Source organism: Serinus canaria, chromosome 18, assembly GCF_022539315.1.
Source record: "Serinus canaria isolate serCan28SL12 chromosome 18, serCan2020, whole genome shotgun sequence".
In the NCBI taxonomy this organism is placed as follows: domain Eukaryota; kingdom Metazoa; phylum Chordata; class Aves; order Passeriformes; family Fringillidae; genus Serinus; species Serinus canaria.
Genome location: NC_066331.1, coordinates 7,459,522 through 7,601,763, shown reverse-complemented (window position 1 = coordinate 7,601,763; position 142,242 = coordinate 7,459,522). Strand labels below are relative to the sequence as shown.

The 142,242-nt window shown below is 51.6% G+C and overlaps 1 protein-coding gene across 2 annotated transcripts; it reads right to left on the bottom strand.

Moving 5' to 3' along the window:
- Window positions 1–51,987: 51,987 nt before the first annotated feature.
- Window positions 51,988–125,901, bottom strand: MGAT5B (alpha-1,6-mannosylglycoprotein 6-beta-N-acetylglucosaminyltransferase B). 2 transcript variants are annotated; one of them, XM_030232690.2, is made up of 17 exons: window positions 125,765–125,901; window positions 119,424–119,536; window positions 98,327–98,471; window positions 85,216–85,328; window positions 83,939–84,012; window positions 82,348–82,518; window positions 81,420–81,584; window positions 80,253–80,422; window positions 70,844–70,975; window positions 69,380–69,513; window positions 68,750–68,880; window positions 66,319–66,474; window positions 65,186–65,332; window positions 61,477–61,593; window positions 54,695–54,769; window positions 53,984–54,258; window positions 51,988–52,612 (listed from the first exon to the last, which is right to left on the bottom strand). In XM_030232690.2, the coding sequence occupies exons 1-17, from the start codon at window positions 125,830–125,832 to the stop codon at window positions 52,414–52,416; spliced, it is 2,385 nt and encodes a 794-aa protein (XP_030088550.2). In that variant the 5' UTR covers window positions 125,833–125,901; the 3' UTR covers window positions 51,988–52,413. The 2 variants fall into 2 exon arrangements, with proteins under 2 accessions (XP_030088550.2, XP_050837231.1); XM_050981274.1 differs by lacking the exons at window positions 119,424–119,536; window positions 125,765–125,901 and adding an exon at window positions 117,005–117,087.
- Between the last annotated feature and the right edge of the window lie 16,341 nt (window positions 125,902–142,242).

The following is a 142,242-nucleotide window of genomic DNA, read 5'->3' as shown; positions in this document are numbered from 1 at the left end:
AGATGCATTGTAGTAGGACCCACAAGGGGTAATTTTAGATGATTGGCTTTAAGACATTTACAGCATGGTGTGGCAAAACCTAAATGTTTTTGAAGCATGGTGTGGCAAAACCAGCATGGTGTGGCCAATAAACACTTATTGTAATTAGGAAATAGTTGGCTTCTGATTGTGATGGCATGAATTTGTATTGTCTCACCCTTCACATGAGACTGAAAATGGAATAAAAGTTTTTAAAACACCTCTCAGTAACCCCATCTCTGGGTCAGGAAAAGGGTATTGTCCAACAGCCATGGAGCTGGGAATGGAACTCTGGAGCTGCAAATTCCTCTCCTGGTTTGCAGAAAAGGGATGGGTGGCCCATTGTGCTCTGATGGTCCTCCAAGGGCAGCCAGTCACCCAACCTCCAGTGAGCACACACAACACAGGGCAGAGATAAGGATGCTCGGTGAGAAATAAAAAACCAGGGAGATCTCTATCAAATAATGTACTCCTGTGTGATTCTCACAATGGAGAGGGTGTGCTGGGCTCCCTGGCACTTTGGAAGGGAAATTCAGGACAGTGGAGATTACACAAAGCATAAAATTCTGTTTGCACTGCAGCAGAGTTCATCAGGATGCAGTTTTTTGCAGGAGTTGGTAAAATGAGGCAGCAAGGGCCAGCTCCACCCTCCCACCCGTGTGGGTGCTGAGGGTGGGTGGCACTGGTGGCTGCACCAGCTCAGGTCTGACAAACTGGGTTTGCAGGTTTGCATCCCTTGTCCTTGGTGAGGTGACAAGAGCAGGGGATGTGTCCCCCACCTCCATGGAGAGAAATCCCCTCTGGAGCCCCTCTGCCCTCAACATCCCCAACTCTTCACAGGTCTCTCTCCTGCTACTTCTTCTTTACTTTTTTTTATCCCCCTCCCATTTTACAGCTTTTACCTCAATTCCAGCAGATGACAGCTGACCCAACCTGCCAAATATTCATCCCTTTAGGTGGGAAAGGTGTGAGACACCCTCAGGAGTGGTGCCTCAGTAGCACATTTCAATCCCTGCCTCAGTGCTCCCACTGCCAAGGAGCTGGGAAAAGGGCATGGGAGAAATGCTGCTCACTTCCAAAAAGTTAAATGGTTTGTTAAAACCTTATCAAAAATACAACAGAAGACTGAATAGAGAGAATATTATGGGAGCAGAGGATTTTTTCCCACCATGTGCTCGTCCACACAATGGAGGTTTTGCCTTTTAACACCTTTGTTCCTCCCAAAGTTCTGTACATTGACTTCTTCCCTGTCCAGTGGTGGAGATCACTTCCTCAAATCTTTTTTTGGAGGTCAGCTGTTGCCATAGTAACGAGCCAACCCTCCCAAATGTCCCAAACCCAGGCCAGCCCCTGATAACAAGGCAAAAGGGATAAAACACAACTGTAAATCTATAAAACTTCTAACACATGATATTTGCCTTTTAATTGTGAGAGTCAACCATGGCATTTCTCATCCATCACAGGCAGGAGAACTGCAGCCAGCAAGGGCTTGCTGTGGTATTTAAAAAGTTCTGGACCAAGCATTTTCATCCTGAACCATAAATTTGAAAATCCTTTTCACTCTGGAATATTTAAGCCTCCTGCTGAGTGCCTCAGATTAGCAAACATCCTCTACACGAGGGAGTTTGAGGATTCTCCTCCCATCATTTTGAGGCTTCTCCTGCCATCATTTCCCCCAAATCTGAGGCAGGTACTGGGCTCAAAGCCATTCACCATTCCCTGTTCCAGGTTCCACCTGCAGAGCCCAGGTGGTGGTAGGGACGCTGGTTCCGAGGTCCCCCCTCACCCCAGCCAGGGGGTGGCTGTCCCCAGGGATGGTGGTGGCTGTCCCCAGGGATGTCACCCCAGCGAGGATGGGGAAGGAAAGGCTGAGCCCTCCTTGTGGCTTCAGCTCTGAGCCCCTCAGTGCCACTAGATGTCAGTGGAGACTGGGAATGGAGGAAAGGGATAGGGGAAGGAGGGAAGGAAGGAAGGAAGGAAGGAGGGAAGGAAGGAAGGATGGGAAGGGGAAGGAGGGAAGGAAGGAAGGAAGGAAGGAAGGAAGGAAGGAGGAAGGAAGGAAGGAAGGAAGGAAGGAAGGAAGGAGGAAGGAAGGAAGGACAGGAAAGGAAGGAAGGAAGGAAGGACAGGAGGAGGAAGGAAGGAAGGAGGAAGGAAGGAAAGGAAGGAAGGAAGGAAGGAAGGAAGGAAGGAAGGAAGGAAGGAAGGAAGGAAGGAAGGAAGGAGGAAGGAAGGAAGGAAGGAAGGAAGGGAAGGAAGGAAGGAAGGAAGGAAGGAAGGAAGGAAGGAAGGAAGGAAGGAAGGAAGGAAGGAAGGAAGGAAGGAAGGAAGGAAGGAAGGAAGGAAGGAAGGAGCATCCCTTCCTGCAATGCCTGGGGACACCTTGTGTCACCTGCCACCCCCAGGCATTGGTTTGGAGGTCTCCCCCACATGTCCAGAGAAGGTTCAAGAGTCCCAGCTCCCCATCCCTGGCACTGAGCAGGGAGCATCCCTCCTCCAAGCAGGCATCTGCTCCTGGTGAGGCAATAAATGGGTGTGGAAACAGCAGGGGAAAGAAATCAGGGCCTTTCTTTGCAGGGTGTGCTACACTCTCTGTGTTGGTGTGCAAGGGGAGCAGCCTGTGGCATGGAGTGAGCTGTGGGGTCAGCTGTGCCCCCAGGCTGAGCTCTGCACTGTCCCCAAAATCCTGTCAGCAGCAAGAATGCACTGGCCATTTAACCTGCCCCTAAAATCACCCAGCCCTTCCCACACCAACTCTGTAACATCCCCTAAAATCACCCACCCTGTTTAAGACCCTCCTAAAATCCTCTGAGCCTGCCAGATCCTTTGCTTCCCTCTCCAGCAGGCTTTGCCCACAGGTGAAGGATTATTTTGGTTTTTCCCAGAGGAGGAGGCACATCACAGCACCAGCCAGGCTGGGATGCTCCAGGATGCTCCAGGGCACAGGGCAGCCCCCATCCCAACCCCTCCCCTTCCTCCTCCTCTCCTCAGGAGCTTTGCTGCTGCCCCTCACTGCCACATCCACCTGGGACCCTCTCCAGCAGGCTGGGCTCACTCCCAGCACTGACACATAACAAATAAACACCAAATGCCTCATTTTTGTGGAAAATGAGGTGTGGGGATGCTACCAAGCAGAGAGATTTGATTTTGTGCTCATTGAATTATGACACATCAGTGGCAACCTCCCAATGAGATGCAGTTTCACATCACCAGTGGATGACTGTTTGGGCAGAGTTTGAAGTAATTCCCCAGCTTTTCCCAGCAAAACACTTCAAGATTACCTTTTTCCCAGCAAATATACCCTGCAATTTCCTTTTCTAGTAAAAAATAAGTGCTTTGCATCAAATTCTCAACTATTTCTTGTTGTGGGCTGAAGGTTCAGAGCTATGAAATGGCACAGGAGGGTAAAACTCCCATTATCTTGCCAGTCTGGAGCTCCCTTTGTCCTCTCTGTTCCCAGACCTGGCATCCATCCCTCCTATACAAAAAGTTCCATTTCCAATTCCATTTCTCTTCTTCCAAATATGTTCCAGAAGGGCTGCAGAAGAGCAGCAGGGCCCACACCCCAAAATCCTCCTGAAAGCCCACACTGATGAAAATGTTTCACTTTCTTTGAGCTTATTTTTTAAATTTTGGTTCAGTTTGATTTTTGTTTTATAAATAAACCATTTTTTTTGTTCATGGTTTGTTGGCTGAGGATGTTCTTACAGGTAAAGGTTGCCTTGCACCCACAGGGAGTGGATGGAGAGAGGTTTGCTGGGCTGGAATCACCTGCTGCCAACTGAGGGCAGAGAAAGGGAGGTGTAATGCAGAATTTCCTGGGATTTTAGGCAGCATGTGCATGGATGGGGGTTTTGGTGGCTCTGAGCTCTGGACTGCCAGGGTAAAACCATCCTTGAGAGCTCTGCCAGGATAAAACCAGCCCTGAGAGCTCTGCCAGGGTAAAACCAGCCCTGTGAGCTCTGCCAGGGTAAAACCAGCTCTGAGAGCTCTGCCAGGGTAAAACCAGCTCTGCCAGGGTAAAACCAGCCCTGAGAGCTCTGCCAGGGTAAAACCAGCCCTGAGAGCTCTGCCAGGGTAAAACCAGCTCTGCCAGGGTAAAACCAGCCCTGAGAGCTCTGCCAGGGTAAAACCAGCTCTGCCAGGGTAAAACCAGCCCTGAGAGCTCTGCCAGGGTAAAACCAGCTCTGAGAGCTCTGCCAGGGTAAAACCAGCTCTGCCAGGATAAAACCAGCCCTGTGAGCTCTGCCAGGGTAAAACCAGCCCTGAGAGCTCTGCCAGGGTAAAACCAGCTCTGAGAGCTCTGCCAGGGTAAAACCAGCTCTGAGAGCTCTGCCAGGGTAAAACCAGCTCTGAGAGCTCTGCCAGGGTAAAACCAGCCCTGTGAGCTCTGCCAGGGTAAAACCAGCTCTGCCAGGGTAAAACCAGCTCTGAGAGCTCTGCCAGGGTAAAACCAGCCCTGAGAGCTCTGCCAGGGTAAAACCAGCTCTGAGAGCTCTGCCAGGGTAAAACCAGCCCTGAGAGCTCTGCCAGGGTAAAACCAGCCTTGAGAGCTCTGCCACATCCACACCCAGGCCTGGAGGTACTCCCAGGGATGCTGCAAACCCTGAGTGGGATTTGCACTTTATTAAACCTCCCCAAAGATGCTTTTGGAGCCACAGGAGCCAGGGGAGGCTTTAAGAGACATTTTGGCCAAGGCCTGGCTGCCACATTCCAGGGGACAGAGGGGACAGAGCGAGGCCACCCCTGAGCCCCCCTGGCAGAGCCACAGAGCAGCCCTGCCCTGGCTGCCTGAATAATTCAAAACCCCAGGAGTAAGAGCTCCATCCCAGCAGCTGCAGCAGCCCTGCTCCAGGCTCCAGTCCCAGCCTTACCTGGGAAGGGCTGACACAAATCCAGCCTCCATCCCAGGATCCACAGAGCCTGGGCTGCCTCAGAGCTCCCAGCAAGCAGGAAAACAGCTCTTAGGCTTTTTGAAGCCTTCTGAAGGGAATTAAAATGGAATTAAGTTGCTTGCTTCAGCTTAGTCAGTACAAATAAACCTTCAGCTGTTGGATTAGCAATGTCAGAGCAGGAGCAGTGGCTGCTGGAATTTTTTTCTTTCCATTTTCCCCCCCTTTTTTATTTTTTTTTTTTTCTCCTTCCTTTTAAATTTCATTCTTGTCATCCAGGGCAGCAGAGTGTCAAAGCAGGCTGGATTTTCTCCAAGCAAGCTCAGCCTTTGCAGCCACGGTGCCACTGCTGTCATCCCTCATGGAAATAAAGGAAGAAGCAAAACCAACCACCCCAAAACCTTAATCCCAATTCCCACTGGTGCCTTTCACCCCCACAAGAGCCCAATGCAGATCTCATTTCTCATGTACTGGAGAATGCTTGGGAAATAAATGAGCAGTCTGCTCTGAAATCCAGAGCAGGGCTGGCACAAAGGCAGTCAGGGTGATCCATCCCTTCCCTGAAATACTGAATTAATCTCAGGAGCACTCATTTCTTCAGGTACCTGACAGCCAGCTTGGGCCTCAGTTTCCCCTTCTGCAAAATCCCACTGCTGATTCTTCCAGTGCATGGATGCACCAAATCCTTTAGGCTGGAAAAGAGTTTTAAAATCAAGAGTAACCCTTAAAATCAAGTGTAACTATTAACCCAGCATGACTGGATATCAGCTTGGAACTGTGTTATTTATATAAATACAGATATATATATATATATATATATATTATATATATGTATATATATCTATATATATATATATATATATATATATATATATATATATATATTAGATATATAGATATAAATATAGAGATATAGATATAGATTTAATCATGGAAGCAAAGACCTTCCTTGACCTTCCTTAGACCTTTAAAATCAAGGGTAACCTTTAAAATCAAGTGTAACCATTAACCCAGCATGTCTGGATATCAGCTTGTAACTGTGTTATTTATATAAATACATATATATAGAGAGATATAGATAGATATATAGATATAATATAGATATATGGATATATAGATATATAGATATAGATTTTATCATGGAAGCACAGACCTTCCTTGACCTTCCAAAGACCTTTAAAATCAAGTGCAACCTTTAACTCAGCCCTGCATGTCTGGATATCAACTTGTAACTGTGCTTATTTATATAAATACAGATATATAGAGAGATATAGAGAGATAGAAATAGATTAGATATAGATATAGATTAGATATAGATATATAGATATAGATTTAATCATGGAAGCAGAGAATTATTTATGTTGGAAAAGACCTTTAAAATCAAGTGTAAACTTTAAAATCAAGTGTAACCATTAACCCAGCACTGCATGACTGGATATCAACTTGTAACTGTGCTCATTTATACAAATAAAGATATAGAGAGAGATATAGATATATAGATAGATATAGATTTAATCATGGAAGCAGAGACTCATTTAGGTAGGAAAAGACCTTTAAAATCAAGTGTAACCATTAACCCAGCATTGCATGACTGGATATCAACCTGTAACTGTGTTATTTATATAAATACAGATATATAGAGAGATATAGATATATAGATAGGTATAGATATAGATAGATATATAGATATATAGATAGATATAGGTAGATATATAGATAGACATAGATATATAGATATAGATTTAATCATGGAAGCAGAGAATCATTTAGGTTGGGAAGGACCTTAAAGATCATGGAGACCAGCTGCTAACCCAGCACTCAGGATTGGTACCAGCTTGCAAAGCTGTCTCTGTATCTATAAATGCACACACACACACACAAATGCTATTTATAGTGGGGAAAATGTGAATTTCTGGCTATGATGGAGGACAGACACACTCAGAAGGGGTCAGAGCTTTGCAGCCTGGGGCTGCATTTGCTGAGTTGAACCAAGCAGGAGCCAGGACAAACAACCAGGAAAGTGGATTGAGGCTGAAGTGGGATCCTATGAGCCCCAGGGTTTTCCATCGTTCCACCTGGGCTGGGTGCTCCATTTGGGCTCTCTCCATGGGCAGGACACCAGCTGGGCACACTTAAACTGGGGTTTGTGGTTTCCTATTGTATTTGCAGGGTGCCCCATGGCAGGGAGGAAGGATGAATCTGACTCCATGCTCTCAGAAGGCTGATTTATCATTTTATGATTCTATATTATATTAAAGAATGCTATACTAAACTATACGAAAGAATACAGAAAGGATACAGACAGAAGGCTAAAAAGATAATAATGCAAACTCCTGACTCTCTGCAGAGTCCTGGCACAGCTTGGCCCTGACTGGCCAAAGAGTGAAAACAACTCCCAGCAGAATGCAATGGAACAATCACCTGTGGGTGAACAATCTCCAAACACATTCCACATGTGAGCACAGCACAGGAGAAGCAAATAAGATAAGAATTGCTTTCCCTTTCTCTGAGGCTTCTCAGCTTCCCAGGAGAAAAACCCTGGGTGAAGGGATTTTTCAGAGAATGGGAATGGCACAGTTTCCCTGAGAGGGTTTTGAGCAGAGCTTTGAAGCCCAGCAGCACAGGTAAAGCCTGTGGTGCTGATCAGGTTTATCCCCTCCCATCCCCTCCCAGCCTCACCAGGGAGCCAAACCCACCCCCAGAACAGCCCTGCTGACCCTCCCTGCTGCTGGGGATGTTGGGACCCAGGACATTGCTCTGGCTGCCCTGGAGGACTCCAGACCCTGCCCAGGGGTCTAGAGACCTTGGCACAGAGTCAAAAACACCTGTGTGCCTTGGATTTTAGCCCATTTACCAACTTTGTGTGAGGAGTTACAAAACACAAGGGTTTGAGTAGAATGACAGTGAATTTATCACAGGGTGGAAATGTAGAATTTTGGGGTTTTAGAATGGGGGTTCAAGAGGCAAGGTGGAGGAATCTGGGCCTGTCCTGTCTTTCTTCTTCTTCTTCTTGTCCTCCATCTTCTGCTGTGATGGTGACACTTCTGGATTGGTTTAGAGCAGAGACAGACTGTCTGACACAGGTGACAGGGATTGGGAAATTATTGTAAATAAAGCACAGGTAGTTCTTAGTATAAGAAGCCAACAGCAGCCCAAGGGCAGGGACTGAGCCACAACCCGACCTGCTGGACAGATCTCAGCAGGGCAGAGAGAGAATGGAACGGATAAGAGAAAATAAACAACCTTGGAAAGCAGAACTGAGGAATCCCAGCTTCTTCTTCGGTCGTAGGGCTGGGAAAAAGAGACTTTCTAACACCTTGGGATCCATTTCAGCACAGAAAACCTGAGAGGGGGGGAGTCTGGGGCCTGACTAAGGGTCCAGAAGACCCCCAGGAGAACACCAACAACTCACACCTACAACCCACCAGGCCTGGCCTGGCCACAGCATTTCCAACACCAGAGATTGAATAAACCAAGCTACAGCCCACAAAGGGGCTTTCCTGAGTTCACCATCTCTTTTGAAGCAACAAGAAGTTTTATTGTTTAATATCATTCATTTCTTTGTGCTAATAAATGCTTTCCCTATTAAATATCAGTTTTTGCCACTTTTCTCCAAGGAAATCTCTTTCCTGAACCAGTTGGGGGACGATCCACTTGAATTTCACATCCTAAACCATGTCAGTGGGGTGAAGAGGAGGGTGCTTGGGACAGGGCAATGTCAGCATGCCCAAGCATCCTGGCTGGGCAATGCCCTGGAACCTCATCCCCTGCAGGACAGACCTTCCCAAGGGTGGAGAGACAGCTCAGGCAGCTCCCAGCACCCACACCAGCGTGGGCTTTTATCCCTTTCATCAGGCCTGGGGGCTGGGTTGGTCTCTTGGTGGTCTCAGGGAGAGCCCTGGCTGCTGTTCCAGAGCAGAGGGAGCTCCCCAGGGAGTGCCAGCCCCCAAAATGGGGTTAAAATGGGGTCGGCAGGGATGGAGCTGCAGGTGCCAGCCCTGCTGTGACACACGGGGAGCCCACACAGCTCAGACCCTCCCTGAGGGTCCTTGCTCCCTCTGAGGCAGCAAGAAACAGGGGCACAGCTGAGCAAACACCATCCCCAGAGCAGCCAGCAATTGGGTAAACCTCATCTTGTGCTGTTTGCAGAGCTCTTTCAGGGCAGGCTCAGCAGCTGGAAGGTTTCTCCTCCTCACACAGCTGCTCTGGGTGCTGCAAGGCTGTGGGGACCTTGCTGCACCAGGAGCTCAAGGACTGAAGGATCCCCATGGCCCCGACAGGCTGCATCCTGCTGCCCCCAGTATCCCAAATTCCCCAGACCCTTCCCAAAGAATTCCAGCCATTTCCAGTGCTGCTCCCTGCTGATGTCCCTGTTTGCCCAAGCACCAGCCCAAAGGAGAGCTCCAAAGGCAGCTGGAGCAAAAAACACATTTCAAAGGCTCAGGGAAACATTTCCAGCCCTGAACATTTTCTCTGAGTGCCTGTGCTCTCAGGCACCCTCCTGCTGTTCTCTCTGCCCCCTCTCCCTCCTGAGAGCCCCTCATGCCCCAGAAAGATGGACAGACCTGGATGGACCAGAGAGAAAACTCTAGAAAAGGTTCATGTGGCAGGTAAAACCCTGGGGCACAGTCTGGGGTGGCCCCTGGCACAGCCTGGCTGCCCCACAGCACCTCAGAGCTGGCAGGGGAAGGTTTTCCTGCCTGTGAGGGGACACTGGGCAGTGGGAGAGCCAAGAGCAGTGCTCAGATGGAGCAGGAAAGGAAGGAGATGCTGAGATTCTCTCTCCAGAGAGGTCTCACATGGGGCACAATGAGGCACAGATAAGGACAGGCTTGGGTCAGCACTCCCAGCCCTGATCCTGGGCCCTGGAATCATTTCACAGAATTGTTTGGGCTTCAAGAGCCCTCCAGGATCGTTGAGGTCAAGCTCTGCCTGATCTGCAGGCTGCCAGACCACCATGGGCCATGTCCAGCTGGTTTCTAAACTCCTCCAGGGTGCTGAATCCATCACCTCCCTGGGCAGCCAATGCTTGACCACCTTTTCCATGACAAAACTCCTCCTGATCAGCCTGAACCAGGGTCCCACTGTCCCAAAACCATTTGCTGTTAGCCCTGAGCTGCTTGAGCTGAGGGCTGAGCTATCAAACCTTGTTCCTCTGGCAGAGCTGGAGATGAGGAGGGGATCAGGAATTTCAACCCCAGTGTGCCCAGGGAGGAGGCTGGGAGGGGTGAGGGTGGAACAGCAGAGGGGACAGACGGAATCCACTTGGAAGAACATCTTTGCTGCACCAAAAAAGTGCTGTGATTGCAGTGAATAACACCCAGGAAAGTGTTAAAATGGGGTTCAAAATTTCCCCCACGGGCAGCCTGGGGCTGGCTCATCCTAGATCAGGGCAGGGATTGACTGGCTGCAGCAGGAGCATCACCCCAGGGCTTTGCAGAGGGATTCCCTCCAGGAGAAGAGCATTCACCCCGTGCTGACCTCTTACCAAGTCTTCACACATCTCTTATTTCCAGACTTCTGCTTTCTTGGGTGTGAACAACACTCACCCCCTCCAGGGCTACCCCAGAGGGAGGAGGTGACACACACCTGGGGACAAATCCCAGAGCTGCCACTCTCTGCAGCCCAAGGAGGAGCTGATCCAGCCAGGCTGCAGGCATAAAACCCAGCAGAAAACACCCACCCAGCCCTCCCCAAAATCAGCAGGACTGCCCTGCCAAAATGGGAGTGTGGGAGCAGCAGCTCCTTCAAAGCCAGACTTCGCTGCTCTGCCAAGATGCCAATCCCTGATGCCTCCCCTCTGATGCTATTCAGCTTGACAATGTCTCTTCCCATAAACTCTCAGGCTCCCCAGGCTCTGTGCTGGCTGGCTTGTAGAACTCAGGCTGCTAAGAGGATGTTGCATCCCCGTTTTCCTCTCCTGCTGCTCACCTCAGGGCAGTGCTGAGCTCCTTCCCCATGTGGATGCTCCAGTGTGGCATTTTTGGGGATCCCTGTCCAAGGGAGGAATGGATGAATCTGAGTCCATGTTCTCAGAAGGCTAATTCAGTATTTTATGATCTATATTATAGTAAAGAATGCTATACTAAACTATACTAAAGGATACAGACAGAGGCTAAAGGATACTAATGAAAACTTGTGGCTGCTTCCAGAATCCTGACACAGCTGGACAGGGATTGGTCATCAAGTAAAAACAATTCACATGTTGGATAAACAATCTCCAACCACATTCCAAAACAGCCAAACACAGGAGAAGCAAATGAGATAATATTGTTTCTCTTTTTCACTGAGGCTTCTCAGCTTCCCAGGAGAGAAATCCTGGCAAAGGGATTTTTCAGAAAGTATGATGGTGGCACTCCAGCCAGTCAGGGTCAAGGTGGGAGCAGCAGAGCTCTCAAGGGGGCTCACTGGGTTCCTTTGAGGGTGCCAAGAGACCAAAACTGATTTGTTTGAGCCCTCTGGGATGGATGGTGCAGGAAAAAAAAGAATAAAACACATCTGGGGAGGGTCCTGGCCCTGTGGGTTCCCCAGCCCTGGTGGGTTTTGTCTTTGCCTTGGCTGTGTGTGCAGGGAGAGCAAAGCACGAGCTGGCCCCACCCTCAGACACACATTTCCAGTGCTGCTGGGTCATGGAGAGCATGCAGAGCCATCTGGGCATGAGCCCTGTCCCTGCAGAGCCCAGAGCATGGACAGATCCCTCCCAGGCTGGGGAAACCCAGCCCAGAAACTTCTGAGACAGCTCCCACAGGCTCTGGCTCTGGACAAGCCGTGCTGGGACATGCCACCGACATGTTCTATGGAAAATCCTTTCCTTAGGATTTTTCCCTCCTGAGAAGCTGAGAGGCCTCAGGAACAAACTGTAAACAATTCTTATCTGCTGCTGTGGGATGCAGCAGGTGGATCTGGGATTGGTCTCTGTGGTTGTTTCTCATTAATGGCCAATCCCAGTCCAGCTGTCCAGACTGTCAGGCAGAGACAAACCTTTGTTATTGATTCCTTTTCTATTCTTAGTAGCCTTCTGTTGAAATATTTTCTTCTATTCTTTTAGTATAATTCTTAATATATTATATATCATAAACTAATAAATCAATCCTTCTGAAACATGGAGTCAAGATTCTCATCTCTTCCCTCATCCTGGACCCCTGTGAACACCACCACAGGGACACAAACTGGACAAAGGGACAGTGGCAGGTGGGACAGGGAACACATCAGGCAGTGTGGGATCAGCCTGTTCCCCACAGGAACCTGCTTGGGTGGGGAGCATCCCCTCCATGTCCCCAGATGCACAGGCAGGGCTGCAGAGCTGCCTAGCAGGTGATGAATTTGGCCCTGGCCTAAAAATGTCACTTGATGTTCTCCTTCCCCATGACAAATGTGCTGGGGTTTGATGATAATCAAACTGGGGGCAGAACTCAGGGAAGCTCTAAACACAGACACAGCAACTGAGCTGTCCAAAAAAATCTTAACCCTTGATCATCCTCTCTTCAGATAGAACATTTATGTTTTTCTAAGACATCAGAGGAAATAGGAAAAAAAAGAAAACATAAGAGGAAAGAGAAATTCCTTAATTTCAAGCAGCTGCTGTGTGGTCCAGGCCCGTGGTGAGGCAGAGGCAGCTCAGAAGCCCTGGGGAGGGTGGACAGGGCTGGAAAACCTGCAGCAAACAGCATCCAACCCCTCTGGAGCAGTGAGCTGCTGCCCCAGCCTGGAGCTGGTGCACGGAGTCACCGGGGTGAGCCTCATCCTGCTAATTAAATAATTGCCCATGATTGCCTGCCCTTCTGGGATCATGGCCAGCACCATCACAGAAACATCATCCACCAGGAGATTTATTTGGTACTGAGGGAGGGAAAACAACAGCTCAGTTCTGCTGCCAGGCAAGGCCCTGGAGCTCGTGGGGGTTTGTGTGAGTGAGCTGGGACCTGAGGGCACTGGGACTGTCCTGGGAGGCTCAGGCTCCTGCTGGACTGGGGCTGGTGGTTTGTTCTAGCAAACAAACCATCTGAGGGTTGAAAAGAGGCTGAATGGACAATGTGCCTGTTCCCATTCTCTGATTAATGGGGTTTGCTCCCTGCACCTCATTACCTGATCAGGGGGGAGCAGCTCAGCCACTGCTAAGGAAAAACAAAGAGCAAGCAAAAAGAGAAAAATGCCTACAACAGAGCTTTGCTAATAAAATCCATGACAAGGATAATAAATGAACCTTTCCTCAGCTGTCCTTCCTGTCCCAGAATCCATCCCTTGCTCTAAAGCACCAGTGAATTTTTTCTCTTTCCAGCACCCAGAAGGTTCAGCTGCCTGGGTTTTTTCCCAGCTTGGAGAAAAGCATCTGAATCTGATCTCAGGGGCCAGATCCTCATAAAGGGTGGAAATCTGAGAGCAGCTGCCACTCTTCACTGGGATAGTCAGTGAAAATAAACTGCAAATAAACTGTTTTGAGGGGTTTAGTTTTGGTATTGTGTATTAATTCTTGCTGGATGTTATCAAAGTGATAACAGCGAGCTGGGATCCAGGAGCACATCCCACACCCCCGGGCTGTAGGGGGAAATCCCTGTGTTCTTACACAAGCCAAGTGAAAACCACAAGTTTTGTTTGTGTATGTGCAGAATCTTATTTTTCACTCCCTGAGCATTGGGCAAAACCTGGATTTGCTGGAGGTGTGGGCCAGCACCCCAGGGATGTCACACTTGGGGCTCCTGGGATGGGCCACAAACCCCACAGGCAGCAAACCCTGAGTCTGCCATGCATTAATCAAGATAAACAGGACATTTCCATGGAAAGGAATCAGCTCCTCAGCCATTTGCAGATGGAGCAAGGGCCAAACACCCCCAACAACCACAGCCAACTCCTCTCACTGGATTTTCACACCTCCCCTGTTCCACAGCGCCCTGGGCTTTGTCCCTGTTGGCACTGCAGGGTCACACCCCCCTCCAGCCCCAGCACAGGGGTCACTGGACAGGTTTGAGACACCAAACCAGACCTTCCTCTTTCCCAGGGCACAGGTGAATCCATTAGGATGCTGCAGCCCCCTGTCCCCAGCCCCCCTCACCCCCCATCACTGACACCAAAGGCAAAACCTGCCCAGGACCATTTCCCCCTCTTATTTCCCAATTTCACTTTTTTGCCCAGCCCTTCTCCCTGGCAATGAGCTTCCACAGAACCAAATTTGGAGGATCAGAGCATTTAAATCCATTTCCACACACAGATTTAAGTGGACAGGTTGTGCTTTAAACTCAAGTACCCTCCTGGGGATTCATTACCAAAATCCATCCACTTCCCATTTGTTGCTAATGGGAGGGAAGATGAGTTTTGAATAACTAAAAGGTGGCTCCTCTCTGCCTGCTGCTGGACAGAGCACAGGATGTGCTGATCCCTGCTCCAGGATCCCAGCCCAGCCCCTCTGGGAACCCTGCAACCCTCCTGAACTATTTACCAATCCTGCAACCTCCCTAAATATTTACTGAGGCTCCTCTAAACTCTTTGGGAACCCTACAAAACCCCAAACTAATTACAGAAACACAAAATGTGCCAGAGTTTCGCCACCCTCATCATAAATAAATTTCTTCCTTATATCTAGTCTGAATCAACCCTCTTTTAGTTTTAAAACATCTCTCCTGTCCCTGCTACAAAGTCTGATTCCCACAAACTCCCAGCCAGCTCCTCTTTGCAGGACACAAGCAGGATCCTGGCTGGGACATGGATTCTGGGCTTTTCTGTGCACATCAAACTGAGCACCAGAAGAAACCAGACCTAAAACAAAAAAAAAAAATCACTTAAAGCTTAAAACTCTTGCACATTCAGGTCTGGAGCTGCTGGATCTCCAGAGGGCTGGGCTGCCCAGGCACTTTGGATGGCACTTGCTTCCCCTCCAAGGGCAGGGGGGAAAGAGATGACAAATTCCTCCAGTTAATTAAAAAGCCCCACTTCAGCCACACAGCAGAGCTTTGCACTAATTTATGAGCGTTTATTCATTTTGTCCCGGCACAATCTCTGTGGAAATGTAAAATTCAGCTCCTGCATGATTTTTTCTTTGCATTGACTGGAAGGAGAAAGAACGAATAGATTCTGCTAAATTAATTATCAGCATTGATTTCTTGCCTTTTTTATATTTTTATCCCAAGACAGAGCCCTCGGTAACTTTGAAGAATCTCCAGCACTCAGGCTTGGAAAATTGATCTAGCAGTTTCTGTGAAGCAGCATTTCCAAGCTCCCCTTCCTCAAAATACACTCTAAATGTTAATTTGCATGCTCGAAAGGAACCAGGTGATTTGTCATTATATTTGCCTCCTCTCCCAGATGTAGCTACTCGTTCCCTTCTTAATTGATTTTCATATTTAGACTCAGTTCTCAGGAAAGTAATTTGGGGGCTGAATTGGGGAGAGAATTAATAGCTGACAACAAATGGGAACTTGGATGGGACTTCATTAGGGCCATCTGAGTGCCCAGGCTGGGCCTCTCTTCCTCCAGCACTTTCATTTTTGTCATCTATTATAAATCATTATGGTGAAAAATAGCTACAGAATGGAGACTCCTCGCTGCTTCTGCAAAGCTGAGCTGAAAACTGCCAGATAAGGAGGAAGAATTTGCAAACATTCATTGGAATAAAAGGCCTGGAGGGTCCTCCTGGCTTCATCCTCCTTGCTGGTGGGAGATGAGGAGTGCAGGACCAGGGAATCCCTGCAGCCAGACCCATGGGGATCATCCCCAGCAAGGTGTGATGTGTGTCCCCAGCCAGGTGTCACCTTGGGATGTGTCCCTGTGCCTGCCTGCAGGATCTGATGGGTGTCACCCTGACTTTTTAAGATTTTCTAAGCCTTCTGATGTTTACATTCTTGTCATGAACTTTCTCACATACTTTCTGTAAATCTCTTGTTGTTTTGCATTCTTTCATGGAGGAGGAGAAATTTGATGGGCTGTTGGTTTGTCCAGTGTCATTGGAGAGGTGGCACTGCCACCCTCCAATCCACTGTCACTTTTGGAAATCTATAAATGTCAGAGTCAGAAAATAAACTCCCCTTTTTTCACCTGCAGAGAACAGCAGTCTGTGTGTGTCATGTTGCTCTGTGTCCTACAGTGACAGATGGGGAGGGGACAGGAGTCCAAGGAGGTGCCAGGACTTTCACAGCAGAGATTCCGTGTCCCAAAGGCGCCCAGGGAAGTGCAGCTGCAAAAAGCAGCATGGAAATCTCCTGGGATAATGGCATGCCAGGCCTTTTACAGCTGGCACCCACAGCCTGCAGCTCCCCGTGCCTACACAGCAGCACTCGTGTCCCCTCCCTGCTTGGGGACCCCAAAGCCAGTGGGATGCTCCTGGTGGCCAAATTCCTGTGGACTTTGGCTGGGAGAAGCCAGAAGCCCAAGAGCTCCTGGTGCAGCTGAGCCCTCCTGCCCCTGGGGCTGCTCTGAGCATCCCAGGGCAGCTCCAGGGGATGGCACAGCCCAGGAAAGGCTCTGGCAGCCTCAGCCATGCCAGAGTCGTCCCCTCAGCATCACTTGAGTGGCAGCCAGGAGGGGACCAGGCAGGGCAGCAGTGCCCCAGCTCCCCTCATCCCCTGCTGTACTTGTGTGGTGAGCCATGGCAGGAGGGAAAGATGAATCTGACTTTATGCTCTCAGAAGGCTAATTTATTGTTTTATGTTACTATATTATAGAAAAGAATACTATAATAACTCTGCTAAAGAATACAGAAAGGATACAGACAGAAGGTTAAAAAGATAATAATGAAAACTCCTTCTGGAGCCCCAGCACAGCTTGGCCCCAGTTGGCCATTAAGTCAAAACAATTCTCATGAAACCAATGAAACAACCACCTGTTGGTAAATAATGTCTGAACAGATTTCAAAGCAGCAAAACACAGGAGAAGCAAATCAGATAATTATTGTTTTCATTCTTCTCTGAGGCTTCTCAGCTTCCCAGGAGAAAATCCTGGGCAAAGAGATTTTTCAGAGAATATGAATGTGACAATCCCCCATCACTGCTGGAGCTGAGACCAAAGGCAAAACCTGCCCAGGGCCATTTCCCCCATTTCCCAGCTGATGGGAATCAGCAAAGCAGCAGAAGTTCCCTGGCTGGATCAGCTCAGGGAGCTGCACTTCCACTTCCACTTTTAGCACCTGAACTTTTAAAAAAGAAAAACCAAAAAAACAGGCCCAAACCAACCCATCTTTTAAGGAAGAACTGATTTTTTCCATCAGTATGTTTGCCAGCCCTGTCTGACTGGAGGAAGTTTCGTCCTCTCTTCTAAACACAGTTAATTCTCTTATAAATTAACTTACACAGTGTCACAGTACATTACCTCACCTTGGAATATTTTTATCCTGAACTTGCTGTGGCTGGTGAATGGAACAATGCATGGATTTTCTCTGGGGGTGTTTTACCCACAATGGAACTTATTAAAATACAGCTGACTGCAGAAGAGGGAGCACTTCCTCAACAGGGCCAGGGTCATCGGGTGAAACCCCAGATAATGAAGAATGGTTTATGGCAAAACTGTTAAATCAGCAGCTCTTGTTTGGACCAGCTCTGGGATTTCCTGTAACCACTGGAAGCTGCCAGGCAAGGTGCCATGGACCAGCTGGCTGGAAAGCAGGGGGACCCAGGAGAATGGCACAAAGCCCCCTCAAAGGGGGGACAACTGGGCTGAGCCCTGACAGTGACAATGTCCCTGCACCTGCTGTGGCCAGGGAGCTGTACCCACAAAACCCCAACCCCTCTGCTGGTGGCTGTGATTTATTCCAGCATTTATTCCTGGCTGTGAAAAGCTGTTTGTTTACAGAAGGGGCCACCAGGCAGAGCAAGGCAGGTTCCTTGTGTGTCTTTGCTTTCTCCCTGTGCCTGAGCCATCAGTGTGACCCTGGGGTCTCTCCATCTTTCCAGAGACAGGTTTCCACATTTCCAGGGCAGATGTGTGCCATGGCTCCAGCTGAAGGCACCAGGATGCTCCCAGCAGCACCAAAGCTCCTCAGGAACGTGGGGCTGGGGAAAGCCCAGGGCAGGGGGGATAAAACCATGGCAGAGCCTTAACCCTGCACTGCTCACCAGCAGCACCTCCTCCCTCCCCCAAAACAGAAAGGAGATGCCAACCCCATTTCCCTCCCTTTTACAGCTCTCTGAGTCAGGGAGGAGCCATTAACCCTTCCCCACCCAGACACCCTCCCCTTGGTGTCCAGTTGCCTCCCCTAGCTGGTGTTTCCATGTTGGTCCCACCCCATTTCTTCCCTTTCCAGCCCCCCATCACTTCCAGGGTGTTGTTTGGCTGCTGCAGGCAGAGCTGAGGAACAGCAGGTGGTAAATGGAGTCATTTTCTGGAGCAAGGTTAGCAGTGAGCATCAGAGGAGCAAACAGAGCTCCTTGAAGAAGCTGTGGGAGATGTGGTGGTGTCTTGGTTTGAACAGACAGGTGTCCACTAAGGCAGGCAGGAGCCTCCCTTGAAATGGAAAATGTAACCCCCTCCTTCTGAATTATTATAATTTTGAAATTAAGGGGCTCTCAGACAAAGATATGGGAGTAGGAATAACTCCTATAGGAAAATTAAAAATACAAATGCAATAGCACAAAAAAAGAAAACAAACCACTGCCAGAGACAGAATCTGACCCTGCCAAGCTGGGCTGGGACAGGGACAGCCCCGGGGCTGAGCTCACCGCTCAGCCACCCTCAGCAACCCCTCCTGGCCTCCCTGCCCTGCCCACAGCCCAGAGGGACAGCAGGCAGCCACTGGGGTGGGCAGAGGTGCCAGGCTGCTGGAGGAGAGTGGGCAGCTGCCCCGAGGATTTCATGGGAATTCCCCCTGCTGTAGGTGGCACAGTTTGGGGTCACTGGGATGGGGCTGTGTGTGGCACAGTTTGGGGTCACTGGGATGGGGCTGTGTGTGGCACAGTTTGGGGTCACTTGGATGGGACTGTGTGTGGCACAGTCTGGGGTCACTGGGCTGTTTGTGGCACAGTCTGGGGTCACTGGAGGGCTGTGTGGCAGTTGGGGTCACTGGATGGACTGTGTGTGCACAGTTTGGGGTCACTGATGGCGTGTGTGGCACGTTGGGTCACTGGGCTGTGTGTGGCACAGTTTGGGGTCACTGGGATGGGGCTGTGGCCCAGCCTCATCCCCAGTGGGTGCAGCTGTGAGCAGCAGGTGAGCAGCACTGACAGCGCTGTGCTCATGGATTGCCCAGGGGTGCTGAGCAACCACCCAAGGGAGCAGAGGGCACACAGAGCCATGCATGAACAGGAGGGGTGTAAAAGGTTGGGTAAAGAACAAAAAAGAGCAGATGCTTGCAGCCTCTTGAAGTGGTGTGGTGTCACTTTGTGTGGGTTGAAGCCTTCTGACCATGTATGGTGACAGCCTGTGCTTCGTGGCCATCTCAGCTGTGACACATGCTGTGACACCCCGTGTTCATCCTGCTCGTGCCAGAGCAGCACAACCCCTTCACCTTCATCCCCCCTGCCTGGCAAGGCTTGGCTTGCACCACCCCAGACCCCATCCAAAACTTTCCCTTGTGCTGGTTCTCCCTGTCCACAGCTCCCTGGGACCATCCCTCCCATCTTTTCCTTCTCCTCCAGTGCCAAATCTGCCCAGAGTCCCCAAGGCCTGATGGCAGGAGCTCCAGGGACAGGGCAGTGCCAGCAGCCACTGCTTCCCAAATCCCTTCATTCTGAACAATGAACACTTGAAAATCTGACCCGAGGTGGCTGTTGTTGAGTCATCCTCTCTTTAATTGCTTGCAAATAATGCTCTGTCTCACAGTGTGGGCTGTAAATTACCTTCAAATAAAGTGTGGAAGCTGTTTTACAGCTAATATATTGTTTCTTGGCAAAGTTTGGGATTAAATGGATCTTCCTGCTGAGCAAACAGCCCCTTTCCCTGGGAATTAGGCTGTGTGAGTGCTGGGATGGGGCTTGCTGACCTCTTGCTGGACTTTGCCTGCCCCTTGCAGGTAGGAAGAGCCATAGAGGGTGGGAAAACAAAACCTGGAGGCATCCAGTCCATCTGCTGTGATGATATTGGTGCCACTCCCTGAGAGCCCCAGGAGTGCCAAACACTATTTATCAATATTTCCCAATACCCCCTAAGGTGAGTCTTTCTGAAGATTTCAACATGAGGGTTCATTAAGTGACTTCAAGTGAAAAAAGAAAAAAAATAATAAAAGCTGCTGTTCAGCAGCACAGATTTCCCCAGAGGCTTCTGTTATTATCATCTTCCCAGTTATGAGTGATTTATTCTTAATGTTCCTGGCTTGGAACTGCAAATCATTGCTCCCATTGTGAATCCACTGCAGCTCTCCTGGGATGAGGGGACACAGCCACCAGAGGTGTCAGCATCCCTGTGCCTTCCCCAGCAGTGCCCAGAGCCTGGGATGTCCCTCTGCTCCCCAGGAGCCCAGGGCATCACCCCTTGCTGATGCCTCTTGAGCCCCAGACCTGGGGGATTAAAAGTTGTGCAGGGAATTTTGAGATGGGGATGGAATCTGAAGGTCTTTGCTATGGGGTGGGGAAGCCTTTGGGGCAGCTTGGCTGGTGCCATGTGGAGTCAGGCAGGATTCCTGCCAGCAGCCAGCCCTGCCAGGAAAATCTCCAAGAGAATCTCTGTTAGAACTGCCCCCAGATTTAACTTCATTTATTAATCCCCAGCTCTGCACTCGGAGGGAGTCTGTCCATCACCAAAATATATCTTAAATTAATTCCCATCTCTGCAGGCCAAGGACATCTGTCCATCTCTGAAATGCACCTGTCCCAGGGGAAGGTGGTGGGAATTGTTTGGGAATCTGAGAAGGGAGGAAAAGCAGCAAACAGCAGCCCCCTCTCTGGAGAGGAGCAGAGCACCTTGCAGAACAGATGGGGCCCAAGCAAAGGAAGGAAAAGGTGCCTCCCTTCCATGCCTTGAGCTGTTGGTTTCTTTTCCTGGCACAGGATCAGATGAATTACAGAGTTACAGAGGGGCTCAAGGCTGAGCCACTGCAGCAGAAGTCCCAGCAAGGATTTGGCCCTGGCACCAGCAGGTGCCAGCTCAGAACTGCAACAGGATCTCCAGTCCCATTAAAATGACAAACTTCCAAGCATGAAGCGATGACTTGGATGTGCTTTGTGTATGACTAACAGAAAATTAGATTTCACATTGTTTCTAGATCATTCTCACAGTCACCCTGGGAGGAAATGGAAGGAATTCTTTGAAGCAAAGCATCTCCTCCCAAGAAATCAAGGTTATTTCAGGGGTTTATAACTTCCTGTTGGCCATCAAAAAACAGGAGGCAAAATCCACAGCAACCTCAATCAAACATCCCCCAAGCCACTGTGTCCCTCTGGTTATCTAGAAAGGCAAATTAAGAGTTAATAAAGGCAAATTCAGAGTTAATAAAGGCAAATTCAGAGTTTAAAAAGGCAAATTAAGAGTTAAGAAGTGCTACAGCTTTTTTCCCAACCTTCCTTCATAACTCCACAATGAAGGATTATTAATTGATGAAGGCACTCGCTCTGCAAACTAAAATTAGCACTTTTTTTTTCATTTTCAGTGTGTGCAACCCACAAATTCCCAGCAATTCCAGGGGCTTCTGCTGGGGGATGGATCCTGGGCAGGTGTGGGGCAGGGGTCAGTCCTTCAGGCCTTTCCACAGCAGCTCGTGGAACAAAGCAGGATTTTTCAGGATCAGCCAGTGAGTTTTGCTACATTTCAACTCCAAGTGCTCTCCAACTCCCTGAAAGGAGGTTGTGGACAAGTGGGGTCAGTCTCTTCTCCCTCGTAACAAGCACTGGGACAAAAGGAAAAGTCTCCAAGTTGCACCAGGAAGATTTATTTCACTACTAGGAACAATTTCTTCATGGCAAGGTCAGGCATTGGAACAGGCTGCCCAGGGCTGTGGTGGAATCACCATCCCTGCAAGAGCTCGAAAATTGTGCAGCTGTGCTGCTAAGGGCCATGGGTTAGTGGTGAGCTGGCACTGCTGGGCTGATGGTTGGACTCCATGGGTTTAGAGACCTTTTCCTACCCTAAGAACTCTGTGATTCCCCCCCTAAGCAGAGGCAGAAGGAATTGATTCCACCCTGAGGCAGAAGGAAGGAGAAGTGTCCGTTGTCTGTCAGTCCTGCACCACTGACAGCTTTGTAAAACCCTGCACATTCCCCTCCTCCCCATCTGCTTCAGACCCTCCACTCGGGGCTGCAAAGGGAAACCACAGCTCCCAGGACACTCAGGGATGAATTAGATTTATGTCTATAAACAAGGATGATGGATGGAGAGACTGTGGCTGTTCTCTGGGGGTGCCCAGTTGGGCTGTTCCTCACCCAGCATCTCCTGCAGAGCTGTCCCCTCACCAATGCTTGGAAAACATTTCCCACCCCTCAGGAAAAGCCTGGTGCAGTCAGCAAACCATTTCCTCCACCAGAAATACCTGGAAGAGAGTAAAAGAAGTGGAGAGGAAGGAAGCTGTAAAGCAGAGGAAGCTGGAAAGCATTCCCAACCCCAGCATGGGGACAAAAGGAAAAGGCTCCAAGTTGCACCAGGGAAGGGTGCACCAGGGACTGAGGAGCTGGAAAGGCATCAAAGAGTATCTGGCCTTTGTTCACCCCTGGAGCCACAGCACTGGCAAAGATGAGCAAGAACAATAACAATTCCACCAGTCCGAGGTTTTCCTGGATGAATGTGAAGGCTTTTCTCAGTAAGAACTCTGAATAGTGTGAAAATAACAACAGAAAACATTTTTGTTGTCTCCTGGGAGGAAGATGCATATAAAGGGGGTTTTCCTGGCTGGGTTGTGCTGGGCACAAAGAGCTGCCTTTGGACCCTAATTCCAAAAGCCACCTTGAAGGAACACTGGAAGGAAATGTGTCCTTCCCTCCTTCCCTCTCTCCTTCAGCTAATTTTGTATTTCTCTTTCTGGCTGTGCTGCAGAGTAATGAACGGGGGTGATTTGCCATCAGATAAATTGCACACCATTAGCTGCCTGTTTAGAGACCATATTTCCTCTTTGTGATGAGAGCTCAATATCTTTCCCATGAGTTATGACTCGGAGATCTTCTAGACCTGGACTGTAAGTACCAAGCAATTACTGCGCCGTAATTCCAGGGCGTAATTCCAGGGCTGCTCTCCTCCCTGCTGCACAGAGTCTCTCATCTTCCTCAGATGGACTGGAGGAAGCTTCTCCAGATTTAAAAGAATGGATTAATGGCAGCTCTTTTCCAGCAGCTCCCTTTTTCCTTCTCCTTTTCCCCTGCCCAGTGATGCTCAGTGGGCTCCAAGGTTGCACTTTGCAATAGGAGTGGGTTGGAAATCACAGGAAAGTGGCCAAAATCTGGTGCCTACACACAAATTAAACCCTGGTGCTGCTGGCCCATCGTGCCCAAGCTCCCCTGGGGGGCTGACACAAACATCCCAGCCCAGCATCTCCAGGGATGCAGCCCTTCACTGCCCTGCTCCCACCAGTGCTGGGTGCCAATGCCTTGGGCAAGCACCTCCCTGCCCAGGGCCACCCTCCTGTTTGCATCATGCCTTGGAGGGGCTGCCCAGAGCAGAGGCTGGACAAGAGCAAGAGAATAAAATTGGGTATTTATTAAAGGCCTTCAACAGATACACCCTGGGCAGTCAAAAGCCTCCCAGAGGCCAACCAGATGGACAACAGTCATGAATTTTTCAGACAGTTTTAAGTTTGGTCCATTTACATATCAGGGGTTAATCCTCCAATTACAGCCTCAGGTAATGAAGTCATATTCCCCTCATTTGCTTCTCCCCAATTCACTTTTGTTTATACTTTTGGGGGGCTGAGGCTGAAGGATGTCCTTGGACCTCAGGCCTAGAGGGATTGTTTTGTCTGACCAAAACGTGAAGAGAATTAACCAACATGGAGTTTAGAGTTATGCACTAATGCAGTACAGCATCTGAAAAATATAAAAGCTAAAATCCTAAGGCATCAGCACAGCAGAAAGAAAACCCTTCCTTCCCTTTAGGAAAATCTCTGTGCCCTGGGACGTGACCCCAGAGCCACATTTGCATCTTTCCTAGAAGTGATTATTGAGCTCTGAGAGCTCTGGGTGGTGGAACCTTCCCAAACCCTGCTGGGAGCAGAGTCAGGAGCAGGGCCCAGCTCTGGCAGCTCCCCCCAGCTCCCAGCAAACAGCCTCATTCATGGATGATGGATAATATTAATTAAGAAGAAAAACATTCCTGATGAGCAATGAAACACCAGAGTAACCTCAGATGGATGAATGGAGGGATGGGCGGTGAGCACCACAAACCCCTGATTTACCAGAGCTTCCCTTTCAGTAAAAATTATAAAAATGCTAAGCAGGAAACTTCCTGATTTTATCTCCTTTTTATTTTTAACAGCTCTTCTCACTCCTGACATCACTGCACCATCAGGCCTTGGAAACTCTCCCAATGCACTCCCAACAGCATTGAGTCCCTGACAGGCTCGGTGGGGTGACCCCAGTTCTGCTTGTTTGAATCAAAATTGTCCTGTTTTCCTTAATACTTTAATCCCAGGTAAAGAACCCCATCTTGAGACAAGCCAGGTTCAGATTTGTCTCTCTGTTTCCCTTCTCCAGGAAAAAAAAATAAAAGAGAGGATTATTCTTTGCAATGAATATTTTTTTGAATGATAAGTAACAGCACAAACCTACAGGAGATATTTCAGCCTCCCAAACTGGTGACGTTGAAATGTATCCAGGAGACCATACTGTGAGTATTTTAAATAGATCAAATAATCCTCGCTTTACAAAGCCAGATTTCTGTGTCCCAGGCCCCAGGCAGGTGGAGTTCAAGTGAGTTTCGATGGAGCATTGATAGTGTGTTAATGAAGCCTCCACCCGCTCGCAATCTTCAAAGGCACTCTTGTTTTTGAACTGTAATTGTCCACTGAGAAATGACAAAACAAACAGCAATTAATCTGGAAAAGGGGCTTTTAAAAAAATGATGCCAGTAGGACTGGAGCCCACGAAGCAGCATCAGTGATAGATGCACATGAAACTGCTGCCAGTTGCTGGAGAGCTGGAAGCACAGAAGCGCCTTGTTTTCCTGTTTTCCTTCTTTTGCCTTTTCTCATTATTAAATTTTTGCAGCGGGAGCGATGCCCAGGCATGGAGGCAGATGGTGCCTCTGCAGCCAGAGCCACCAGGAGCTCCCAAAACACCCCCAGGATGCGGTGGGCACCGGGGCTGCTCCTCTGGCATCCCTGGAAATGCCAAATAATTCCCCGTCACCCAGAGGCCATTCCAGCATCAGCCACCACAAAAGCAGCTCCAGCCTCTCCAAAAAGCAGATCTCACCCACCCTGGGGGCGGGTTTATTGGCACGATGCACATAATCCGTTATCTTTATGTGCAATCCGTGGAATTTTTTTCCTTGAGATAACAAAACCCCCCGGATCCGCCGGGCAGAAAAACTGCTGATAACAGCACCGAGCCATTTATTCTGTGTGGGATTGCTACAGTGAGAACCCCGAGCAGGCAGTAGTGGGCAATTACTGTCGGCTCTGACCTGCAAATGGGAAAAAATTCCCCTTCCCAGGAAGGAGAACGAGAAGTTATGGACTGGACTCGGTGCTGTGGGAAGGCAAATAATAATAATAATTCTCTGTGCCTGGGAAGACTGGGGGCTGAAGGGCTCTGCCACAGCTCTCCACCTTCATTTGTGGAGTGTTTCCAGTTTCACAGTGGTTTCTCTTTACCTGAAATACACTTTTTTTTTTTTTTTCATTTTAATTAAAAATTGAGTTTGTAGTGGAGATGCACCTCCCTGTAATTTAAGTAGCTTGCATGGAAACATCAGGCAGCACGTGGGTGCTGTCAGCTCTATAAAGAAGCTCTAAAACCATGGAAGTTTGAGAGGCTGAAGGGGTGGATTCAGCACCTCCCAGCATCCCCACCCTCCAAAACTGCAGGCAAAATAAATTCCTTCTGCATTAACCTTTTCCAGTAATTTACTCACTGCAAACCCCAGGAATCTGGGATGAGGAAAAGTGGCAAAGCTCCTTTGCCTTTTCTTGCCTGTGAATAAATCCTAAGTATTATATTAATTTTAAACCCAAACAGAATATGAAAAGTGAGAACAAAGCACTCAGCTCCCTCCTGGTGGATAGTGCTTATCTTGTTTAGGAAATCAGCTTTAAATGAATGCTCAGATAAGCTAATTTTTTCATCTGTGGCTAGCACATTTTAAATGGTTTCATTTAACTAATAAAACCCACTTTTGATACTGGTTTTTGGGCATCTTAAATTGAAAACCAATTTCCATCCAAATAGACCATGGCACACGGTGTGAGTCCAAACTTAATAATCATCTCATAAAGAAGAAATGCATCAATCCCTATGTTATAACATAATAAAACCCAAACACAAAGAATTGCTGTAAATGTACATTAGGCTACATAATTGCTTAAGTAACCTCCCACATACAAAGTGTTTTCTTCTGTTGAGCAAAACAGAGGAGTTTTAGAAAAATCAAAGCTGCAGGTTGGTGGTTACCAATAAAGAATCAAATTATGGGAATAAATAAAACACACAAATGAGAAACAAGATTAAAAGCTGGCAATTTAAACCAAGCTTTCTGCTTTGTTCATTCAAATCATCGTTAAAAGAGGTGGCTGAAATAAATCATCCCTGGAGTTTTCAGCTTTCAACTCCTTCCAGCCCAGGAAAAGGGAAGGGTGAGAAGCAGCCCTGGCACGCTGAGGGATGCAGCTGGAAGTGGTGGGACAGAGGCAGGGGACTTCAGCATGGTGCTTGTCTTGGTTTGAACAGCCAGGTGTCTGCTCAGGAAGGCAGGAGCCTCCCCTGGAATGGAAAATGTAAACCTCCTCCCTGAATTATCATAATTTTGAAATGAAGGGGCTCTCAGGCAGAGATATGGGAGTAGGAATAACAGTTCTGTACTAGGAAAATTAAAAATACAAATGCAACTGTACAAAAAGGAAAACAAACCACTGCCAGAGTCAGAGCAGGCCCTGCCCCTGTGTGTCAGGGTGGTGGCACAGTCCCATCCCAGGGGCTCAGGGTGGTGGCACAGTCCCATCCCAGGGGGGCTCAGGGTGGTGGCACAGTCCCATCCAGGGGGCTCAGGGTGGTGGCACAGTCCCATCCCAGGGGGCTCAGGGTGGTGGCACAGTCCCATCCCAGGGGGCTCAGGGAGGTGGCACAGTCCCATCCCAGGGGGCTCAGGGTGGTGGCACAGTCCCATCCCAGGGGGGCTCAGTGGTGGCACAGTCCCATCCCAGGATGGCTCAGGGTGGGGGCACAGTCCCATCCCAGGGGACTCAGGGTGGTGGCACAGTCCCATCCCAGGGGGCTCAGGGTGGTGGCACAGCCCCATCCCAGGGGGCTCAGGGTGGTGGCACAGTCCATCAGGGGGCTCAGGTGTGGCCATCCATCCCAGGGGGCTCAGGGTGGTGGCACAGTCCCATCCCAGGGGCTCAGGGTGGTGGCACAGTCCCATCCCAGGGGGCTCAGGGTGGTGCACAGTCCCATCCCAGGGGGGCTCAGGGTGGTGGCACAGTCCCATCCCAGGGGGGCTCAGGTGGTGGCACAGTCCCATCCCAGGGGGCTCAGGGTGGTGGCACAGTCCCATCCCAGGTGGCTCAGGTGGTGGCACAGTCCCATCCCAGGGGGCTCAGGGTGGTGGCACAGTCCCATCCCAGGGGGCTCAGGGTGGTGGCACAGTCCCATCCCAGGTGGCTCAGGGTGGTGGCACAGTCCCATCCCAGGGGGCTCAGGGTGGTGGCACAGTCCCATCCCAGGGGGCTCAGGGTGGTGGCACAGTCCCATCCCAGGGGGCTCAGGGTGGTGGCACAGTCCCATCCCAGGGGGGCTCAGCCCTCCTGCAGTGCCAGCTGTGGCTCTGCTGGAGCAGGGATCCTGCACAAGGGGGGAGTTTTCCTCTGCAGCTCCAGGGCTGCTGGAGATGGGCCTGCTCTCCCTCTGGGAATGCAGGGCAGCAGAAAGCTGCTCCTCTGGGAATGCAGGGGGCAAAGGCTGCTGGGCTGTTCCCAGGGCAGATTGGATCCAGGTAGGAATGCTTGGCTCCTCCCCTGGGCAGAGCATCTCCCCATGGGATGGTGGAATTTGATCAGCCCTGCAGGGACACTCAGTGGCCATGGACAGCAGAGATCTCCTGGAGGGAGGGCTGGGTGTGGGAGAGATAAAGAAAAAACTGCCCAGTGAACAGCAGAGACTGCCCAGCTCTGACAGATGGGAATTGAATACACACCCCCAGCACATCTTGTAACCCAAGACAGTGCTGAACTCTCATGGATTAAAAGCCCTCAATAACAAGTGCCTAGAATGGATTAAAAAATCCAAATAACAGGAGCCCAAAGCTGCCCAGATCACTCAATCCTTCCCAGTCCCAGCTCCATCAAACACCACAGTCTTGGGCAGACACTTGTTCAACAGCTGTTCCTGAGTCCCAGGGTCAGGGAGAGAAAGGTGGGAGAGAGCTCTCTCTCTGGGGAGAGCCAGGGGCACAGAAAAGCAGCAGACTCGTGGCTGATGCTCCATCCAATCCCATGATGTTCAGGCACTGAGGGGTGTCCCAGAGCCCTGGGGTGGGGAGATGGGGTCCTGGCCCCCTGCAGCCACTGAATCCACCCCTTCCTGAGTTTTTTATGGGCAGGATATGCAAGTTTTGTAGGAAAATGTTAACAGGGATCCTCCCAAGGAGGCATCCCACCAGCAGGATGAGGCGAGAAGGGGCAGCAGTTGTGTCCCAGCTGGAAATCCATCCCTCCTGGATGGGAGGTGGATCCACCTTCCTGCTCCCACGCTGGCAGGGTGCTGTGAGGAGCCCAGGGATGCAGGATCCCAAAGTCCCACAGAATGCCAAGACCCCCTGGCACCTGGATTTGCCACCACCTGGGGGTTTCCCAGAATGAAACAATGGAGGCTTCACATCCCTCCATGCCAGGCTCCCGTACTCTTAAAGAGGAGTCCTTTGGAGTGGATGGAGAGAAGTCTGGAGAGAGAATTGTTCATTTTAGCAGGACCTGAGGCAGCCCAGAGGACATGCAGGGTCAGGGTGGGGCACCTCCCCACTGGCTGTGGCAGCGTCCTGGGAAGACACTCTGGAAAAAATCCAATTTCTTCCTGACATCTCTGGCTTGGACTCGCTTCCAGAGCACCTTCCTTTCAAATGAAACAGAGAAGCTCAGCAAAATGTAGCAGTAATGTGTTGTTTTCTATTCCACTGCTCAGCCAGGAGCCTCTGGGGATGGCAGGGAAGGAAAGGCACCTCAAAATAGCGGCAGCCACTCTGTGCAGTCAGAGAAGCACAGAAATCCCAGAATAGAGCAAACATTCCCCTTCCCTATTCCTGTTCCAAGGGAAGGGCTCGGGTGAGAGCACTGTGAGGTGCCCTCTGTTTTTGTTTGTTGGGAACAGTTCCCAGCAGCTGCTGGAAGAGGCAGAGGATTTAAGGGGCAGCTCAGAGAGCCCAGGGCCTCCCTGGTCACACCTGCCTGGGAAGGGGGGGACACTTCAGCTCCCCCACTGTTGTATTAGTGGGGTTCCCAGATGAAGAAAGGAATGATGACTCTGACTCCTTGTTCTCAGAAGGCTAATTTAGTATTTTATGATACTATGTTATATTAAAGAATACTAAACTAAACTATACTAAAGAATACCAGAGAATACAGAAAGGATACTTACAGAAGGCTAAAAGATAATAATGAAAACTCATGACTCTTTCCAGAGCCTCAACACAGCCTGACCCTGATTGGCCATTAAGTCAAAGCAATTCACATGAAACCAATGAAACAACCACCTGTTGGAGAAACAATCTCCAAACACATTCCAAAGCAGCAAAACACAGGAGAAGCAAATGAGATAATATTGTTTTCCTTTTTCTCTGAGGCTTCTCAGCTTCCCAGGAGAAGAATCCTGGGCGAAGGGATTTTTCCAGAAAATATGACTGCCACACCCACCAAGCCACAGCTTCCTGGCTTGGCATGGATTGCTGCATCCCAACAGGCCATGGGCAGATGCTGGGCGTGGGGGAGAGGCAGTCACCCAGGCCAGAGAGAGAAATCCTAAAATCACAAAATCACAGCTGTCTCCTCTGGGAGAGGCACCCACATTCCAGCAGCCAGGCTGGCTCCAGGAGCTGAGCTTCTGCTGGGTTAACTTTGGGACACTGATGCCTTGTGCAGGCTGAGCTAGAGCAGAGGCTGGACAGAGCTAAAGAATAAAGCAGGGATTTATTCAAAGGATCTCCTCCATGGATCCACCTTGGGCAGCACCAGAGCCCAGCCAGGGCTGCACCCAAGATGACCCAAAATGGCCCCAAAATGCCCGGCCGGGCACGGGGTCTCTCCCTGGGATCAGCTCTGCTCCATTCCCACCTTGCAGTTCATTGTCCCAGCCCAGCTTTAGCCCATCCAGTCCCACCCTTGTTTTTCTCTCTCCAGCCCACGGGGTTTGTGCTCCTGGGCTGAGATTGGGATCATTTGTCCTTGGTGCCCAGCTGGAGCAGGAATTGTTTTGTCTCCCTGCTCTGTGCACAGAGCTCACCATCCCCTGATGTGAAGCCCAGACTCACACACTAGAGCAGCACAGAATCTGAAAAATAGAAAAGCCAAAACCTGAGGCATCAACACAAGGGCCTAGAGGTCTCTTCCAACCTTAAAGATTCCATGGCTGGCCCAGGGCTGCTCCAGACCCTCCCTGCTTGGGGCCAGCCCAGGGACAGGGCCACCCATGCCCACAGCAGTCACCGTGTGCCCCCGGCTCTGTGCTGACCCCCAGGGCACAAAGGGCCAGACTCCAGCCCCCATTTGAAGCCTGGTGCCTGCAGTGGGAGCACACAGAGCTGTGCCTGCCCTGTCCCCTCCATCTGTCCCCTGCCATGGCTCCAAATGGAGACCTGAGCTTCATCCCTTCTCCTCATCATCCTCCTGCCCCCAGGAAAGTGAGGAGATGCCTCCAGCCAGCACAGGGAAAGGTTCCCAGTAGCCAGGGCTGTGGATGGGATAATGGAAGCATGAGGAGAGTCTAATTCCCTCTGCTGGAGCGGCCAAGCAGAGATTTGGTGTCTGGGAGGGCTCAGAGCCCCTCTGCAGGTCCCCAGGAGGGAGCAGAGCCCACAGCCAGGGCTCTGCTCGAGGAGCTGCTGCAGCTTTTGGTGCCTGCCTGACTTGGGCTGGGGACCAAGGCCAACCCCAGCTCAGCCACTTCCAAGTTCTTCCCCTGGCCTTGTTAAACCAAAGTGGGCATCAGCTGAAAGCAGCAGCAGCAGCAGCTGACCCAGTCCCACATGAGCCTTGTTTGCCATATGAGGCACCAGCTCAAGGCTTTCTTTGTCTTGCCAAGAACAAGTGCTGAGGCAAAGCACGGGCCTTGTGCTGCCAGGAGGTACAAACTGGCACCCTCCAGCCATCCCAAAATAACCCAAACTTGTTTGACATAACAAGGTGATTAAGCCAGCGTGAGAAATTCTGCTGCTCCAAGCCAACAGGACACGGTGACATGGAAGGAGTTTCAAATCTCAGCTCAGTTAGGGGGAGGATGCAGATGGTTTTGGGGAGGGGGACATCTCCATGGGCCTCCCAGAGCTCACTGTGCCCTGCCAGCAGTGCCAGGCTGGGGCAAACAGCGGATCTGCATTTACCCACAGCTCCCAGGGCTGGGAAAACACAGAGACTGCCTGATTTATCTGATTCCACCCATTTTCAGCTCCTTCAGGAATGTGAGGACACTGCTGCCATGTGTCAGTGACCTGCCACCCCCTCCCACACCCACTGCCCACTGTTCTGCTGCTGCCACACTCCGCAGTAGGAGCTGGGTGTGTTGAAGCTGCTGCTAACACAGGCTGGGCTCTGTCAGCAAGGAACATTTTGGCACAGAGTTTTTGCTTCTGCCTCACCAGGCAGGGGAAGGAAAGCCAGGAAGATGCTGCACAGCCCATGGAACTGAAAGGGAGGGGATTTGCCAGGATGGAGGGGAGCACCCACACAGGGTCCCAGGCTGGAGCAGGAGAACAGCTCCACACCACAATGCAGGAGAACACCCAGAATCCAACCTGCTCCCAACACCAGCTGCCCCAGCAGCTCCCCAGGATCCCAGGGGACATCCCAGACCCCCCAGCCCTGCAGAGCTTGGGGAGACCTTCAGGGAGCTGCAGAGCTCACCCAGGCCATCTGCCCCCATTCCCCTGTGCAGGCACTTCCAGCAGATTCTTGGTGACCTTCACAGGGCTGTCTCTGCTTGGCCAGCCCCGTCCCTGATGATTTGGAGCCTCTCTGGTTGCTGTCATGCAAATGGAGGGATGGTAAATCTTTGGCCAGCAGTAACTCACAGCCAGACAGAGCAGGCACTGACGATGACCAAAAGGTTTGAAATCCAACAGTCCCTAAACACTTTCAGGTGCTGCCTTTGCCTTTCTATCTTCAGGCTTCAGGGACAAATAATTCCTCACAATCTGTGTTGCCAGCTCCTCTCTCCTGAACTCCAGAGAAGGATTTCAGGCAGTTCAGGCAGGTCTAGCACAACGCGTGGCCATTCGTCATAAAATTATTTTCATTCATTTATCTCCATTCTGCCTTTTCAAGTCCTTTCCTTGCGTGCTACTTCGGCCAAATTCCCAATTCCCTGGATTTATTATCACTATAAAATGGTTGCCTGCTCCACAGCATGACCTAGACACGCACCCCACTGCGATGCTTTAAAGGCCTTCGTCTGTTCCTATGGCAACTGGAGAAGGAGGCAAGCACTGCAGCCAGCTCGGGGATGGATCCTGCCTGGATGCTGCCATCCCTCCCTGCCTGCCAGGAGACCAGGACAGCGCTGGGGGATGCACAGTGCTGGAGCCAGCAGGGCAGGAACACGTTTTCCTGGTGTTTTCCTGGTGTTTTCCTGGTGTTTTCCTGGTGTTTTCTGTGCCCTGCTCACCTTGTAGCAGCTCTGCCATGTCCACACCTGGCCAGGAGGACGTGGCAATGCTGGAAGGAGCTCAGCTCAGCTCCAGAGGGGCACAGGCTGAGCTGGGATGGAGGTACAGGCATAGGGAGCTGGCAGCCCATGGTGATGTCCAGCTGTGGCCCTGCTGGGCTGGTCACTCTGATGGTCACTCTGATGGTCACTCTGTCTGTGCTCCATGTGAAACACCTCATACAACCCCACTCCCTCCAAAGCAAGCAGCTCTGCCCCAAAAAGCTGCTTCTGCAAATCCCACTGCCTTCAACCTGTTGATAGACACTGAGGCCTTTTCCTTTCATTTACTGCTGTTATTCTCTTTTAATTCTTTATTAATCAATTCCCACATCAGCCACTCCATCAGTTTGCCCAGGATCGAAGTGGAGCTGACAGCCCTGTAATTATCCAGGTCGTCTCATTTATCCTTTTTAAACATTGGCAGAGACCTCACCTGGGAAATCAGCAGAGCAGATTCAGTTCTAGCTTTTGACACAGACACGATTTTGTTTTTCCTCCTGTGATGGGCCCCAGCCCTCAAGCTGTGGATCCTGTGGGACCTGCCAAAGCAGAACTTTGCACAGTGCCATGGCACCATCACTGTCTCCTGCAGCATCCCAGCTTTCATTTAGAACTGGGAAAACAGCAGGGAAGGAAGAGCTCCCCATCCTCTCTGCTGCTCACAGAGCTGAGCTCCAGGGAAGGCAGCTCTCAGCTCTCACCACATTGCACAGAGCATTTCCTGAGCACCCCCTTTTCCAGTCTGAAAAAAGCTGTTCAAAAATGAATCAAATTTTAACAAGTGGGACAAACTGGATTGTTTCCTTTTGGAATTAAGTCAAGGTGGGGCTGCAGATTGTCCCACTCTGGGTGGTCCTGACCTGTCTGATGTCCTCAAGTGGCTCAGGGTGACAGCACACAGGAACACTCCCACAGCATGGCCAGGGGCTCAGCCCCAAGGGGAAGGTGATGGGCAGGACCCTCCTGTGTCCCCTTCCTTCAGTGATGTTGGGATCAGCAGCCATCCCACAGGGATTCACAGCTGCTGAGCTTTCCCTGGTCCAGCAAAACCAACAAAACCCATCAATCCTGCCCAGGCTGAGCTTTCCCTGGTCCATCAAAACCCTGTGAAGATGCAACAGCCTCCAGGAAAATGAGTAAAACAGCTTTTGCAGGCAGCAAACATCCCTGCAAGGGTTCCTGCAGCAAGTAACTTACAGCACCCATAAATCTGTGTGCAGCATCTTCTGAGGCCAGGCTGCTTTTAACACCCATCCAAAGCCACTGGGAAAAGCCAAAGAGATGAGAGGAGAGTCAATCCTCTGGAGATGAACCCTGGCTGTGTGCAAGGGAGGCAGCACATTCACACACCCCCGCTGCCTCTGCTCCAGCTCCCCTTTGCTTCCAATTTTACACTTAGCAGAGATGCTGCTTATTCAGGCAGAGCAACTGGCCCAGCCCCTGGGCTCGTGCTGCAGATGGTGCAAAGCACTGGAGAGAGGCTTGGGAGAAGCTTCCCCTCCCCTGGTAGCAGCACAGTCCTGACACACTGGCAGCAGAGAGGGGCAGAAAAGCCTCAGCTTGCTCCATCTGCCAGCCAGAGCTCGGGGAGAAGGGCTGGAGGAGAAGGGGAAAGAGTTTCTCTGTTTACTCACTTGCAGGAAGGAGGAGGAGGAGGGTACACTGGGAGCAGGAGCCCCTTTGCCAGCCTGGCAGGGAGCCCTGAGCTGAACTCTGCTCACCCCTGCCAGAGCTGCTCCCCGAGGGCAGGTGGAAGCACAGAGCTCTTGGTGCTGGGATGCACTGGGAGCAGGAGCAGCATCACCAGGGTTTGTCAAACCCCCTCTGGGAAGCAGCTTTATACCAAAGGATTTGTGTGGGATTGCTGCTCAGCAGCAGCAGGGTTTGTTCTGAGCAGGGGGATACCAGGGGATGAGGGAAAATGGCATTTCAAAGCCCAAGGCTGCCCAGGACTCCCGGGCATTTCCCTCCTTGTGCCTCCCAGCAGGTCCCACGAGCCAAAGGGCAGCTGGGTGTGGGGAGGAGGTGATGCCTCTGTGAGGATGCTCTGCAGGGACTGCTCAGCACTGCTGCAAGAGGGAGGGAGGGATGGAGGCAGCAGCAAACCCCAGAGCAGCATTTTCCAGCCAGGAAAGCTTGGAAAAGGCAGCAGCCTCCAAGGGAGTGTTTGTGAGCATGGGCTCACAGAGGAAGCTCAGCACTGCTCCAAGGAGGCTGGAATTTGGGTCAAGGAGGAGATCAAGTCAGCTGCCTGCCTTCCCCCCACCCAAGGGCAGATTTGGAGGCTCCCTGGGCACGGGAAGGGATCCTTGTTCCAGGACAGCTTGGGGGACATCACAGGGATGGTCCCATCCAACACATTGAGCCCCAGGTGTGCAGAGTGGGGAGCCCACACCGAGCTGGCAGGTGAGGGGCACCACTGTCAGAGCAACAGGGACAGCCCCCACCGCGATTTCTGAACCTGCCCATGCTTCCTGTTCCACCTCTCCTGGCTCTGAGCTGCTTTCCAGCTGGCCCTGGGGGCTCCTCTCCCTGTGTCCTGCCTTCCCTGTCCTTTCACCACAGTGCTGGGGTGTTGGGAAGGATGAAAGTTTGACAAGGAAGTCTCACAGATATGTGTGCTTAGCAGAAAGATTTTTAAATGTAGAGTCTGAAGAAGGAATAGAAATGAAAGCAAGTTTTGATATAGAAGAAAAGAATTCCTGAGCCAGTCTGACTGGATAACCAAGGAGCAAAGGGTGGGTGAGTTAGAAGGGGTTTTATGGCTCAGAGCAAAAGATAAAGCCACCCCAAACCAGAAGATGTTGTTACCAAGCAGGAAGAGAGCACAGGCAAACAAGGCAGCAAATGTGGCAAGGAGAAAAAAAGTCTCAGAATTTCCCACTGCAGGAAAACTGAAAAACAACTTCTAGCTTAAACTGCAATGTACTGACTGTGAGTGACTGGAGAATGGGAACATGAATATGGGAATTCCAGGAGTTATGGTGGGCTATAGGTAACAGTTCAGGGATAGATTGGTTCTGCTGTGTGAAGATGCTCAGCAAAGCAAAGTATAAAATGCATTTGTACCCTAAACTCAGGGTGTGCAGGCCTGCCTGCAGCTGGAGCTGACAGCTGTGGGCACAGCTCTGTCACCCACGGCCCTGGGCTGCTGTGACACCTTGGGTACAATAAACTGCATTTTGGAGAGCTGCCTGCAGTCCCACATCCCTCATTCAGGCTCTTCCACTGGGGTGCTCTCTCTCCAGCAGCACGAGGGGATGGCTGGAGGCAGCACAGACCCCAGAGGTGAAGGACCCCCCCAGGATCCTCCTGGCAGAGCCATGGGCAGGGGAGGCAGTGCAGGAGCACAGCCCAGAGCAGAGCAGCTCCACCAGCGCCACCGTGAGAAATGCTGCTCACTTCCAAAAAATGTAAAAGGTTTATTAAAACCTTATCAAAAATACAACAGAAAACTGAATAGAGAAGATATTATGGGAGCAGAGGATTTTCCCCACTATGTGCTCATCCACACAATGGCTGCCTTTTAACCCTTTAGCCCCTCCCAAAGTTCTGTCCATCAATTCCTCCTTCATGTCCAGTGGTGGAGTTTTACTTTTTTACATCTTGACTGGAGGTCAGCTCTTGCCATAGGAACGAGCTGACGCTCCCAAATGCCCCAAACCCAGGCCACCCCTGATAACAAGGCAAAAGGGGTAAAACACAACTATAAATCTATAAAACTTCTCCTAGCATATGCATAACAATTGCCCTTTAATTGTGAGAATCAACCATTTCATTACTCATCTACCACACCACAATCCGAGCCCACCCTGCAGTTTGGAGACCCACCCTGGACACAGCGAGGACAAACCCCAGACAGGCTCTGGGCATGGCAGCCAGCCCTCCCACGGGCCCCTATTCCCAGCACATCTCACAGAGGGAGCCCACTGCTGCCTGAAAGGCCCTTAAAAAGCTTTGTTCAATACCTGTGTGGTTGTTAAAAAGCCTGGCATTGATTCTCTTTGCACACCCCTGTCAGCTCATCCCTCCCCGACCTCCCAAGCCCCCAGCACTGGGATCCCTTTGTGTGGCAGCAGTTTATGTAACACACTCAAAATGCATCAAAACTCTGCAGAGGCACCTGCAGAAAGGCCTTCTGTGCACACCTAAAGCTGTTTGTTCACCAGCTGGGAGATACAGGGCACAAACTACTCAGGGGGATATTAGAGAGTGTGCTCTTTGCTCTCACCCTGGCACTACCCAGAAAACTTCCCAGGAATTCAGGAGAGCTGAGGATTTAATGGCTGCAGGGATGAGGCTGTGAAAAATAAATGGGCTTTGTTTGGTAGCTTCCTGCCACTTGTGGGAAACAAAGTGGTTTCAAACACCACGGCTTTTAAAGCTGGGTATTTTTAAAATAAAGAAGTGAAGGACATTTCCAGCTGACATCTGAGCAGCAAGATGAGCTTGGGAAGAGCTGGGGAAGGAGATGGAGGATTTGGAAATGTTCAGCCCTTCTTCCCTGCCACAGCAGCACTGGGAGAGAGAGAAAGAGCCTTCAGCCTCACAGGGTCTGCACCACACAGCTGTGGGAGTGACCCTGTGAATGTCACCTCTCCCAGGTGCCCAGGTTTTGTGCAGGAGCAGAAAAGATTTTGGGTGTGTGGGGTGAGCACCACCCTGCTCACCTCATGCTGGGGTTTGAGGTAGGATGAAGAGCCTCAGCCCCCAGCAGGCAGCTGTGGACACACAGCCCAGCAGCTGGAGGAGGCATTTCCCTTATTTACAGCAACTTCCCAGGACCCCAGGTCAGAACTGAAAGTGGTTGCTTTTCGAGAAGCTATTTAGACCTCTACAGAGGAACATACACCATCTCCATAAATTCCAGCTGTGTCGAGGGCAGCAGGATCAGAGAATGTGTCCTGGCCACAGATCCATCAATCTCTTCAGGAAAGAATCAATTTTTATGTGCTCGTAGCTGTGGGGATTATTGTTGACCTTGTGTGATCATAAATAGAAGGCACTTTTGGCACAGCCCCTGCTTTCATCTGGCTCCTCTTTATCTTCCTCTCTCTCTCTCCACTTCCCCATTTTTGGAAGGTAGCTGCCTACTTTGCACCTGCCTACAGCAATCTCCTTTGGAAACATCCATGCATCTTTAGCTGCTAAAGGCAGAGTGCTGTCAGAGAATCACAGAGTGCTTTGGGTTGGAAGGGAGCCTAAAGCTCATCTCATCCCACCCCTGCCATGGCAGGGACACCTCCCACTGTCCCAGGCTGCTCCCAGCCCTGTCCAGCCTGGCCTTGGGCACTGCCAGAGATCCAGGGGCAGCCACAGCTGCTCTGGGCACCCTGTGCCAGGGCCTGCCAACCCTCACAGGGAACAATTGCTGCCTAATATCCCACCCAACCCTGCCCTCTGGCAGTGAAGCCATCCCCCCTTGTCCTGTCACTCCTGTCATTGCCCAAAGTCCCCTGGGCTCCATCTCCATCAGGGAATGCAGTGCTTGGGTTCCCATGAGCAGGACCCAGCCCAGGGGGGGATGGGAGTGGGGCACAGAGCAGCCTGGGACTGCCCCCAAACCTTCACCATGCCCCCTCACCCCTCCCCACAGCTGTGCCCTTTGCCACTCTGCACCCACAGACCGGTGACCCCGGGATGAGCTGGGCTGTTCAGCTGGGAGCTGTGGGAATCATTCCCTCTGCCCTACTCCACTGTCTTGGTTTGGAAAGCCAGGTCTCTGCTAAGGAAGGCAGGAGCCTCCCCTGAAATGGAAAATGCAAACCCCCTCCTCCAAATTGCTATATATTTGAAATTAAGGGGCTCTCAGGCAAAAATATGGGAGCAGGAATAACAGTTCTTTATTAGGGGAGAAAATAAAAGGATAAAATAAACAATGCAGTGAACCAAACCAGCCCTGGCAGAGGCAGAGCACAGCCTGACACCCTGTGGGTCAGGGGGCTGGCAGCAGTGCCACTGGAATTGTGGCTCAGCCCTCCTGCAGTGCCAGGGCTGGTTCTGCTGGAGCAGGGATCCTGGAGCAGGGTGCACTCTGCCTCTGGAGATCCAGGGGAAGAGGCAGCTGCTGCTCCTCTGGGAATCCAGTGGAGAAGCCGTGCTGGTGTTCCAGAATCTCAGATTCTATCCAGGTAGGAATGCTTGGCTCCTCCCTCTGGGCTCCCATCTCCCAGTGGGATGCTGCAGTTCTTATCAGCCATGCAGGGACATTCCATGGCCTGTTATCAGCAGGTGTCCCCTGAGGGAGGAGTGGGTGTGGAAGAGATAAGGAAAACTGCCCAATGGACAGAAGACAGCTGGCACACAGATGGCAAACAGAATACAGCTTGCCTTGGCAATCCAGGACATCCAGCCAGCCCCCACAGCTGCAGGACCCCAGGAGGATCAGCCAGATCCACTCACAACCATCATTAACTCAGGAAAATTGGGACCTTGGGACCGCTTGTGAACATTAACTGTTGACATTAACAGTGGCCAGCCAGGGCAGTGGGCAGCACGGGTCCCTCAGCCCATGGCTGGGGGCACAGAGCCAGCCAGCCCTGCTGGTTCTCTGGATTCTCAGCCCAGGGCTGCATTTTCCTCCTTCTCCAGCACCGAACCAATCCACTGAATAAACAAGGAAGCAGCAATTAACCCAGCCTCTCCATCAGCCTGCTGCCCAAATGCTCACAGCTCTCCCTGCTGCTCCTGGCAGCTTCAGAGCACAAGGTCACCAATTATTGTTCACCCTCTGCTCATCTCCACCCACACCTGAGTCAGCCTGAGCTGCCCAAAAACCAAGGACAGGCTCTTCCACAAGGCAGCTGGGGCAGGGCATTGCTGTCACACCCGCTGGGACCTGGGGTTTTCCATTCTTCCCACTCTGCAGCCTCTCCCCAGAGCATCTCACCTCATTCCTGGGAGCATCACAGCAGCTTTCAGCTCTGGGATGAGCCACGAGGCTGGAGTGTGCTTCCCACAAAGCATTGTAGCCTTAGAGATCCCCCAGGAATGATGCAAGGCACAGGTTCTGTGAAATTACTAACAGAGAAAGGAAAAATATATATATTTTACAGACCCATCTCCTGCACAGGCAGGACTTTGAAAGTTGGAGTGCCTTGTAAAATCTGGGTCAGTTTTGTGAGATTATTTTGAAGGAGTGGAAAATCATTCTGACAACATCAAACTACCCCGTTTGGGCTTTTTGTTTTTTTCCCTCTGAGTGAAGTGCTTTGGAATGACTTTTAGTTCTTTATAATCTAGTGAAGTTAAATCAAAGTTAGAGCTGAATAAATGCCCCAAATGATTGGTGACAGAGCTGTGAACTCTCTCTGAGCAGCAGCCAGGTCTCTCACCAGGCCAGCACTGCCACAGCTCATCAAGAGAGGCAGTTCAGTCACCCCTCCCCTCTCCCTGCTCCCCCTTCAAGCCCAATTCCCTTCTCTTTCCAGGCCAGCAGACACCACCCTGAGGAACAGAGAGCTGGGAGTTGTGTTCCCATCTGGGAACCACTGATGGGCTCTCTGTGGGGTGGGAATGAGAAAATATTTGCACTGCAGCACCCCCAGCTTGGGGGGGAAGCTGGTTCCAGCCTGTCCCTGGCAGGGGCACCAAGGGAAGGTCCTGCTGCCCCACCACGGGCAGAACCCCCTCCATTCCCAGCACATGGCAAAGCCACCACCCCACGTGATGAGACCCACCTGGGGACATGAATCTGTGTGACAGCACAGTGTGAGAGCCCTGGGCATCCCCAGGATCCTCTGCTCCAGTGGAGATCCCCCTGGATCAGCACCTATCTCCACCCTCTGCCAAGAGTGACTGACCCCATCCACTGCTGTAACCTGCCCTAAATAAAGCAGAGAGAGCCAGGTGAGATCCCAGCAGAGTGGTGGCCAAGGGGACAACAAGGGCACCCCATGGGCAGCGGATCACCCCAGACCCCTTCGGGGGGGGCAGGGGATCACCCCAGACCCCTTCGGGGGGGGCAGGGGATCACCCCAGACCCTTCAGGGAGGGCAGGGGATCACCCCAGGCCCCTCGGGGTGCTGCAGCTGCCCCATCTGTGAGAGGGCCCCACCCCAGGGTGCTCCCATGGTCACCCACCTCCAGCCCCCTCTAGGCACAGCTCATCAGGCTCTGCACTGTGAGGACAGCAGACAGAGCAGGTGATAATTTCATTTGCCTTGCAAATGAGCCCACGTTCCTTCCCCATCCCCAGCACCTCATCAGCAGAGCCATCATCCCCACCCCACTCATTTCAGCTCAGCCCCCAGCCCTGACAAAGCCATTCCCACCTCTCCATCTCACTGCAGACAGGTTTGCTCACCAGTGCATTATCCCAGTTAACTGTTAATATTAACAAGAAGAACTTGCTTTCCAGCAAATGTGGGTCCCTAAACCATCACCCAGCACCAGCTCCTGCAGCCCATCCCCTGTGGCTTAGGGTGGGATAATGCAAAGGGTGCCCTGTGCAGAAAAGGGGCTTGGTGGATGTGGGAACAGGGCTGAGGTGTGAGATGTGGGTGCAAGAAACTGGAAAACCCAAACAGGTCCCATCCCAGCACAAGGACCCCCTAAATATCCCCTCCACTCCTCACAGGGAATATTTTATCCCTGTTTCCCACCCTTTGCCTTCCTCCATCGAGGCTTTCCCAACCCCTATCCTATGCATGGGGTCCAAAACCAGCCAGCCCAAATCCTCAGGCTCTGCTAAAGCTCTGCTTTGCTGTATTCCAGCACCCCTGGGAGCTCTCCTGGTCCCCACAGACCATTCCCATCACAGGTGCCATAAAGTCCATCATGCAGGAGCACAGCCTGAAACCTCCCCAGGGAACTCAAAGCAAAGCCCAGGCTGCAGAAAACTCCAGAAAACAAAGACTGGGAGCTCCTGAGTCCCCTCCTGGTCAGGGGAGGGGGTCACAAGGGGCAGCCACTGGGTGATGGTGTCACCTCCTGAGGTACCACCTGCCTGGGATCCCCACTGGGGTCAATGCACACACCTCAGTTGTTGGGAAGGATGAAAGTTTGACAAGGAAGTCTCACAGATATGTGTGATTAGCAGAAAGATTTTTAAATGTAGAGCCTGAAGGAGGAATAGAGATGGAAGCAAGTTTTGATATAGAAGAAAAGAATTGCTGAGCCAGTCTGACTGGATAACCAAGGAGCAAAGGGTGGGTGAGTTAGAAGGGTTTGTATGGCTCAAACCCACCCCAAACCAGAAGATGTTGTTACCAAGCAGGAAGAGAGCACAGGCAAACAAGGCAGCAAATGTGGCAAGGAGAAAAAAGTCTCAGAATTTCCCACTGCAAGAAAACTGAAAAACAACTTCTAGCTTAAACTGCAATGTACTGACTGTGAGTGACTGGAGAATGGGAACATGAATATGGGAATTCCAGGAGTTATGGTGGGCTATAGGTAACAGTTCAGGGATAGATTGGTTCTGCTGTGTGAAGATGCTCAGCAAAGCAAAGTATAAAATGCATTTGTAACCTAAACTCAGGGTGTGCAGGCCTGCCTGCAGCTGGAGCTGACAGCTGTGGGCACAGCTCTGTCACCCACAGCCCTGGGCTGCTGTGACACCTTGGGTACAATAAACTGCATTTTGGAGAGCTGCCTGCAGTCCCACATCTCTCATTCAGGCTCTTTCACCCAATGGCATCAATCCAGATCCCAGCAGGCACCAACCTCCCAGAGAGCTCTGATCCTGCCCTGCCTTGGCTGGAAACCCTGCAGGGAACAGAGAAGGAGCTATTGGGGGGGATTCCTTCTGCCCCCCAAAGCTCTCCTCAGCCTGACCCAGCCCAGCCCATTGGTGCCCCCCTACACCTCTGCCCTGGATTTTTAAGGCACTGGGGAGCCCTGACACACCAGAGATGGGCTCCATCCTGCCCCCAGCCCTCCTCCCTGCAAAACAGATGGGGACCAGAAAAAGCCAAGAGTGCCAGCAGGATCCAGCCCCACTCTCCTTAATTTCTGTTGAATAATTAAACCCTGGGAAGCGAATACTTTCTGCTTAAAAAACACCAATTCCAGTGTTTGTAATTACTGTTTTATTGAAGCATTAAAAATTAAAGGGCATCATGAGGTTACAGTCAACACGAGAGCTGTGTTCAGCCCCAGGAAGGGCAAGCTGAGCCAGCCCTGGGGGGGGCACAGCCCCTCAATCTGCCCCCAAAACCTGGGGGTCTGGGCCATGAGCCCTGCCCAGCCCAGGCTGCCTCCCTGAGGAGAGGGGCCCCCCACGTTACTCCAGCCTGGGCTGCTCTGCTCCCCACTCTGGGGACTTGTTACTCCAGATTGGCCCCTGATAACCCATGGGGAGATGCAGTGGGGCTCAGCCCTGCTCTGAAGCCTCAGACAACCCCAGCCATCCCATGCCACATGGATCCCCACCCATGACCAGTGGGATGCCCCCATAAACCCCAAACTGGTTTCCATGGCAGTCTGTTTCCAACCTTCTCATCAGTCTGCATGGCAATAACTCTTCTTGCTCCCTATCCAGGGTGGTGGGGCACTGCCAGGGCTCCCCAGAGCACCCCAGCAGATCCCCTCTGGCATTCACATTCCCTGAACACAATCCCTTCCCCCAGGGCTTTTTCCTGGGAAGCTGAAAGGCAGAGAGAGGCCTCAGAGAAAAGGAAAACAATTCTTGTCTCATTTGCCTCTCCTGTGCTGTGCTGATGTGGAATGTGTTTGGAGATTGTTCACCCACAGGTGATTGTTCCATTGCATTCTGCTGGGAGCTGTTTTCACTCTTTGGCCAGTCAGGGCCAAGCTGTGTTGGGACTCTGGAAAGAGTCAGGAGTTTTCATTATTATCTTTTTAGCATTCTGTAAGTATCCTTTCTGTGCTCTTTAGTATAATTTAGTATTCTTTAATATAATATAGTATCATAAAATAATAAATTAGCCTTCTGAGCACATGGAGTCAGATTCATCATTCTCTCCCCTTGTTGGTGGACCTGCATTTACAATGATCCCCCAGTGTCCCCCGGCACTCTGCCCTGCCAGCAAACCAGTACCACCAGTGCAGCTCCCTCCACCTGCACAGACAGATCCCATGGGGTCCCTGAGCAGGCAGATGAGACACAACCTTCCTGCAAACTCCAGGAAAATCCCATTTCCTTCCCTCTGCCTGCCCCTCACCCCATCCCTGCAGGCTCCCCAGTGCTGTCTGTGTTCTGGGGCTGCCTGGCAGGTACTTGGCTCTCTCCCAAGCTGAGGGTTGCAAACCATCCCCGTGGAAGCAGAAGGAGACAAGCTTTGTAAAAGTGACGCACGGCAGATGCAGATTAATTTTATTTTACAGTCCTGCTGAGGCTTTTGAGCCAGTCACTGATACGGGACTAAAAATACCACCAGGGGCCTCGAGTTTTTATTTTTCCTGTTCAACAACACTTACTACAAAAACACCCAGCCAAAATAGCAGCTACAAAACTGCCTGAGCCCCTGGTGGGTGATGGAGGAGCTGGGGGTGGGCAGGTGAGAAGGCTCTGCCTGTGCTGGGGCAGCCAGAGGATGAGGAGGAGGAGGAGAGGGAGGAGGAAGAGAAGAAGCATTCCTCTGCAGCAGAGCAGGCTTCCAAGGAAGATAACCCTGAGATCTTTGGTGCACAATTCTCTGCAGCTTTGGATGATGCTGAGCCAAATGTAAGGAGCATAATCCTCTATTTTCTGTGCTGCTGAATGTTGGTAGTGTGATTTTGCCAGTGAATTTGTCCTTTCTGGTGTATTTAATGGAGCTTTGTCTGGCTGCTCTGATGCATCCAGGACCCTGGGCATCCCTTGTGGCCATGCTGGCAGCCAGCCTTTGGGGAGAAGCCTCTCCAGGAGTTCATCTTTCAGCCTCCTGGCCAATTTTCAGGAGAGCACTGCCAGAATCCTTCCCAGTGGCCAGGGAGGAGCCAGGCAGGTGTGGGGGTTTTACACCCCATGGCTCTGGAAACAAATTCCCCAAGGGAACAGCAAAGGTGTGCTGGGATGCTCCCACAGGAGTTTCTTGAGCAGGAGAGGGGTGCTGGGAAGGGGTTTAGGGGTTTTGCTGGTGGGATTTAGGGAGCAGGAGTGAAACAAGGAGGGTTTGGAGGCAGGGCTGGGCACAATCCTGAGCTGCCCCTGGGATCAGAGGGGTCCAGAGCTCCTGGTGTGATGCAGAACAAAGCAGGAGGAAAGGGCTGCTCCATATCCCTGCTGAGGCCACCTGGCACTGCTTGGTTAATGTGCCCAGAAAAAGGAGGACAAGCAGATGTTCTCAGCCAGGCTCTTCGCAGCACAAAGCAGCAGTGGGGGAGTCCCTGAGATGTCCCTGCACTTTGGTTTTCTGGTAGGACCCTGCTCAAACAGGAGCTCCAGCAGCCGAAATCTCAGCGTTCTTGAAAAAGTGCTGCTGGTGAAATTGAGTCAGGGGACCCTGGGTCACACATGGGTGTCCCCTCACCTCTCCCCCACCCTGGGGAGCAGCAGGTCAAGGGACCAGACCCAATCCCCTCCTCCAGGGGATGTCTGGGTGGCAGCTCTGGTGTCATGGACACCTCCGTCCTCCCCTTTGTGATGCAGTTAAGGGAGATTGTGCAGCTGTTGCTTGGGGGAAAGATGATTAACCATTATAACCCCAATTACAGCTCCTAACTGGGATTAATTTGGTGAGTTAATTACCTGTGGAAATCTGTTGCCTCCCACTTTTCTTTTATGAATTTCTTGATCCCAAGCCCAGTCCCAGCCTGGCCACACCTGGAAGGGCAGAGAACTGTCACTGCTGTCACTGTCACTGCTGTCACTGTCACTGCTGTGTGGGGACACAGAGATTGTGGTGCCATGGCTGGTGACAGCCAGAGGGGCTCCACTTGAGCACCCAGCCATTGCCACTGTCTGACCCAGAAGCAGAGATGGCAAAGGGTGGGGATAGGAACCAAGAGGGCTCAGACCTCAGTGCCAAACCTGAGTGAGCCTTTGCAGAAGGGCAGGAATGTCACAGGAGCCTGGGGACGGCCAAGGAATGTCTTCTTGCTGATGTCCTGAAGGGCTGGTGGCTGAGGAACATTGCAGGTAAATCTGGTGGAGCCTCTTCCCTGCACCCCTCTCCTGCTCATGAAGCTCCTGTGGGAGCATCCCAGCACACCTTTGCTGTTCTCTTGGGGAATTTGCTTCCAGAGCCACGGGGTGTAAAAGCCCCACACCTGCCTGGATGCTCCTTTGTTTCCAGAGCAAACCAGGAAAGGAAATCCTGGTGTGCCAGACTTGGTGAGGGCAAGGGACAAAGCACACCCAGGGGCTCTGTGGGCAGCAAAGGTGCAGGACTGGGAATGCCAGGGAAGGGAGAAGCAGCAGCTCCAGTGCCCAGGCTCTGTGCAGCAGCCAGGGGTGCCTTTCCCTGAGGAAAGCTTTGCTGAAAGTGCAGACCAGGATCTCCCCAGCTACATCTTGTGTAGGACATGGGGGGGCCCCTGTGGGTCCAGAGGAGCCATGGAGATGCTCCAAGGGCTGCAGCCTCTCTGCTCTGCAGCCAGGCTGGGAGAGCTGGGGGTGCTCACCTGGAGAGGAGAAGGCTCCAGGGAGAGCTCAGAGCCCTTCCAGGACCTGAAGGGATCTGATAACAAAGATGGAGACAGACTTTTTAGCAGGAGCTGTTGTGATAAGACAAGGGGTGATGGTTTTAAACTAAAACAGGGTCATTTCAGACTGAATATAAGGAAAAAATTATTTATAGTGAAGGTGGGGAGGCTCTGGCACAGAGGGTGCCCAGAGAAGCTGTGGCTGCCCCTGGATCCCTGGAAGTGTCCAGTGCCAGGCTGGATGGGGCTTGGAGCAACCTGGAACAGTGGAGGGTGTCCTGCCTGTGGCAGAGGTTGGAATGAGATGAGTTTTAAAGCTTCCAAGCCAAACCATCCCACGATTCTGTGATACCCATCTGTCCCAGCACTGTCCAGGCCTGCTGTGTTCCCTGTTCCATGTACAGACCCTGCCCTGCTCCCACTGCTGCACACAGCCAGACAGCTGGCAGAGCTGCTGGAGCTCCCTATTATTTTTCTCAGCACTCTTCTGAAAATTAATTAATTCAATCAATTCATTAAATAAACACTCCTCCACACTCTGAGCCAGCTGTGCACGGTGTCAAGCTGCAAGAACATCACTCATTGCCAGGCTGAACTTCCAGGTCCCAGTCCCAGTGATGGCAAACAGGGGAATTTTGGAAGGAATTGGGGCTGGGAGTGGAGGGGTTGCAATGCAACATTCAGCAAAACAAGAAAATGAAATGATTTGCACACAAAGCTCTGGAGTGGCTGCATTTCCATGCAGGTTGCAAAGTCTTCCCTTATTTCTTAGTGATGCTGTCAGATGCTTTGAATCCTTAGATGAAAGGCACTAAATTAGGACAGATCGTTATTTCCTGTTTTCTGGTTTATATTTAGAGAGAAGCTGATACCTCTGGCAGCTCTCCCTAACTCTAAAAACAAACTTCTCTCCTATTTCTAACTGGTCTCTGCTGGAACCTCAGTTCCACAGGGTGAAGGGTGGTGGGAGCCCTCTGAGAGATGGAGAGGAGATGGGAACACCCCCCAGCCCCTTTCCTCTGGCATTCCAGAGCCAGCAGCCAGGGCTTGGGAGTGGACACTTCATTCATTCATTCATTTATTTTTGCTCTCCTGATGCTCTTTGCAGGCAGCAGTGGCACCTGTGCCAAGCAGTCCTGGCTGGAGGCCAAACCCCACAGAGCCCCTAAATCCCCCCAAATATTCCCCTCTCTCCCCATCCTCCCCAAATTTAATTTCCCCCCTCTCCAGAGGAGCTGGATGCTGAGGGCTGGGTCCTGGCTCGGCTGCCACCCTCCCCGGGCTGGGGGATGTCCCATCCTGTCCCCTCCTCAGGCACTGGCAGAGAAGCTGCTCCCTCAGCATTTCTGCTCTGCTCTGGGGATGGCTCTTGGTATTTCTCTGCCTGCCTCGGGGGATAACATTGAATGGCCCTTATCTCTTCCGAGAAAATATCGATCCCGAGTTTTAATGGCTTTCCACTAACGAGCCACAATAAGTGTGGCTGGGCACCACTGCTGGAGCTGATAAAAACAGGAATGCTCAGCCCCACAGCTCTGAAAAGGACTTTCACCTCCAATCCACATCCCTTCTACAAGATACAATAAAATAAAGAATGAAAAAGAAAGAAAAAAAAAAAAGGCAGAAGATTTTGCTGCTCTTTTCACCCAGTAAGTCTGAGGACAGATTTTCAATTTGTTCACTTTCTTCACAGCTCTGGATTTGCCACAGGGAGGGAGAGATGAGGGAAGGGGACAGGAGATTAAATGTATTCGTTTATTTTCGGAAAGTCATCCTAAAGGGGGAAAAAGAATATTAAAAAAAAGAAAAAAAAAGTAGGAAAAACCCTGCCATCAGGGAGACAGGACTCAATTAAAGCAAGACCTTGAGATCCATGAGGCAGCAGCACCGAGCAGGGTCCATCAGCCATCCCTGCCAGGCTCCCGCAGGCTGTGTGGCAGCCAGATCCATCACCTGGGGAAATAACCACAGTGCTTACATCTTCAGCAGCTCCTTGATCTGCTGATAAACCCGTTAGGGGAAATAAATGGGCTTCTGCTGCCCAGACCGGCCACATCAGGGATGCGATTTGCCATTTTACTAGGCGCTGATAAGCGCAGGATCAGGAGGGAAAAGCTGCTTGAACCATTTGCTAATAAAGGCTGAGATAAGAGCAAAGCAGCCCTGAAAGGTCCCCAGGCTGTGATTTCCAGCCCTGATCACTGCTCCGGGCTGGCTCTGCAGGGCAGGAGCTGCTGCAGGACAGGGATGTGGCAATCACAGTCAGAGAAAATTCCTGCACCCAGGGTTTTTCTCCTGGGAAGCTGAAAATGTACCAAGAGAGGCCTCGGAGAAAAGGAAAACAATTCTCATTTCATTTGCTTCTCTTGTGTTATGCTCACTTGGAATGTGTTTGGAGATTGTTTACCCATAGGTGATTGTTCCATTGCATTCTGCTGGGAGTTGTTTTCACTCTTTGGCCAATCAGGGCCAGGCTGTGTCAGGGCTCTGGAAAGAGTCACAAGTTTTCCTTATTATCTTTTTAGCCTTCTGCCTGTATCCTTTCTGTATTCTTTAGTATAGTACAGTATTCTTTAATATATTATAGTATCATAAAATAATAAATTAGCCTTCTGAGCACATGGAGTCAGATTCATCATTCTCTGCCCTCATCAGTAGCCCTGCATTTACAAGAGAGGTGCCCGGGATGCTGAGAGGGGACACAGGGCAGGGACCACCCACCCTCCCCCCACTGCACTGGCAGGGGAAGGGTTTGGTGCCAGCGACATTAAAATTAGGGAGAAAAAAAAAAAAATCAACTCCATAAAGAAAGTTCTGGGTGGAATTAGTTAGAAGAGCGAGGCTCAGAAACATAAATCACCCCTGGCTTCATTTCTAGGTAAGGAAAATGGATTTCCAGAACAATATCATTCTTTTGACACGCCTGTCCTGGTTTCACAGCTGCCAGAAAACAGGTTAGAGAAAAAATCCGAGACATTCCAGGAGGCTCTGCTGGGTGGATGCCACCAGAAATCTGGAAATCAAAAGGTCCAACTCCACCCTGAGGGGATCTCAGGGGCTCCCCATGAACCCACTCTGGCTGTTAAACAAACTGTCCCAGCCAGCAGCATTGAAAAGTGCAGCTGACAACCCCTCATTCCATTTTGTTTGGGTTTATTCACAGTATCGACACCATTTCCCCCTCCCCAGTGGGGATTTATTATTTGCAATTAGCTGTGGGAATTAGAACCTCTTTCATATGGCAGTGGCTCTGCTTCCCTTCAAATCTCTTTAATGATCTTGCTTAATAAATTGTGAATTTGATGTTTGCATCCTCAGATCTCCCAAATGGAAATGTGTCCTGGCCAGGAAGACCAGGCTGGAGACCTGCTCAGAAAGAGCTTGGGAAGGCAGCTGGGATACCCCAGTGATCACCAGGCACAGCCAGGGCAGAGAAAAGCATTTCCAGGTGACAAAGTCCCTGCTGTCTCACACCAGCCCCTCCAGGAGCTGCTGCTGACCATTCCTTGGTGCCACCTCCTCATCAGGGTGCCACTATGCAACTGGCACACACACCCCCCACATAACAAATTTTCTGATGCCAATTCTGTGCCCAAAAGTGATGTTAACACCCAGCACTGGCATTCCCAAAGCAGCTCAGCCCCCAGCTTGCCCCACCATGAGGTTTTACAGATCAAGGCATGTGGGATGGGGCAGGAGGGGCTGCCCCAGCACCCACACTCTGGTCCCTGCTACATCCAACATCCACGAGTGACGCTCCATCACCAACAGGCCAAAGAAGAAGCTTTTTCTCCAGGCAGCTCCTGAGCAGGACTCAGCACTCACTAATGGGGCAGAGACATGACAGGCAATAGCAGAGCCTCACTCAGCCCCATCACCCACATTTCCAGGCTGGCTTGAGATCCAGCCAGGTTCCAGACAGATCATTATTTCCCATGACAGCAACGAAGGTGAGCAAGCCACCTTTTATTTCAGCCTGGAGAAAAATTCTCCTGCCAGGGGATAATTGGGGCTCTCTGCAGTGGGAGGCAGCGCTGCACTGCTGAAAGGTGAAGGCTATTTTAAAAGCAGCTGAGCAGAAACTGTGGAAAAAGCTGCCCAGGGAGCTGATGTGTAACAAGCGCTGCCTCACGAGGCATCCCTAGTCTCTTGCTCTTTAAAACTTGCTTAGATCTCCTATAAAATCCAGTTTTATTTGGTTTTTACAACCCTGGGAAGTGAACTGCTGGTGGTTCCTGCTGGCAGACCCCCCTGTGCCTCTCCCAGGCCAGCTCCTGCCCACCCAGCTCTGGCAGCACTCTGTGCCAGGGGATGCTTTGAGGCTGAGATGAAAGGTGCTGTGGAGAGGTGTTGCTGCTCAGATCTGCAAAGAGAGGCTGGTGCTGCTTTTATTTAGACACACACTGCCTGCAAGACACAAAAATTACTTAATCAATCCTTCCCCTGGGCTGGCGTCACAGGCAGGATGGAGTCTGCCCACGCAGTTGGGAGCTGAAGATGATAAATTGCTCTGGGATAACAGCAGTGTCTCCAGCTCATCCAGGGCAGGATGTGGCCAGGCTCACATGGGGGGTGCCCAGGGGACACAGCAGGACACGGTGAGGGTGGCTGGGCCTTGCCCAGTGCTGCAGCCCAGCTGAAGGAATGGGAGTTTCTCCCAAAAGCTGGCACTGGGAGGACAGGCTGGAGGTGCCAGGGGTGTGGCACAGCTCCTGCTCCAGGGCACTCATCGTGCCACTGATCTCCATCAGTAACTGCAGCCAGAGGGGACAATTCTGCCAGGATCCTGCATGACAGTGCCAGGTCAGGCTGCCACCCCACCAGTCTCCCTCACCAGCCAGGCCAGGAGTGATTCCATGCAGGGAAGGGCTATGAAGGAGTTTCCAGCCCCTGATTTTCTAGCCACACCTTTTATGGCATGCAAGAATTTCCCCATTCAGCCTTGCAAACAGCAGCAGGGCTCAGCACCAACCTAACAGCAACACCTTGCCCTGCAAGGTGCAACCCTACAAAAACAGACCAGGTCACCCCAGCCAGCACCAACCCAGCCAGGGGACATGCCAGGAGGGGACATTGGAAGTGGGGCAGAAACCACCCCCAAAGCAAGAGGAAGAGCACTAAGGAAAGTTGAAGAAGCAGAATTCTATGGAACATGGTCACTTGGAGCTCACCTCTTGCTGTGCTGGCAACATCTGGGACACACAGAGTCAGGATGCTGCTCTTCAGCTGCTCTGCCCTCACTCAGTGCCCATCAGGAACTCCCTCCATGTGCTGCAGCACATCCTCCCCTCTGCCCACACAGCTGAGCCCCGAGCAGCCCCTGTGCCCTCACCTCCACCTCCAAACATCCCTGGGGGGATGTTCAGCTTCATGCATGGCCCAGCAGAGTGAAGAGCAGCCTGGAGGCTGGGGGGATCACTTTGGGCACCTCTGCCCTGTCCAGGGACCAGCAGATTTCCCAGGAACCCACTCCAGCCCCATCCCAGCGCTGTCTCTTCCTGGGGCTACCAGGGGTGCAGTCCCCAATGTGCCCATCTAACCCAGCCACTGTCCTTGTGCTTTGTCCTCCCCCAGCTCCACATCCACAACAGCCACCAGCATCACCCCTGTCCCACCCCCAAAGCAGCTCTGCCCAAGAACTCCCACAGCAGGGCTGGGTGTGGATTCCCCTTTAATTTACCACTTGTTAGGGGGAGGGTTAAAAAAATCAATAAATAAAACAACTTAGGATGCTTGAAGAAGATGAAAACCCTGAAACTGCAGCCTGCTGGTGGCTTGTCCCATCTCCAGAGGAGGGGAAGGGTGTCCCCAGCCCCTCTCTCTCCAGCACCCCATCCCAGCGCCACCAGGTCCAGGTGGGTTCGGTCCAGGATGCGGTCGGACGATGCTCCTCGGGAAGAAAATGACTCCAAAGTTCAGCACAGGGTCATTCACAGCTGGCTGGTGGATGAAACAGCCCCCAGAGTCTGACAGCCCCGGCTCACCCACCGCGAGGGCCCTGTCCCAGCTCCTCGGCCGCCGCGGAGTTCTGAGGAGAAGCCACCCGGCGCCGGTGTCACCAGGGCGGTGGGGACGCCGTGTCACAAGCAGTCCCTGCACAGAGCCACCTGTCCTTGGCGGAAGTCGCGGCAGGGGCAGAGGCGCCGGTACTTGGCGTGGTGGCCGGCACAGCTGAAGAGCAGCGGCTCCTTCTGGAGGTAGCACTCGCGGACGTTCTCAGCCACCGCGGGGTACAGATGGTTCATCTCGTACTCGGTGCTGTCGCACGCGATGCTGAGCCTGGGGGCCAAGGCAAGGTGGGCAGGTCAGGTGAGCGCCCATTGAAGGGGTTTTGTCCTCCCTGGGGAGGTTCCTTTGCTGATCTGTGTTTGCCACCCCCCGGCTACATCTGAGGGCCTGTCAGCAGCCCAACACACCACGCAGGAAGGGGGGATCCTGGAAACTCAACCCTGCAGCCCAGAGATAGCCTCAACCCACAGATGGCTCAGAATCACCCACAAAACCCCACCCAAATCTTAGCAGTTGGATTTGTTGGTCCTTGTGGGTCCCTTCCAGCTCATGAAGTTCAACGGCTCTCTTACAGCCCCTTGCTGACCAACAGCTCTGTCCATGGACAGAGATCCATGGCCACCTCCATGGATGTAGATAGCATTCTGTGTTACTGTATGTTACTGTAGATAACATTCCCTGGAAGGGACAGGGGATCAGGGAATGCCCACATGCCCTCATGTTAGCTGGGATTAGCCAGAAAACTGAGGTGGGCATCAGCAAAAACCCTGAGGAGCAGCAGAAATGCCCAGAGTGGATTTTAACACCCCTCCCCTCCCAGATGGAACAGCAGCACTGGCACTGCCCTCCCACCAACCCTTCTCATCCAACGAGTCCCTGAGCCAGCTCATTTTAAGGTCTGGAGGAGGACGTGCAGGGGGAAAGAGTGAAAGGCAGGCTCCAGCTGTAATTTATCACATAAAAATGTCAGCGGGACACGCAGCGCCTGCCTGACCAGCGTGACAGCTCCGGCAACACTCGCATTTAAATTGCCCAGAGAGCAGCACAGAGCCTGGTGGCAGATTTATACTCTATTAAAACTTCACCACTGTGTGTTCAAAAGCAGTTTTATAGAGAGAGACATTAAAAAGGAGAGAGCATGCGGGAGGTGGAGAGGAATGGGGTTGGAAAGAGGCGGAACCATGCTGGAATGCAGTTGTTGCCTGCTGAAGAGTGAAGCTGGGCCCTGCCTGCACTGCCTTCGTCTCATACTTGGTGCTGTCGCACATGATGCTGAGCCTGGGGGCCAAGGCAAGGCGGGCAGGTCAGGTGAGCAGCCATTGAGGGGGTCATTGAAGGGTTTTTGTCCTTCTTGGGGAGGTTCCTGATGAGGGAAGGATCGGTGGGAGGGCAATGCCAGTGTTGCTGCTCCATCTGGGAGGGGAGGGGTGTGAAAATCCACTCTGGGCATTTCTGCTGCTCCTCGGGGCTTTTGCTGATGCCCACCTGGCTAATCCCAGCTAACATGAGGGCATGAGGGCTCATCACTGGGATTTTGGGAAGGGGAACCTGAGGAAAATGGGTGCAGGGGATGGGGGGAGCAAAGGGAACATCGTCTGGCTGGTGGCCCCCCACAAGCTCCCCGAGAAGGCCCCAACTCACTGGAGAAACACCTCCTCCTTGTTGAGGAACCTGAAGAAAGAGGGCTCGCAGACCAGCCCGTGCCGCCGGCACGTCTCCGTGCACGTGTGCTGGGGCTCCGACACCCACACCTGCAGCGAGGCCACCGGGGGCCACGCCTGGGGGGCCCACCCCGCGCTGGGGGACCACACCAGGTGGGTGGAGTTGGGGGACAGGGCCAGCGGGCTTGGAGGGCTTTGCATAGCAGGACTCTTGGTCTTGGGAGACGGAGGAAGAGATGATGTGGTGCAGAAATCCTGGTGGCAGAGAAGATAACGGGTCAGTGCTCTGAGATGTTAACAATGGGGAAGGGAGACCGCTGGTGGGACAGGAGGACACTTGGGATGATGACTTTGCTCGTCAGGTTGAGGTCACCTGCATGCATAGATGGCACCTTCTGCTGTGGGGGATGGACCTCTGCTTCTCTCACCTCTTCTTCTCCCAGTGCTGCCTTATTCCCTGCAGCAGAAAGGCCCTGACCCAGCCCCAGCACCCCCAGGTGTCCTCCACCAACCCCCAGCACCTTTGGCCCATGACAAACCACCCCCAGCCCCATCTCCTGGTGCTCTCTGCAATCAGGGCACTGGCTGCACAATGCCCATGGGAGAACAGGGATGCTCCCCAAGGAGAAGAGGGAAAGCTGGCCACGAGGACAGAGATAGCTCCCCAGGGAGGACAGGGATTCTCCCCAACCTGGTGCTGAATGTAGGCGTGGATCCGCTCCAGCATCCCCTCGCAAGTGTACTCGTAAGGCAGGTAAGGGTCCACCTGTGAAGGGCAAGAGCAGAGCACAGGCAGCAGGTGGGGACAGCCTTGCCCTGCCCCTGAGGCAGCAGAACCTTGGGCATGGCTTTCCCACCCACCAAAGCCCACAACTCATGTCTGTCCACCAAAGCAAGCAGGGAAGAATGTTAGGGTTGGAGAAACCTCACCAGCCATAAAGTGATAAAGAGAGAGGAGTACTTTGGGTTCAGCCTGTTGGTGAAAATGAAATCACCCCCATTCCACTTTAATCTCACTTTTTTCTCCACTTTTAGTAAGTTATACAATCAAATCAGTTTTCATCCAGTAGGTCACTTCAAACTAAAGCATGAACTGTTCCAGCCCACAAAATACTCTGCAGCTGTAGGCAAGGGAAGAACAATCTTTAAAAAATTATTTTTTAAGGAACTTTCTGCCCTGGGAAGACATATTTTTCCACATTCCCTTATTTTTCCAGAGGGATGTTACATGAGGTACAGGAGGTTGGTGCCAGTCCTGGGACCTCCCTTCCCCTTGTGTATCTCTGCAGAGCATTATTCAGGAGGATTATAAGCAAAACCACCCAGAGATAATTAATCCAGAAAACACTGCTGCTTCTATTTCCTGAGCTCTGCACCTCCAAAATAGCTATTTCCTTTTGAAGTACCTGTCAAAACCAAGCTCAAAGGCTCAGTCTGCTGAGAACCCTCTAAGCATCTCCCTGCCATAAATATCCCACCTGAGATCTCAGCCAGGCTGGAAATCACAGCTGCTTCATCTAATTACAGATGTGCACGCTAATCAGGGCTGACACAGTGACAGGCACCAATCCTGCCTCTGAATTCCTGATGGGCTCTCGGTTAACTGGGGCAGAGTCCTCTGAAAGCAAAATTGCCTGTCTCAGTTTCAGAGCCAGGCTGGGGCTGCCTGGGATCAGTTTGGAGGAGACAAACCCCCCCTTGCTCAGCATTACCAGTACTCAGTCTCATCTGAGCACTATTTTCTTAGGGGTTTTTCCCAGGACCCCCTTTTGCCAGGCATAGTGCAGATATAATTCCAGAAACAGCCTCATCCCCCAAAATGCTGCACATCACACAAACCCTCCTTGTGCCTGCACATGTATCCAGAGGTGATGCTCCAGGTGCAATCCCACCTCTCCACAGGCTCCCAGGAGCCCTGGGGGACCCCTGGGCATCAGGAGTGGGCTGGAGCCCAGTGCAACCCTTGCTCCTCTCCCTCTCAGGGGGGACCCCAAAGGCTCTCCTTCCCTTTGCTCTCCTCTCCAGGTTTTGTTAGGATTCAGCTCGTGCACTCAGGACTGAGAAAATGCCAATTTGGAGAAGATAATTGTTTAATTAAAATCTGACAGGCTCAGCCTCTTCTCAACAGCCACGTTGTTAATGGCACTCCTCACGTCGGGAGCTCAGGATGTCCCCAGAGCCCTGGGAGGGAGGAAGAGGAGGAGGGGGGGGGGGGGGCTGTTCTGAGGTGGGGATCACTGCATCCCCCTGCAGAATGATGCATGGGATGGCATGGAGGGAATGGAGGGGTTGGTAAGATGGACTTTGCCATCCTTTCCTCAGGTGGGAGAGCTTCCCAGCCCCAGTGCTCTCTCCATCAGCCAGGCAGGGAGTCACTGGTGTCCCGTGGGGATGCCACCACGACAGCCCTGCATTTCCAGCTGGAAGGGAGGATGAAGTCTCCTTCATTCAAAAGGAAAAGAAAGCGGGGTGGAAAAAATCTGAACGTCATCAGACAAATAAGTAGAAAAATAATGCAATTCAGTGCTGGCACGTAACAGCAGGCTGGAACATTTTAACCAGCTATTTTCACTGTGATGTTTAATGTGCTGCTCTTTCAGGCATACTCTGAAATGTATAATTTTCCATTATAGTCCTGTATGTTTGACTTTAATATAATGAAGCCTTCTCCCTTCACTACACCAGAATATTGGGTCTATTAAATTGCTTGTGTGAGGACTGGTCTTGACAATGGGAAGAGCTGAAGGCCCAGAAAATGGTGGTGCTTGCAAACCTCTCTCCTTCTCCAGCCTCTAACCCCAGGACAACAGATGGAATCCATCACTGGGACAAGCCTCCAGCATCCCCTGTCCCAAGGGGACACCACTTGTCTCTCTGCCCCCTGTCCCTGTGCTGAGATTTGATCTCAGGGGTAGAGGGCTTTGGTGCTTCCCTAGTTTCAATCTTCCTTATAAATAGTTCAGGGATGCAAACCATCAGGGAAACCCAGAACTGCTCCCAGAGGGATGAATGGCAGAGACACAGCCTGCCAAAAACCTTGTCCAGCAGCTGGAGGGTGACCTGGAACGGGTGCCACCTCCAAAAGGATGAGAGAGGGCAGCACAAGGGCTGTTCTTGGGGGGAGAAACACAGATTGCAAACCCAAGCCACGTCCCAGGCATGATTCAGCTCTGCCTCCAGAAGGAAGAAGTTTCTTTCAGGCAGAACTGGGTTGGGAGGGATGCCGGCTGCATCCCAACTGCTCTGTTTGCACACAGCCAGCAGCTTGGGGAGCTCTGCCAGCCCAGCAGCAGCTCTGGGATGGCACAGCCTGCCCCAAGCTGCAGCAGGAGAAATTGGGGTGCTGCAGTGACATTAAAATATTGCTGAGAATCAGCAAGTCCTCCTGAGACCAAAGCTTGTTGTCAGCTCGACCACACCAGGATTACTGCCAGGTTCATCAACCAGCTCCCGAATTCCCAGACAGGCTCCCAGTCCCTGGTCCCCAGCACAGCTTCCACCTGATGGCAGAGCCAGTTTTCCCACAAGATGTCACATCCCCAAAAATGTCTTACTGAGTTCTGGCCTAGAAGATGCAAAACATCTGTGGGATATATAATTTTACGGTCATATGACAACAAAAATCCCTAAATAAAATCAATTTCAGGTCAGTTTTCAATTTGCAATGTTTTCACCCATCAGGGAGGGGGAAAATGTTGTGTTTCAGGTTCAATCTGTCTGAGTTAGTGAAGCAAAGGGAAATGCATCATTTCAGATCCAGCACTCCTTTCAATAAATTGGCAGGGTATTTCCAAACAAAGGCAGGCAGATGGGAAACAAAACCATAGCATTTCATTCCAGTAATTTTGAAATGAAATGTTTTGACAGAAAAAAAATAAATTGATGGTGGTTATTCTGAAACACAGACAAATTTATTAGATATTCCAATAACAGAACACCCCATTTTTCCTTTGGGGGAAAAAAAAAGGAGTCAGTAAAATAATTTCTCTGAGCTCCAGTAACTGGCAGGGAACAGGAACACTAAATTGCCCAGCTACCATCTTCCTGCTGCTCCTCCTGCTAATGCCCTTGTTTTCAATTCCTGCTGTAGCAAACAGTATTTTAAAGACAAGATACCCATGGACTCCTGGAGCCAAAGCCCATAATAAGGCTTTTAAACCTGTAAGGTAGGTCAGTTTTTAGGCTTAATTGCCTTGACAACATCTCTAATAAAGCAGACCTTTCCATTTAAAAGATAAAAAGGTGGGGAGGGGGGAAAGAGGCTGCTGTAAGTTATTAACACTCACTCCCTGCTCTGCTCTGGGAGGATTTTTACAATTTCTTCAAAACCCCAGAGAGGTGAGTTGGGGATGAACTCCTTGGAGGGAAGGAATCCCTCCTCTCCAGAGTGACTTCATGTCACAATGCTCATGGGGCCTCAGTGACTGGAGTTGTTCATCTGAGGCAAATTTAGGACTTCCAGCAGCTGAGGGTAATTCCAGAGGCTGGGATACTTTGTGGGAGGGCACTACAGTGCAGGGGTCCTGATCCCAGAGTGGTGAGAGGAATTTGCCTTTACAAACCAGCTGTGGGTCTGCTGGTAGATAAAGCCAGCACTGAGAGGTAAAAGAAACAATGGGGAGGATTCCACTGAGTGATGAACGGAAAAAACATATTTGCCTTTACAAATAAACTGCAGGTTTGCTGATAAATGAAATTAGACAATGAAAGATGAAAGAAACAATGGGGAAAACCCATAAATTCCATAAGAATTAACAATGAAAAGGGAGGGTTGTACATTAGAGGGGAATCTCTGGTATCAGGCATTCCAGGAAGTCTGAACCTCTCAAGTACCTCAGAAATGGGGAAAGAGAGAAGGGAAATGTGGCCAAGAAATTGGGATCAAAAGGAGGCTGTGTCCTCCAAAAAAATTGAGAGACCCCCAGGGGAATGCCCCATGGCCTCTCCCTTTATTTGAATAAAGTAAAAGGACTCCTCTGTCTCCTTTTTGCACATAAACCTCTGGTGTTTGGGGATTAATTTTCCTGATGGTGGGAATGAGGAGAAGAGCTGAGACAGGAGCTTGGTTTGGGCAAACCAGGGATGGGCACAGCAGCTGCTCACTCCAGTGAGTGCCCAGTTCTGGACACCAGCTCCTCCTGCCCAGTGCCCATTATGCCACAAAACCTTTCCCTAAAATCCTTTTTCGTTCTTTAATTTTTAACCAGACCATTAAGCACCTAAATGACCTGGTGCTCATCCAGTCAACACAGCAGCAGCACAACACAGCTGCTCAGGAACCAGCACAGCCCTTTCCTCCATCCTCTACCTCACCATTCTTTAATCATTTTAGTAGCACAGCAGCACCAGGCTTCACTATTTTCTTTCTTCTCTTCTGGAAAAAGTGAAAATTTCCTTCTCTCTCCCAAAACAGCTCCCAGCCTCCCACCCAGAGCAATTCCTTCACTTCAGGGCTGTCTCCAGCCCAGATGGTGGAGGGTCAAGCTCTGGCAGCTGGCCTGGCAGCACAGCAGCAGGGATGTCATTATTTTTAATTTAATTCTAATCAAGATACAGGAATGAATGTGCAGAACAACAACTGTTTTCCTAAGTTGGGTTTGATGAGTCTTTACAAACTCACAGAGAATATGAACATGAGGTGAAGAGCTGCAGGAATCACCCTGGAGGAGGGAGGACACAGGGTGATGGCATGGCTACATTACCTGAATCAGGCCCCCAGACTGCCAGAGGCACCCACCCCTGCAGATTCTAATGCAGGGAAAAGCAAGGATGACCTTTCTCTGACCAGCATCACCCCTGTGCCCCCCAAATCCCACCCAGCACCATGAACCCTGAGCCCACACAGCCCCAGGCAGATCCTGGGTTCCACAGCACATCCCTGTCCTACAGAGAGGATGGCTCATCCAAGGCAAAGCAAATGGCCAGCAAAATGGCTATCAGTGCTTTCCTCCCCTCCAGGAAAACTGACTTTAATAATTTGGACAACTTGAAAGGCTCCTGCCACAGGGTGGGAGCTAAATATTCATGAGGGAGTGTTTCCAGAGTGGGCACAGCAGGAGTGCTGCCTTCCCTGGGGCTCTCCCCTTCCTTATAGCCCTCACAGAGGCAACTCCTGAAGTTATTCCCATTGATCTGCTCTGTCCAAAGGAAACAATCAGTGAAGTGGGGGGAAGGCAGGTGCAGAGGGCTGCAGCCCTCTGGATTTATCTTTTTTATCACACCAGCTCCCAGAACTGCTCTCCACCTGCAGCAACCTCACCTCCTGCTCCCAAACCTTATCTCAGCCTCCCCTTCTCGAGGCCTACCCACAAGATTCCCAGGGGATCCTTCAAAGGCACAGCTCTGCCCTGGGGAAACACCTAAAAAGGCAAAGGAAGGTGGGAGCCCCTGTGCCCCTGGGGCTGCAGGAAGGGACCAAAACATCCAAAGGAGAAAGGAAAGGAAAAGGAGAGCCAGGCTCCAACATCTGCTGCTGCTTGTTGTCTTAGGTTGGAAATGGGGCTGTGTGTCCTATTGCCATCTGTCAGAGCTGGGCAGTTCTCTGCTGTCCATGGGGCAGTCTTTTCTTTATGTCTCCCACACCCAGCCCTCCCTCCAGGAGATCTCTGCTGTCCATGGCCACTGAGTGTCCCTGCAGGGCTGATCCAATTCCACCATCCCATGGGGAGATGCTCTGCCCAGGGGAGGAGCCAAGCATTCCTCCCTGGATCCAATCTGCCCTGGGAACAGCCCAGCAGCCTTTGCCCCCTGCATTCCCAGAGGAGCAGCTTTCTGCTGCCCTGCATTCCCAGAGGGAGAGCAGGCCCATCTCCAGCAGCCCTGGAGCTGCAGAGGAAAACTCCCCCCTTGGGCAGGATCCCTGCTCCAGCAGAGCCACAGCTGGCACTGCAGGAGGGCTGAGCCCCCTGGATGGGACTGTGCCCCACCTGAGCCCCCCTGGGATGGGACTGTGCCACCACCTGAGCCCCCTGGAGGGATGCCACCTCCGAGCCCCCTGGGATGGGACTGTGCCACCACCTGAGCCCCTGGGATGGGACTGTGCACCACCTGAGCCCCTAGGAGGACTGTGCCCACCGAGCCCCCTGGGATGGGACTGTGCCACCCCTGAGCCCCCTGGTGGACGTGCCACAGCCTGACCCCTGGATGGGACTGTGCACAGCCTAGCCCCTGGGATGGGACTGTGCCACCACCCTGACACACAGGGGGTCAGGGTCAGATTCTGTCTCTGGCAGTGTTGTTTTGAATTACTGCATTTTTGCTTTTTTCCTAGTACAGAACTGTTATTCCTACTCCCATATCTTTGCCTGAGAGCCCCTTCATTTCAACATTATAATAATTCAGAAGGAGGAGGTTTGCATTTTCCATTTCAGGGGAGGCTCCTGCTTTCCTTAGCAGACACCTGGCTGTTCAAACCAAGACATTTGTCCAAACCCAGCAGTGGGGAGGTCACCCCAAAACTGCTCTGAGCCCTACCTGTGTCCTCATGATGGTTTTGATGGCAGCTTCAAACTCCTCAGAGTTGTTGTAGTCAACAGTCCACACGTGGGGCTTCCCGATGAAATCCTCAGCATATGGGTGTTGGGAGGACACCTGAAACACAGCAGTGCCAGCTGGATTTTGCAATCCCTGCTGGAATGGCTGCTGCTACCTGCTCTCAGCTGGATGGCAGAGAGGAGCAGCAGCCTCACAGACACAGTGGGGTTTGACCCATTGTAATAGGGAGTGCTGGAAAATGGTTTCCTCTCAATGCAGCGGCTCCCCAGCCTCAGGATGATGTGCTATAATTCTCTCTGGGTTGGGATGCCCCATTCCCAACTACACTGAATTCCTTTGGCAGCCTGGAATATCTCATCTCTGTACCACAGGAACAATGTACCCTTGACCTGAGCCATTCTGTGGGTTTGATGGTAAAAACACACCAAAGCAGGAAAGGTGTGTGAAGGCACCACATCTCCCAGGTTTGCCAGCTCTAGAAACAAGGCAGGGAGAAAATCCATTGCTACTGAAGGCTGGGAAAGGCTGGCACTGGAAGAGAGCAGTGCTAGAAGCTGCATCACCCTGCTGCCACGGGCAGCCCACACACTGGTACTCCACAGGTACTGACATCCTTGCTTTTCCCTGGGCTGCCCACACAGGTGATTTCTGGGGATCCACCTCTTTTGTTTCAGCCCTAAAGTGCCTTTTCAGCCCTGATCTCCTCTGGGAAGGGAAGAGAGAGGTTGCTGAGCAGAGGACATGTTTTGGGGGCACCATAAAACATCTCAGAAGGGCCTGAGCCCCTGCTAGCTGGAGGAGAGGAGCTGTGTGGTTTATCACCCTCATTGCTGTCCTTCCTCATCTCTCTCCTGGCAGATTGATCACATCTTTCCCCTCCGGCACAAAAACACCTTGAGGCATTTCACAGCCCTCACCCCAGCTCCAGGCTGAGGTACAGCCCCACCCCACCCAAATGAGTGCTAACACCAAATTCGGGGGGGTGCATGGGACAATCAGGGGGGGCAGGACAGCCCAGTCCAGCTGCACAGTTAACACCAAATTCAGGGGTGCATGGGGCAGTCAGGGGGGGCAGGACAGCCCAGTCCAGCTGCACAGCCCCCAGCTCGCTCCCTGCTCAGTGAGGGAGCCTTGCACTGCATTATCCACTTTATTAATAATAAAAGAGGCAATTTTCCCAAGCCTTTAACTTTTAAAGAGTTCCTGCTCTACTTAGATTGAATTCCCAGTGCTGGGCAAGCCTGGGAGGGATTTTATAGCCTTGGCACACTGTGCAGGTCCTGGTGTCCCTCTGGGGGGACAAAGGGATGAGCAGGGGGCTGGGAGCAGGGTGTGGGGATCTGTGGGTCTGGGCTGGTGGAGAAGGGGCTGGGGGTCTGCACAATGCTCCTGCAAAACCTTCTCCTTGGAAAACCCACACCTACAGCAGAGCCCCTTCTACCCAAGGCAAATCCCCAGACAGGAATCCTGTCTGCAGACATCCACAGAGGAAACCTTTCTCAAAAAAAAGTAACCTCAGCCTAGCAGCTGCTCTTCCCCAGGCTAGCCCAAGGCCTGGTGCCAACGGGGTGGCTCCCCCACACCACACTTGTGTTATAGATATATATTATAATATTGGCTTTTTGCAAATATTAAAATGGATTCTATATGTGTAGTGTTAAATAACTTTGCTATAAATATACAGTTATTATTTCTGCTGTTAGCTAAAACTTAGAGAAATAGCTGATATAGATATGCTCATGTTAAAATGCCTGCTTGGATGGGATAATATCCAAGGAACATATGATGAGGACCCTGCTACTGATATGCCAACTACCAACACTTACCATTGGTAGAAAGTAAGGCCCAAAACTGAAGGTGATGATAAGAATGGACTGAAACCACAGCCAAGGAATATGCATGCTCTAAAAAGGCAGATCTGAGGTGGAGCAGTGCTAAACAATTCTGGGAATATGTAAACTAGTTTGGGGAAAAGTTTACATTTCTATTTATATTTTATTTATATTGATATATTGTAATATTTACTATTAGTAAATATAAAACAATATAAATAGTAGATATTAAAATATAGAAATAGAAATAGAAATAGAAATAATTTGGAAACCCCCTTTATTTCTATTGCATTGGCCCGTGATATATTAATAAACAATATAAATATATTGTTTATAATATGTTTATATTTATCTACAATATAAATATATTGTATTTATATTGTTTATGAATATGTCACAGGCCAATGCATTAGAAATGGTCTATAAGGGGTGTTTCCAAATTAGCAGGTGTGCTCTTGACTGAATGCCAAGAGGCACCTGGCTATAAATCCTTGCTTTGTTGTCTTTGTCTTTCATTGTCCTTTAATAAACTTTCTAAATGTTTGCAGCAGAGTGAACTGTTGTGTTGTGATTTCAGGGTTTACCTCAGAACCTGGCCCCTCCCCTGATAATTCCCTCCCAGGTGTGTCAGCCACCTTTCCTTTCCCCTCCCTGACCCCTGCTGAACACTGTCTGTCAGTCCTGGAATTCCAGAAGGGCATCGAGTGACTGGCAGATTCAAAGGATGCCCTGTACCCCTGGGGGGCATTGGGCCATCCAGGTGTCCTTTGTCCCTTGAGACCTCCCCTCCTGTACCTGGCTGGTGGCTCCCTGCCCCTTCCCTGCCCTTCTCCCCGGGGTTAAAAGGAGCAGCACCCACGGGGTCAGGAGTTCTGCTGGAGCTGGGGCTGGGTTCAGAGGCTGTGGGCCAGAACAAAGCTCTGGATCCAAACCCTCCATCAGAACCCACTCCTTTCCTTCCCCATTGCCCTAAAGCTTCTCCACCAGAGGGAAACCCGAGGAGCAGCCCCTGTTACAGGTGGAATCTCCATCCCAACACCACCAGAGCTCCTGCAGGCCTGGACTTGTCCCCACGTGCCCAGCTGGAGCACCCAGCCAGCCAAAAGTGTCTGTGGGGTGAAACACCACCCAGCCATGGCCAAAAGTGTCTGTGGGGTGAAACACCACACAGCCATGGCCAAAAGTGTCTGTAGGGTGAAACACCACAGAGCCATGGCCAAAAGTGTCCCTGGGGTGAAACACCACCCAGCCATGGCCAAAAGTGTCCCTGGGGTGAAACACCACCCAGCCATGGCCAAAAGTGTCCCTGGGGTGAAACACCACCCACAGCCATGGCCAAAAGTGTCTGTGGGTGAAACACCACCCAGCCATGGCCAAAAGTGTCTGTGGGTGAAACACCACCCAGCCATGGCCAAAAGTGTCTGTGGGGTGAAACACCACCCAGCCATGGCCAAAAGTGTCTGTGGGGTGAAACACCACACAGCCATGGCCAAAAGTGTCTGTGGGGTGAAACACCACCCAGCCATGGCCAAAAGTGTCTGTGGGGTGAAACACCACACAGCCATGGCCAAAAGTGTCCCTGGGGTGAAACACCACACAGCCATGGCCAAAAGTGTCTGTAGGGTGAAACACCACCCAGCCATGGCCGAAAGTGTCTGTGGGGTGAAACACCACCCAGCCATGGCCGAAAGTGTCTGTGGGGTGAAACACCACAGAGCCATGGCCAAAAGTGTCCCTGGGGTGAAACACCACAGTGCCGCTGTTTGGTTCAGCACCAAGGGCCAGCCAAGCTCAGGCCTGTCCCCTCTGGCTTTATTGGTAATATTCCAGTAGTGGACAGTGCTTCCCACACTTGCCTCTCGGGACGTGGGCTTCCCGCGGAAGAACTCGTGGTTGAGGGAGCTGTGGGGGGGGTTGAAGCGCGCCTGCAGGAACACGCAGCCGTTGGCGATGGCCTCCAGCGGGGCCGGGCCCTCGTAGGGGAACCCAAAGCCAATGAAGAGCTGCAAGGCACAAACACAGTGCTGCTGAGTGATTTTCCCCACAGGAAACCTCCCAGGTAAACCCACCAGCATCCCCTCTCTGCTGCTCAGCTACTGCACACCAAGCCTCTAGTGGGGTTCAACAAATTATGCTGAAAATTCCCCCTTTTTACAGAATTCACAGAATGACAGGGTTGGAAGAGACCTTCAGGATCATCCAGTCCAACCCAGCCCAAACACCTCAACCAAACCCTGGCCCCCAGTGCCACATCCAGGCTTTGTTAAACACCCCCAGGGATGGGGACTCCACCATCTCCCCGGGCAGCCATTCCAGAACTTTATCACCTTTCTGTAAAACACTTTTCCCTGATATCCAGCCTGTATTTCCCTTGGTGCAGCTGGAGGCTGTGTGCTCTGGTTCTGTCAGTGCTGCCTGGAGGGAGAGCCCAGCCCAGCCACCTTTCAGGAGCTGTGAGAGTGATGAGGGCACCCTGAGTCTCCTTTTCTCCAGGCTACACAACGTCAGTCCATCAACCACAGCCCACTTTGCACAGCCATGAAGTTTCCAGGAGCTGCAAGATCCCCCATGGTGCTCACAACCATCACTTTGCCCCTGCATGGAGCAACATTGCTTTGCCACAGCTGTTTGGGCTGCTAAATCAGGAATATTTCCCCCAGGCAGCAGCTGAAGGCGACGGGGATGTGCCCACACCCACACACTCCAAGAATCTAGTTTATTTTTATCACAGCTTTAAGGTGGAAAACCAAAAAACAAACCACCCCACTCAGCAATAAATGAATTAATGAGGAAACTTTGCACTCTGCCTGTGGACAGTCTGCAAGGAGAAACTCCTCAGACACATCTTGATCTGAAATGGGCTCTGCTTGGTTCCTGCCTCATTATCCAGGCTGAGAGGTTTGTGGTTAATTATCCCAGCTGGGAGTGCCTGCGGGCCTGGGAGGAGCACAGGTAATGGGGGACAGGGTCCTGGGATGGCCTCACCCACCTTTGCCTTCCTCAGCAGCTGCTGGAACTCATGCTGGGGCAGCAGCCCGTGGTTCTTGACAAATGCTGGCACCTCAGGTGGCCTCTGTGTCTCATAATAAACCGTGCCATGGATCTCCATGTACTTGTTCAGGATGGCCAGGAACTTCTCCTTGCCCTAGGGAGGAAGGCAGGCATGTGAACTACACCAAAGGATGGCTCTGACCTCCTCCCCGTGGTTATGGGGGAGTTTAACTCTCAAACTGCTGTCCCAGAGCGCCTGCCATGCTTCAGGCAGACCCACAGCAGTGCAAAATCTCCACCTGTCCCTCTTCATTCCTTGGAAACACATCCTGCACTGCCCCAGGCTCCTGGAGAGCCCCAATGGCTGCAGGATCCATCACTCTGATCATCAGGTTCCTACCTCCCCTGTCCCCTCCAAAGGCAGCTCCCACTCTGGAGCTGCTGAATTAAAGGCTTCAGAAGGTTCAGAAGGAAGTCTGCAAAGACCAGAGCTTGCTAATAGCCTCTTATTCCAAGTAACAAGTTCCAAGGATTTTCTCATTCAGATTTAATCCTGTTTCACTACCTGGAAAATGGACGGGGTCATCAATTTTCTTCACTTGGAGGCTTCCCTCCAAGCAGCCTTTCTTTTCAACAGCTTCTCTACTACAGATTTTTTTTTTTTTTTGCTTGAAAAAACCACAAAGGACCCATCCTTTGGATGCTGGATTTTCCAGTGCTGCAACAGCCCCAAAAGAGCAAAGACCAGGGGGAATAAGGAGTTATAAATGGGGAATTTGAGAAAACTCTGTATGTTGCCTTAAAGCCTCCTCAAATGCTCTATTTCTGCCCTCAGCCATGGTTCCCTGGAATCCTCCAAGGCTCTAAGGCTTTCCCAGCTTATTAAAACTTCAGCTCCTATTGTGAGCCACAGGCAAGAAGTTCAGAGGGGTAGGAAATGAGAAATAAAACAAAGGGAGGTTTAATGAAATGTTTCTAAATGTCAAAAACATCCTGCTCTGGAGAGGGTGTTTGGTCCAAGGCTGGTAAATTAGCACCTGGTTCCAGAAGATGGAGGTGGTCTGCGCCTTTCTAGACCTAAAAATCATTCAAAATAACGAAAATTTCCTCTATTCCCTTTTTTATTCCTTGGAGTGTTCAAGATGGAAAGCAAAGGCCAGGCAGCCTGGCCTCAAGGAACCAGCAAGGCCCAGCCCCAGCCTCTTCACCCAGCAATAAATGACCCCAAATATGCAGTTGGGGAAAAACTGATGTTGTTTTTGAGTTCTGACTCAAACCAGCAAATGCCTGTAGCACCCTGGGTGGAGGGAAATGTCCATTCTGGGGTTTGAACTCTCTTTAGTGCCTTCCCAAATTACCTTAACTAAGCACCAAGGAAACTTCTGGATAAGAAAGGGCAGGGGAATGGTAGAAAAATAGGACAAGATGTTGCAGTTCTCCTAAAATGAGATTTAGTGGGTTTGAGTAGGGCTTTTTAGGGAGCCCCCAAGCCAGGCAGAGGAAGGGGAGATTTGCTCTCAGACCTGGGCAGGGATGAAACCCCACAAACACCAGTAAAGAGGAGACAGCCTGGCTGGATCTTGGCTCACCACAAGCATCCCTGCTAATTAGCAGCTGCTAATCAGGAAAGCTGGGAAGGGGAGGAGGTACAGCCCCCACTGCATCAACCCACATCAATCCCAGCAGCTCCAGAGGACCCAGCCCACGTCAAGGCAAAGTTGAGTCTGACAAAAACCTTTTCTCTCCTGAGAAGAGGAGCAGAGGCAAAGCCCAGCAGCAGCTGGTGTTGTACAGTACCTGCAACTGGAGCAGCCCCAGGCGGTGCACAGAGGGAAAAATAGAAATAAATCAACAGACAATGAGAATTAGCTCCTTTTTACAGCCCTGGAAGGAAAAGCAGCTTGCTAGCTCTGGAGAAGGTGGGGGGGGGAGCGTGCACAGCCCCTCTGGAGATGCAGGGGGGTGTTTTGGGGGGCTGGAGGGGCTGTCCCCATGCAGTGACCCACCCCTCTCCCTCAGGTGTTCCAGGCTTGGGGAGCACAACCCCTTTTCACAGAGTGCTTGAAAGCAGACACGAACTATCCCCATCATAATGCAGCAATCGCTGCAATTAATTAGTGGCAATCATTATAATTAATTACATAAAATCATCAATATGAAATCCTCAGCCTCAGAGCCTGCTGGGAGGAAGCACCATCCAGAGCAAGGAGCAGAGAATGGTGTCCTACCAGCCTCTCCCTGTTTGTTAGAGGCTCTGGATGTGTCCCATCACTCCCCCAGGACCAGGACAAGGATGGTTCTCCACAAACACACCCAGATCTGCACCTCCACAGCTCAGGGTGAGAGCCAGAGGCTGGGGCTGCCTCCCAGCCCTGCCTGCGCCTACCCCTGCCTGCCTGGCTTGTCCCCAGCAGCCCAAGGAGACCCACCTTCCAGATGCTGGCCTCCTTGCCATACACCACGGCCATGCTGCTGACTTTGTTGGCCTTGATGAGCTGCCTCTCGGTCTGGTTGAGCTCCTCCGACACAAAGCCCATGAAGGAGTTGTCAGGGGTGTGAGCTGTGGGCACCAAGGGGAGGAGACAGGTGGCTGGACAGATGTTTCTTGGGATGTCCCCAGGGGTGGGGATACAGCCTGAGATGAGCCTAGCTCCATTGACTTGCTGGAGCATGGAGGAAAATGGAGCTGAATCCCTATCCAGGCAGCCCATGAAATCCAGGCTTCAGAAGCCACCTGAGCAGCTCTTCACACAGTGAGGTGTTTTTAGGCTGCCAGAGGAGCTTCACACAGCCAGGAAAATGGCATGCTTGAGTCACCCAGCATCCCCCCCTATTTCTTTTTCTCTCTCTATCCTGTATCTCCTTTCCAACCCTTCTATCACATTTGCTGCGGGCACTCAATAAAGGTGCATTCATTTTGATTAATACTGAAATCCCTTCTGTGCTCTTTTTGCACTGTGCCATCAGTGAACAAACCATCCCAACCCCCGTTTGCTCTAGCAGATCGTGCCAAGCCCCTGCTCCAGCTCCAGGCAGCCCTCCCAGGCTGCAGCACTCACGGAACATGGTCATGAACTGCCTGGGCTGCAGGTTCCAGTAGCCCCAGTTGGTGCGGTAGCCGCGCAGCGTGGCGTACTCCTCGTGGTTGTAGGCTGGTTCTGTCCCAAAGGTGTCGATAACCCGGACACGGCACCTGCAGGGCACACACCCCCTGAGGACACCTGCTGTCCCCAGGAGCCTTGTCCCTTGATCCCAAGCAGAGGGAGAGGAATGATGGGATTGTATTTACAATCAAGCTGTGGGTCTGCTGGTAGATAAAACCAGTACTGGGAGGTAAAAGAAACAATGGGGAGGATTCCACTGAGTGATGAATGGAAAAAACATATTTGCCTTTACAAATAAACTGCAGGTTTGCTGATAAATGAAATTAGGCATTGAAAGATGAAAGAAACAATGGGGAAAAAACATAAATTCCATGCGAATTAAAAATGAAAAGGGAATGTTGTACCTTAGAGGGGAATCTTTGGTATCAGGCATTCCAGGAAGTCTGAACCTCTCAAGTACCTCAGCCAATGGGGAAAGAGAGATGGGAAATGTGGCCAAGAAACTGGGATAAAAAGGAGGCTGCATCCTCCAAAAAATTGAGAGACCCCCAGGGGAATGCCCCATGGCCTCTCCCTTTATTTGAATAAAGTAAAAGGACTCCCCTGTCTCCTTTTTGCACATAAACCTCTGGTGTTTGTGGATTAATTTTCCTGACAAGAGGGTGAAGCAGCATCCCAAGGAGCCCTTCCCAGCACTGCTCCCTCCTTGCAGGACAATTTCCCTTTGCAGGACCCTCAGCTCCCCAATAGCTGTGAGAATGATGAACCTCCCAAAAGTTTATTATTAATGCCTTTCCCAATATCCTAGGAATGCTGAGGCAGGCACTACCAGCACAAGGCTGAGGACAGAAGAGGAGCAAGAAGCAAGGGAAGAGCAAAACAAGCTGAATGCAAACTCAAATGCATTTATAATAAAAGCAATAACACGGCTTGTCATTTTTCTCTCTAATAAAATTGAGTAGGATAGTGGAAAAGATGGGAAAAAATGTAATAAATAGCAGGTCTATCAGCACTAAATTAAATCACAGATTTTCCAGGCTGGTGATGTACCAGGGGAGGATGACATTTGTCTTGATGCTCAAGGAGCCAGGAATAGGGCTCCTTACAAATTCCCAAGGCTCACCCTCCCCTCCATGCTGTGCCCACCCCTGGCTGCAGGAATGGAATGGAAGCACACATCAACACACTGCAGGCACATGCAGGGTTTGGTCTTTCCCCAACTCCCCCTCTTTTATTGAGGTTTTATCCTAAATACCTGAGGCTCAGAATGCCTCATGCTGTGGCAGCAGGGGACACAGCAAGGCACCAGGCAGGCAGAAATCAAAGGTAAAATCAAAGGGTTTGGCTCCTTGGGTTGGTCGTTAGCCTTTGCTTGCTAATTAATGAAATGGAGATCAAGAGCAGGCAGGCTTTTCTTACCTGTATTTCTTAAAGGAGAGCCCCATATGCTGCTTCATCTGCTGGAGGCCGTGGTAGTCAGTGTAAATCAGGTCAAAAGGCAGAGGACTGGTCAAGGGGCAGTTCCCCCGTCCTGGAGGCACCCCTAAGTGACTGGGGAAAAGCAGGAGGGATCAGCCCCCTGCAGCACAAGCTCTCCTTTCCCTGCTGGGCATTGAGCAGGAGCCATCAAACAGCTCCTCTTTGATGGAGGGGGAGGCACATGGTTCTCCTCACCCCAGTTTTTACTTCCCAGGCCAAAGATCTGGAGAGTCCTGGTCCCTCCCCATCCTTGCACCTGCTCCAGCTGAGCTCCTGCCCCTCCCAGATGGACTGTGAGGCACAGCATTCCCAGCCAGGGCTCACCAGCATCCCAGTCCCCACACACCCTCCCCTGGACCTCTCTTGATTGAAGACACCAGATTTCGTTTACTTTCAGTGCAGTCACACCAGTGACAGACTTGTAAAGCCACATCTTTCCTCTCCTCTTTGCCTGCAAGGTTCCCAGCTGAGCCTAAAGCTCCCTGTTCCCAGCTCCACATCCTCCCAGCACACCCTGGAATGTCTCTCTTATTCTACTCCTTACCCCCCACATCCCACAGCACTCCCAGCTTCTCCTTGACTCTGCTGGCAATGCCTGTCCTTGGATGCTGGCACATTTCATTCATATTTCTCACTTTTGGTCCCACTGATGAAATAATTCCACAAAACAGGGGGCAGCTGGGCCTTGGGTCTCACTCAGGGGTTTTCCAGCCAGTTCCTTACAAACAGCCACACTCAGCCCCTCTGCCCTCCTCCAGTGGATAAAATGCACTATGAAAATCCATATAAACTCGACTGACTGTAATCTCTTTATCAAGACCATCAGTTACCTCGCTGCCAGAGTGAGATGCGATTAATCCAGCAAGATACAGGGCTGCTAAACCTGTGGTGTGTCTCCTTCCATTTCCAATTACCTCTGTGAACTGATGAATCCCTCTCTCCAAAGCTGTTCCACCAAGTGTACCACTGATGTCAGCCTGACAGCCCATCTGCTTGTCTGGACCATGTTTCCGCCTTCTCAGAAAAAAAACCCCCTGTGACACCTTCCAGCTTCAGCAGGTTTCTCAAAAATCCATGTTGCTTGTACTTGTGATTTCCCAGTGCCAGTTTGCTCAGAGGCTGATTCACTCCACAGTTTTAATGCTCCTGTATTTTGTTTTTCTTCCTAAAGATGATAATTCCTCATCCTCCTAACTCCACTCACACCCAAAAAGCAGCAGCATCCTCATGGAAAACCAAACTGCTGAGCTGATTTGGTGCACCCAGGCTGTCTCACTCCCACCACGCAGTTGTCCCGTTCCGTTCTCAGTCCTTCCAACAAGGCTGAGGAATTCCTGGTTTATTTCACAAGTCTGAGCTCAGACACTGTGAAATCTCACCCTTAGCTCCTGCCTGCCAGGATGTCTGTCTTTGTTTTCTTCTGGGCTCTTCACTTACTCCAAACCCCAATTTGGAGATGGGAATTTATCCCAGTCATGCCTCTAGGTATTTTTTCTTCTTTAAGGAATAAAACTTCTGGTCAGGCTTTACACTCCCAGGCTTGGAATCTTTCCTTCTTTGTGACCTCTCTTACGGGTTCTTTCAATTTCTCAGCATTTTCCCTTCTGAACCTGAGAATTCCCTTTCCAGCCCTACCTGGGTTTTATCTGTTCCTCAGCTGAAGCTCAAATGGCCCCAGGGCCCATCCTCTGAGAAGCACTTCCATAAGGTCCTCAGCCCTTGCCAAGCCCTTCAGCATTTCACCTTTCAATCCCATGGCTGCTTCCAGAGGGAATCGATGGCTTTCCCATCCAGGGAAGGCCAAGGGACACAACTGTCACAAATCTTTGCTCTCCAGTCTCTCACTGACATCAGAAGGAGTCACACAGAGCCAGAAATTTTTGGCCATAAGAAATATGATAAAGGCCTCTTGATTGGCTCCTGGCCATACCTCCCTCTTCTTCTGAACCTGATCTGGTGGAAGATGCCCCTGCTCATTGCAGGGGTTTGGACCAGAAGACCTTTAAAAGCTCCCTCTGAACTCAGACCTTTCTGTGACTCTGATGTGGCTCCAAGTCCTTGAGCACTGAGCACCAAGATCCTTCTTCCAGCCCCATCCCAACCTGACACCAGTGCAGGGTCACCCCAAACTCCTGATCATGACAGGGACTCCAGAAAATGAGTAAATGTGGAACAACCTCGCTGGGCAAAGCCAGGAAAAAACAGAGGAATTCAATTTAAGACAAAGAGCTGCTTTTGCAGCTGCTTCATTGCTCTTGTCACAAGGAATTTCAGCATCAGCTCAGGGCAGCCTGGCCGGGGATGCCGCAGGGGGAACAGGTTGCAGTTTTGTCACTTTTATGCACAATTTTACACGACAGGACTGATTTGGAAGATGGCAGGAATAGAAAGGCTCTCACTTCCCACAGCCACCTTGGTACAATAAATAGGGCACCAAGGAGACTCAGTCTCCTGGGAAGGCTGAAGGGGAATTTTTAAGCCAGGATTTTGTAGGGATGGAATTCTAAACAACATATTTGTTCACACAGTGCTGCTTTTTCCTCAGTCATCAGACAAACAGTGATTTACACCAACCTGCACTGTGGTGGAACCAATCCATAAACCTTGTATTTAACTAAAAATCCCCAAACCATTACACTGTGCTTGCAGCACACACCGTCCTCTAGCTGGTATGTGTCACACAAGCCACTGCACTACAAAATAATCTGTAATTTAAGGAAGCCCTAACCAAGCTTGACGAGGGGCTGCGGGAGGCAGCAATTAGTGTAACTCATACTGAAGCCTCTAAAAAAGTTCCCAACAGTTGGGAAGAGCAGGTCTGACTCTCCCAGCTCCCACCAGCACCACAATCTGCCACATATCCCCTCTCCAGGTGCTCAGGACTTGCCACATCCATTTATACTCCCCGTGCCATGGCTGCGTGGCTGGAATAGCTCTGAGAGTAGGAGCAGTGGCTTTGAGCAGAACATCTCTCCATTTACCCCCCTTATACTCCCTAACACTTTATAACCACTGATTTTAATATTCCACTCATGCAAATCCAGCCTGCACCTCTGAGATGGGGGCGGGGGGGAGAATTTCTTTTTTTTTTATTCCTCCTTATTTAAACATTCTTTATTCAGGCTTTCATCATTTGCCAGTTAAGTCAACTAATTTTCTACTAAACCCAATTTCACTCATGGTTGGAGTGCAATTTCCCTGATTTTTCCTCGTGCCATGTACTATTAATGGCGCTTGAAATTACGCAAATAAAATTGATGAGCGCAAACGCCGCCTTCACCGCCAGCACAGGCCAGGGATCTGCTGGGGAAACCTCCCCTCCCAGACCAGCCATGGGTGGTGACCAGCTCAGCACCTCTGGCTGGTGATCCAGGGCTTTGTCCCATCCCAAATCCTGGATCAGCTGAGCCCTGGCTCCTCTCTGGGAGGGAGTGGTCGGAGCAGCTCCGATCCAAGTGGATGCCGAGCTCGCCTCTCCACCAGCTGCCTCCACCAGCTGTGCCTACTCCAGAATAAATCTCCAGCAGCTTCTTGTCCTGCTATTTTCCTCTCAGAGGTACTTAAATCAGCCAGGGGACCGTCCCCTCCCTGGGCATGGTGCAGGCGCTCTGGAGTCAGATGACTGCAGGGTTATCTTTACATCCCATTGACCTATTTTCAAATTAACCCAACGTTTCTTTCTGCATTATCACTCCTGGTGCTGAGAGGTCCAGCACCAAATGGATCTCGTGGGCATCTCCTGGCAGCCTGAGCCAATATTTTGTATTATATTTAATTGCATCTTCTCTGCCCACATCTGCTGCCATCAGCAAGGCTGAGAACAGCAGGGATCCTGTTCTCACTGCTCCCTCAGCTGCTAGAGCCCAGCAGGCACAGGGATGTTATCCAGGGATTAAAGGTGCCAGAGCCAGGCCTGAGCAGCTCCCAGGGGTCTGTGACAACCCCATCACAACCAACAAGTGCAAATCTAAGACAAAATGAACATCCTACTGCCTGCCTTTTGCCCCCTGCTCTTTCCCTGCTGGAATGAACACTCACTGGAAATGAGGATTTCCAAGCAATTTCTGCACCTGCAATGGTTTCACTTTTGCAAGGTGCACCTGGACTGCTTCTCTGGTCCATCATTGATCTTGTATGACATAGCCCTACCCATTCAGGGAGGAAGTTCAGTAATCCTTTTATTTATTTCCAAGACCTGGAGATGCACAGGACGGTGCCAGAACAAACACTTCTTTCTGGTTGGAGATTCAGCAAATATGAAGGAACTTCCCAGGAAAGGTGAAATCAATACTTGGATTCCTGCAGGGAGCAGAAGAAACTGAGCACTCACGTGCTGGTAGTTCCTGGCCAGACCCTGGGACAGATGGGCTGTTCTCCTGCTGTCCCAGCTGCTCCAGCAGCTCCAAAAAAAGGAAGAGATCCCTGCTCTGTGAGGGTGGTGAGGCCCTGGCAGAGGCTGCCCAGAGAAGCTGTGGCTAACCCATACGTGGGAGTGCCCAAGGCCAGGTTGGACTCAAGTATCAGGAGCACCTGGTAAAGGCTGAAGGTTCCTCCCCATTGGTGCAGAGCTGATCAATCCACAGCCTTTCCCTGCAGCTCCATCAGGATCACACAGAACCAGCCACTTCTGGCTCTTTCCACAAGCAGTTCCTTTCTCTCCCACACAACAGCAGGACTGGTTTTGCCAGCTGGTGAGGGGAGTGAAGCCAGAGCCTGGGCATGGCACAGGTTTTCATGTGACCAGATGTGAGACAGAAAGATGGCTTTAATCTGCCAGGAGACAATCAGAAATGTGCTTTCTGGACATCCTGTTTCCATCTGAACGGGCCTTTTTGCAGCCTGAGCACACCTCAGTGGGCACGGAAAGAGCAGGAAAATCACAGCTCTTGCTGTGTGCCAGGCACTGAGAGGAGATGGGGGCAGTGGGAGCAGAGCCAAGTCCCACCACAGCTCCAAGGCTCCATCCTCCCTACCCCAGCACAGGGAGGGTGGCTCAGCACCCAAACCACACGCTGGCCACAGCAGGAAAGGGCTGCCAGCACAGGGTACAGGCACGTGCTGCAAATCCAGCACTTGCCAGGACTAGAATTAAGAGTCCAGAACTTGACACAGGAGCAATTAAGCTCCAGGAACGCTTTGTAAAGCCCTGACCCCAAGAGGCATCGAATCCCATTTTCTTCGACTTTCTGTCCTGCTTTATGAGCAGTTAATTTCGAGGGGACCATTGAGAAAATCACCTTTCAGTGCTTCCCTGAACTCCCCAGCAGCTCACAGCTCTGCAGCCCCTTCTTCCCAGCCTCTCCCTTAGCCCCAGAAAAGCAGTTGGACATGACAAGATCACCACTCCCATGGCTCAAGGATGAGGGTAGGAGTTGGAGCTTCCAGGAGTGCCCCTTGTGCTGCTCCTCCCAGGGAAAAAGGCTGAGAGGATCCTTCCTGCCTGACCCCAGGGCACGGGTGCTCCAGAGGAAAAGCCTCAGTTTATTAAAGCTTTTTTTTGTGGGCACAGCCATTGCTCCAAAGTGCTGCTTGTAATTTTCCAGCATCTACTCATGAGCTGCCTCATTAACAACCCAGCTCAGAGCTTTCAGGCACTTCCCACTCCCCTAGCAAGCAACAACACCAACACTGGCCTGGATTCTCACCTCCCTGAAAGCACTTTTGGGCTACCAACACAGCACCAGGAGTCTTCAGCAAGAATCAAGTGTTGCTGTTCAGATTTGGGATGTTCCTTCCCTCCCTGCTTCAAGACAAGGCTCAAAATGCTGCTGGCTGCCCACCCAGCAAAAATCTCAGAAAGAAAACAGCTCCTGGCTCCCTGTTCCAGCTCAGCAGTTGGTTTTCCTCCTGAGAAGATGCACACAGAAACACAGAATGGTTTGGGTTGGGAGGGAACAGATAACCCTGTGATTTACCCCTTACCTCTCCAGAGGCACCAGAAGCAGCTCACAAATTCACTGGGAGTTCAAAGGAGAACAAACACCTGCCCTTAGCTGAACTACAGGAGAAAAACTAGCCCCTGGTAGCAAGCAGCAGTGGAATTCACAGATCTTGAAAGTCTGTAGTGGGTAAAAGATAACCCAAATAAACTGGCCCTGAAAAACCAGGGCTGAGCTGCATGCTGTGATCTCAGACCCCACAGGAACATTGGACAGTGCTGAGGTGAGCTGGGGATGAAGCCTGCAGATTCCCTGAATTCCTTATCTTTGTTCCAGATTAGCATCAGTCCCTAAACCAGAGGAAGAAGCATTTGACACCCCTGGCCCTCACTGCTGGGCAGGGAGAGGTGCCCAGCACACACATGGGTGTCACACTCCTATGTTTTCACCCCCAGCCCTCCATCACCAGTTTTTTGGACCAGGGCCTTACTTCCCCTCCTTCATTTTCTTGATCCTCAGCATTCCTGACCCACTCCAGACTACCTCCTGGCACTGCTGCATTGCAATCAATACAGATGCTAATCATGAACAGCTCTCAGATAACCACTGGTTGAAGTGTATGCAGACAAATCTTCCAGTGATCCCTTGCCAATGATCAATACATGCAGAAAAATCACCTCAAAAATTTGAAGAGAAAAAAAAAATCCAAACCAGGAGAGAGGTTAATCTGCGCTGAATAATTTATGGGCTCCAGTGAAGGCTTTGCTGGGCAGGAGCAGCTACAGCTCCCAGCCATGAAAAGAGCAGGGTTTGCCAAAGAAAAATACACAAGGATGGATTCAGCGTTTCACACTGCTGGAGCAAAATATCCCCAAACCCACCCCAACACTGCTGCAAGGTCAGCAAGAGACAGCCAGGATGGGAGGGGACAAATTCAGGCTCAGTCTACAGAGGTGCAAAGCTTTGCTGCTTCAAATGGGTGCAGGGGACAAGAGGGATAAGGAATCAGAGTGCCTGGTTTGCCACTTCCCCAGGGGCAGGGATTTAGCTTTGCTGCATCCCCCCAGCCCAGCTCCAGCCCTCTGTGCATCCCTGGCCCTCTGCAACCCCTGCCCAAAGCTGTGCCTACAGGTAAAACGCCTCCAGGCTTTAAGGAAGAGCTCAAGATTAACTCTTAGCACACCTCGGGACTAATTACTCATGTTCTGCTAAGCCTGCCACTTGTTCCTGGTCAGGCAAAAGCTTTCCCCAGCACTCCTCAGAGGCAGCAGCCCAGCAGCAGGGATGTCGCTGACAGATCTGCAGGATCCAGCACAAGGATTACTGGCACCACTCATTCCTCCCCTGGGCAGAACCTCTGCCCCCCTGTGACACCCACGTTAACCCATCTCCTGAGGGGCTGCACGAAGGTGCCAGTGGTGGCACTCCAAGTGCTGGGCTTGGTCTCCAAAGGGACAGAGGGGACGTGGTTACATCCCCAGGTCCTGCCTCCACTCACCCCAGCCCATCAACATGAAAGTGAGCACTCCATGTGGGTGTCCAGCATTTAAACCATCACCAAAGGCAGGCACAGGACACGTGTTTGGGGAGGTGGGGACAGTGCCTGGAACACAGAGAAGGGCAAGATGTGCAGCCCCAGCCTGGCTCGCTCACTTCCCATCTCAGCTACCAAGGGGAAGAGAAGAAGCTGCTGCTCCCAGGAGTCCCAAGGGACACATCCAAACCTGCATCAGAGGAGGAGCTCTCATCACTGAGAAGTGACGTGGAAGCTCCCAGGCTTCTGGCAAAGGCAAAATACTACAGGCAGTGGGGCAGAGCTCAGCAGAGTCACTCACAGAGGGAAACGGGTTCTGCAAAAGCACCCTGCCTCCTAAACAACCACCATGAGGTTTGTCATTATAAAACACAATCAGGAACCACACAACAACAACAACACAACCCTCCCAGCCATTAACTCCTTTCATCCTTGACTACACGGGTATTATTTAGCATGTCACTCCCGCCTCTTTGAGGAGATGCTGCCTCTTGCATTAGGACCCGGGATTTTTTTTAAAGTTAATTACTTAGGAGCTAATTCCATCCATTAATTCTGAATGCTGCAAGGGCTGGGTTGGAGGTTTTTGTTGTTTTTCTCCAGGATTGTTGGGTTTTTTTCACTCCCTTTTCAGCATGGCTCATTATGTGGCCAATGCTGGCTTAGCATCTCCCAAAGCCTGCCCAGTCCCCGAGGCAGCTCCAGGCTCTTCTTGATTTATAACCCATCTAATTTGCAATTTCCCTGGTACTTGCCCTCTGCCGGGGAGAGGAACAAACCTTATGAGGTGACAGAAGCCTGCAGTGTCAGCCCAGTAATAACAGAGAGGAACATCAGCAGAGAGGAACAGGTCCCACTGTTAGTTTCTCCCTCTTTTTCCATCTAATATTGGTCCAACTTGGAGACTCTCATCCTGTGTTGCCCCATGTCCCACAGCAGAAAGAGCCAATCCCTCTGTGGGAAGTGCCTCCAGAAGCAGCAAATCCCCCCACAGGTCCCCAAGTCACCTCCTGAGATGGGACAACTTGGGGACCACCAACCTCTGCAAGAGATGCACGGGAGGGAGAGAGGGAGGAAGGAAAAGAAAGAAAGAAAAAGAAAGAAAAGAAAGAAAAAGAAAGAAGAAAGAAAAGAAGAAAAGAAAGAGAAATAGAGAGAAAGAGAGAGAAGAGATAGAGAAAAGAGAGAGAAAGAGAGAGAAAGAAGAATAGATAATCTCTCCCAGCGCTCACGAGCCTATCAAAGCACTATCCCACGCCTCCCAGCGCCACGCACAGATCCCTAAGACATAGATCCAATCTCTCCTCCCTAGCCCCTATCTCACTACGCAGCAATCTCTCCATCGACATACTACCAGATCCCCGACCCTCAACATCCCGCCATCCCTCCCACCAAGCCACTACTCCCTCCTCCCGACATCCCTAAGCCATAAATAAAGAAAAGAAAGACAAGAAAAGAAAAGAAAGAACAGTGACTGCTCAACCACCAGCAAAGCCCCAGGAGTTGAGTGCAGCCATGCATGGTGGCAAGAGCCAGTGACCTGCAGGACACCTGCATCCTGCAGCCACCTGGCCACCAGCCCAGCAGGGAGCGTCCCTGGGGAACGGGCTGGCAAAGGGAGCTTTCCTGTGGCCAGCTCCAGGCAGGTGTCAGGGGACACAGGTGATGCTGTGTGCTGGCAGCAGGGACCATTCTGCTCAGATCCAGGACTGAAGCCATAGAGCAAAGCCCTGCTCCAGATATGTCCACATCAGCTCCATGCAAAGCATCACTTATCAGTCCTTCACACTTTTCCTGGATGCAGAAGGATGGGATCTCTCCTAGCCACGACGCTAGTGGTGCAGTACAGCACCAGCACTGTCTGAGATGAAGGTAGGCAAAGAGCCTCCCAGACCTGGTGCTTCCCCCCAAGACCTCGATGCAGCCCAGCACTCACCTCTGCAGCTCCTTCAGGGAGACTGTGACCCTCAGGCTGTGTCCCAGCATGAAGAGGGCAGCCAGGATGTCAGCCCACTGCACCATCTCACCCAGAGGGCCTCCCTTCAGCACCCGTGGGCTGAAAACGTCTCCCGACTCCTCTGTCAGGAAGCCAATATGGACAAGGATCTGCAGAGACAAGGAGAGCGGTCAGCACTGGGGAAAGGGACAATCGGGGTTTTCCAGCCCAGAATGACTAATGGTCCCTGATTCCCTCCTGCTCCTTTGCAGGCTGTAATTACTCAGGGAGCTCAGTCAGGTGTGCAGACAAATGAGCCATGTCCAATTAGCACAGACCCAATGGCCAGAGCTTGGCCCTTTGACTGCCACTCTGTGTCCCAGGGCCTGGCTCACGCTCTCCACGTACATCACAGTCTGAACCTTGGGCTGGACCTGGGTTTCCCTGCACACAGGGGCCAAAGGCTCAACAGAAACACCAACAGGAGGGCCAGGAACCTCAGCTTATCCTCAGAGGAGACCTGCCACACTCCAGTGGCAGCCGGACACCATCTCCACCCACCAGGACCTGTTTCCAAAATCCACCCCACTGCTCAGCAACACCAGTCCTGCCACATCCCAAATGCCTGTGAAGCCATGACCATGGACAACAGACCAACCCTACAGACCCACATGTGACATTTACATTCTCTGGAAAAATCCCTTTGTCCAGGATTTCTCTACTGGGAAGCTGAGAAACCTCAGAAAAAGGAAAACAATAAAAGAATTATTTTCTCGTTTGCTTCTCCTTTGTTTTGCTCATGTGGAATGTCTTTGGAGATTGTTCACCCACAGGTGATTGTTCCATTGGACTCTGCTGGGAGTTGTTTTCACTCATTGGCCAATCAGTGCCAAGCTGTGTCAGGGCTCTGGAAAGAGTCATGACTTTTCATTATTATCTTTTTAGCATTCTGTAAGTATCCTTTATGTATTCTTTAGTATAGTTACAGTATTCTTTAATATAATATAGTATCATAAAATAATAAATTAGCCTTCTGAGAACATGGAGTCAGATTCATCATTCCTCCCTTCATCAGGGCACCCCACAAACACAATACCCCCATGCTCCCATACATGAATTTTCCTCCCAGCTGTCCCCAGGCTCAGCTGCCCCCACTGTGCGCCGTACGTGTTTCTGGTCCCGCTGCCGTCCTGCCAGCCTCTGCTCGAGGCGCCGCGCCGCCCGCAGCCACTGCTGGGCCAGGTGCCGGATCCTCTTCTTCATGAAGCTCAGGGACTCCTTGCCCGTGCCAATGAGCTCCAGCAGGCGAGCCAGGTCCCTCCGGAACACTGCCTAGGGAAGGAGCACGCTCTGCACGGTGAGTGTAGGGAAAGAGGAGCCAGAGGAGCCCCTGGGCTGTCCCACGGCCTGGGGGAGGTTTGTCCATCTCGGCAGAGGAGATCTGAGCCCCTCCTGCTTCCCTGGAGCCATGGCAGCTCCTCCACTTCATGCCCCAAATCCCAGAGGGATCCCACTGAACCCAGGGCTCCTCATGAGAACCCAGATTCCTCAGCAAGGGAAAGGCATGGAGGAGAGGAGGCCACAAAAATGATCAGAGGGATGGAGCATCTCTGCTGTGGAGACGGACTGAGGGAGCTGGGGGTGTTCACCCTGGACAAGAGAAGACTCCAGAGAGATCTTCTTGCAATCTTCCCATACTTATAGAGACTTACAAAAAGACAGGGACAGAATTTTTAGCAGGGCCTGTTGCAACAGGTCAAGGAGTGATGGCTTTAAACTGAGAGTTGACTCAGACTAGATATAAAGAGGAAACTTTTCGTGGCGAGGGTGATGAAGCACTGGCACAGGTTGCCAAGAGAGGTGGTGGATGCTCCATCCCTTGGCACACTCAAGGCCAGGGCGGGCAGGCCTTGGAACAACATGTTCTATCGCGAGGTTCCATGACCACAAAGATCCCTTCCAGCCCTAACCATCCTGTGATTCTGTGAAAACCCACGTCAGGCATGACGGCCCTGCTGGCACTGAAGGTTTATTTCTGCTGGTGCCTCCCCACAAAACCCCTGGCCCAGCAGGAGCCGGGCTGGGCCCACCTTACCTGCGCGGGTGGCGGCGGTGGCGGCGAGGGCACGGCCACCGTGTGGTTCCGCCAGGGCAGGGGGGGACAGAACCACTCGACCTCGCTGAGGTAGATGAGGAAGGAGCACTCGGTGCCGTCCACGCCAAAGAAAGCATAGCAGGGGTCAGAGGTCCAGCGGGCCCTCATCCACTGCAAGGGGCAAAGAAACATGTGAGACCCATGGAGGAGGTGTGCCAGCCCTGCAACTGCCCCTGCTGTGGAAAACCTCTGTTCTCCATCCCCTTTCTCTGTCTGGGAAATAAAAATGAAGGGCAGAGGGTGGAAAAGGGCTGCAAACCCATCTCCAGTGCCACGAGGCTGAGGTTCACCCACTTGGGGCCTCCAGGGAAGGTGGGGCAGAGGAAGAGCCAGGGAGGTTTGCTGGGGCTCTCTGGGTTTCTAGCACTGGTTCCAGCCTTCCCGGGGGGCACAGACATTAATCTCCAGGAAATGATGCATCACAGGGATTTCTTCTGGCTGGCTTTGCTGGGGAGCTGCTGATCTCATTGCCCCTGGAGCAGCAGGGCAGGAGACAGATCTGCCAGCAGTCCCCAGGGATGATTTCACACAGAGGAGAATAACCAGGGACCAGAGCAGCGATTTATCATCCCCCACAACGGCTCTTGCCAGCCTCTTCCTAATTCAACTACAAAAACAAATCTGCTCAGGGACAGGTTGCTGTGCCCAATCTGTAAAGCACAGCAATCACCAGGAGGGGAGATGGGATTACAGCCTTCCACAATTGCATTACATCCTGAATTTACTCGAATTGTGGAAGGAAAGGATGGTTAACACCCCTGGAAGTGAAAATCCACATCATTTCCTTGTACCCCCACCCCCATCATTTTCTTATACCCTTCAACATCTTTCCAGGGAGACTGGGCCCTGCAGAAGCCTGAGCTTGAAGCAGGTTGGCAAGAGGAGGGAAAAGGGCAATGCTTTTAATTAGTTGATGTAAATATGCTCTCTGACAAAGCCATCATGCTCTGGGCCAAGTGCCAGGCTGCATTCCAGGATGAAGAGCAGGCTGGGTCAGGCAGGACTGATTGAGATAGAGGTTCTGGCCACCTGAACGAGGTGCTGCTCTGGGCAGTGCTGGGCTTATTCCCCAGGCACCAGAGAATGCCCCAGATATTCAGAGGTGATGTGGCAGAGCTTCCTCCTCGCTGTGCTTCTGGCATTGAACACACAGACTGCAGGCAGAGGTGGTCCCACAGCTGATTCTGCTGCAGCCTGTGGCTTCAGTGCTTTCTACCCCTCCAGCCAAAGGTACATTTGGGGAGGGTATTACTGGGGGAAAACAATCCCATTTCTGTAGCAAAGGCTGCCAGAGAGGGTTGGACACCTCCCTTGTGTTTTCTCTTCAAAGCACAGCCCTGCTTTGCTTTCCACACCTTTGGCTCTGCTGCTCCTCCTTCAATGGGCTGCACCTTTCCAACATTAACAAACATTTTATTCTGGAAAACATCCCATTCCCCATTGCCCTTCCCAGTTTAACCCCCAGGGTCACTGCTTTGGGCCCTTCCATCCCAGCTGGAGACCCTCTCCCAGACAGGGAACCCCAACTCACCTCCACCTTCCCAGCACAGTCAGGGTACTTGGGGTCCCTGGGCACCTCACACTGATCCCTCCTGCCTTCCATCACTGCAGAGAGACAATTTGGGCATGGGGAGGGCTGGGGTGTGACAGAGGAGCAGCTAGAAATGCTGTGAGGAGAATGGGATGGGATGGGATGGGATGGGATGGGATGGGATGGGATGGGATGGGATGGGATGGGATGGGATGGGATGGGATGGGATGGGATGGGATGGGATGGGATGGGATGTGGCTGGGCTGGGACTGGCTGGGCTGGGATGGGATGGGATGGGATGGGATGGGATGGGATGGGATGGGATGGGATGGGATGGGATGGGATGGGATGGGATGGGATGGGATGGGACAGGGCTGGCAGCCCCAGGCACGTTCATTGGTGCCACAGCTGGGCTGGCAGACAGCCCCATCCCATTGGATGGAGTAGGACATCAAGATGTGAAGGATCTTCAACACCCTTCCCAAGTCAGGGAAGAAACAGAGGAAACCACCCTGCTTCAATGCTGGGAATGTCCTCTTTCTCTAAGGACATATCCCTTTCCAGCACTTCCCTGCACCATCTGCCTGGTCCAGACCCCAAATTCCACCTATCCCCACTCTTGTGAGCAGGCTGCAGGATCTAGGGAAGTATTTGGCAGCCTTTATGCTGTAAACTTGCAATAAAAACTGTTCTGCTGAGCTGCTGGAAGAAGACTCAGCCCCCAGGATGAGTTCCAGAATAAGCCCTAAAGTGGTTAAAATGGCATCAGGATCTTTTCTCCCTCCATGGCGGGGTCAATAAGAGCCACCAGCCCTCCTCTAATCCCTCCTTTGCCCATTATTGAAAAGCATGAGGTGCAAGAGGCAGTGGAAGGATCTTCAGCCTAAACCCCAATAACCATGCAGGCACGTGGGGAAACATCTGCAGAGCCCAGCTGCCCTCCCAGCAGTGACACAGGGGGATGGGAATGTCTCTCCTGCTGCTGAATCCCAGCCCCTGTGAATTTGGATCCAAAACACCAAATTTTTCTATCCAGGTGCTTGTGCACTACTCCTCACCTTTAATTTTGCATTTAATTCTCCAGCATTTATTCCTGACAGCCATTCAGATTTGTCACCACTCGTCCCCCTGGCAGGCACGAGTTTCCCAAGAAAGGCAGCCTCCAGATCAGCCTCCATTTCTGGGACTTTTACCAAATTTGCCATGGTTGGACCTTCCCATGGGCACAGCACAACACACAGGGGGTTTGGGGCACGGGGACCCCCGGGGCCACTGACCTTTCCCGTTCAGGAGGCTGTTCCGGAGGATCTGATCCACCTTTATTGCAATGTCCGACACGTTCTGAGCTATGGCCTGGATCCTCTCCATCAACCCAGCTGCTGGCTGGAACCTGGGAAAGGAACCAAATTAACCCTGAGTACTTGATGTCTCCCAGTGGTGACACTCAGAGGTGCTCAAAGAGAAATCCATACCCAGCAGATTGAACTTAGCTCCAGGATGAAACATGAGAATGCATGGTGGAGAATTTAGCAGGCAAAGAAGTCACAGCCTTCCAGGAGGTTTGATTGAAAACTGATTTAAATCAGTGTTTTATACATATTCTGCCATTTTTTGAAGTGTGCTGTTAAACATGGATCCACCTGTGCATTTTATGTGGGGAAAATATTAAACAGACTCGCAAAAAAATGTTATTTCTTGTTTCAGATGTGCTGTGTTTGAAAATCCTCTGCATTGATAATTGGTCCTACAGTAGGAAGCTGTGCTGGAGGAAAAAAAAAGGAAGAAAAAGAATAAAAATACAGAGAAAAGAAGGTAAAACTGAGGATGGCTGAGGAAGTTCATGGGCTTGGAGCAGAGTGATTAAAAACACACAGGACACGTGGATGTGCTGAGCCAGCCCATCCACAAAGGTGGGGATCAGTTTTTCCCCCAGAGGAACAAGTGATAGGACAAGACAAAACAGCCTCAAGCTGCACCTTGGGAAGTTTGGATTGGATAACAGGAAAAATTTCTTCACTGAAAGTGAGGCCAGGCATTGGAACAGCCTGCCCAGGGAAGCAGTGGAATCAACATCCCTAGAAGTGTCCCAAAAATACCCAGACATGGGTATTTTTGGGACAGGGTTTAGTGATGGGTTTGGCAGTGCTGGGTTAATGGTGGGACTCAATGATATCAGAGGTGTTTTCCAACCTCAGTGATTCTGAGATTCAGGTGAGTGGATTTCCTGGAGCCCAGCAAGGAGCAGCAGCCAGGGCTGTGCAGGGACAAGGAGCTGGGGCTGAGCTGGGGACTGCAGCCCCAGGAAAGCCCACAGGCACCTTCCACCAGGGCTTGAGGTCAGATCCCACCAGCTTGGATTGCTGCACGTGCTTCTGTGGAATCAACACTGTCCTGGGTGAGCAGCCCCATTGAACTGATCTAAGGAACACATTGTGTGAACAGGAAAACAGAGACCTGTAAAGAGGCCAGGTCAATCAAAACCTGGTGTAAGCTGGAAAAAGGCAAGGACAACTCCATCCATCAGCAGTGGAGCCTGCCAGGCTTGACAAGGAGAGAGCTCTCCCACTCCAACACCTCTCCTGTGTCTTGTTTTGAACAGGGAGGTGTCTGCTAAGGAAGGCAGGAGCTTCCCTTGAAATGGAAAATGTAAACCTCCTCCCTCTGAATTATCATAATTTTGAAATCAAGGAACTCTCAGGCAAATATATGGGAGTAGAAATAACAGTTCTTTATTAGGAAAAAAATAAAAATTAAGAGAAAATATAAAAATAGAAATACAAAACAGCATTGACAGAGTCAGAACAGGAGCTGACCCCCTGTGTGTCAGGGTGGTGGCACAGTCCCATCCCAGGGGGCAGGGTGGCCAGTCCCATCCAGGGGGCTCGGGGTGGCACAGTCCCATCCCAGGGGCCAGGTGGGCACGTCCCCCAGGGGGTCAGGGTGGCACAGTCCCATCCCAGGGTGGCTCAGGGTGGTGGCACAGTCCCATCCCAGGGGGGCTCAGGGTGGTGGCACAGTCCCATCCCAGGGGGGCTCAGGGTGGTGGCACAGTCCCATCCCAGGGGGGCTCAGCCCTCCTGCAGTGCCAGCTGTGGCTCTGCTGGAGCAGGGATCCTGCCCAAGGTGGGAGTTTTCCTCTGCAGCTCCAGGGCTGCTGGAGATGGGCCTGCTCTCCCTCTGGGAATGCAGGGCAGCAGAAAGCTGCTCCTCTGGGAATGCAGTGGGCAAAGGCTGCTGTGCTGTTCCCAGGGCAGATTGGATCCAGGTAGGAATGCTTGGCTCCTCCCCTGGGCAGAGCATCTCCCCATGGGATGGTGGAATTGGATCAGCCCTGCAGGGACACTCAGTGGCCATGGATAGCAGAGATCTCCTGAGGGAGGGCTGGCTGTGGGAGAGATAAAGAAAAAACTGCCCCATGGACAGCAGAGAACTGCCCCAGCTCTGACAGATGGCAATAGGATACACACCCCCAGTACATCTTGCATTTCCAATATAAGATACCTGCCACTTCCACCAAAAACAGCCACCACTTTTCAATGTGTTATCCCAGTAAATAATTTCCCCTTCTGCAGTGTTTGGCTCATAAGTTTTCCCTCCCGCTGCCGCTGAGGTTGTTACAATACAAGGGAATGTCACATGCAGTGAGCAAAACCAAAAGGGCTACCTTGAATACTCACAGCACAAAAAATATGTGCTGATGTCAGGTCCTTCATGGTGAAGTTTTATGTTTGTTCTCCAGCAGATCAGTGAACCCAAAGGCTGGGATTTAAAGTACCTCTGTCCTCAAGGCTAAAAAAATCCTGGTTTTATGAACCGACACTGCTTCGCTTGTTGATTTAAAGTCCATTCGCCAGCAGCGAGCAGCCCACATTTTTCCTTCTGGCATGGTTTACAACCATCAATATTCAGGCTGCATATCTCCACAGGGAGCCACTGATCTTGGGCTTTTAAGAAATAATAATTAAATGCAGAGGACACCATTGCCCCCAAGTCACTTCCAACCTTTGCAGAGAATAAACCCCAGGTATCCTGCTATAACCGCTGCAGCAGGGAGGCTGCTCGTGAGGCCCTGGGAAAATATGGGCACAAAAATAACCTGAGATGAGCTCTGCTTGTCAGCATGGCTCCAAGGAGATAAAATTGTTCTGGTCTGAAAGCTCACAAACTCCCATTTCTGCAACCCTTTTTCCACCAGCAAGCAGCCTCAGACCCTGCAGGTGATGCAGAGGCGCTCAGCAAACACCTGGGATGGGCAGTTTAGGAGGAAACATCACATGGATGCTGTGAATTTAGTGCCAGTGAGCCCAAACTCCTGTTTTCAACAGGAAAAGGATATGGGCTTGGTGGAGATGATCCCCAGGTTTCTCCATCACTCATGGCAAGGAGAGAGGATGACCACAGACACAGCAGCACTGCTCTCACCCTTCAGAGCACTTAGATCAGCTCACAATCTGAATTCTGCCTCTTCCCAGAACCTATCCCAATCCTCACTTGCTCCCAAACACCCAGGGAACCAGGTGAGCCTTAAAAATCAACAGACACCTCAGTCCCCACGTCCTCTCTGATGACCTCCAGACCTCAGCTCAGCCAGGGCCGAGCACTGGGCGGCCACAAAAATGCTCAAACAAAAATCAGGATTGTTATCCTAAATAAATGTTTTTTCCAGCTCAGCCTTGTTCTGCCAGGCAGCCCCAGTGCTGGGTGATGGGGCTGGCCCAGACTTGTGAAGCCCCGCTCTTGTGAAGCTACAGCTGCTCCCCAAACACAAAGATTTCACCTCAAAGCCTTTCGATGCAAAATGTATTTCTGAGCATCACACTCCAGTCCTCCAAACAAGCCAGGCATTGCATGAGCACCACAAGGCTTTCCCCAAAACACAGAGGATTACTGGAAAGGGACATTAAAAATGTCCACCTTGACTCCTGGAACATATGAAAGTCATGCCTTGTGAAGGCTGACCTAGAGCAGAGACTGGGCAGAGTTAAAGAATAAAGCAGGGATTTATTAGAAGACTTCAATGCATCCACCTTGGGCAGGACAAGAGCCCAGCAAGATGAACTAAAATACACAACCTGTCATGGTTTCTCTCACTTTGATCAGTTCTGCTCCATTTGCATATTGGAGTTAATTGTCCAAATACAGATTTGGCTCATGAAGTCCCATCCTTGTTGTTTTTCTCTCTTCAGCCCACGTTGTTTGTGCTCTTGGGCCTGAGATTTGGATCATCTGTCCTTGGTCCCCAGCTAGAGAAGGAATTGTTTTGTCTCCCTGCTCTGTGCAGAGAGCTCACCATCCCCTGATATGAAGCTCAAAAGTACACACCAAAGCAGCACAGAATGTGAAAAATATAGAAGCCAAAACCTGAGGCATCAAAAGGAGAGGGAGAAAGGTACAAAAGTCCCTTTGAAACACAGAAGCAGGCTCAGATCTCCCATGCTCCTCACCCTTGCATGTCAAACTGGATGCCTCCAAACCCTCGTGGGGTTTTTCTGAGCGAGGGATTTCACACCTGGGGAGAAGAGCCACTCTCCCAGCTGGGAGCACTGACAGGTCCCAGTGTTTGTATCTGCTGGGTAACAAGGCCATCACGGGAGCAGCAAATTTCATGTGAGGCATTAAGGAGATGACAAGCAGGTTAAGCATATGTTACATCAACTATCAGCACAGCGATTTGTCACCCAGGCAGGGGACAAGAAAATAAGGCATTTAAAGGTGTATCTCCAGCATGAAAAGGTTCTGTGTGCCTCCTAGGAGTTTGATGCCTTGTTGTTAGTAACTGGAGACACCAGGAAGGACAAGGTAAATGGTTTGTTCTGCTCAGCAATAGCTCAGCAGAGCAGGAATATCCCACCACGTGGTTGTATCCAAGCCAGGATGCCAGCACAGCCCTTGCCAGCCCAGCAGAAAAAGAATCTCCCTTCTTCCAGCACCCCCACTGCCCAGGGAGCAGCTTTGTGCCTTTTCCCTTCCTGCTTTTTAAATTTTTCCATAGTGACATGCTAAATGCCACCAAAATGTGCTGGCACTGTGCCAGCTATTGAAACTACACTAAATTACCACAGCTTTTCTAGAACAATTTTTTCCCTGGGACCTTAAAACCGTTTACTACAGCAAATACAGTATTTTAACTCCTAACCATCAGTATAGATTTTGTCTTCATTATTTTCAGATTTATATTTCCCCCCGTTGATTAAGATTCAGATCACACTGTGCCTTATAATGCTCTGTATACAGTATTCATCTTCCTTCAAAAACTGCTATTAAGATGTATCTTTCCCCACTGACAGATCATTTGCCATAGAATATAGCCGGAGGTTGGGGTTTCTGTCACTTTTTTACACATTAATTTGGTTCCCTTCACTTTGCTCTTGTCCCCAACTCCACAGCACCAGCTCGGATTCAGCCTGTTTATCCCTTTACAAGCCACTGTATTTTTATTGCCTTTTATAAAAGTGGCATTATGAAAAGATGAATCTCTTTCTCTTTGTGTGTTGTCTTCATAATACAAGCCCTAAACATATTTGCTTGCTCATCCGATATTTCTTGCTATTAACTTGTGAAAGCCATGGCTTTGGGAAGACCAATACAGATGGAGAAAAGCAGATGTTCTGAAGATGATACATCAACAAATTCAGCATTTTCACAGAGCAGTTTACCAAAGGATTTCCACTTGCTCACATTCAGTGTCTGTGCTGCCATTTGCCTCTTTAAATATTTTTTTAAGTTTTTTGCCCAAAGACCCAAAGCAGATCAGAAAGCAGCAGGGCTGGTGCTGCTGTTTCACAAATCAGCAGCACCAGGGGACACAAATCACATCCAGCCCCACAGCAGCCTCAGTCTCCAGGCCAGGGAGCTGAAATGCCACAGGGAAGGGAACGGGAATCCCAAGGGAAAAGGATCCTTCCTGTCCTCCTGGCTCCTGCTGCAGCTTGTGAGGTGTTGCCTGCTCAAACAGCTGGGACATCTCCAGGAAAAATGAGCCCCAAGGACATCTCCAGCAGGTCACCCTGAGGCTCAGGCTGCTCTTTCCATCCACCCATCTGTCCCTTCATCCCCAACCCCCTCCAATGGGAAACACTCAGAGTCACCCAGCTCTGGGAAGTCACCAGCTCGGTGGCTGGAAAGCTGAGGGGTCCCAGGGATGTGGGAAAAGCCCTCATCTGAGTGATGGATAACAAAAGAGGTCATTAAAATGTCCAAGAAGATGGAGAAATTAAAAGCTTTGCTCCACTAATATAAGAGAATACAAATAAAACTCATCAATGCTGGAAGAAAAACATTTCTGGGAGATCCATGCCCTGGTGTGTAACTCCACATCCTCTCTGAGATGGCTTGTATCCAAAAATCCAGAAGCCAGGGCTGCCCATGTGGGAGAGGGCAGGACACAGACCCAGGGGGTTTTTTGGGGGGCTGATGCTCTGTCTGAAGTTTGTGTCACAGTCCCCTGACACCAATGAGCCCAACACAGGAGGTGTGGCACGAGAGGCAGCAGCGGCTCGGGAGGCTCAGCTGTGCAGTTTCTGTTTATTGGCCTTGTAACCCTGGATTTAATCCTCATCTCTGCAGTGCTTTCCCCTGGGCTGGGATGAGCAGCCAGGCCTTGGACTGAGTGCTGGTCCTTGTGGTGGGAGGGCAGCACACCCCGTGCTGTGATGGGATGGGCAGGGAGGGTTCCACATCCTGCCTCACCTGGGAAAGGCTCAGACCCCCAGGGAGCAGAGCAAGAACCCAAAGCTCTGCTTGTGATCAGCATGGTAGAAATTTAGAGTCATACTGGAGGAAGAAAGTGCAGGGGCTGAGGCACAGCTGCTTTGCTCCCTCCTGGAGGGGGCTCTGCCAGGTCACTCAGACCCTCGGTGCCTTTCCTTGGACAAGGACAGGGATGTGGCACCTAGCTTTGCACATGTGAGAAGGTCCATGCCACTGAGAAGTGGGTTTATTCTTCACAGGCTGCTCCTGCCAGTCAACTGGAGGAGAAATTGAAATGAAATAAAAATATTAAAAAAAAAAACAGAGGACAGCATTTGTTCCCAGTGTAATTTCTGGGGTGTCTGTACATCCCAAGGTTTTCCACCTCAGGGTTACACAAACAGCTCAGTCTCCCCTCCACGAACACCTGAGAAAAAAACTGAGCTCACTCTTGCCATGTTTGTGCTCACTGGGAATTCACCCTGGGAAAATATCCCAGAGAACATGACTTGGGATGGGAGCATTCCATGGAAATTCATTTGAAGCAAGTACCAGATGATGCATGGGCAGAGACCTGACTGAACTGCTCCAACACCAAGTTACATAATAAATCACATAATAAATGCAGGAGCATTTAACTCACTAAAGCACTTCCATTTATTTTCATTTCAGTTGATTGTGAGTGATATTTCTCACACAAATACTTTTTTTAAGAGTCCCTGAGCCAACCTAAAGCCCATGGCTGCACACCCCGGGGGGGGACACTGGCATTTCAGTGAGCTGGCAATAAACTTCATGAAAAAAATGATGAAAACCAGTTTCCAACCAAACCCTGTAGCTCACCAGCACAGCCAGCAAAGTACAACCAATACCATTAATTAAAATATTTTATCAATGCTATATATTCTATCAATACTCTCAAAGTGCTTTGAGATCTTCCCCAAGCAGAACACAAAGCTGAGGCCACAAGTCCAAACCTTCATTTTCTTCCTGACCCTCAGAGCAGAACTGGGCTGAGCCACAGGCCTGGGCAGCTGTAGGTTTATTTATGGGATCACAGGGGATCATGAAAAGGAGGGTTTGGGATCATCACTTTGTTGGGGCATAAATCAGATATCTTTATCTACAGGCTTGAGTAGCTGATGCAGGCTGGGAGAAAGCCCCTTCAGTGAGCTGGGAAGGCACTGGCAGCCTCACAGGCTTGACTAAGAGGGACCTGTCTAAAAGTGAGCCCAAACCCACCAGTTTTGATCAGAATCCATAGGGCAGAGGATCCCCTGGAGCAAGATACAATCTTCAGCCCTCCATTTCCTTTGCTAGCTGGGTGTTTGGTGCTCACTCTGTTTAATTTTAGCAGGGTATTTTGGCAGCCTGTGTTTCCACTGCCAGCACTGCACCCTGCCCAGACACCCCTTTCCATCATGTCCATGCCTCAAGCTGGGAAGGCCCTGAGCCCATCCCTCTGTTTGCTCCCAAATCAGGGGATCTGCTGGAGGTTGACAGGCTCTGGTTTTCCTTTGTGGGGTAAAGCAGACACAGGTTGAGCAAAGGCAGCCCCAGAGCACCACTGCCCAGCCCTGCCCCTGTGCAGTCACCCAAAACCAACCACAGCACAAAACCTCCAGTGACTGCACTTGGCCTCAGGTGCTCATTCAAGAAGCCTCATTTGCCAGCCCTGTGATAAAGCAATCTTCAGTGTGTCAATGCTTTGGCATGGAAATAAAACAAAATATTAAAAATATAAATATAAATATAATAAATTTAAAATAAAATTTAAAAATTAACAGAAAGCAAAGCCTGTTGCTGAATTAATTTCAGTGAATTGAGTAGGAGGTGCTGGGGGAGGTGCAAGCCTGAGAGCAGGAAGGGAGGGTGTGAGTGACCTGGGCATACCTTGGCACCTGTCCTATCACCATGCTGGTGATGCCCAGCACCATTTGGGCTGTAGGGCTCTTCCATGAGGGCACAGCCCTTCTGGAGATGTGGGCTGCATGGATGGACCCTGCTGACCTGCTAGCAGCACACAGCCACCTCCCTGCTCTGCCTTAGAGAGAAAAGTAATTTATCTCAGCTGCCCAGGCCTGAGTTTCCCCATTTGTGTCCTCTTCTGATACTGATGGGGACTCCAGACCAGCAGTGAGTCCCTACACTGTGCCCATACTCTCCAAGTAACACTGAAATGGGGATGCTCAGCCTGGAGAAAAAGAGGCTCAGGGTGCCCTCATCACTGCACAGCTTCTGAGAGGTGCCTGTGCTCAGCTGGGGCTGGGCTCTGTCTCCAGGAACTGACAGAACCAGAGCACACAGCCTCCAGCTGCACCAAGGGAAATACAGGCTGGATATTAGGAAGAAGTTTTTTACAGAAAGAGTGATAAAGTTCTGGAATGGCTGCCCAGGGAGGTGGTGGAGTCCCCATCCCTGGGTGTGTTTAGCAAAGCCTGGATGTGGCACTGGGGGCCAGGGTTTGGTTGAGGTGTTGGGGCTGGGTTGGACTTGATGGTCTTGAAGGTCTCTTCCAACCCAGTGATTCTGTGAATTCAGTGAAATCATCCAGGGCCAGGCTGGAGACATCCTCATGAGCTGGCAAGAAACAGCTCATCCCCTCTGCCAGGATGGAATGGGCTGTGGGACCTGTGAGGAAGGTGAGTGCTGGGGAGGAAGGCTCCTGTCTCCTGATGCACCCCTACTCCTGCAGCAGAGCTCAGCTCAGCAGAACCAACACCCAGCAAAGCCAGGCTAGACCACAGGGTGGGTCTTACCTTCCCTGGGCTGCTCTGAACAGCTTTGCCCCCTCCCCTTGCTGCAGCCCCCACTGAGCCCCTCAGGAGATGGGAGGCAATGCTCAGAGGGGTCCAGGACTGCTCCAGGCTCACCTGGACAGCAGGAGATCACAGCCCTGGCAGTGATTTCACTGCAGCCAGCTCACCACCAGCAACAATTCAGGAATTAATAGAGCCAGGCTGGCAGGATGCAGGAACATCATCCATTTAATGTCATATTGCGAGACTTTTAATTACTGGGGGAATATGGAGTCATGTAATGATTACAAGAACAAATACTTAAAGTGTGTGGAAATTAACTGAGCCTTGGCAGTAATTAAGCTTGAAGATTAATCAGTCGTTAGCAAATAACACCCTTTGCAGGCTAACCACCACGTGGGGAGAAGGATGACCAGGAATGCCAGTGCTGCAGACCCAGCCTTCCCCTCTGCCATGTCCCTGAGGGATGAGGTGGGCAGGGGCAGCCCAGCTCCTGGAAAAGGGCTTCTGCAAGCCCCAACACTGATGGGTTACAGCACCAGCTTGGGTCAGCCACTTCAGACCCCCTCCTCCTCCCCTCCCTCCCTCCTAGGCACTTTTCAGCAAGAGATCAACACTTCCCCTGCAAACTAATATTTCCCTTGCCCAGTAAACAACTCTCCAGGAGGCTTCCATAAGTACTCCTAATTTCCTTCCTCTGATGATTTACGAGGGTTGCATTCAATTAACAGCAGTATTGATTTTCTTGCAGCTGACTGGCAGCCTGCTGGCCCTCGTTAGGGAATCCATCCTTCCCTTCCCAGCACTGGCAGGGGGTGGGCAGGATGCAGGCAGCAGGGAGCCCAGGCAGGGCTGGAGAAGGGATCCAGAAACCCCTGGAGTTCACAGGTGCAGCCTGTGTGCCAGCCCACAAAACCTCTGGGCAGCTCTTCTAAGGGGAAGAAAATTGGAGTGGGACATTTGGGTTTTCCAAGAGTTTTATCTAAAGCATTGCAAGGGGCTGGAAATGGAGGCACCTGTGGAATATTCAACAAGACAGCCCCAATGGAGCAAGAAAGATCTTGCAGCTTGGAAAGGAGGCTTTCCAAGGCAGGCCATTAATGCCACCTGCATGTACTGACTTTTCCTTGCACTTTCCAAGGGGTAAAGCCACCCCAAGCCTCTGCTGGAGTGGTGCAGTGCTCACAGGTTATTCCATAAAGCTCAGCAAAGCCTTCACCTCCTTCCTCTCAGCTGGGGCTCTGCAAAACCCAGCCCTCCTGATTCCATTGGAGATCCAGCCTTAAGCAGGAGAGCACTTTGTAAAAACAAGAATTAATCCACTTTTGGGCAACTGGAACCACAAAGCCCAGGCTGTGCAGAGCGGGAAGGAGACGAAGGCAGCAGTGCCAAGCAGGGATGCTTTGAAGAGTAAAATCCCTTTGAAATTACCACCCTTTAATTGTATTATCTTTCCCTGACAGCCTCAAGTCGGTCACTGGTGATCAAAGAGACAGAGGCAGGGAGGGAAGGAGACAAGCCCTCGGTGGAATCCCGGGATCCCAACGAGGAACAGCTCCCGGGTGTCTCTGTGGGGCTGATCCAGGCCCAGGAGTCACTGCTGGGTCCTGGTGCAGCTGGAGGTGCCCAATCCCACCACAGCACAGGGGTCTCCAGGACTGCAGCTGGTTACCCTCAAAGGGACAGGGAGCTCAGCACCCACACTCCACAGGGTTTCACAGCAGCTACTTTTGGATTCCCGCTGGGATGCTCTGCTCAGCTCCAGAGAGCACCCAGAGCTGTGGGATCAGCACAGAGCCAGGCTCTGCTCAGAGCAGGACAGCTCTGAACCCTTCCAGCTGCCTCACGCACCCCTCAGAGGGCAGCAGGGACCAGGACAAGCCAAGAAAGGTCACCCTGCATGAGGCAGCACGTGTGGCAGCAGAGGTGGAGCCACTCAAACGTGGTGAGACCCAGGACAGCTGTGATACCTCCAACACATCACATCCCTTCTGGACACAGCCCTCAGCCAGACCCAGGGCTGCAGGGAAGGAAGGGAGCACTCAGGAAATGCTTCCCAATGCTGCCAGTGCTTCATTAGGGACTGCCACAGCAAAATCCCACCCACAAGAAACTCCCCCATGGTGGCTGCTTCTCCTGGAGATGCTCTGCCCCATGACCACAACGGGATCTTCAGAGGCCAGGTGAGAACAAGCAGAGGAGACAGGTGGGTTTGGATGCAGAATCAGGTGAAGAGAATTGATTTCTCTTTAGGGTGACTTACAAGGAGCAAAAGGTGATAAACTCATTGCCCCTGACTTTCCATTCCTGCAAAATAAAACATTTGTGATCTCAACCACTCATGCCCATCTGAGCACACACACAAAACCTGAGGCTCTTTTGATGTGGGCCCATCAGCTCTCATCCCCTCTCCAGGTGATGGCCCCAGAGCCACCATTCCCACAGCAGATCTGAAACACCAAATCCCCATCTGCAGCCACTGCTGCCAGCCCACAGAAACACTTTTAAGTTTCTCTTTTGGCTGCTGGTGTAGAGAAACAACCATCACCTAAAATTACTCATTCTTTTAACACAAGACTGGCCAAGAAAATCGTTCAGTGTGAGCAAGCACCTTCCACTGGCTGGCTGTAATAATCCTGTCCACTCCTCTCTGGGATTATCGGTGATCTCACTCGACTGGGTACCAGCCAGCCTCAGAACAGCAAAATCCCAGCACCTCCCATGGCTGAGGCAAATTCTGTTTTCTCAGTGCTGGAAATGATGCTACATAAAAGGCAGGACCACGCATTCCACGGCTGCCCTGCAGCTCTAGCTCAGGTGTGCAGGTACTGTGGCAGAGCTCAGCCTTTAATTACAGGCTCACTGACTCTGTTTTCTGTTATAGGCACAAAAGAGGCTCGTGAGGAAAGAGAGGGAGAGGGATGGAAGTGCTGATGGGAGCAGGGAAAAGCACAGTGATGGCAGGAGGTGGAGGTGGGAATGTTATGAGGGATCCAGCAGGATGCAGCACAGCTCCTATGCTGTCAGCACAGAACAGGGCAGGGGTGACCCCTGCATGTCACATCCCTGCCATCCACCTCTCCTGTGTCACCCGAGGCTCCACCTGAGCAAAATCCACACTGGCATCTTTTCCACACTGCCAAGTTTGTCCCAAGTGCTGCCCTGTGGTTCTTCATCTCTGCTCCCCCACCATCCCTTTCCATTTGTGCACTGACACTCCAGTTAGTATCAATGAACATTCAAAGGCTCCCAGACCACAGGAAATGTCTTTTTAGTGAATCAGTGTGCCACAACAGGGAGGTCTGATGGCACCTCTCCCGCTGCCAGCTGAGATGTGCATCACAGGGAGCCAGGGCATCATTTTAAGCCCTTCTGCACGTTTTAAACCTCGCTCAACTCCAAGGCTGAGCACATCAGCCCTGGATTTCGAACAACCACCAGCTCCACAGCTACCCAAGGAGTACAGGCACAGAGCAAGTGTCCTGAGCTCAGGGAGCACATGCCAGGTGATGCTCAGCAAATCCCACCTCCAGCTGCACCACAGCACAGCGGTGCAGACACTGCCACACCTGCAGCTGGGACAGCTGCTTCAGGAAATCATGGAATCGTAGAATATCCCAAGCTAGAAAGGACCCACGAGGATCACTGAGTCCAACTCCTGGTCCTACACTGGACACCCCCAAAAATCACACAGTGTACCTGAGAGCATAGTGCAAATGCTTCTTGAGCTCTGGCAAGCTTGGGGATGTGACCACTAACCCTAAAAATCACAGTCAATTCTGAAATCTCAAAAGAAACAGCTCCAGACATGGCAAATGAGACTGAAAAAGATCTCCCCAAGCCCTGTTAGGTCCCACCACCCTCAGAGCAGCTTTGCACATGAGTGTTCTGCTCCTGCAAAGCCCCCACACCCAGCACTGCTCCACAGGGTCTGACTGACCTGTCCAGAGGGAATCGTGCTTCATCCCCTTTGTGGAAGTCAGTGCTGTTCTCCAGCCTGGCCAGGATGTCCATCCTCTTCATCAGCATCTCCAGCATGTCGCTCATCCTGCGCAGCACCCCTCGGGACTCCAGCGCGCCCATCACTGCAGCACAGAGAGAGCAGCTGAGACACAGCCAGCCTGGCACTGCCACACCCCACCCACGGGACCCCCTGCTCCAGCCCCACAGCTGCCCCTGGTCCTCCCAACCCCCACAGGTGGGCTCAGTGCTCTAGGGAGCATCTCAGTGCCCTGCTGTCCCCGTGTCCCCTCCCTGGCTCTGCCCCACAGCCCCATCGCCCTGCCCAAATCCAGCTGGGCTCCTCCAGCTCAGGATAGCCAGTGGTTGTCTCAGCCTGGATCCAGCCCCCTCACCAGGCATGAGCCCCTGACTCATCCCCCTGATCCAGCCTGTCCCGAGGGTTTATGGCAAACTGACTTTATTCCCAAGCACCAACCAAACAGCTTTTCATTTGGCCCTTCTATTTTCCACTCTCCACCTAGCCCAGCATCCTGCCTTTGACAACAGCCTGCAGAGGATGCTTAAGGAAAAACATGGGAAACTAATCAAAGGGGTGGTGCTCCCCCAATGCATCCTCCCAGCAGCACTGGGTTTTCCTGTTACAGAAAAGAAGAAATTTTCTGCCCAAATCTCCAATGGGGTGGGTGACCCAACACTGGAGATAGCTCAAGTGCTGCATCTCAGAAACCCCGCAGTAGGGAAGGCCCCCAGTTCCCAGCCCTGTTTAACACTGTTTCCCATGAGTTTGCATGGCACTGACCTGCTGCCATGTGGAAAGCACAGGGGGATCCAGGAGCTCCTGGCTCCCAGCTTGATTTGCCATCTAGTGACAGGCAGCGAGCCCGGGGCCAGGGAACAGAAAATAAAGCTCCTGTTTCACCTCAGCTCAGCTCATTTCACGTTAGTAATAACTTAATCAGTGCATAATCCCCTAACCTCTCCCGTTTAGCTTATCTCTGCCATTCCACTCTCATGTGCTTTCCAAGAGGCAGCACATATTTAATTTAGGGAGCAGCAGGAGCCAGGGGGGTGGCACTGGGAAGGAGGGAGGCTGCTGGATGTCCTGGGTGACCATCAGGTGGGCATCAGGTGGCTCTCAGGACTTAGGAACATCTCATGACCTCCAAACAGATGCACAACCAGTCTTGCAAAGCCAGGGGGAGTTTGGGATTCCCTATCCAGACACAGCCAGGGTGGAGGGATGGATCAGGGCATCCCAATGGCATTGTGTGCCAGGGACAGCCCTGGCATGGGCTTCTCCTCACCACAGGAGCTGACTGAGAATGTGAAACAGCACAGAGGCCTTGGTGTGGGGTCTGGGTGGTTTGGGTGTTCAGATGAGAGCGGGGTGTGGCTGTGGTGGGATCAGGAGCACTGTGACAGCTCCTGCTGCTGCAGAGCTGCAGCCCCAGCTCCATCCCTGCTCCCCCAGGAATTCACCCATTCTTCAGCCAGGGGTTGGGAAGGCTGTTTCCCAGGGAAGGCAGCTGAACTGGAGGCTCCAGCCCCCGCCACTCCTCTGCCAGGCTCTCACCCCAGCGGGCACTGGGGTACCATCGGATCACTGCGGCACGGCACACGAACACGGGGTTTTGAGCCAACCCTTAACCCCTCCAAGAAGATGACACTGGGCCAGCCAGACCTTGCCAAAGGCTGCCTTCCACGCTTGGCTGAGATTATCAGCAGCACTTTATTTTTCCTGACTCTATCTAACAAAACAAAAGAAACATTGAGAGCAAAAACAATTCCTCAAAAAAAGAGGACAAACCACCATTCATGGAGATTGGAAGTGGGCTCTTCCCCAGACATTCCCTCTGTTCCATGGCAAGAAGTTAATGACTTCTGCTTTAATCAGTGGGTGCTCAAGTCCTCTGCAGCCCCAGACCCTCCTGGGTGGCTTTGGGAATTCAGGAGCCACCTGTGCCCACCCCACCAGGAAGGTCACCCTGTCCTCTGGGTAATACCAAAGTCACAGCCTGTCCCACTGAAGAGCAGCAGCACTAATGAGCCTGCAATTAAAAGATGCTGGAGGGGGTAAAAAAGTGGAATTTTGGAACCTGGAGCTCTGTTTTGACAAGGGCTGTCCCAAACACAGTTGAGCAAATCACAAAAAGGCACAGCCAAGGAAATAGAACAGCTCTGACATGGGCTTAAATCAGAAAATCCACTTCAGTTATTTGTCCATAGACTGAGCCCATTCCAGTGACATCGCTCCCACAGCTGGGCTTTGTTCATGGGTTGCAGTCCCCAGCACCCTCTGTCCATCCCTGGACTGACCATCACCCAAAATGGGCATTTCTACTCAGAATTTGCTCCTGCTCTGACATCCCAGCATGGCCAGCAGGTCAGAGCTTAGACCTTAAACTCAGTTTTGGCATGAGACATGATTACCAATGGATGCTCCTGTGCTGCAGTGGGTGAGGCTGGAGGCCAGGAAAAAGACCTGACCCAATCCCTACAGCTGGCCAGAGAGGCTGAAACCACCACTCCCTGATTCTCATGGAGTCCATCCTGGCCTGGGGATTTGGATCCCAGCTTGTTTGGGGGTTCAGGTTGTGACAGTTTGCTGGGAGCACACAGAGATTGTGCCAGGGAAGGCAGTGGAGATGGAGATTTCCTGGCAGTCCAGGCAAGGATGCTGCTCCAAGGCTTCCTCACAGAAGCACAGCTGACAAGACAGCTCTGCTCCCAAATCACTAATGAGGGATGAGGATATTCCCAGCAAGGCACAAATCCATTTCCCTGTCGACCCCAGAGAGCCACAACTCCAGCTCTGCAACCACCACCAGCCTGGCCCCTGACATTCCCAGTGGCTTCCCTGAATTTCCCTGAGATCTCCCCTCCTGTCACTGCCACCATCCCATTCCCAGCTGGTTTTGAGCCATGGCAGGCTGCTTTGAGAGCAGAGCTCTGAGTTTTGCTGTCAACAGTGAGCTGAGATATTCCTTCTCAAATAAAGAAATAAAAAAAAAAATCCCAAATACTAAGTAAAAATAGTAATAAAAAAAAATAAAAATCCCAGCTTTCCCTGCATTATCTTTTGGGGCAGCCTGCCAGAAAGCAGAGCTGAGGCAGGACACATCTCCCCCAGCCCTCCCCTGGCACTCAGAGATGAAGTTGAAGCTCTTCCGCATCAACACCTCTCTCTTTCTGTTCCTGGGCTTTGTTGTTGTTGTTTTTCCAGCAGCTTAAGGAAGCTAACAACGACTTGACATTTTTGGCAATGATTATTACATCTCTTGGAAAGTGTGTCTCATTAAAATCAGAAGAAAGGAGGAAAAGTGCTGAAGCGACTCTTTTAAAAATGCAAGAGCCAGGATTAATTTGTTAACCTGGAACAGAGACTCAGACTCCCACCCAGGGCTACTCAGCTGCCTGAGCCAGGCACGAGGATCCAGAGGATGGAGAAGATCCTGGCCAGGAGCTCAGGCTTCTCCCTAAAGCCAGTGATGAACATCCCCAAGGAGACTTTACCCGCAGCACTGCAGGCAGCCAGGATAAACCCAAACCCACCTCAACAGCACAAAAACCCAGTAAAACAGTTCTGAAAAATTAAACTGTGCTGAAAACCACTTTCTTTTAAAAAACAAAGCCACCAAGCTGCTAATTAGAAAGGAAAAATACTCTAATTTCCCCTGATAATCAGCAATGATGGGACAGCAAATACAACTAAACCCAACCAATAGATTAATTGGAGTTTGTTAAAGTATGACAGGGTTTTGACAGTTTTCCTGAGTGGCAGCCACACTTTCCAGGCAATCACTGAACTGACAGAGGTTTTCATAGCAGCACTAGGAAATAATGATTGCAATCAATCATATCTTACCAGATTTCATGAGACACGCTGGTAAACACAGCAGAGGGAGGAGAATTATTTATGGGGCTTCTGAAAAGCACACAGCTAAGTAATTGGATGAAATCAGGGGAAAAAAAGGAAAGCAACCCTTAAGGGTGATGTCTTGTGGAAGAAGGAATAGCTTCTCTGTGAAACCAGCGGAATAGTCAACAGCCAATATGTTCAAATTTGGATGGGTTGAAGCCCTGGGGAATTCACTAATGATGCATTTGTCTTTAAAATACCTGCTAGGAGTGAAAGCAGCTGTGAGCAGGCATCACCCCATGCCAGTACCTGCCACTGGGACCTCCAGAACAGGAGCCAGGATGAGCAGTCAGGGGAGTTCTGCTGCGTGTGCCAACCTGAACTCCAAGGTGAGGTTCAGTGGAACTCAGCGATCCTCGTGGATCCTCCCAGTTCAGGATATTCTGTGTTTCTGCACTTCTCTGACCATGCAGGAGTGGAGAGCAGCTGAGAAAGGAGCATCTCCTTTCCTCCTGGGCCACTCCTTCATGCTATCAGAGTGCTTTGGGTTGGAGGGGACCTTAAAGGTCACCTAGTTCCAATTGTCCTGCCATGGGCCAGGACAATTTCCACTAGATCAGATTGCTCAGAGCCCCATCCAACCTGGCCTTGAGCACTTCCAGGGATGGTGCATCCATGCCTTTTCTGTTCCTGCCTCTCATCACTTTCACAGTGCAGAATTTCCTCCTAATATCTAGTGCAGGGGAGACCCTGCTGGGCAGCCCAGCACAGGGCTGGGACCAGTGGGGGTGATGTGAAGAGGTGCTGGCAAGGCCCAGGTTGTGCCACAGGGAAAAGAACAGACAGGAAGGAATTTCCTTGAGTTTTGGCATCCTGAGCATTCTCCAGCACTGCTCACACCTGGGAGCCCTCCCCACCCTGCACTTCCTAAGCACAGAGGATGTCACCCTGTCACCCAGGCTCTGGGATGCTTGGGCTGAGGGGTTCAAAAGGAGTTAAACCCCCCAGGAAAATAAAAAGAGCACTCTGAGGCATGTCCCCTTGTGCTAGTTTCAGCTGGGGTAGAGTTCATTTTGTTCCCAGTGGCCAGTGTGGGGCTGTGTTTTGGAATTGGGCTGAGCACAGGGCTGATTTTCCAGAGATGTTTTTATTCTTGCTGAGCACAGCTCACACTGAGCCACAGCCTTTGCTGCTTTTCACTCTGCCAGGCTGGTGAGGAAGTTGGGGGTGCCTGGGAGGTGGCACAGCCAGGACAGGGGACCCAGAGTGACCAAAGGGATATTTCACACCCTACATATCATGGTATAAAGTGGGGGAAGAAGGAGGAAGGGGGGTCTGGCATTAGTTAGTGGATGGTGAGCAATTGCACTGTGCATCACTTCTTTGTTTCATTATCACTTGACATTATTAATGTAATTTACTTCTGAAAATACAGAAGAGGAAAAACACTTCTTCTGTATTTTCAGAAGAAATATTTCTGAATATTTGAACCACTGAAACAACCACAACTTCAGGTTCAATTAATAAACTTTTCTCAACATACAAGTTTTACTCCAATCCTCCTCCCCATTCCACAGGGATGGGGGAGGAGGGTTGACAGAGTGGCTTTGTGGTGCTTAATTTCCATCTCGGCTTAAACCACAACATCCCTTTAGCCACTTGGAGTGACTGAAACCTCCATGATGGCAGCTCCCATCCCTGGGTCACACAGCCCCATCCTGCTCAGGGCATCTCACACTGCTTAGCAACAGCTCCATGCTGAGAAGATGGGGGGAAAAAAACACGTTTCCACCCAAACCCAACTTATTCCAAGGGCAGCAAAAGCCTCCCATGCCCTCCTTTGGGGAGACCAAGGCAGAACCCCAACCCACATCTCGTCAGACCCATGTGAACAGCACCAAAGCATCTCCCTGACCCTTACAGAATTCACAGAATGACCAGCTAGGAAGAGACCTTCAAGACCATTGAGTTCAACCCAGCCCCAACACCTCAACCAAACCCTGGCACCCAGTGCCACATCCAGGCTTTGTTAAACACACCCAGGGATGGGGACTCCACCACCTCCCTGGGCAGCCATTCCAGAACTTTGTGGTATTCACTGGATTTTCCTGGGGAAAGTCTGTGAGAAAGCTCAGACAAAGAATAAAAACAATTCTTCTCTCTCTTTGCTACTCCTGTTGTGTGGCACATGTGGAAGGTGTTCTGGAGATTGTTTACCCAAAGAGATTCCTTAATTGGACACTGGTGATGGTGGTTTTGATTGATTGACCAGTTAGGTCAAAGCTGTGTCTGAAAGGGTCACAGGTTTTTCTTTAGTACAGTGTAGTATTAGTGTAGTGTGTAGTCTAGTATAGTATAGCTTAATGAAGTTTTTATTCAGCCTTCTGAAATCATGGAGTCAAAGCTCTTTATTTCTTGGCTGGGGCACCGCTGCCACGATAGAACTTTATCACTCTTTCTGTAAAAAACTTTTTTCCTAATTTCCAGCCTATATTTTCCTTGGCACAGCTTGAGACTGTGTCCTCTGGTTCTGTCAGTGCTGCCTGGAGAAAGAGCCCAACCCCACCTGAGCTCAACCACCTTTCAGGCAGCTGTAGATCACCCCTGAATCTCCTTTAAAATGCAATCCCACACTGTATTCCCAATACCCATAACCTGGCTGGTTGGCTGTTGGTCCCCTCTCTTCCCAGATGTGTCACAGCCCTGCCTGGCCATCCCACAACACCAAATCCCCTGCTGGTACTGGAGCTCAGACACAGTGAGCTATTACCTATGTCCATTGAAAATACCAGCTGAATTAATTTCAATCTAAAGCATCATTTGCTGTGGTTTTCTCCTTTAAAGGACAACTCCAGGCTACTTAAACCCCTCAAAAGGGCAGCACAGTCTTGAAAGATTTATTGTAGAGGAAACCAGATGGTCTCCAGTGGGGCTGAGGCAGACCCAGAACTAATGCCCAGCTCCTTGGGGTGGTACTCAAGGCTGTCCTAGGATCCCATCCTCCCATGAGGGCACTCACCCTGGCATGTCCCCAGGGAGCAAAGCCCCAGCCCTTTGACTGCCTGCCCCTCTGATGCTCCTCTATTTACTTTCACTATCGATTTTGATTCAAGCAGATTAAAAGACCAAAGAGCCAACTAGCCAAGGACTAACTCTGACACATAATCCATTGCAATCACAGCCCAGAGACCCAGCTCTAACTGCAAACAAGAGAGCCCAAGGCCAGGCTGAGATTGGAAGCAATGGCCCCCTCCTGTCTCCATCCCTTTGGGGAAGCTGCTCCAGGGATGAAGAAGGTCCCTCAGGGTGGCTGCACCCCTTAAGGGACACCCATTCCCCAGCATGGGCTCACAGCCAGTTATTGCTGCCAGCAAATCCACCCACATCTGCCATTACACTGCTCCAGATTTACTAATTTAAGTTATACAGAGAAAACACAGACCTGCCTAGCCAGTGCCCCAAAGGAAGAGAGCACCAGGAGGCACACAGCGAGCTGCCACACAGCTGGAGGTGCCCACGAAGGAGCTCAGGGGCTGCTGGTGAAGTGGACACCTCAGCAGAGCTCCAGCAGCACCATTGATCTGCTGCTGAGCCCTGGAAGTGCCTGCAGCAGAGCAGCTCCCTGGTAATCAGCCAAATTAAGCAGCCTTAAGCCACTGGCTGATAAAGTAGATTATGTCCCACCTGCCTGCTATCACCTGCTATCACCTGGATTGATGCCTCCCTGTTGCACTGCTCTGTCAATGTGCAGCCTCAGGGTGTTTTCCCTCACTCTCCCTGCAACCCTGGGCAGGCAGAGCCTGGCAGACCCTCTGTGCCCTCCCAACAACCAGGACCTGACCCAGGGCTCTTGTCCCAGGTTGCAAGGCAAGCTGTATTCTGTTTGCCATCTGTGTGCCAGCTGCCTTCTGTCCATTGGGCAGTTTTCCTTATCTCTTCCACACCCACTCCTCCCTCAGGGGACACCTGCTGATAACAGGCCATGGAATGTCCCTGCATGGCTGATAAGAACTGCAGCATCCCACTGGGAGATGGGAGCCCAGAGGGAGGAGCCAAGCATTCCTACCTGGATAGAATCTGAGATTCTGGAACACCAGCACGGCTTCTCCACTGGATTCCCAGAGGAGCAGCAGCTGCCTCTTCCCCTGGATCTCCAGAGGCAGAGTGCACCCTGCTCCAGGATCCCTGCTCCAGCAGAACCAGCCCTGGCACTGCAGGAGGGCTGAGCCACAATTCCAGTGGCACTGCTGCCAGCCCCCTGACCCACAGGGTGTCAGGCTGTGCTCTGCCTCTGCCAGGGCTGGTTTGGTTCACTGCATTGTTTATTTTATCTTCTCCCCTAATACAGAACTGTTATTCCTGCTCCCATATTTTTGCCTGAGAGCCCCTTAATTTCAAATTTATAGCAATTTGGAGGGAGGGGTTTTGCATTTTCCATTTCAGGGGAGGCTCCTGCCTTCCTTAGCAGACACTTGTCTTTCCAAACCAAGACAGGTCTGCAGGTGCAGCCATGTGACAGCATTTGCAGCATTTGCAACCCTTCCCTGGGCTCAGGAGACCCCCCTGCCTTCCTGCAGCCCCTCACAGCAGCAGTGCCTGGGCTCCATGGCAGCAGGGGGACAAATGTGCTGTGGGAACTCCCTGCTGAGAGCCAGACCCTGCAGCCCAAAGCAGCACCAGCAGTGGGGAATAACCTGTTCAACCCCAAAAATCTCTCCTGGAGGCCTTATGCCACCCCTTCTGCCAGGCACTGCTCTGTCCACCTCACTCCCAGACTGTCACAGTATGAGAAATGACTGCTTACTTTTAAAAATTGTATTAAACTTTAACAAAAAGTACAACAAAATGACTAAGTAAGGAAAAACTACAGCACTGGGAGGCCCCATGGCTACCAGCCACGTGCCCCTCTTCAAAATGGATGCTCCCCCTTTATATCTCTGGCCCCTCCTAGAGTCCTGTCAGTTGTCTCCTTCCTTGCTGTCCAGGGGTGGAGATCACTTTTTTACACCTTGGCTGGAGATCAGGAGTTGTCAAGCCAACCCTCCCAAATGTCCCAAATACCAAGGCCATCCCATGATAACAATGCAAGGGGGAGGACATATTACAGTAACATAACTATACATCTATCATATAACTACAAAACATCTCTTAACATATACACAGCATTTACCCCTTAATTGTGAGAGCCAGCCATCTCATTGCTCATCTATAACAACAGCAAAGCCACATCCTTGTGTCAGGAAAATCAGTCCACAAACACCAGAGGTTTATGCTCAAAATGGAGACAGAGGAGTCCTTTCACTTTATTGGAATAAAGGGAGAGGCCATGGGGCATTCCCCTAGGGTGTCTCTAATTTTTGGAGGACACAGCCTCCTTTTAATTCCAATTCCCCTCTCTCTTTCCTCATTTGCTGAGGTACTTGAGAGGTACAGACTCCCCAGTATGCCTGATCCTGAAGATTTCCCTCGAATGTACAACCCTCCCTTTTCATTTTTAATTCTTATGAAATTTAGGGGTTTTTCTTCCCCATTGTTTCTTTCATCTTTCAATGCCTAATTTCGTTTATCAGCAAACCTACAGTTTATTTGTAAAGGCAAATATCTTTTTCCATTCATCACTCAGTGGAATCCTTCCCACTGTTTCTTTTATCTCCCAGTGCTGGTTTTATCTACCAGCAGACCCACAGCTGGTTTGGAAAGACAAATCCACTGCTCCTCTCACTTGGGATCCACAGCCAACAGCTTCAGGAGCAATGATCTGCATCTCTGCTCCCCTCTGGCAGCCCCTGCCCCTCACACTGCAGGTTCTCCTGCTGGCATGATGCCCCAGGAGGTTTCCTGGGGGAGGAAAGCACCCCAAGGTGTCCCTGTCCCAGCCCCTCTGGCTCTGGGGTCTTGTTCCTCCCTCCCTCAGCAGCAGGACCCTGAGCTGAGCCTGCACAGGAGGGTCCTGATGCTTTTCCACCCATCCAGCTCCCTCCCATCCCAAAGGAAACCCTGCAGGAACAGCCTGCAGCTCCACCCAAACATGCCTGCTCCCAATTTCCATACAAATCACAAAAGGCAGGAAAATGAACAATACAAACACTCCCACTCCCAGTCAGGAGCATTTCACTGCTGCGAGGGAGAGCCCAGGGCTGTTCTCCCCAAATTCATTGCTTCTTACCCCACCATGCACACACCAGAGGCCTGATGTCCCCTCTGGGACGTGGGGACAGTCCCAGGAGTCCTGCCATGAGCCATCACTGCAGGTAAAGGGAGCTGGATCCCCTCCTCTCCCCAGAGCCCCTAGAGATGGGCTGGGGGAGTTGGGAAGCTGGGGAAGGAGAGTGGAATACACACAGCCCCAACACAAGCTGCAGTTCAGCTTTTATTTGTTTAAATATATTTTTTAACACATCTTTCTTCCTCCTTCTCATTCCCCTTTCACTTTTTCTTTTAAAAGAGCAGCAGCAGGGAGTTTTTAGTTGCTTCTCTATTGCCAGCCAGCACCATTTTAAATTGTATTTTAAGCTGTTCTGCAGCGCTTCAAACACCTCACACTGCAGGACAGGCTTCCAAATTACAAGATTAACATTGATTTTAAATTGCTTCCTAAAACACAAGGGCTCCAGCACAGGGATGGAGGAAGGGCAGCTGCTGTAGCAAAGCCCAAAAGACACCAGAGCTCCTGGGGCATGGCTGCAGCCCACACTGGAGTGGATGCTGTTGGGACTGGAGGCAAACTGGAGCCTGGATTTGCAGCTGAGACCCCCAGTTTGGGGTGAAAAGCAGCACACACAGCTCCCACAGGACAGGGACAGCCCCAGAGTGACTCCACAGACCCACGAGCCAGGGACCAACCTTGGTGTGGACTCTTGGTGTTTGCAGGAGGAGTCTCTCCAACAGCACCAGCATTTTGGGTTCTCCTCCTGCTGGTCCCCATTGCTCATCCAGGGACAACTGCACTGCCAGCAGCCAGTGCCCCATGGATTGCAGGGAAGGAAGGACTGCACCCAGCACTTGCACAGCCCAAAACCAGCCAGGGAAGGCTCCAGGAGGCTCAGCACCCCCATCAATCCTCCAGCCCTGCACACCCAGTGCTCCAGCCCACAGCCACACTCACAGCTGCCCCAAAAGGTGATTTCTTCAGAACTCACTCATTTAACACTTCTAAAATGATCACCCTTTCTCCTTCAGCCAAAAAGATTTGCCAAACAGCGCTGGGCATCCTGCCACTTGCTTCCAGGGGCAAATAAATCATCCCTTCCTCCAAACCCATCAGTCTCAGCGAGCCCAGGAGCCGGATCCTCCAAGCAGCAGCAGAGCCCAGAGCAGGGCCAGAGCTGGGGGGCATTGGCAGGGCTGCAGGATGAGCCTCAGCTAATCTCTTCTCAAGCTGAACTGAGCCCTGCTCTCTCGTTTAAGCCAGAGAAACAAATAAATCAATGGGAAAACCCAGCTCTTACAGGGGCTGCTATGGTTCCCACTGTGCTAGTTTTATTTTCTGAAGTACCTGCTGCCTCCCGGGCTCAGGATGAATTTTGATTTAGGAGTGAAAAGGGGTAATAAAGGCATAAAGAGCCATTAACATTCCTCCTGGCCATGGTGGGGTGTTGGCTCATCACAAGTTGATGGAAATGCCATTTGACTTCCTTATGAGCTATAGAAAATCAATTAATTGATTTAATCATTCCCTGGGTGTCCCTGCTTATGGAGATAACAGAGTGCCAGGGCAGCAGGAAGCTGCTCCTGCCTCCTCTGACACAAGGCCAGCAGGAAAGGGGCCAGCACACATCCCTGCTCCGAGGTCCTCATCACTGCTGCCCCACTTCAGATGTGTGAATTCACACTTCCATTTTCCAATAGGTTTGGTAGCATAGTTTTTTTCTTCTCTTGAAGCCTGCAGGCATTCAATTCTGAGCAGTAATTGCATGAAACAGGCACTTCTTCAGGAAGAGACATTTTCCCAGGGTGGATTAAGCCCTAACCACTACAACAGCAGCCCTGACACTTCTCTTTACCTCTCTGTGCCCTGCAAAGCACCAATCTGCATTTTGCATTTTGCATTTTCCTCCTCCAGCACACCCCCACAGAAGTGGGCAGGAACATCCAGTGTCACGTGGAGCCCCAGGGATGCCTTTATTTTCATTATTCCAACAGCTCTCATTTCCCTGCCTGCAACACCAATTTAGTAAGGGCAGTAAAGTTTTACGCCTCCACTTTAAACTCCCTTTCCATGAGCTGGTCAAGGATGGGAGCCCAGCGCACCTAACGATGGATGCAGAGCTTGGGGCTGAAGTGGGGACACCAGCAGAAGAAAGAGAGGCCACATGCTTTTAATCAACCCAGAAAAACAATGGTCTGCTCCCAGAAAACTGCAGATTAAGGACACCCCTGTGTAGGCCATGGGGTGAAACCCCAGCACAGTGATGCTGGTACTCGTGGCTGTAGTGTCACCTGCTCAAAGAGCCCTTGGGGCAGCTGAGCAGCCAGCAGGAGCTGGCAAAAGGCAGAGTTTGGGGCAGAAAGGCCTCACCCTGCAGCTGAGCTCTGCCTGGCTTTGGTGTCTCCCTTAACTCCTTTCTCCCCACCAATGCTTGGGCAAGGAAGGAAGAGAATGGTGTTGGGAAGGATGAAAGTTTGACAAGGAAGTCTCACAGATATGGATGCTTAGCAGAAAGATTTTTAAATGTAGAGTCTGAAGAAGGAATAGAAATGAAAGCAAGTTTTGATATAGAAGAAAAGAATTGCTGAGCCAGTCTTACTGGCTAACCAAGGAGCAAAGGGTGTGTGAGTTAGAAAGGTTTGTATGGCTCAAACCCACCCCAAACCAGAAGATGTTGTTACCAAGCAGGAAGAGAGCACAGGCAAACAAGGCAGCAAATGTGGCAAGGAGAAAAAAGGTCTCAGAATTTCCCACTGCAAGAAAACTGAAAAACAACTTCTAGGTTAAACTGCAATGTCCTGACTGTGAGTGACTGAAGAATGGGAACATGAATATGGGAATTACAGGAGTTATGGTGAGCTATAGGTAACAGTTCAGGGATAGATTGGTTCTGCTGTGTGAAGATGCTCAGCAAAGCAAAGTATAAAATGCATTTGTACCCTAAACTCAGGGTGTGCAGGCCTGCCTGCAGCTGGAGCTGACAGCTGTGGGCACAGCTCTGTCACCCACGGCCCTGGGCTGCTGTGACACCTTGGGTACAATAAACTGCATTTTGGAGAGCTGCCTGCAGTCCCACATTTCTCATTCAGGCTCTTACAGAACAGTGTAGAGCTCAGCATTTCCAGTGCAGCCCAGGAGCCAACCCCGCTGCTCCAGGAGAAATCAAAACCCCATCAGCTCCCAGCACAGCTCCTCACCAAGGAGATGCTCCTTGAGCCAGCCAGCTCCACTTGGCACCAACCAGACAACTTCTTCCAGCATCAGCTGGCTGCTCCAGCCTCCGAGGATCCATGGAGTGGCTTTGGAAGGGACGGATGCAGAGAGGCTGGAAGTGAGCCCCAAGCACTGAAGAGCTGCCCAGCCTGCTCCTCCACATGGCTTCCCCCTGGCTGGCACCCACAAGCTCCAGGAGAGTCTAATCCAGCTCTGGATGCAGCAGCAGGAACAGGAAGCACAGGGGACGTGCAGGATCTGCAGGTCCCAGCTGGTGCTGAGGAGGTGACACCACACTCAGGCTCACACCTGGCACCTGGGAAAGCAGCCTGGATAACAACCCCCAGGCAGTGCAGGAAAAGGGGATGGGAGAGGGTGTTGAATTAAGTTTTTTCTTTATTTAGAGATGGGGTGACTGAGAGGTGTTTTAAAAACACTAACAATAGTATTACTCTAATACTTTTAACAATATTTATCCTATTCCATAACATTTCCAACTCAACATTTGTTATTTTAAAAATTTCATACAAATACACACTATATAAACCTTCTATCCAGTTTTTAAAATTTTCTACGAATTCATTTCCCACAAGAGGGGAACCTCCTGTCTTTTGAGGGAGTTTTACCTAAGCAAACTCTGGATTCAGACCCTGAGAAGAGTCTCATCCCTCCTCCTGGAGCAGCATCCCAGGCACTGCCAGCAAGACACGCTCCAGCATCCGCTGATCCTGACAAGCTGCTCATGAACGCTGCAGTTACCCAGGGCTGCTCAGCAGACAACATCAAAACATGACACCAGCAGCCGGGGAGAGGCTTATAACTCACTGAGGAAGAAACTGGGGATAATTAGTGCCCCGTTTGCTGAGCAGAGCCTGCCCAGCTCCCTCCCTCCCCTGTCACTGTCACTTGATTACACGCGCCTTCACAACTGGTTCTCCTGTCACCTCCGCTGAGCGTTAAAGGCAGCAAGATAAATTTATAACTCACATGATTTCTTGAATATTGTATTTGCTGGGAATGTCCCAACACAGGCAGGAATGATGCATCTGACTCCATGTTCTCAGAAGACTAATTTATTAAAGAATTTTATGATACTACATTATATTAAAGAATACTAAACTATTCTGTACTAAAGAATACAGGAAGGATACTTACAGAATGCTAAAAAGATAATAATGAAAACTCGTGACTCTTTCCAGAGTTCCAACACAGCTTGGCCCTGATTGGCCAAAGAGTGAAAACAACTCCCAGCAGAATGCAATGGAACAATCACCTGTGGGTGAACAATCTCCAAACACATTCCACATGAGCACAACACAGGAGAAGCAAATGAGATAAAAATTGTTTTCCTTTTTCTCTGAGGCTTCTCAGCTTCCCAGGAGAAAACTCCTGGGCCAAGGGATTTTTTCAGGGAATGTGAATGCCACACTTGAAAGCAAAGGGAACAGGAACATCCCTGGAACCACAGGTCTGTGGGCCATGTCTCAAGGAGGCAGCAGCCCAAGCCCTCACTCCTGGGTGCTCTCCCTAGCCAGAACAGGTAAGAAAAGGGATTCCCAAAGCCACAAAGCAACTTTTGGGTATTCTGCCCAACCCAAGCTCCTGTCAGAAGAACTGTGTGCTCTGCCCAGAAGCTGACTGGGATCTGTCACAAATTTTCAAATGGTTCCTGAAAATTACCTTTCCTGAGAGAGAGGGAGTGTAGCCATACTTCTCCACAGAGAAAAGCAAGGCACAATTCTTCCCAAGAATATTTCTGAGTTTCACATTCTCTGAACATCAGAGATAGAAAACACAATTCTTGTCATTTGCTGTGCCTGTGTTTGTGCAAAAGAGGAATGCAATGTGGAGATTGTTTACCCACAGTGGTGGTGTTTTGTTTCCTTGGCCTGTCAGGGCCAGGTGTGTGTGTGGGGACTGTTTGGTGACAGTCACGAGATTCTGTGCAGTGTGAGCAGGGCTGAGTGCTTGGCAGATTCAGTTTTAGATGTATAGAATAATATAGTATAATAAGGTAATTAATTAGCCTTCTGATAAGATGGAGTCCTCCTCATCATTCCTCCTTTGTCAGGGCCTTCACAGCACAGCAATAAGGGAGGGTGAACACACCTGTGTTTTATTTTAAAGCTCTCTTGGGCTGAGCAGCACCTCAGTGCAGCCAGGATGGAGCTGAACAGAGCTGTGCCCTCCTCTGCTGTCAGCCCTCAGAACGAGAGAGTAACACAGGGGGTCAGGATCGTGGGCAGACCTCCACCACCTCCTCCTCCTCCTCCTCCTCTCCCAGCACAGCTGACTGCGAGGGGGATGACAGAGCTACTCAAGCTCACTCTGATCGTTTGCAAATCCGAGCCTGACCTTTCTGCTTCCTCTGTGAGAACAAATGGTGATGTTACCTGGCCATGCTAACCCAGCTGGGACGCTGCTGGAGCAGAAGGAAAAGCAGCAGAGCCGGGAGCAGGAGCAAAGGACCCCTCTGAGGAGATCATGTAGGTTCTCACATTTCTATTTGGCCTCTCTGCTCCTCTCCTCAGGGAGCAATCCAAGGCATTGAAATAACATGAGATCCCGTGGCTTCACGGTGCTGTGGCTCTGAAATGGTGAAAATGCCCTACAAAACCCCGAGCAACCTTCAGCATTACCATCTGCAGCACCATTCCCACCCCTCCGCAACACCCCTGCTCTGGAGAGAAACAGAAGCCACAAACACCAAAGCTTACAGCTGTGCTGCACAGCCCTGCACATCTCCCTCTCGCCTCTTCTGCGTTCACTGATGGAAGAAATCGCTTTAAGCAGGTGAGACTCCAGGAACTGGAGCAAGTAGCAGCAGCAGGAGAGGCAGAGCTGGAATACTGAGAGGGTTTGAGGAGAACAGGGCAGGATTCCTGCCAGGTGACATTACACACCATCTCCAGCACAACATGCCTTGGCTGGTGGCTCTGGATCTCTCCTGAGTCCTGTAGCCCAACGTGGCAAACCAGAGCCATCCTGACACCACAAGGCAGCCCCAGTGCTCAGCTTCCCCATGGTCTGCATGTGGGACAAGACATCCCAAGCCAGCAAGGGCAGGCTTCCACATTATATTTATTTTTATTTTTTCTTTTGACATTTATTTTTATCCCCCCCAAAATGAATGTAAATGACCAAATCTTTTTGCAGCAGAAGCTGTTCTTTGGTGACCTGCAATTCTGCTGGATCACAGACCATGGGAAGTCCCTGCAGGGGCTGCTCCACTGCACTGCCCACCTCCAGACAGATTCCAGGTTGAGTTGCCATTGCCCAGCTGCAATGTAGGACTGGGAAAACCTCTGTTCTAGCCCACAAGCTGCTTATCACCCCACCAGGATCCATATCCTACAGCCCTGAGATCAGACCCCAAAACACATCTCAGCAACCTAGCACAATGTGCAAGAGCCTTGTAGAGGCTGAGCTTCACCTCTCCTTGCTTTGTTTTCCAGCTTGTGCTCTAAAATCTGCTCTCCCCCCTCCTTGTCCTTCCTTCATCCCATTCCCACCAGTCCTGCTGCCACAGCACAGGAGCCCAGCTGTGGTCAGCCCCAGGAAACCAGCTGGAGATGCTGGGATGGGAAAAGGCAGGTGTTGAGCTCTGCAGCTGAGCAGCAGGAAACACTTCAAAACAGGTATAAAAAACAATTCCAGGAACAGCAAACACAAACCCCAGCCACTCAGCAAAGCCCCACTTCCCAAAGGCAGCAGGATTCCAGCACCTCAGCACCAGAACCTCTGCTGCAGCAGTGGCCCCAAGCACAGAGATACCTGTGAGCCACTTCAGATGCTTCTATCAGAGTCCCAGCAAGGTCAGCTGAAATGAAATCAGACCCCTCTGCAGGAATCAGGAGCCCAGCACGAGGGCAGAGCTCTGCTCCAGCCATTTCAGGACCTGTCCCACACCTCCCCTGGGTTTGCAGCAATTTCCTCCAGCACCTCACACCCAACCCTGCAGGAATCCACAGCAAGAGGAATCCAAAGGCTTTTGATTCTTTGAACCAGCCACAGCAGCTGCAGGCACTATTCCAGCCACATCTAATCATGTTTTAACACTTAATAACCTATTTTCTCTGGCTAATCTCCTGCAGCAGCAAGCTCCACCAGCGGGATGCACATCCCACCAAATCCAGCCTGGGGCACAGCCACAGGCTGAGGGACCACTGCCAAATCCCTCCCAGCACCATGAGTACAGAATTTGGTGCTTCTGCAGCAGCAGCCTCCTGCCCTCTGACTCTGGCAGTGAAACAACTGCAAGGAAGATGCTTGGGGGAAAAAAAGGATCATCAAACATATTAAATTCTAAATGAGAGGAGAGAAGAGGGCACAGAAAACTCAATCTCCTGAGTCTAGAGCCCTTCCAAAGCATCTCCCACATTCCAAATTTATAGACTTCTCTGTTTCCCTTTTTTATCTACATCTTTGTTTGCAGAATAAATTCTCTCAGTGGCCATTTCAAAACAGAGGTACCTCTGTCTGTGTTTACTTGACAGCACAGGATTAGGATAAAATAACTTGCATTTCAGAAGGGTTTTTTTTTTATTTATTGTTAAGATGCAAAGCCTCTGCTGCAGCGAATCACCAAGCAGAGAATCCATCTGAGGAATGATTTCTGGCACACACCAAGAAACTTGGCTTTTGGAGAGAACCTCTGAGAAAGGTATTCACATACAAAAATCAAATTTTAGATGGGATTAACTTCTGGACTGTGACATTATCCATTTCTCCTGTTCATGCTCCTGCCTTACATCTACATTTATTTTGGTTATGACTGGCTGCTCACACAGTTGTGGGGCATTTTCATGGCTCCCTCCCTTTGAACTGCAGTGGTTGAGGCTCAGAGCTGGGCTGGGCAGGTCACTCAGGGAGAAACAGGAACAGCCCCAGCCTAAAGTGGACCAGGGGCCATGAACTTCAGCATTCATCCACAACCCAAAGGATTGTTTGGATGATTTTAAAGCAAATGATTTTTTTACATCCCCCAGCTCTCTGCAGGCACTGAAGGGCAGGGGCAGCTTCCCCTGCACAGCTGGGTCTGGCAGGACACTGGGAACAAGGAGCAGCACAAACAGCCACAAAAGCTGGGACCAGCCCCAGGAAGGAGCTGACACTCACCCACCACAAGCCCACCCCAATTTTACCCCAGCTCCACTGCAGAGCAGCCCACCCCAGAGCACGTGCAGGGGGATGTTGGCAGCTGCCCTGCAACACCCACCAGTTCATGAATGATGCTCCAAGAGCCCTTCCAGGAGCCCAGGTGGAGCAGGGAGCAGCAGCAGGGAGAGGGCTCCTTCCCACCAGGAGTCCATTCCTGGGAAACACTCAGGCCTGGGCATGGCAAAGCTGAGGCCACACCCCAGCACCTCTCTCCAGGTCACTGGTTTGTGCAGGTTCCCCCAACCAGAGCTCCTCATCAGCCCAGCACAATTTACCTGCTCCTCTGAGCTCGCCTCCAGCCCAGCACTGTGTGCTTAACAGCCACCATCACTGCCAGGAATATTTCCTGGGCTTCCCTGGGATCCAGAACACATGTTAATTAAATGCCAGTTTGTTATTCAAACAGACCTTTGGAGACTTCACAGTGCTAATAAGCAGCACATCCCCTCCTGCTGCCTCCCTCCCTCCCTCCCCACGATGTTCACTCCTCGTGAGCTGCACCTCCCCTCAGCCAGGAGAGCCCTCTCTCTGGGCTGAGAGGGCTCCATCCCTGCTCCAAACAGAGGGGTCAGCCCTGCCCTCACCTCAGGTGTGCCCTCAGAGTCTGCAGGGATGGAGCTCCCCATCTCCCCAGAGGCTGTGATTCCCCATTTCCCAGGGAGGCTGCCCAGGATCCACCCCCCTTCCTGCCTTGGCCATGGGTGGGATAGCTGCTTCTCCCAGCCATCAGATCTCCCCCCAGCAGGCACAGCCTTTCCCAGGTGACAGAGGGAGGTCTGTGGTGACACTGGCCAGCTCCTGGCCAGGACATTCCCTGAGCCTTGGTCCCACTCTGCTTTGGGGGTTACTCACCCCTGGGAACAGCTTCATCACCCCGGGGCACAGCCAGTCCCTACAAACACCCCACCATGGCCAGGAGCAATGCCAAAGGCTCTTTATGTTTTTATCACTCCTTTTCACTCCTAAATCAAAATTCATGCTCAGCCTGGGAGGCAGCAGGTACTTCAGAAAATAAAACTAGCACAGTGGGAACCACAGCAGCCCCTGTAAAAGCTGTGACAGTGTGACAGGAAAGGCTGAACCCCAAAAGCCTGAACCAGGTGTTAAAGAGTGAGAAAAAGCCTCTCAGGTTGTGCCTGCCAAGCTTTGGGGACAAAGAACACAACCTTCCATCAGAGACAGCAGAGAGGATGCTTTGTGTTTAAACCCAGTGTGTGAGGCCATGAATGAAGCTCATCTTCCCCAATAAGAAGCACAGCAACAGCCAAATGTGCAGCAATTCATCTGGAAGCAATAGTTTGTTTGGCAAAGCCACTGAATATAGGAAAAAAAAATTGGATTTGCATTGAATTTTTTTGCTTTCTAACAAAGCAGGATTTGCCTTACCCAGTTAGAAAGCTAAGAGACCAAAACCTTGAAAAATTAGAGGACCTAGGTCATAATTTATTTCTTTTCTTCTTTAAATGAGACCAGTCAGGCATTACCAGAAGCAAGAATCAACCTGCACCACCTTGGAGCAAAGCAGCATCTCTCCCAGCTGGTGCTCACAGCCCTCAGCAGAGCCAAAGAGGCTCAGGCAAGAGGGTGAGCACCACCTTGATTTAATCACCTGAACCCCTGAGTGTGGAGGATTTGAGGTGTGAGAGCCTGAAAAAAGGAGATTTGTTTTAATTTGGGGCTGTGCTGACACTGCTCCCAGGAAATAAGAGGTAGACAAGGATGCAGCCAGTGGATTCAAAGGTCTGGGTTAAATTAAGGATAAGGATGGGAAAAGCCATTCCAAGGCATCCAGAAAAGGGGTGAAGTGCTGAGTAATGGTGTTTTAGCCATTATTCCACCCCAAATTTAGAGCCCTCTGTGCTGACCCCAGGTGAGCTTTCTGGAAACCTCTGCTGCTCTTTGCAGCACAACCTGTGCCACACCTCAGTGCTGGCCCCACAGCTCATCAGTGTCTCTGCCTTTCCTCCAGTTCTCCACAAACTTTTCAGGGACATTGGGGCTCCTCTGGGCCACAGGGCAGCTGTAACAGTGACAAACAGTGACACCTTTCATTTCAAACTCAGCAATCTTTTCAGAGCCCATCTCCTCAAAAGCCAGGTCTGGAGAAGGTGCTGGTCTGGGGGCTCCTGCCCACTCTCCCTGTGCTGTTTCTTATCCCAGACAGGAAGAAATCCCCTCAAACCAGACTTCACTCCCCAGCCATGTGCTTGGCTTGGGGACAGGAACACAAACCCACCTTCCCCAGGGACACGTACCCTGAGCAAGGGCAGGAGCGCTGAAAAGCACTGAACCTGCCACCTGCTCCAGGCTGGGCTCACCAGGGAAACACAGACAGGGGTTGGATGGAGCTGGTGATGGGAACAGCTGGAGGAGCAGAGGGGGAGGAACATCAGCCACCATGTCCTCCATCCACAGGGAGAACACAGATCCAGCTGCCACAGGGTGCCAGCTCCTGCTCTGACTCTGGCAGTGGTTTGTTTTCCTTTTTGTACAGTTGCATTTGTATTTTAAATTTTCCTAGTACAGAACTGTTATTCCTACTCCCATATCTCTGCCTGAGAGCTCCTTCATTTCAAAATTATAATAATTGAGAGGGAGGGAGTTTCCATTTTCCATTTCAGGGGGTCTCCTGCCCTCCCTAGCAGGCACCTGGCTGTTGGCAGTGCCAGGCCAGGCTGGTGGAGGCGCGCTCACCTTCGGTGCGGATGGTGAAGGGGGAGTCCCCCAGGCGCTTGGCTGAGAACTGCCCTCCCAGGGATGTCATCAGGAAGCACAGGGTGAAAAATCCAATGCCCAGCACAAAAATCCTGCAGAAGAGAAAGCAGAGCTGGAGCAAGGTGTGATGAGCAGCCAGCCCCAGCACCCCATGCCCCTGGGGTAATCCCTGTGCCCAGCAGCAGGAGAGGCTTTGGGTGTCTGGGACAATCCCAGCTCCATCCCTGTGGCTCACCCCACCCAGCCCTGGCAGGGAGCATCTGTGCAGCCCTACCAGCACCTCGCCCCAGCCACCCCAGACCCATGTGTGCTTCACAAAGAGCCCAGGACACAAACCCTGGCACTGAGCAGGAGGGTTTGCCTGGAACCCCCTCTGAAATCCCTGCAGCCTCTCCAATGGGCAGGCCTTGAGGATTCCCCACTGCACTCAGGGGGAGTGGTGGATCTGCCTCTTCAGCAGGGAAGCTGAGCCAGACCTCAACTGCCCTGCTCTGCTCCACCAGGGCCCGCCCAACAACCCAGACCACAGGAACCACCACAATAAACAATAAACAATACCTGTGTCCCTCTGGGAGAGAGGAGTAAAGACAGACCTTTACCTTCCCTTCCTCCCAAAGGATCTAAAAAATCCTTTGCTTTTAAAATCCCCTTTTAGCTTTTTATACAAAGCCTTTTGTTCCCCTGTAACTAGGCCACCAGCATTGTCATTGTGTCCCCTGTGCACAAGGGGACAAGGAGGGACCTGCACTCACGTGGCCTGGAGCCACCCCATCCCTGCTTTGTTCACAGGGCTGGCAGGGAAGTGTCTCCCGGGGAACACACAGGGCAGATTGTCACCTCCACGAGGGGCAGGAGCTCCCAGCACTGCTCCTGCTCTGCCCAAATTCAGCCACTCCCTCTTTCGGGGTGGAAGGGCTGAAGGCAAGAGCTCTGTGCCAGCCTGGCTGTTGTGCACGAGGGAGTGAAAAGCAGAGTGCTCTGTGCCAAGGGATGGATGTCTGGCCTCCTTCCACTGCTCAGAGACGCTGCCATCATCCCTGGGACTCTGTGGAGGTGCAGCAGCCTCCAGCAGCCGCACGGGAAAAGCCCTGGCAGAGCCACTGCCAGGTGACCGTGTGACAGCTCCCAGAGCAGCAGCGTGATCTCAGACACCAAACCCAGGGGAAATCTCCAGGAGGAGAAAGAGAAAAGACAACCCCCAGCCAGCCTGGAGAAACAACAGGTTTGTCCTCCAACAGGTGAATCAATCCTGAGTGGGCAGGGAGCTGAGGAAGCCCTCAGGGTGCCCGGGCATCGCTGCCTCTCAGCATCCCTGAGCCAAAGGGAGCAAGGGAAGCAGCCTGCAGCTCTCCTTTACAAGCTCACAGCATCCTCCACAGGAGCTGCACACAGCCACAGCACAGCCACCCAGGCTTTTCCAGGTGCAGAGGAGCCCCCCAGCTCCCCACCTAAGCATTTCTGCACAGCTAAAAGGCAGAGGAGTAGGAACAGCCTTCAACCCTGGGCTACAGCACGCCAGCACTTCAATTATCTGCTGCTGGAAAGGGCTAACAAATAAAGTGACCTGCTTCAAAGCCCTTGTTAGTGACTGGAGATGTTGTGCAGAGCTCAAGTACCAGGTCAAGCAGCTCAAGAAGGGCTGGGCTTCCCCAGGGAGAGCTAGTGGAGGAGCTCCCAGGGCAGCTCCCTGCTGTCCCTGCACAGCACAGCCAGGTTTTCCTCGCCTGGAGAGACTCCTGGGCAAAGCATGGCACTTAGAGAGGATCCCACGAGCTCCCCACCTCCATGCAGGCAGCTCTGACACTGCTGTCACACAGACAGCACACACCTGAGCCCCAGATCCAGGGCAGCCTCACCCTCAGCAGCAGCCAGCTCAAGAACAAAGGGTTTCTTTGCCTGCTCCGAGGAGAATCATCCTTGCTCACAGCAGACAGATCCCTAACTCCTGCCCATCCCCATGGATCAGCCCTGCCCCATCCCCGTGGATCAGGGGCGCCTGGCTCTGGGCAAGCAGCACAGCCCAGCTCCCCATCCCCTTCTCACCTCCCACCTAATCAAGGGGAGAAGCGACACCCTGGGCTTGTCAGCACCAAAGAGCTCTGCCAGCAGCACACTCAGCACCAGCACAAACCCTCCCTGACAGCCAGGCCAGAGCTGGCCCACCTGGCAGAGCTGGAGCTGATCTCCCTGGCAGAGCTGGCCCACCTGGGTGAGCTGACCCACCTGGCAGAGGGGATGCTCAAGTGCATCACTAGAACTGCCTGACATCCCCATGCAGCCTGGACCAGCTCAGGTCCCTTTATTTCTGAATGAGCTGTCCCTGGAGGGGTGGAAAGCTGTTTCCACAACATACCTAAGCCACTGTGCACTCACTAATCCAGGCTCCCATCCCAAAGGACCTGGCTGCAGGCACAGCCCCACAAGCAGGAAGCAGTGGAGCAGAGCCACCCCCTCCCCAGCAGATGCTGATGAGCCAGGCAGCTGTGGGACGTGCACACAGACACCATACAGAGCTCAGCCCCTCCAGAGCAGACCTGGGAGAAGGGTTTGCAGAGAGCTGAGGTCCAGCTCCAGCAGGGAGGTGACTGTGGAGGCAGCAGAGCATCCCTGATGCTGCAGAGTAACGTGGTGTCCCATAAATAGCTTGGAGAGGGGGTGATCTGGGGACATTGGTGCCTGATCTGCCATTATCACAGCCTGAGTCCAGCGCAGGGCTGCCTCTGGGAAAGGCTCTCAGGAGCACCCTGGAGGGGATTGCTGCACCCAGCCTGGCTTTGGAGGGCTGAATTTGCCCTTAGGGAATGCTGTCTGCCATGGCACTTCCCTGGCAGGAGAGGACAATAGCAGGCTAGAGAAGAAACAAGCTGAAGGGGCTCAAAGGCCAGGCAGGTCCTGCACCCCAGGGTCCATCCTGGTCCAAAACCCACCCATGGCCCTGTCCTGGTATCCCCTCCCCCAAGGGGCATTTTAACAAAGCATCACCTGAATAAATAGCCCTGATCCTGCTCTCACACCTCCTATTGACAATATCTTCATCATTATGCAAGACCTTGTTGATGCTTTTTAATCTTCATAATTATAGTCTGGCAAGGAGGGATCCTTAAACACTGAGCAGAAAGAAAAAGGGAAGGGAAGAAAAGGATACAAAGGTGATCTGTGCTCTATCATCTCCCTAGGAAACTAAACCTTTTTCATTTTGACTGGATTACAGAGAGTACAGGAGATGCAAGATGCTTTTTTTCCTTAAAAAAAAAGTTTAAAAAAATTTTTAAAAGGAATTGGAGCCTTACTGGAATTGCTGTCTTTGGGAGATCAGTGGATCCAGCCCAGAGCAGGGCTCCAGGGAGCAGGGATGGTGCAGGGCTGAGCTTTCAGCCTGAGAACCCCAACTCCTTTACTTTTGCTCCTCTTCTCCAGGTGAATACAAGTGCCTGGCCCAGACTCACCTGAGTGGAAACTCCTTATACAGAAAACAAATTTACCACAAAGTAGGTAAAACATACCAGATTCCAGATGGTCCAAATGCACTGGGTCCTCTCCCCCAAATCAAAACTAAGTCCCTGAAGACTCTGGAGTTCCAAGGACAAATAAAAGCTATCCTGCATGCTGGCTTTGCCTGCCATCCCATGTCACATTTAATTCACTTTGGCACAGTTTGGTGCCAAGTCCTTCTCCACATCCTCCCCAAACTGAAATGTTCATAGTTCTGGGCTCTGGCCTGGTGCCCAAAGAAAAGAAAGTGAAATTCCTCAAGTCTTAAATGAAAATTGGAAGTGATGCCCCAGTCATGGAGGATTTTGGCCCATGGAACTGAAAGCTGGATGTGACCAGGAGAGTCTGAGGGCTGAGCTGGGATGTGGTGGGGGGAGGAAGGCCAGCAGCACCCAGCAAGATGGGACTGTGCCCATGGTGCCACATCACCCAGCTGGGACCCACAGGGAGAATCCTGCACAGGTGCAGGGGAAAACCAAGTGCTGCAAGGTCAGGTAACACCTTTTATTAGTCAAGTTTTCAACCCCCAAAAGTGAGCCACCATTCCTACCAGCAGAAGTCAGGCTAATGAATGACTCCTCTCCCTCAAACCCCTTTTGCTTGGAGTCAGACAGGGCTCTGGTGCTCAGACTGATGCTCAGCCATGGGGACTGTGATCCATGCAGGGACCAGAGTGAACTCTCACTGACCACTGTCACATCCCACTGAAAGCCTGGCTGTGGTTCCCAGCTGGCAAACAGAACTACAGAGCCAAGGGCTGGGCAAGCTGGGCCAGGGCTCCTTGGTGAGCTCTTGCCTGGACCCAGCTCTCTTGCCTGGATCCAGCTCTCTTGCCTCTCACCATCACAAGTGAGACCCCTTTGCAGCTGAGATGAAGTCAAAGCCACCCTTGGACATTCCTGTAGTTTTCCAGACTGATCTGCTCCCTCTCTGAGGCTCTCTCCCAGCTCAGGGCTCTGCATTGCTTTGCTAAGCTGTCTGGAGGGAGGATAATGAAATGTTTTGGTGCACAGGATCAGGTTTCCTGTGTGCTGTTTGCCGATGGCAGCAATCCCCATCGGGCAGGGGCTGGCACCACGGGATTCCCGGAGCAGGGAGGCTTTGCCCAGCCAGCAGCAGGGAACCTGTCCATTTACAGGACCCATCCTGGCTGTCTGCACCTTCTCCCACTGCTGAGGGTTATCCCTGACCCACATCAGCTGAGGATGGGGTGCTGATGTTAGGGGAGCAGAGCTGATTTGGCCCAGGCTGGAGCTGGGCAGTGCCAGCACTCACCCACGCTGGGCTGGGAGCAAGGTGACACAGGACTGTGGAAGGGGGGTGACACTCAGCATGACAGCAGCAGGGAGGAGGTGCAGAGGTCCTGGACACTGTGGCACAGTAAGGAGAGGGGCTTGGGAATTCCTCCTCTTGCACAGGGAGAGCCTGGCTGTTAACAACAAGGTAACCCTGCTGGTTCCAGTGGCACCAATACTGGTCTGTACTGGTTGGAGAGCAGAAGCCAGCCCAGGGCACACGGCCAGAACAGTGCAAGTTCTCCACCTGGGCACCAGAGACCATCTAGCCATCACAAACCCCTCATCCACACACATCCTCATCCCTAACAGGACTTTGTGATCACCCTGCCATGCACTCTCTGTGCTCATCCACCCTGACTCCAGGTCACTGCTGGAGATGGGGTTCCCCTGCCTCAGGGGTGATGCCCAGGGCACAGGGATGCTCCAGCCAGTCACCTCCTCACTGTGGAACTCAAACCCAGTTAAGAGAGCAAAGAGCCAGGCGAAGAGTATCCCGCGGGGTGAGTGTGCCCTTCTCGTGTCTCTCGCAGTCACTCCCTGCTCCACCCCTGAGCTCTGGGAACCCTCACACCTCTGCCACCGCTTTGTGACATCGCCTTGGCCACGTTCCCCAGTCCCAGGGCAGTGCCGCGGCACCCAGCAGCAGAAATCGCTCCAGGCAAGCAGAGCCAGGCAGCTCCCTAGGACAGGCAGGAAACCTCTCCACACCTGAGTGCAAGCCCAGCCTGTCCTCCTTCCCCACGCCGGGCGGTACCCGGGCTAAGCAAAACGGCAGCGAGCAGATCCCTCCGGTGACCTCAAAGCCCCAAACACAGCGGGGAGCGCTGGAAGCCGCTGGGCTGGGCTCGCCCCACCTTGAGCTTCGTCCCCCAGCAGGTTCCCCTCTATCTCTAAGGGGTTTTGGTCCCCCCTCCCCATCGGAAAACCACGTAACTGCCGACATCTCTCGGGTGTCTCAAGCTCGGGACCAACCCAAGCACGTCTCCGGTGAAGCAAAGAAGCCGGAGAGCAAGGGCTGAGGAGGGGAACCGAATGTATGGAAGCAAAAATGGGGAGTTACAGCAAGGGGAAAAAGCAATGGGTGGGTACGGGTGTGCTGGAGCCGGAGGGGGTCAGGTCTGGACATCCACCCACTGCCTGCTCAGGGTAGGTTTCGAAATCCCCAGCTGCACCAGCAGGCTCAAACCAGAGGAACCGAATCGCCCCGAGTACCAACATCTCCGAGAACGGCTCTCAGAAAAGCCAGCGGCGAGCAGCCCCGCGATGACCCCGGAGACACCGGCGGGGGGACCGGGACCGGCAGCCAGCGAGAGCTGCAGGAGCCGCACGCTGCCCCGCGGGCAGCCCTGCCCGGATCCCTGCCCGGATCCCTGCCCGGATCCCTGCCCGGATCCCTGCCATCCCCAGCGGGGCTCCATCCGCACACCCCTCACGGAGCCCGAGCCCGGCAGCCGCAGCCCCCGCACCATTCGCTCCCCGCCCTCAGGAGCCGGGCGAGGCGGCAGCGCCAGAAGGAAACACCAACTTTACCTAAAGGGTCTCAAGGTGACGAGGCATCTTCTGACCATTATCTTGCCATCCGCGTTGACAGTGATCATCGTTCGAAGTTGCGGGCAGGGGGCGGCCCCGCACCCCCCCGGCGGCAGCGAGGGCGGCAGCGAGCGGGGCTCAGCGGGCGGGGCGCGGGGCTGCGCGGGGCCGCATGGCGGGGCCGCTGCGGGGACCCCCGCCCTAGCCTTGCCCCTGCCCGCTGCCGGCCGAGCCCATGGCCGGGCCCCTCGGCTCCGCTCCGCTCCGCGCACCCCGCGCTGCGGCTCCGCTCCGCCCCGCACCGCCCCGCGGGGCCTCCGCCGGGCTCCGCGTGCCATCTAGCGGCTACCGGGCCCGCAGAGGGGGGGGTCTGGGCAGCGGGGATGGGGAGGTGGGGGTGCGCACCCCCCGAGGTGCGGGGATGGCGTTGTGGGGGGGGATAACCGAGTTTGGGCGGAGAGGAAGGCAGCGTCCCCACGCAGGTGACAGCTCCCGGCGTGGGGACCTCGGCAGGCAGGGATGGCCCTTTGGCGGGTGAGGCAGACCAGAAATGCCACCCAGCACCGTGCCCGGGTGCTGTTTGATTTGGGGGGATTTAGGAGCAGGGCAAACCTCCCTTGAGGGGAAAGGCGGGTCTGGAGTCTCGGACAGCACCAGGCTGCAGCTCTGCGGCCCCATCACTCTGTTCTCTCTCGGCGGGGGGCACAGTCACAGCCACGACGTGGCTCCCCAAAGTCCCCGGGTGTTCCAGGGTGCTGCCGAGGGGACCAGGGCAGTGTCCTTGGGAAGACAAAAGGGCTGAGTCAGGAGAAGCAGTGCTGAGCTCAGCAGAGGTGCTTCCGGCTCTCCTGTGGAAGGTGACAAGTGCAAAAACTTCCCAAAAGTTGGGGCTTAAAGGAGCCAAGTGTGCCCAGAGCCCAAAGATGCCCTATTTCCAACACCAGCCAGGATGGGTGCCCCCACTGGGGGTGAGGGAAGGGATGCAGCTCCCCGGGGTGAGCACAGAATGGCTGGAAGGACAACGCTGTCCCCTCTTGGCCAGGCTATAGGACAGGGCCAGGCCGTGGTCTGGGGGCTGTGGTGCCAACAGGGCCCCCTCATGGCACACTGGCCCCCTGGCTGCCTGTTCCTCTTTGCTCTGAATAGCACCACAGGTACCATAAAGCACAGGGTGACACTGGGGGCAGCTGTCCTTTGCCTTCTCTACGGTGGGATGCTCTCCTCCCATGGTCTTCCCCAACTTTTCTCCATCCCACTTTCCTCCAGAGAGAGAAACCTCCCTCCAGCCCCACCTGCCTGGCCTGGCTTAGTGATCGGCACCTCAGGTGCTGAATTCCAAGGCCCTCCCAGCTCCAGCCACCCACTCCTCTACAAACTAACCCTGATCATGCACAATCCCAGGGTTTTTCCCGTGGGGCTGAGGAGGAGGAAAAGCTGCTGTAGTACTGCATTTCCAGATGCACCCCAGATGTTCACACTGCTTCCTTCTCCCCAGTGAAAACCAGGGGCAGCAAAGCTCCAGGGAGCATAAAGCTGCAACAGCCAGGAGTGAGCTCAGGGACAGCAGCTGGAAATTTACCTCAAACCAGAATTTTTCCTCATAAAGCAGCACTTTTTCCCAAGCAGAAGTGAGAGGCAAAACCACATTCTTCAGGACTTCTTAAATGCAGGAGGATTTTTGTGTTCATTCACACTTTTCATGGGCAGAAGACAGGGAAGGAGCCATTGCCACACCAGGTCTGGTGGGATCCCAGCAGGATGCAGAGGGATGCACAGACTGAGGATTTGCAGCAAGTCTGGCTCAGGAGCAGCAGCCAGCACTGCCAAGCCAAACCCCCAGGTCACCTTGGCAAGGACACCCTTCCCTGGAGCCCAGGACCTTATGGACACAACCAGACAGACCCCAAACACCAGCTGGGTGCTCAGTCCCTGCTCTTTTGGGTGCAGCTGGGAGCACCTGGCCTCCTCTGGAAAATCCACCCGGCGTTCCTCACCTGCCACTGGGCAAGGAGGGAGCAGCAGCCTGGTGAAGGTGCTGGGGGGATCCTGCTACCCAGGATTTCCTTCCTGCTCACTCCATTCCTAGCTCCTGACAGGAGTTCTTGGTGCTCACCTGAGCTGTAAAACCACCTCAAAATCTGGTGCTGCCCTCCAGAGCCCAGGTCCAGCCGGCAGCAGGAGGCAGAGCCCTTCTTTCCAAGAACTTCTTTCCAAGATCAGCTCAGCTCTGTGGGGCTGGAAGCCTTCCTAGTGCCCATAAACACTGCATGGAGTGGGTGGTGGGACAACCAGGGCACTGCCTGGCGTGTGCCAGGATCCAGCTGTGCCTTCCCGAGAGCCTGGGAGGGACAGGGAACATCCCAGCCAGGAGTGCAGAGCAGGGGGCACCAGAGCTCAGTGAGGGGTGAATTCTGAGGGGTGGGACCGCCTGACCTCCATAAGGATAACCCCAAGGTCCTTCTGTACGTCCCACAAGCTCTGGGTCATGCCAGTCCAGCTCTTCCCAGTGGCAGCAGCTTCCCAGCAGGAAAAGTCTGGGGTGTAGCAAAGCACCACACACTAATTATTTAAGAATTAGGGGTGAGTGACATTGAGGGGAGCAGTGACCAGGAAAGAGATGGTGTCCTCCCATTCCTCCTTCCAGAGCTGATCCTGGGCTGGAAAACACCCCCAAAGGGTTTGGATGTTTCTTGGGCAGGCAGAAGGCAGCTCAGTCACCTTGGCTTCCTCCAGGTTCTTCCTGCAGCACCGACCAGGAAATGAATAGAATAGAATAGAATAGAATAGAATAGAATAGAATAGAATAGAATAGAATAGAATAGAATAGAATAGAATAGAATAGAATAATTAAAATATAAAATAAAATGAAATAAATAAAATAAAATAAATAAAATAAAATAATAAAGTATATAAATCTGCTCTTGTCAATCTCCATGCACATCCTGGCAGGGTATCCTGGCAGGGTGCTGGGATCAGAAGGGAGCAACAGTCAGAGTTACTTCTGCAGCTCCCAATTCCCACCAGTATCAGCCATGCAGGATCCATCACCCCAGGGATGGGAATGTGGCGTTCCCACCCTCCAGGGCCCTCATCCCCAAGGAGAAGCACTGCAGCAGCCAATCCTTTCCCTGTGCTGATGCTTGAAACAAAAGCTTAATTAACTACCAGCTCGCTGTCTGTTTAGAGGGATAAATCTACAATCCAAGGATGGTAATAAAGCAGTGAATTATCTTCTTCAGCAGCTGAGAAGCAATAGCCCCAAAAATCAATATGCTGAAGTTATCCTGCACACACACACACACACACACACATTTGTTTGTTGTCCTGAATTCAGCAGCAGCAGGGAATGGAGAGAACCAACTCAGCAGCCAGCTGCCCCAAAAGAAACCAGTTTTGCACCAGTTGGAGCCCCTGCCCACCCAGAGGCTGACGCTGAGCATCCCCAGTGCAGGCTCCCAGTGCTCCTCCCCAGCTCTGCCTGTAACTGGGGCAGGGCCAAAGTTCCAGACCCAACACCAGAGCATCCTCTGGGAGATGGAACTCACCCTGCCCCACTGCCCCAGTGTCCTGGTTTAGGGCAAATTTGGGAGGAAACCTCCAAATGGGGTCCCTGTAGAAAGCAAATTCAAGTGGCCCATCCCGCTACTGGTTTGGGAGACAGAAACCTCCTTCAAGAGAAGTGGAAAAAACTGTTTATTTAACAATTAAAAACTGTTTATTTAACAATTTAAGACGATTTATTTAACAAGCAGAGTACTCACAGACATGGAAAATTTATAATATTAAGCAATGGAACCTCTTGCTGTTCTGAAGAGATGGCAAACTCAGAAAGCCCTTGTGGTGGGGTGCAGCTCTGCTTGCCCAGTCTCCATCAGTCCCTCTGGCACTGGAAATGCCACGTCCCAGGCCCCAGTGAGCCACAGGTGTGAGGTCCTGGTGTTTTCCTGGGTTTTCAGTCCAGAGCAGGGCTGATCAGTTCCAAGAAAAAGAAAAAAATACAGTCCAGGGAACTTCTCTGCCTCTGCCTGCTAAAAAATAACTAAAAGCAGAGGAGAGCTCTGTCCTGCTGTCTGTCCATCCTGCAGACAACACGGTCCAGGAGAAGAAATGTGGAGGAACAAGTGCAGCTCCTGGAAACCACACTTTGTTATTAACTCTGTTATTAAAAAATAAGTGTGTTTAACAAAAATTGTTGAACCACTTTTTGTTATCAACTTCGTTATTAACTTTGTTAACAACACACTTCTTCTCACCCCCTTTGGTCTCAGAAGCAATCTTCAAGGTGAAGAACTTAACATCCAGCACAAACAGAACAGAAATGGGGATACAGGCATCATAAAGTCACCCTAGGACACCCAGAAAAAGACCTTGGGACTCATCAGCTGACCCTTGGTGACTGTGCTGCCCCGAGTCCCAAAGCTCCCTCAGCAGCCATGGCTGCACAGAACGTCATGGTTTGGGTCACCACAGCTGCAGGAAAGGGTTATGAATGCAGGGGGGCTGTAACCCACCAGAAATAAAGCTTAAAATACATTCTTGCAAAGGTCACAGACGCACACACATCACTGCTCAGCTGTGGGCACCTCCAGAGAAGCCACAGTGACAGTGTTAGCTGGGCTTTTGGTGAGCAGTGCCCGTGTGCTGGGGATCCAAAAGCAGCCCAGGACCCTCCAGAGCCTCCCCACTCCAGCCCAGGACCCTCCTCAGAGCTTTCCAAAGCCTGGGGGCTGCATCTGCCCATGCTTCATCTGGGACCCTCCTCTCCAGCCTCAGGCTACTGGGTCCTCATGGGAAAACAGTGATCCCAGAGGGGGAGAATGACAGCAAGCAGTGGAGCTGTGATGTGCTGTGACAAGCCACTTCCTTAAACACAGCCTTGCCCTTGAGATAAGAGAGATAATTTGATTGCAGGAGCTGCCATGCCCAAATGCTTTGGGCATTAGGATCACTTAGTCACCATAACTCCTCTCAGTCCCCCCAGGTGACATTGCTGGGGACAGGGAGCTCTTTTAGTGACTCAAAAAACTTGGCTCTGCCACTGGCTCAGCCTCAATTGCTGCATCCATGCCTCTGCCCAGCTCTGGAACAGCAGGGCAGAAAGGCTCCCAGAGACCTCCTGTGCCACTGAGCATCACCAGCCAGGGGCAGCAAAACAAAAAACCCTAAATTTGCTCCTCAGAGCACTGGGCAGAGCAGGGAGGGGATGGCAGTGTCCTAAAGCCTCCTTTGCATCCCCACACACGGGGTGCTCAGGAGCTCCCTGAGACTGCTGAAAGGGACCAAGAGGAGCCAGAAAACTCCCTGGGCAAGTGTGGCCTTGCTGCTGCCATAGCAGGAAATGTGGGTGCTGAAGGTCCATCCACCAGCCTAAAGTCCCTGTGACTGCAGCCTGCAGAAGATGCAACATTTCCCTCAAACACCTGAAATCCAGAAACACTGCTCAGCTAACAGGCACAGAGAGAGGGCACCTGACACTGCCCTGGGGAGATTCACCAACCATGAGGGTCCCAGGATCTGTTCTCTGCTCCATGGGGCTGCTCTCTGTTCCCCAGGGCTGTACTCTGGGGCAGTTCTCCAGTTCACAGGGCTGTTCTCTGACCCCTGGATCTGTTCTTAGGTCCCTGGAGCTGTTCTCGATATATTCTGGTCCCTGGGGATGTTCTCTGGTCTCTGATTCTCTTCTCTGCTCCCTGGAGCTGTTCTCTGTTCCCCAGAGCTGTTCTCTGGAGCTGTTCCCTGTCTCTTGATCTGTTCGTTTGTCACTGGAGCTGTTCTCTGCTCCCTGCAGCTGTTCTCTATGTTTTTGTGTCCCTGGGGATATTCTCTGGTCCCCAGAGATGTTCTCTGGAGCTGTTCCCTGGTCTCTTGATCTGTTCTTTAATCACTGGAGCTGTTCTCTGATCCCTGGAGCTGTTCTCTTCTCCCTGGAGCTGTTCTCTATGTTTTCTGGTCCCCAGAGCTGTCCTCTGGTCTCTGTTCCCTGGAGTTGTTCTCTGGTCTCTGGAGCTGTTCCTTGGAGTTGTTCTCTGCTCCCTGGGGCTGTTCTCTGCTCCCTGGAGTTGTTTTCTAGAGATGTTCTCTGCTCCCTGGAGTTGCTCTCTGTTCCCTGGAGCTGCATGGCTGAGGTCTCCGTGGGCTGCACCACCAAGCAGACACCAATCTCTGTCCCCTCCTGCCCTGGGACAGCAGCTGGGAGCCCAGGGGTGATGTTCAGCATTTCTGCACTGCCTGAAGGCATCCCCAGGGGCAGATCCAGCAGGGCTGAGGCTGGCTGCAGCCTCCAGCACTCAGGATGGGCTCTGAGCATCCAGTGGGGAGCAGGAGGAGCATTCCAGCCCCTGCATCCCCAGGGGTGCTGCAGCCCCCAGCAGCAGGATGGGTGTAGGAGCATCAGGGGGTGGGATGGTCAGGATGGACAGAGATGAGAGATCTCTGAAGCCAGGTCTGGACCTTGTGGTTTATTGCAAAGGGCCTGGGTGCAGGGCCCTGCTGGGAGCTGCCAGCCACAGCTCGGAGCAGGCCCGAGAGAAGAAAGTGGTAAAGAGGATGAGAGACAGAGAGAGGATGAGAGGGTAAGAGAGTAAGAGAGCGAGGTTCCTGTCACAATACAATAAATCTTCTTCTGTGCTGATTATTCTAATTCTCACTAACCAATCTAGTACAAGATAAAAATCCTATAGCATTTACATGCAGCCTATAAGAACCACTACATTACCATACTGTGTTACATTTTAAACCCTAAAAACTCCTCTTTGGGCCCTTCTGCCAAGCTAGTAGGGTCTGCTCTGGCCCTTGAACCTGTCTGCAAGCAGAGGGTATTGTCTGATCAAAAGGGGATTACCTTCAGCTGGCCATGCCATTGTTTTCCAGTTGTTCAGTAACTAAGGCATCTCAAAGCTGCTTTCATTTCAATCTCGCTTATAGTTTCTATATCCTCAAAATCTTTTGCTAAGCAATCACAGTTATAAAGCTTTCCTATTCCATCTTCCCCAAGAGAAGGGCCCCCAGCCCACGGGAGCATCCAGTGGGCAGCAGGAGGAGCATTCCAGCCCTTGGATCCCCGGGGTGCTGCAGCACAGGTCGGGTGTAGAACACGGGATTCTGCAGCTCCCGACAGCACAGGGCTGTCAGCGCTGCCTTGCAGGGGAATTTGGGCAGCTCCTGCTCCTCCAGCCGGTCAGCACTGTGAATCCTTCACTTCCATTAGCTGCTAATTCGCTAATTCAGCTGAGGAGAATAATCGATGTAGGGATCACTCCTCGGCTCCCAATAGGACTATGTGTGCTGAGAGCAGCGGGGAAGCTGAATTTCCCTTTCTCCTCCTGCTTAAATAAACTCATGCATTTTTCTCACTATGTTAATTAAACCCAGCAACGACCCCGGCTTCACCGAGAAGCAAACACAAAAGGTGAAAGGAAAACCTGAAGCAGCTTTATCGGTCACAAAGGGCTCCTGGCTCGCCGGCTGCAAAGGGAGACGCTCAGAGGAAACTCGAGCAGCAATTAAAAATTAAAGAGAAAGGAAGATGTGTGCAGCAGAGAAGGGAGGTGCACTGAGCTCGCATTAAGAGGCAGCTCCTGATTCCCCCGGGGAGCACAATTCCCTCACTGGGCAGCTCTGCCCAGCTCCAAGGAGGAGGCAACAAGGAAGGGACAGCCCAGAGTAAAGGGTGGGAAATGCTGAACTACCTCTCCTGAAGAGGACAGGGCATCCTTCCTCCCTTTGGGTGGGGTTATTTGAGGCTAAACACCCCAGAGAGCCCTCACCGGGAAGGGGAGCAGGGAAAGTCAGCCCCGAGGGCTGGATGTGCCCTCTGCCAGGCAGATTCTCAGAGCTGCCAGCTCAGGTTTGCCTCTCCCTCTGCCTCTCTGTCACACCCAGCTGAGCACATTTCCCAGCCCGGTGCGGTCCCAGGAGGACAACACACTGCTCAGCCACTGGATTAGCATCGAAAGGACAAGAAAAACCCTCTGCAGGAGCCTCCCAGGCTTGTTAGCACGTTATCCTGAGCTCCTGCAGCAAGTGCTGCCTGCCCGGAGCGGGAGAGTCCGGGAGCTCCCCCAGCACCCCACAGGATGGATTTTATCCCCTGGGGAACAAGCCTGGGAGAGGCCAGGAGCTCCCCCAGCCATCCCATGGGATGAGGGTGGATTTTATCCCCTGCAGAACAAATCCAGCAGGGTCTAGGAGCTACCCCAGCATTCCACAGGATGGATTTTATCCCCTGCAGAACAAGCCCAGTAGCTTGGTCCCCGAGCTCCCCCAACATCCTACAGGATGAGGATGGATTTTATCCCCTGGGGAACAAGCCCACCAACCTGGGGGCATCACCAGGCACAGGGTGGAGACATGTTGGAGCTCAGTGTGAAGAGTGCTTCACAGAGGCTGAGGAAGGGGAGAAGGGAGAGCTGAAACCCCCCAGGAGGCTCCTGTATCCACAAGGACTTCCCCATCCACCATGCAGCCACTTGCCAGGGGCTGGGGAGTGCCAGAGCTGCGGGTCCCCGCAGTGAGCAGCGGTGCTGGAGCAGGAGGAAGGTTCAGCCAAATTAAGACGGACAAGATACATCAAGCTTCTGCTGTAATTAAGGAAAATCGAGTCAGGGGTGAGAAGTCTCCAGCCTTTTAATTACTGCAGGAGGGTCGAGGCTGCTGCACAGCACTCACAGCCCTGCTGCTGTGTCAGGAGGCTGAAAGTGGGAGAAGCCTCATTTTGCAGCCCCCTCTCTGCCAAAAGACTTCAAAATTTATCCAGGAAATGTTAAACTGTCCTGAGTTATTCAAATTCATGATGAAACACAAGGAAAGCCCCCAGCTATGGCTGGGATCATGCAATTAGACTATGAGAAAATAAACTCTGAAACCCTCAGACATTCAAACCTGAGAGACTTCATGAAGAAAAATGTTCGCTTTTTGCACACAATGAGTGGAAATAATTTTAGGGTTTTATTATTATTATTATTATTTTAGGAAGGAAATAAGCATATTTCAACCCAGTCAAGAGTGAAATTGAGTTGAACAACAAAGCAATTTCTATTAGTGGAGTCCACGGGGGGAAAAAAATATAGATGAATAGGAAACTCACAAAGAAATGTGTCAGACAATGGTGGAATTAGGAATTAAGAGACTTTGCTTCACTGCTGATAATATAAGCACATAATGATCTGCCTCATCCCTTATGTGCTCCCTTCCTGTAACAACACTGTAAAATCACAGCAGTGGAAAAAAATGGGGTTTAATTCTGCCCTCCATCCAGCAGGGGAGGGAATGGGGTGCTGTCCTTTGGATCCCCCATTAGGGCTGGTCCCCTTTTCCTACAGAGCACCTCCTCTGCCCATCCCATTCCTCTTCACCTTCTCCACTCCCTGCTGGTGCTTTTGGGGACAGGCAGCATCCAGCTGTCCCCTCCTGAGGGTCCCCATCCCACACCACAGGTTCCCTCCCAAGGTGTGGCTGCTCCTCATCTCCTCTCCACTGCCAAGGATCCAGGTCCTTTGGTTAAAAACTTAGTTTAAATAGTCTTAAGCATCAAATCTTAAAGCAATTACACTGCCCTAAATCTTTATTGGCTTTAAAGATTAACTTCTCATCTCCAGCAAGGCAGCTCCACTTGTTTCTGCTCAGCAGGATGACAATTTGAATATGGAGACAAAGGAATATTGATCACACCCTTTATTGCTAAATGGAATTTTTTGTACCTCTTTCCTTCATTTTTCTTTCTTTTCTATAGTTCTTCTCCTACAGACAGGGCAGTGAAGGTGAACTGCTGCAGGAGCAGAGGCTGGAGCTGCCAGGTGCTCTGTCACAGAGGCAGGGAGGAATGCAAAACTCAATTTCCAGCAAGTCCTGTTCCCTTTGAAATCAATTAGGCGGCTCCTGCGGCCCCGGGTTGAAAAGAGATGGACGGAGGCAATCAAGGGGAGAAGCACTTGAGTAAAAGAGCAGTAAAAGCACAGAGCAATTCCCTAAAATGCTGCTGATCCATCAGCTAAGAGGCTCTGTGAGGGAAGCCAGGGTTTGAACAGCTGGTTTTGTACCAGCCCTCCTTCCCAGGGCATGGCCAAAGCCACCCCAGTGCCGTGGGACAGCTGGGACACAGCACGTGGTGGCTTCTCCCTGGGCTTGGATCTAGCCCAGATGTGTCCATTAGGGACAAGACCTCACTCCCAAAGGCCATTTGGCCCCAAAAGGGGGTGGTTCCACTCCTTCAGCATCCCCCTGGCAAAACAGGCATCCAGAAAGGGGCACCACAAGGAGCACATGGTGGCATTTGTGTGACCCAGAAGGGCCCTGGCAGGGGGAAAAGCCAACAGAGGACAGGCAGTTCCTCAGGGAAGGATGGTTTGAGGTTTTCCCTCTCCATTTCCTTGCTCAGGAGGGAAGAGCACAGGGCTGACAGAGCTTGTTCCCACATTTACCCACATCAATGCTCTCTCAGAGCCTCTGTCTTCTGAATTTCCAAAAGGAAGAGGAGAAAATAGAATCAGCAAACTGAGGAGCAGTTGGAGCTGCACTTGGGCTTAAAGAGGATTGATAAATTTCCTCCACACCAGTAAATAACCAGACTTTGCTCCTTGCCCAGAGGTGGGAGCATCCCTTCTCCAAACACCTGCAATAAGACACTTGCAATTACTGCTTTGTCTCCTGGAAACTAGTAAATAATTCAAACAACTCTGCTTCTTTTTTTTTTTTTTCTTTCCCCTTTTGTTTTTCATTTTAATTAACCCACATAGAATTTTGTCCTCCAAACACAATCACAGCAGCCCAGGAACAGCCAGCAGAGGATTTCATTACACAGCTTCCCAGCCAGATCCTGCAGCCATTATTAATAGAGACTTCACCGAGTGAGGAATTAATAAACCCTGATGGCAAGGGGGAAGGGAAGCACTCCTGGTGCACATCAGCCTCTCCTCTTGTCCCTGGGATGGCTGGTTAGAGGTGCCAGGGGGCTGCCATGCCTTAGGGACAGCCAACCCTGCCTCCTGCAGCCTAGTGCCACCATCCTCTGTCAGTGCCGGTGGCCCAGCAGGAGATGCCGGGTTCAAACCAAGTGAGGGAGTCAGGAAAGCTGGCTCAGCACACACAGGTCACTGCACAGCCCCTGGCAGAGTCCAAGGGTGTGTTTTCACAGAGCTGTGCTAATCCTTCCTCTCTCTGCTCCCACCAGGAGCAGCTGGTGCCTGGAACACTGCCTTGGCACCGGGAATTGCTCTCACCTGGGGGTGGATTTATGGAGGGCACACACAGCCCCCCCCCCCCAAGTCCCTGCCCTGGGAGGAGAGAGCAGAATTGTGCCCCCCAGCACCCCAGTGTGGGGTAAAACCCTGTGTCCAGCTGGTTTTGGGGGTTTGGATCCTGCCTCAATGCTTAAACCCACATACATGGTGCCTGTGTTCATGAGTGTCCTGTGGTGAACATCCATCCATACATCCCTCATCCATCCATCCATCCATCCATCCATCCATCCATCCATCCATCCATCCATCCATCCATCCATCCATCCATCCATCCATCCATCCATCCATCCATCCATCCATCCATCCATCCATGATCTGCTCTGGTTGACCCCTCAGGAAGAAGAAAACACCTCCTCCTTGGAGAGCCCCCTGTTCCAGTGGGGTTTTCCTGACACGAGGCAGTCTGGATGGGACAGGCAGGGACACAAGGGACACATTTCTCCTGAGGGATGCTCCTGTAGCAAAATGCCAGCATTCCCTGGAGTAACTTGCAGAGGGACCAGGCCCAGCCAAGCAGGCTGGCACCACACCCTGCTCCTGTCTGGATTTTTCTCTCCTGCTCCCCAGCCCAGGAAGGCTGTGCAGGCTGCAGGAGGCTGTGAATCGCTTCAGCTCCAGGGCTTCTCTGCCTTGATCAGCTGCACTTAGATAAACAGCAGCACATCAATAAGCAGCTCTAATTAGAGGTGTTAATAGCACTGGGAGCTGGGGGAAAGCACATGGAGGCAGGAGGGAGAGCAGTTGGCAAAGTGAGGAGAGAGGGAGGGGAGGAGCAGGGAGACCTGGGATGCTCAGAACTTTCCCTTTCTGCCTTAGGGGGGCTTGGCACACACCCCACGGGTGGGACAATCAAGCTCCAGGAGCCCCCAGGAAATTGCCAGGGAAATATCCTCCATCCTGATTATCTTGAATAATTTATGCAGATGCTGTCATGCATTCATATTTTATGGAAGTCTTGCAAAGCTGTGGATGCTCACAACCATTTGCTCTCTTCCAGAAATCTCCATCAGTGAGGGGTTCTGGGAGCTGGAGTGGAAATTACAGCTTAGGGACCTCAGCTCCCTGTGGCACAGGGGACAGGGCACAGAGCTGATCAGGGCAGCCACATTCCTAGGGCTGGGTTGTGCCCCTCCATCCCAGCATGCATCCCCCAGTACTTCCTGGGACAGCCATCCCAGGGCAGAGGGGACAAGGGACACTGGCACAGCAGCAGGGCTCCCACCATGGCCCCATTCCTCACAGCCCTCTCCAGCCTGGTTCCCCAAAGCAAAGAGGCTCTGTGGTCCCATGGTGGGACTTGGGAAAGGGTCAGTGCCCACAGCACCATCCCCTGTGCCCAGGAAGCCTCTCAGTGATGCTGAGCAGCACAAATGGGCAGGAGCTGCTCCCTCAGGGTCCCTCTGTCCCCTGATGGGTGGGACACAGTCTGGGGCAGAGGGGCCCCCTGGGCTGCCCTGCCTGATGGTGGGCTGGGCATTCCTGCCAGCTCCAGCACTTCCAGTGCTTCCCCAGCAGCTGTCTCCCTGGAAACTGGAAGCAGGAAAGGGCATCACTTCCCTTTGGGAAAGGTGGGTGGACAAGCTGTGCAGCAATTCCTTCCAGGAAGGGGGATGGATGAAAGGCTGTGACTCCCCTGCTGCCCAGCTCCAGGTGTGTCAGGCAGGATCTTTCCTTCCCAGGGATCCTCCAGGCTGTGGAGGGGCAGGAGCCATTCCCACACCTCCCCAGTGCTCCACATCTCCATCTGCTTTGGGGTCAGGAGGGATCAGTGCCAGGATTCAAGGCCACATGGGGGGCTGACAGTCACTGCAGGAAAAGCAAAGGACTTTGTGGAGAGCCAACAGAGCAGGAGGAAGAAGGAGCAGGAGGTGGGCAGGGAAGGAGGACAACAGATGGGAGTAAGGGGAAAATTTGAGGAAACCAAGAAGAGGTGTTCAGAGAGTGCTGGAGGAGGATGTGGCCTCAGGGAAGCCTGCCAGGACCCAGCAGAGCAGAAAGACAATGATATTAAAGCAAAGACACTGGATATTTTCATTCCCTGCAGCTCCTGCTCCTCAGAGGAGACCGAGGATGTCTGAAAGGCAGGCAGAAATTCAGCCAGAGGCACTTCAGTCTCCTTGTTCAGCCTGTAAAACATGGGGAAGCAGAGCAGGGACACGGCTCAGGGGGGACAGAAAGGACTGGCACGTGTCCCCAGGCAGCCCATGTGTCACACACCCCACACTGGCTCTGTTTGCACTCCCTTTGGGGACACCCAGGGGAAGCCTTTGCTCAATCCCAGCTGCCTCTGCCTGCAGCAACTCCCATCCATCTCAATTAATGAACCTTCCCCAAAAATGCACCAGAGGCCCCAGCTCCTGTGAGCAGAGAGGGGGGGACACAGAAAAATGTCCCCTGCCACACTGGGGGTGGCTGCTCTGAGCCTGACCCATCTCACACTGACCATGGGCACGTCCAGCTGCTCCACACTGGGCAGGGCATGAGCAGCACCAGCAGCTCCACTGAACATTCACAGTCCCTGAACACGATTCCTGCACCCAGGGTTTTTCTCCTGGGAAGCTGAAAGGCAGCAAGAGAGGCCTCAGAGAAAAGGAAAACAATTCTTATCTCATTTGCTTCTCCTGTGTTGTGCTCATGTAGAATGTGTTTGGAGATTGTTTACCCACAGGTGATTGTCCCATTGGTTTCTGGTGTGTTGTTTTGGCTCTGGGGCCAAGCTGTGTTGGGACTCTGGAAAGAGTCACCAGTTTTCATTATTATCTTTTTTGTATATCTCATACTAAAATGATATACTATATACTTATAATAGTATCTTTTCTGTATTCTTTAGTATAGTATAGTATTCTTTACTATAACATAGTACAATAAAATAATAAATTAGCCTTCTGAGAACATGGAGTCAGATGCATCCTTTCTTCCCTGGCACAGGGCTCACCATGAATTTTCAACAGCTCCATCAGGGTTGGGCTCTGCCAGCAGCACCTCCCAGCCCAGGGAAGGAGAAGGCTGTGGATCCAAAGGCAAGCAGGAACCTGGGGGCTCAAGCAGGAGCCTGGGGGCTCACCCAGAGCCCAGCTTCCTCCAGGAGTTCACATCAAGCTCAATGAGAGCACTGGGGATTTATTAGCAGAGCTACTCCTGGGTGCAGCTGTGAGGCTACAGAAAAGGCATCTGCTGCACCAGGAGCAGCACAGGGAGATTCTGGGGGGAAAAGCTGCTGGTTTAGCTCTGGGTGTTCAGCACAGGGTCACCCTCAGGAGTGCAAAGGAGGCTACAAGCCCTGCTGGCATCAAGTTAAAAAACAGGAGGTGGGGAGACCACAGCTCAGCTCCAAACCCACAAATGAGCCTCTCTTTTTAATCTTTTCCAGGGAAATGGTTTCTCCAGTTTTTGTTTGGAACAGCCAATCAAACCCAAGGAGTTGCATCCAACTGCGAGGGGAAAAAAGAATTCCAGGTCTATTAAAAATTATGAAAGACACCTTGACAGTGTCCCTTTAATGTAATTAAAAACCTATTTAAAGGCATGCCAAATGTTTACTAATTAAACAAGCACTTCATTCTGTAGCCATAATGGAAAAAGTAATTGGGATACTTTGAGCAAATCCCAGGTTTTTAAAGAAATAATTACTTTATAGAAAATTAGTTACTAAATTAAACCATTCTTTACCTGCTGTTACTTTGGCTCTTTTTCTCATTTTTGTGCAGTTGAATCCTGAAATTACTTGGGACAGATTTTTATCCTGGATAATGAATATTTCAAAGGACACAGGAAAAAAGAGGAAAAGTAGGAAATGCTAGCAGGTGCCCAAAAGTTAATATGGGGCTGGTGGACAAACCATGGCTTGGTTGGCACAGACTGAAATGTGCCCTCGTGGGGGAGGTGTTCTGCTGGCACATCTCCATCCCACCACCCCTCTGCTGCCCCAGCACTGCCACCAAGGCAAACCAGGGCCACCAGCTTGGGTACAAAGGTGGCCCGGCCCCCTGAGCCCCACTGCTGTGCTGTGCATGGAGTGAACCCATCCCCTGAGGGAAGACAGGTGGTGTTTGCCATCCTTGGAGGTGTCTGAAATCCAGCTGGAACAGTCCTGGGACAGCAGCTGGTGATGGCCTTGCTGGAGGAGAGGGTTGGACCAGGCAACACCCAGAGGTCCTTTCCAACTTGATGCCTTGTGCAGGCTGAGCTAGAGCAGAGGCTGGGCAGAGTTAAAGCAGGGATTTATTAAAGGATCTCCTCCATGGATCCACCTTGGGCAGCACCAGAGCCCAGCCAGGGCTGCCCCCAAGATGACCCAAAATGGCCCCAAAATGCCGGCCGGGCACGGGGTCTCTCCCTGGGATCAGCTCTGCTCCATTCCCACCTTGCAGTTCATTGTCCCAGCCCAGCTTTAGCCCAGCCAGTCCCACCCTTGTTTTTCTCTCTCCAGCCCACGGGGTTTGTGCTCCTGGGCTGAGATTGGGATCATTTGTCCTTGGTGCCCAGCTGGAGCAGGAATTGTTTTGTCTCCCTGCTCTGTGCACAGAGCTCTCCATCCCCTGATGTGAGGCTCAGAATTACACACTGAAGCAGCCCAGAACCTGAAAAATACAAAAGCTGAAACCTGAGGCATCAAGCCCAGTCCCTCTGGGGTTCTGTGAGGTCCAGCCTGAGGAGCAGGAGGGATGGTGTTGCAGGATCCCACCAGCCCTGCCTGCAGATCTGGGCTCCACCTTCAGGTGCCATCGAGCAGTCAGGTCACATCTTTGTGCCCTCCTTGCAAAGCAGGGTCCCCAGCTGAGATCACAGATTCCTCCACAGTGGGACTGTCCCCTTGGTGCCACCTACAGACCTGACACACATCATGCTGGCACTGAGGCCAGTGTCCCAGCACAGACTGGATGTCCTGCACAGCCTGCTCTGCTGGAGTGTCCCTGCCCAGGGCAGGAATGAGATGATCTTTAAGGTCCCTCCAACCCAAATCATTCTGGGATTCAGAGGCAGGGGGAGGAAAACCAAACACTCCCAGCTGTGTCCTTCATACCCATCCATCACAGGAGGTTTTTCTGTCTCCTCCTCCTGCACTCTCTCCAACACAACCCTGGCCAAGACAAAGCCCTCATTCCCACACTGGAGCACACAGCACTGAAGTTAACGTGGCTCCATGAACCACCCAGTGTGGGAAATAGTAAAGGGAAGAAGACTTTCAGAAAGCTGTGAAAGTAGGCCTCAGAAACAGAAAGAGCACAGAACAGCTGTAGC

Excerpts from the sequence above, each read along its gene's own strand:
- MGAT5B (XM_030232690.2), bottom strand. The coding sequence starts at position 125,832 with ATGATCACTGTCAACGCGGATGGCAAGATAATGGTCAGAAGATGCCTC. Across the intron at positions 119,537-125,764 it reads GTCACCTTGAGACCCTTTAG|GATTTTTGTGCTGGGCATTG; the intron begins GTAAAGTTGGTG and ends TCTCTTCTGCAG. Across the intron at positions 52,613-53,983 it reads AAGGAGGAGGTGTTTCTCCA|GCTCAGCATCGCGTGCGACA; the intron begins GTGAGTTGGGGC and ends CTTGGCCCCCAG.